Below are 144,179 nucleotides of genomic sequence, written 5' to 3' on the forward strand. Positions count from 1 at the left end.
CCTATCACACAGGTTCACTTATAAGGACTTACTATTTATGGAGTAGAGTTGGATGTAAGCTGCAATTAACAAACATTGAAAAATGTTTCCCCTCTTCAATAAGGGTTTGGAGTGAATCGCAAAACGTTTATAACAATGTGGATAAGATATCATCCTGAATGTAGTAGTGTTAGTGTAGAGTAAGCTGGAAACAAAGGACAAAGCCTGCTCTATATGAGTGAGAAACCTCAGAGAAACTACAGCAGGTTTTTCAACCGCCTCAGTTGCCAGAATTAAGAAAAAAGCCATTAAAGTCAATTAAGAGGAAAATCAGGCTGGAAATGAATTATCCAGCCCTCTAATCTCATCATAGCCATGTGGTGATCAAGAGGGCAGATTATCACTCGCACATTACTGCAGAGTTCAACGGCTCTCCCACGGGTGGCCGTTTTGTTTGAGGTCAAGGTGAAAACTAAAGTGAGCACAGTTTAAAATGCATTGAAAGAACAACAACAACAAAAAACTTTATTATAAAGTACATTGTTGTACATTTTCCATAATAATGGTAAATAGTGTGTATGTGTAGTTTTTTTCACTAGCATTACCAAAACGAATTTGCAAAAATACTTTTTTTAAAAGAGGTTTCATAAACACTCCCCCAGAGTCCCGCCTTCAAACTCATATCATTGGTCGAGCCAATTTTAGTCCCGCCCTCAAGTTTGTGTCATTGGTTGAGCCAATTTTGTGGTAGTTGGGTTGCTCTAATTAAGGAAGATTAAACACCTACAACCAACAAAGTAAATTCCAGAAATATAGCATATAATTCACTTCATTCATTGCATAGTGAAATAATTCAATAGTGAACACCTCTTAGTGCCAGTGTGCACGTTGCCTCTATAAATGAACATAGGGAACAACATGGTCTCTTGAATGTCACAGGTAAATTATTCACCAAACAAGACAAATATGTTCTTTCATTTTTGCATCAAAAACAAATAGAGAAAACTGTTTTATTGGCTCCAGACTATTGCCTGTAACCATATTGTAAGAACTTCTGCAGCTCTCTGGTTCCTCACTGAATAACCAGCCCCAGATGTTACATGGTAGACAGTAGCTCTTTCCTTTATCCATTGTTTAAGCACAACTTTGAACAAAGATCTAGATTTCCCCCTCAAGAAAATAGTTTCAGACAGACAGACAGATAGATAGATACTAATGAATTTTTAAAAAGGGAACAAATTCTTCAAATTGGATCTCTGGTGTCTACCAGTGTCTGTGAAGTCCACAAGACCACACAATGTCCCATTTGTCATCTGTGGTAATGACTTCACTCTAAACTTCTACCCAAATGGCACCCTCAGCCCTCGTGGTCGTCCTCCATGTCTACTCTCAGTCTGACTTCTACAATCAGATGAAAGTTACACAGCCACCAATTTGAATCAGCATCAATTTCCACATGGCAAATGCACTTATGAGGTTTGTTCTAAAACTTTATGTGTCTGGACATTTAAAGGGTAAGCTACACCAGATCCTCCTGACAGGCCTCCAATATCTGCACTTCTGGCTTCTAACTCCCTAAAGTTACTGAGTTTGGGCAGCAGGGTGGATGCAATGGAAGGGTTTGCTGACTTATTAGGGTTTCCCCAAGTCTAATGTCTCTGCTTCAGCTCTGTGGTTTGTATGGCTCCCAAAGAGGAAAAGATGACAATGGTTGGCTGGGGGCAGTGGCAGAGCAGCCAATCCAACAGACAGGAACCTAAACGCTTAAGCTGCTCATTGTTAAAGCCCTCAGCTGGGTCTCATGACACCATGTTGCTAATTTCGATACCTGCTTTTACATTCCAACTTGGATTCAGAGCCAACATCAAAGGATCACATCACATCCAGTCCCTCTGCCCAAATGAACCTTGACTTTGTAAGAATTGCTACCAAGATACACACAGCAGTTAGATCTGAGGTCAAAAACCTGCTGAGGAAAGTGGGAAAACACACGATGGACCACATCTCGCTCAAACCACAACTGAAGAAACCCAGTGAAATCCAGCACCCGACTGGAGAAAATTAAATAAATATCATCCTCTAGTATTTCAAGGAAAAATATTTCACTACTGGCGATGGGTTTAATGAAAGTGTGACTTGAAAATATAAAAAGGAGTTACGGGAAAACTGTATTTTTGAGATATTTTCTCATTGTGAGAACAGGAGATGAAGCTGTTGACGTGTGCTGGAGACAGATCTGGATTGTGTTCCATCTTAGGAAAGAAAACAACAGCCGGTCCTCAGAGCAAGAGAGAGACACTCTGACAGATTTGTGCGATTAGTTTCTCATGGACTGCATCATTCCTCTCGGGGGAAACGAGAGTGAGTGAGAGAGGACAGTGCTAGTAAATACAGCCAACATTGACTCGTATCCCTCATAAGGACCGTAGCAGTTAAGTGGCAGTTGGACCATTAACATACCAACTTTAACTGCCTTACAGGCCCTATAAACAGTCACAAGACTACCATATATATTTTTGGATGCTATTTAGATGCCTCTCTATGGCTCATTGGTTGCCTTCTCATGACTGATTTCATAAAGAGAAGCCTTTGAAAACATGAACAGCCTTCCTTTTTAATCCTGAAGCCCATTTGCTTGAATTTTTTAACTTGGTAAAAATAGTTTATGCAGACATTAGACACTGCAGGCAACACATAATATAATTGCGTGTTACATAGACAGTGTGGCGTGCATCTTATCTCAAAATCTGAGGAATGAACAGAACAGAACCCACAAGACAACAACAGTATTTGCCTTTAAGCCTTTAAACTTCCTGTTTGCTATCTTCAGATTTCCATATAAATGTATAATACACTTCTGCATTTATTATGCATTTATGCATTTGCCAGGTGCTTTCATACAAACTGACTTGCAGTGCATTCAAGGTATATATTTTCTCAGTATGCATGTCCCCTGGGAATCAAACCCATGCCCTTGGTGTTGTTAGCAGCTGAGGTACAGGAATGATTCCAAGATGGCACAGAATCAGGGGTACCAGGTACCTTCTGGAAGACACATATTTTGGTTTCTGTTGCCACAACCCAGTGAGCTGCCTGCGTAAAGCAGTATTTTCAGGGCTACATTTTTAAGGCATTAAAGTCCACCGCTCCCCACACTGAAGAGCAGCATTATTATAACACCTACTAAGATACCTTAGCCCTGGTTAGATTCTAAGGCAGCATCATATTTACATCTTTCTCTTTATTTTGTCTTAGCTAGCCTTTCATTTAATTTATACTCTGTACAATTCAGATTATCTACACTAGCATTCAAAAGTTTGTGGTTGAGCATAAGAAACAAAATCATTAAAAAACCTAACCAACAAATGGTTTTGATTCTTATGCTAAAGGCTGCATTTATTTGATAAAAAAAAAAAAAAAAAAAAAAAAACCCCTCACTGAAAAAAATTATGATCTTTAGAGATGACTTTGGATGACAATCTTTAGTGTGACGTGATCATGATGTGGTGCTCAATAAACATTTTTTTTTTTTTTTAATAATAATAACTATAGAAATTGTTGTTGCTGTTATGATATCCTTCATGGAAACCATGAATAAACAAACAAAAAAAAAAAAACAAACAAATAAACAAACAAAAAAAAAACAAAAAAAAAAAATTTAAAACACTAACTAAAAAAAATTTTTACTTTTTAAAATTATTTTCAAATTAAATCGGTTGTATTTATTTTTTATTATTTTTAATCATTCTCCTTACTTACTGTATTTAATTTTCTGATTAAATAAAGGTAAATAAATCTGTGTAGAAGGCAATCCCAGAATGCACTGTGCCAAGGGGAAAGAAAAACAATTCATTAAGATGGTAGCCAAAACAAGAGAAATCTTGATTAAAAAAAAAATACTAATATGATAAAGAGCACTTATACCAATAGTTAGTCTAATGAATTATTTCACCCAATTTTGTATCTGCTATGTATTTTTACGCAACATACTAACATCAAACTCATCTGATTTTTTTTATGTACGCACCATACTAACATTCAAAACTCATTGATAAGGATTTCTAACCTTAGAAGGCAGGTTCTTTATGTAGGTATGTATGGACCAGTGTAGGCTCACTGGGTTTATTGGAACAGCCCAAATTTTTGACACACATACTGACCAATTCCAAGCCTTCTTTTCATACTGGACACTAACCGCGTGAACTGGTGTTCACTGAGCACAACTCACAACAGTCTTGCCTGAGCACCTTGTCACTGAGTCATTCGCATGGAGTGTGGTCGACGAGCGGTCATCATCATCAATGGTCTATACACAACTCTATATCAACCCCTACTGTAGTCCTATATCACACTTACACAGAACAGTGATGAACCAGTAAACACTGTGATGCTTCGCATAAATACAAAAGAAAAAACAAAAGCTATGACATCAGTTGTAGGATCCTTTGGCAGAGAAAAGCTAAAACATTTACTGGAAGCAGCTGATTGTGCTCTGTGTGGCAATAGCTGAACGGTTCTGGTTTCTGGAAACAGCCAAACAAACAAATCCTAATCCAAATCTCCATTTCTCTGTGTTTACCAGAGTAACATCATTGCGGGTTGATAGAGTGCGAATATGTATAGTTATGTCCATAAAAGGGCTAAATGTGAAAGCAGACGAGAGGCAGCTGTAACAATAGTAACATTCATAATCTGTCTTTTATGAGGAGTGTTATTTATAATCCGTGGAGTACCTGCAGACTACATCACAGTCCCACAGAAAAGGGTGTGGAAACTTTCTGTGAATGTCCTCTCCATCACCTTTGTGTGTGTGTGTAAAGTCACAGGATATGGTGTAATTCTTTCATGTCACCTTCAGGCAATCGTCATCGTTTCCACAACGTAATTGTCAGGGCTGTAGGGTAGTTCCAAAACCGTTTCCTCTCATGCAAAGCACGGCAGCTGATAGACTTTTGTTTTGCTTTGACGCAGTGAATGTGTTGTTTCCTTCAGTAGCTGAATAAGGTAGCGCTGAATAAATAGATAATAGAAGGACACTACGAGCCAACGAATAAATGCAGTGTCGACCTTAATGAGCAGGCTCGTTAGAGTTGGGTGATTGCTGTTTGGAGTTAGTTTAATTCGATCTGCCTCTCTTAATCCCACAGCCTGCGATGCTTCATTGTTCAACCCGCAGCTCTACAAAAACAGACGTTAACTCATTTGAATTTGAGAGGTATGACTATTGATCTCACACAAAGGGAATTACTATGTGTTCTGAGAGAAAACTAATTACTAATAAAGAATCCTAATAAAGAAAGGCGCCAATGCATTTGGTGGAAGTTTCTGTGAATTCTGATTAAGAATGTTAAAGTCTGTATTGCTGAATTGAGGCAGTAAAGACAGATACTGAGGCAATTATCTAATCTGATTAGGGGAATAGTAAAAATAAAGTCAGTGCAGGGTCCAAAATTAACTTTCTGTCACACCAGCCAATGGCTGATGAATTGAGAAAATGTATTAGTTATACATATCTTACTATAGCCCATGACATCATTATTTTCATAAATACACTACCATTCAACAGTGTTGAGGTAGTGAGATTTCTTTAGAAAGAATCCTGAAAAAAAGTATCCATGGTTTCCACAAATATTATTAAACAGCATGACTGTTTTAAACATGGATAATAATAAGAATGGATTATTTAGGAGCAAATCTGCATATTAGAATGATTTGTGAATATCACGTGACACTGAAGACTGGAGTAATGGCTGCTAAAAAAAAAACCGGAGTTTGCCATCACGGGAATAAATTACATCTTAAACATATATTAAAACATAATACAGTTTTCATTCGAAAATGTAATATTTTTTTTTAGGCCACCGTATTTTACTGTTATTTAAGCTTTTTTAGTATCAAAATAAATTCAGCCTTGCTGAGCTGTAAGGACACGGGTTTTTTCAAAAACAAAAGATCTCCAAGACTCCAAAACTCAACTAAACAAGTTACAAGCACACTGACAATTGACTCTAAAGTCAATTTGACTTGCACTGACACTTGGCGATCGATTAAATATTGGAACCTACGTGATGGTGAGAGTGTCGTTTTTTATGTGGTGTGCACGTTTGTGGGGGTTGGATGGTGCTGTACTCTGGTGGCGGGCTTCGTACTCTGGTCCTCTCCGTCTGGCCTCTAGTTCCTCGTAGGATGGAGCTGCTCCCTCTCTACGAGCCTGGAGATACTCCCTCCTCAGCTGCTGGATACGGTCCATACTGCTGCAAAAACACACAATCCACTTAGTTCAAATATTAAATGAATAAAGAAATGCGGTGCGTGTGCATAGTGGCTAAAGATCTGGGGGGGGTGGTAACACAAAGAAAAGTTGTAGGTTCAAAATACCCACTGTCCCTAGCCCCTGCTTTAGATACAAAGTTCCCCAAATGCGCAAATCCTAATTAAAAATAAACAATAACACATAAGGTTTAAATAACCTTAGAAATAAACCGTATTTATAATCATCCAGTGTTTTACTAGTACTAGACAGATAATAACATATAACTATTAGTAAGCTTTAAAGCTTGCATTTGTGTCTTTGTGTGTGATGTTTTTTTTTGTTTTAAAACCGCATCAGGGTGGTCTGCATCCTGTTTTTCCTAAATGGTTAATTTTTGGGTGACTATCCCCTTTAATACCACTCTACCTGTCCAAAGCTCAACTAAACATCTACTGCTTTTTTCCAGACACACAGCAAAATGAGGCGAGGGTGACAATTCTTATCAAACGTGTCAAGAGGGGAATGTTGTGATATTTCTCCTGCTCAAATATTGTGTTTGTGGCACAGGAACTGTGAAGTGTGACTTGGGAGATAGTCCCCCCAAGTCAGTCTATCTCACAGCTTCTTCTAACACACACAAACACCAAAATCAATCTCCTTGTCAACGCACAGGTAACACAAACACAACCCTTTCCACAACTTTTGCTTCCCATTGTCAACACACAGAGCCGAACAGGCGCATAGTTCCACCATCTCAGCGCGGGGTAAAATGTCAGAGATCAGATGCCTGTGGGTGAGGATCCTATCGTAACTTCACACATCAGAAAATAATTTTTTCAGGGCCAGATCAACCCCTGGGGCCACAAAGCCAACTGTCTATGCAAGTTAAAAGAATGGTATGCTCAATAAAGACATTGTTTTGATAACCTAAATGGATGAAGCCAACAATTACAATGACACTGTAAAACAGAGGAAGCACATTGTAGAACTAGCATAGAAAAGCAAACACTGTCTTAAATATAGGCACGCCATAATAAAACAGTGATAAATTACATCTCTGCCAGATGTTTTTCTGTCCTTACCGGGATGCGGTGAACCCTGATATGGGCAACAAAGACATTTTGCTGACACAGTCTAGTTTTTGTTTTGCTCATTGTCTCTGAGTAGACCCACCCACCGCCATATATCATTGGTCCCCCAGTGGTTAGGAATATTGTTACTAAACTAAAAAGAAAACAAAAACAACAAAAAATATATTTTTGGTGACTGAAATGAAATATTGGATTAAGAACTTAGTGAAAAAAGTTTCCCTTAACAACAAAATAACCTGGTAACATTTTACTGTAAAGCTTATTTTGTAACATTAGTTAATGCATAAACTGAACATAATATAAGCAATGATGCGATACAGTTTTACAGCTTTTAGTCAACTTTTTTTGATGTTAGTTGTAAATATATAAAATGTTCATGTTAGTGTTCCAAGTGCATTAACTAGTGTTTACCCGAATACACCGTTTGATCTTGAATCTGTCATAATTTAACTCAGTCACCCTCAAGTTGGGGTTTTCCAACACCTGCAGTTTCTTTCTTATGTTGAACACAAAAAGAAGATATTTTGAAGTCTGGACAGTAACCAAACAGTTGCTGGTAGCCATTGACTTCCATGCAAAAATAAATAAATAAATAAATAAATAAATAAGTAAAACATAGAAGTCAATGGGGACCAGCAATTGCAGGAACATAAGGTTGAGTAAATTATAAATTATTTGGATGAACTATTCCTTTAACTAATATTAACAAACAAAACCTTATTGTAAAGTGTTTACCTAAAATAAATAAGTTGAAGTTGAAGTACTAAAATGACTAAAATAAATGATGAAAACACATAAACAAAAAAATGCTTAAACATTAACTAAAAACTTAATTCAAAACATGGAAATATAAACATAAAAGCTAAAACATCAAATATGGAATAAATACTGTAATAGTATATAAATACTTCTAAAAAATAAAACACTTTTCGGTGCAAAAGAAAATATCATGCAACACTGATTAATTTTAAACATCAAAAGTTTAAAAGTAAAAAAATATCAAAAAGCAGAAACCGCATCTAGTTAATTCAAGGTGTAAATATGTGCTTACAGTGCTCGACCTATTGAAAGATAGAGTGAAATCTCTCCCAGAAGAAAACAGAAGTGTTTTCAAAAAATAAAACTCCAACTCTACAACTAGAGAACGTAGTAGTACTGTCATCAAAATGACAAGTGTAGGCTAATGACCAGTCTACAAATTCCCCTCATTCTCCCTTTAGAACGCAGAACAACAAAATCAATTTACTTTTTTCATGTTCCTGACCAATCAGATTAACTGAGAGAGAAAGAGAGAGAGCAAGGAGTGTGTGAGAGAGAGAAGACTTGGAGAACAGAAGATGAATGAGACAGTAGAGGGATTAGATTAAGACAAAAAACAAATTAAATGTCTTTTTTTTGAAAAGCCTTTCGTTAGGCAGACAGCGCTGAGTGCCAAGGCATTCCAGAGGGATAGATGCTGTGGGAACGGGCACAGAGCCCCCGCGACCCCGGCGGCCCACACGCACACATAACAGCTTCCGTACAGGCGACGCTGAACCCAGACAGTGAGGGCTCAAAGCCAAACCAAACAATCTAATGCAGAAAAACACACACTCAGGGAGAAACACAACAAGAAAGCTCCCACTGATGGATTAATAACACAAACAACACCCACACACAAAAAACAATGGCCGACGCCTCTCCATCATGCGCTGTCATAAACAGCCTTTTTTGCATCTGTTGTTCTTTCAGGAACAATAAAGATTGTGTGACTCAAGCAGCCTAATTTTGCTGCTGCTGCTGCAGTCCTGGAGGTGTTACTGTGAAGCACGCATTCAGATGCACACACAAACACACATTTCTGCTCTGTTTTTACTGCCATGACAAAGCCATATAACAAATTTGCATTTACAGATATAGAATAAAAAAAAAAAAAATAACACTTTGTTAAATATATGTTGTCAATTGATTAAAATATGAACAGTTAACATGCTTCAATAGTTAACATAATCCCCCTTTCAAGAAAAGAAAACTGAATTATGTGTGAAATTTTGTGTCAATTTGTGTGAATGACACAGCAAAGTATAAGTGCATATCTAAAATAATACAGAACAGCTTTATTTGTCTCAGGACAAGACTCTCAAAATTCTGCATTGAAATGCACCCTAAATGCATACCTGCAATACTTCAATAAGAATAATAAACTTTCCCCACACTTTTGGTGGATGGTCTACTTTTTGCTCTTTGATGAAGAATTTTATTATAGTCAACTAAAACTATAAAAAACTAAATCCAAATCCATCCTTCCATCCATCCATCCAAAAGAAAAAAAAAAAATTAAAATAAACTTATTAAATAAAATTATTTAATGGAAATAAAACCAAAACTTGTTTCAGCTTGTCCTTACTTAATATATTAAAAATGAAAAATATAAAGCCACATTTCAAAAATTCTCAAAATTCCAAAAAAAAAAATTATATTCACTTCAGTATCAGCCAAAGAAAAACAGCCACACATACACCAGCAAACCACATGTGGGAGAAATGCTCTGAGGCACCAGGGCAAGAACTGCAGTGCGGCACAGATCAGGAGTGACAGCAGCAGGTCAGGCAGACAACAGTCAATCGGATGGGGGGGGGTGCCCCTTTTACAACCCTTCCATTTTTCACTTCTCAATCTCAGTGATTGGAGAGCTGAGAGAATAGAGCAGGAAAAGTGTGGTGCAGCATCCCATTTTTTCTCCACCACACACTCCCTCACAGCTACTTGCCACAATTAAGAGGGCACCATAACACATAAAAAAAAGAGGAAAGAAAGGGAGACCAGGAGATTCATCACACCACAGGCACGGTCCTTCCAAATCTCGTATTGATTTGAACAGTTGTAATAGGGGGGCCCATAAAATAATGATACATACAATAATTATGCCCTTTGTATAGCTAAATTGAAATGTGACTACAAAGGCGAGCGATGGTACTATGGCTATAAAACCGAATGCGGCAGTTGTACGTCACAGTAATGGTGTTCTGAAATGGGCCGATGCTGGTGATTTCTTGAGTGTGTGAATCTTTGTGGGACGACGTGCAAAACTGCAGATCTAGACCAGTTGTTCATTAATTCATGTCACACGATTAGCAGGGTCGTGACAACAAACGCAACATAGACAAGCAAAAATAAAATTACCAGCTTCCAAGTCTTTCCTGAGAAAGAGTAATCCAATAATAAAGTTAAGCAGAACCATTATTAGATATTAGAGACTTAAATCTTTGTTAAAACAAACAGATCTGTAGTTGATATGGAGACAAAGATCCACATAAGAGTTACAGCATCGCTATAAATGTACTGGAGACCAGTGGCTTAAAACCGTGTTTTACACTATTGCATAAAATCCTCCGTGGTGTCATGCAACAAAAATATGATTCATCCAAGCATTTAATGTCTGAAAACACACAACCGAATAATCAGATTGCCTAAATTATTTGGCAGTTGCACAACCCCTCCACGCCAGGCATCATAAACACCAACCGTGCATTTATTCGTGGCCTGTTGTTCCCAGCAAGCCAGTTCCCCCAGCCGCGTCTGTGCTCCGTAGTTATGCTATGCACACTCCCATCAATGCAGCCTCATATCCAACGTCTTAATTACTGCTGCCATTTTGACTGAGGCACCCTCCTCACCCTCCAAATGAATAACCACCATCAATGTTTAATAAGGGTCCTGTTCTAATCAAAGATACAGGCACACACCTCTCACCTCAAATACACATGAGTGCACATACAACTCACCCCCGAATATAAACATAGCCTCCGGGGGGGTTCCAAACATAATCAATAAACTCTAGCTAGTCACGCACAGAGGGAACCTGACATTATTATGGCCGACAGCTATGAAACAGGGGTGATGGAGGACGGGAGAGAGTGATTGAGAATATTTTCCAATGGCATACTATAATCTACTCACCCATTATTCTGCTATTTTTGCACCATCCTGTCTCTTCCACCCTGTTTTCACTGTCATACTGTAATTCGAGATACCATTTTGACGTTTCCTCTATGCAGTGGCATTGGATGGAAAACAGATGATCTACTGCAACTGCCAAATTATTTCAGTATACAAGCATGGAAAAGCATATCCTAAACAAACAATGCCCTCATCTTGACAATCCATTATTTAAGGTGCCTCTAATAAGCCTACCAAATTATTGTAGTACTTGCCTATATAGAGGAAGAAAATATTTCTTGTTCTGTTATGGTCTCTTAGGTTCATCCGCAAGGTGTGCAAACTGATTTGATCAGGAAATGCTGGCAAGAAATCAGAATTGTGACCATACTTATTTACTTAATATAATTTGATTGTAACAAATGATTTTATCAAGTCTTCTATTTTAAAACTTATTTTATTTGTGGGATGACAAAGCTAAATTTTCAGCAGTCATTACTCCAGTCTTAAGTGTCAACATGCTCCTTTTTTATTATCAATATTGAAACCAGTTGTGCTGCTTAATATTTGTATGGGAACCATGATCAATTTTTAAGGACTCTTTGATGATTGAGGCTGATTTATTTGAAATATAATCTTTTGTAACTCAATCATAAATGTCCTTTACCACCTCTCAGCTTGTGATCATAATTAATATGCAGCCTTGCTGAAATAAAATGTATCTTCTATCATATATATATATATATAGATATATATATATATATATATATTTTAACTTCTACTAACTCCAAAATTGTGTATGTGTGTACATTTAATAATATGGATAAAAATTATTTGCTTTTGCTTCAGTACAATTATTACATTCAGGAAACAACATGTTGTCTTCATGTCAAACTAAATATTTTTCTGAAATAGTAGTAATGGGTCTAATCCTCTGGACAATTTAACAGATGATTTTTATATTTTAAAGGGTGTCCTTGTAAGGGGGATCATCATAATTAGGGGTACTTGGAATCAAAAGTAAATTACTGCGATATCGCACAAAATTATGTAAAATAAAAAAAAAGTTAAAAAATACAAACAAAACATTAAAAAACAAAACATTAACTGCAGATTTTCAAAATTCTTAGCAATAATATAATAATATAAACTAACTACATCAAACGAACAAAAAAACAAAAAAAATATAGAATTATAGCTATATATATATATATATATATATATACTATAATTATAATATATATATATATATATATATATAATATGACTATATATAATACATCGTATATAGCGTAGTTCACATACTGTGCAGTAAGCCTTGAGGCAGTTTCAGAAGAACGGAGAGTAATGATGGGCGGCAGCGGGAATCACTATAAGGGCATTGGCTCTCCGGATAGCGTTTCCCTCCGTATAAGCTGAGCCACAGCACCGTAGTGACTAAGAAAGGCGTAATTTGCCACTCTGCTCTTTCCCTCTAGGGGGAAAAAAAAAAAAAAAAAAAGGGGGGGTGGGGGGGGGGGTACAGAAGTCTCAATTCTACCAGGAGTGTTAACAAGAGAAAGGTGTCAATAAAGGGTAAAAGAATATGTTATTTTTCTCTCTCTCCCAGTGGCAGGGGTAGCATGGCATTACTACAACCCTGGTATCGATTCTTTCTCGGGGTCGATCCGACATGTTCTGTGTGACGTGCGATGAGGGGGATTCAGTGTTTCGGGGGGGGCTGGTGGTGAAGCAAAAGAGTTTGTGTATTGTGGTTCATTCTATTTTATTTGCATACTCAATTGAGTGGACGTGGGGGTGTTTGGTTATCGGCATCCCCATAACCTAGGTAAGCCTGGAGAGATGGGAAAGATTAAATAAATGGAGGTCGTTAATAACGTACTGAGGAACCTGTGCCTAAACTCTGTTCAACCATTTATTCACAGCCTCATGTTGCTCTCACCTCACATGATGTTCTGTCTGTAAAATACCCAATTTGTTCATACATAATGCTAATGTTTTTTTTGCTATAAAGACAAACAAATATGCAGATCTGTTTATTCTTAATATTATTTCTTAGTGTTGCTGATAACTTGGCTGTTTATGACTATCCTAATTTCATTACAAACATATTTATTATCATGTCAATTCAAGTGTAGTAAATTTAAATAAAAAATACTGCTTTAAGCCTGTCTAATTAATATTAGATTTATGTTTTAACATATTATTTATACAATAAAACTATCACATCCTTAGAATACTTTATACATGCACAAATTATATATATATATATATATATATATATATATATAGGTTTTTTTTTTTTTTTTTTTTTTTTTCAGAGTAACGCGTGACAGAATGAATACACACCGCACACCAATGTGACCACTTTAGAAGATCGTTCGGCCTTTTCCTCCATCGCATCGTGTTCACTTCTCACCCCGCAGTGAACAGGTTTTCCCTCTTTGTCTTGAAACAAAACCCCCTGCGTAGTCTGAGGGCGGCCTCTCTCTCTGTGTCTATGGTTTTATGCTGGAGAGAAAACTTCAGGTCAGCAGATCTTAAGAGTTGGATAAATGACACTCGGGTTGGTAAAGCTGTGGCGCACGGCATTAATCCAAACAGAGATGTCTGCTTTGGACAATGAAACACAGACATCCAGAGAAGGAAACACCCAACAGAGCTGGGTCCCTTTATCTTTGAACAATGGACCAAGAAAGAATGTTGGTCCTAACAGCAACAGAAATACACACACAAAAAAATACATCAAAATACAGCACCAGAAAACAACAGAAAACAACAAAAATACACACACACACACACACACACACACACACACACACACACACACACACACACCACACCACCACACAGGGGGGGGGGGGGGGGGGGGGAACACCCACACCGGGGGAGACGCGCGCTCTCGCGCTCGGAGGACACACAGAGCACACACCACACACACACACACACACACACACACACACACACACACACACACCACACACACACAAACGGAGGTGCTCGTGAAAAACACTAAGGGCTGTCGAGGGGAATCTTGATGTAATCCACCAATTTGATTCAGAGAAGCTCATCTGGTTGATAATCGGCATGCTTCTGTCAATCACATGCTCCCAAATCAAAAGTCAATTCCATTCAAGCACTCTTTATCATGCTTGTTTAACACACATTATTACCATATTACCCCAGGCCAACAACGAGAGCTTGAGTGGGTAAGTACACCTGAGAAAGCAGCTGAAGAAAAGACATTGTAATCTGAATTTACTAAACAACAAAACCCTGAGGACACAAAGAAGCTATGTGGATTCGAGCAATGAAGTATGAAAGGTCATGCCACACAATAAGCCATGATTAAATTTAAACAGTACTTCAATGTATACTTTAGGTGTTCATATGACAATGTGTAATTAAAAACACATATTTATAACAGAGTTTTGCTGAAATAAATAATAATAGCATATATAAATACATTTTCATACTATTGAAGTCAATGGGGACCAGCAATTGTTTGGTTACTGATCAAACTGAGACATATCTGTACTTAAAAAACAACTATTAAAAAGCTATCGCCATTTACGCAACTTAAATCCTAGTATATATACTAAAACATCTATTGATCATAGCACGCAGCATAAAGTTTTGCCTGTAAGAAGCTTTGAACTTGATTACTGAAGTGCTTCAGAACAATCATGCTTACTGAGTGCTTCTATAATATGTCAAACAATAAAAAAAGTTAATTTGTCACCTACATATTTAATTTGTCAACGACTCCCTCGTAGTGTTGCTTTCGTCAACGAAAATTATGACTAAATATTGTCGTCAATGAACCTTTATCATGTGACGAAAACGAGACAAGACGCAACGTAAATGCTGGTCATGTGACGATGAATATAATTAAATGTATAATGCAATATTGTTGACGAATAAAAACGAGACTAAATGTAGTTTACAAAATAAAAACTATGCTAAAATGTCTCTTCGTTTTCGTTGACCAAACTAGACGGAACTAAATGTTATAACGTTTTTTTCGTCTCGTTTAGTCGCGTTATTATTATTTTGCAGTATTTCTGTTTCCTGTGTCCTCACTACGCAGACGCAAACCGAGTCACTTCCTCAAGCCCCACTCATTAGTGGTGGGGCGATACTGCAAAATTTGGTATCGATTCGATACCAAATACATATAGGGTCAGTATTGCCGATACCGTTGGTACCAATACGATACTTTTACTTAAAAAAAAAAACGACTTTTTTGTGTAGGGGAGAGCAGTATGTCATTATTTCTGAGGTGAATGGATGATCAATTCTTTAGGCAATATTTTTTTATTAATGTATTGAAGTCCACAAAAATATTAGTTATTAGGCACTGTAGCATTTTCCTTGTCATGTGTTTTTAAGTGTTTGTATAGGTTTGTAGTGTTGCCACAGTATCGAATGCTCTTTTTACACGTATCACAAGTTGCAGTATTATCATTTAGTGCCGTAAAATAGCTCCACACAACGCTTCTCTTCCTCCTGGCCATCCTGATCTCTCACAATGTGCTATCAGCTTCGCTCACTCAGTTCGCTGCTCCTCGGCGCGTAGTGTCAGTGAGTCACATGACGACACAACAACGAATCACAGCAGAGCAGCAGGAAGGGGGGAGTAGTTAACAAAGGTGGGCCAGGATGTGAAAGCAGCGTTTGTAGAGGTAGAAGACACGCACGAGCAAAGTATAATGAATGTGAGAGGAGAGATATTTAAATTAAAATATCGATTCAATTACAATTGTATCGATCTGATACCAATACCAGTGAACGCACCGAAAAAAACCAAATTTAAAAACGAATGGTGCCAGCCCACCCCCTACCACTCATTTATTTAGAAGGCACTACAACAAACAAAGTTAAGCGGGATTAATACTTTCTCCACATTGATACTGGCTCTGCTGACTGCGAGCGCTCCTTCCCAAACGGATGAGGCTTTTATACTTGTTGCGTTCGCCGTTGCACTTTTCTTTGAAATGACAGGGGAGCGACGAGGAGTAATTGTCCTCTAAAACGGTCGGGAATCACCGGTGAGAAGAAGTCATTTGCCAGTACAAGTCTTGTGATGAATGAGTTGATGAATTAGTAATTTCTTTATGTACAAACTTAAAACATTCTTAAACTATTGGCTGTATTTCGCATCAAACACAAGCCAACTTTAAGCACATAGTGTATAATTAATATCTAAATTGATTCTAATTCTATTTTATACAATAAAAATAAAAAGTACTTCAAATAAGAAGCCTTGGACAAACTTTGAACTTCACAATAAACTGCCTTTTGTTTCACACAAACGCTGGCATGGACGTGCATGTTCGAATGCGGAGCTATGTGTAAAGTTACAAAAAATGCTGTGCACTCCGCCACTCGAAATTAGTTCGCGCGCACTCAAAGCGAACTTCCGGCATATTTTCCAAGCGAAATTGTGGACGCATCAAGTATAAATCAGCCTTGACAGAGAGAAAGGGACCAATGGCCAGCCAGCCGGGGTTCGTCTTTGGGAGAAAAATTCGCCAATTTTTTATTATTTTTTTATTTTATTTATTGTTTTTATTTATTTTATTTAAATTTATGTGTGTGTGTACTTCTTACATGTTTGGTTGGTAAAATTGGTAACAATAAATGTTGTAAATTTCAAATCAGAGCATCTTCCGTGTCTGGAATGGATGTATTCTTAAGTCTAAAAGGTAACAATAATATAATAAGATAACCTTGTTTGAAATGGGTTTTGCTAAAATAAAATTTTGGTTTCGTCTATACTTCTAGGTACTTGTACTATATTGACTGGGTTAAATAAAATTGCATTACTAAAAAGAGACTAAAATACCATTTTCATTGACTAAAACTAGACTAAATGTCATCAGTTTTCATCGACTAAAACTAGACTAAAATTTCATCAGTTTTCATTGACTAAAACTAGACTAAAATGTCAACGGTTTTCGTAGACTAAAACTAGACTAGACTAAAAAGAGTATGAACGTGACTAAAACTAATAAAAACTAAAATGACAGCTTCACACAAAGACTAGACTAAAACAAAAATTAAAACAGGCCGCCAAAAACAACACTACTCCCCACTCGCTCATCTCTGTAACCTTATTGTTGCTGTAACACGGCAGGAAAGGGGAACACTCTGTTTCACTTGGAAATACATCAGATTACCAAGTATATGATTTGTGTTTCATGCTGATTTAATAGGATGTTGTGCAGCAATTATCACAGCAGCTAGATTGCAGGTGTTTAGTGCAAGCATGTATTTTAGCATATACTGCAAACACTGTGCTTGAGTAATCAGCAATGTCAGGACCTAAACTATCTATCTAATAAAGCAGCATTAAATCTGTAGGCGTCACATGGAATAATTCAATCATTCTCATCCGATGAGACAAAGTGCACCCTTATTCCCCTAACCTGCTGATGAAACATGCCCGCATCAAGCAGGCAAGAAAGACGAGCAATTTTGAAGAAGACCGCGAGGCTGCGGATGTCATAATGGAAACATCCCATGTTTGGATGAGAGCGAGGAAGAACCGGACCTATCAAGTTCCCACACTCTCCCTCGAGTAATTTCGACAGGCCGGCTCCCAGACTCTCGGCACTCTAATTGGTGGACATTTTCAGAAATGAAATTTGACAACAAAAGATAGCCTGCAACGACAGGCCGGCTCCCAGACTCCCTAACCTGAAGTGACGGCACTTTTTATATGCCATCTGCAATTGAAGAAATAATTAGAAGCATTTTGGTGGGTGTAACATTATTTAGACAGGCCATCAATGTTCGCCGACCCCTCCTGTGTCCTCGTCGTTTGCAGGTAAAGCTCAAATTTGTGCCTGGACTGTTTCCATTAAACACTAGTTCACACCGACTCTGCCTTTGCACGGCAGGCAAGAGTGCACATTCTGGGTAGACAACCGTGTCTAAGTGTAAGGCGGTAACATCAAGTCTTACTATCCTCAACCCTCAATTCTAAAATTGTGCACCTCCAAAAAGGTCTAAAAAAGACAGAAAATAAGCATTTCCCTTTCAGTTCAATCAGCTGAATGGAATCATGAGGTTGAATATAATTTAAACCTAATCTGCAATTTCTGCTTTTTAGAAATAATCTTTCACATCCTCTGTTTCCAAAAACAGAACGGCACAGAATGCAGCGGCCTATGACTTGTTTGCTAAGCTACAGATGCATCTAGAAGAAACTGCGGCTAAGGTGAATGCTTTGTGTGGAGCGCACACATGTGTTGCGCTTGAGAGTGCATGCTTTTTTCTTGTATGTTCTGCTCATGCAATGGGGAGAGTGATGTGTGAATTGCTTTTCCTCCAATTAGTGACAGGCACTCGGAAGTGTCTATGAACAAATATGAGAGGAGGAAATACAAAGAATGAAAAGGGAATAGAATGAGGGAAGTGCAATTGAGAGGAAAGAAAAATCTCAGGGGCGGAACACATTAGTAGCACTTGTCCCGGTTCTCCAGATTAGCCAGATGAATCATATACGGACTCCAGAGACCCCACAACCAGAAGATGCTTCCTTATATACGCTTTTATTCTCGGTCTTTCAAAGCCTATTCACAACAAGTCTGAACTTTTGGGCATAACAACAATTATATTTATAATACTATATAAAAATAGAGTCCATGTAATAAATATATTTATTATTACATAACATTTATTAATTATAACACTATTTTTCAAAATTACATGTTTTAATATCAAAGTGAGCTCTTTTGTTAATTAAAAGAATAAAATAGTTTGGTTAGCTGGTTGGGTGACGGTCACCCGCCCATCTTGCCCATTTCTAACATGGTTTACCTACACTTCTCTTTCTGACAACATAAAAAAAAAAAAAAAAAAAAAAACACAATTCAAACCCCTCATTGCAGGACATGATGGTGAATAAGAAGAGACAGAGAAGCGGTGTCAGGCCAGGGAAGGGTTTTTGCAGATACGGGGAAGCGGGACACTTAAGGGAGCGGGCTGGCACTCTTTAAAAAGCAGCCGAACGCAGCCTGAGCTCTCATTCAGCTCAGCAAATGGCTGATTATTCACTGACCAGAAAAAGCACTCCACCTCACACAACCAATACTAAAAGCTTTTTCTTTCTCCATCTAGTGATTTCTATAACTTATTTTTTGATGGCGAGGCTGCACTCCAGGACTCAAGAAAGCGGGGAGGGAGGAGGTAGAGGGTACATGCGGAGACGAGGAGGAGAAAGAGCCCTAACTGTGTTTTTTGTATGGGAAATCTTTCAGTGAGGTATCTGGGCACAATGGCTGCTGATGGGGGACTTGAGTGGACATTGGTAACCCGTGGAGTAGTTCTTGATGGGTCTGTGCCATATTTTTGGACTGACCCTGGCGGGTTACTTTGAGGACTGGAGGACTGTTTGCTTAGTGCAGGTGTGGTGGCTATTGTTCTCCGAGGCACATCCAGGACCACAAGCATTCATACAGCGAGGTAGAGTGCTGAGTGGAGAGCAGGCAACCTTGTGGACCCCTTCCTCCTCTTATCAAACCGATCCCCCACTTTTTCCTTGTTTGTGTGTCTCTAAAAGTGTTTTTGGAGATGTGGAAGCAGAGGTTGGCAATCTGCAGCTCTCCACTGGTCTCTAAAGAACTGGGTTGCCCCTGTGCAGATAAGCGAGCCACCTGTCTCCCCCATCCCTACCTCTGGAGGGAACAATGATTATTTTTTAATTGGGAGCGGAGCAGAGCTCTGGAGAGGCCTGTTTGTTATAGTAACTTTCCACACTCTGAGTGCAGTGGGCCTCTTCTCGGGCTGAAGGAGCAGCTCGCTGCGGACCCTTCTTCTAACAACCAATACCAAATAGCTCCTCACCCGCTTCTCTCTCATGAGGAGAACCTCAAGAGCCCCTCACTCTTTTCTCTCACCACATTCCCCACGACCTTCACCTGCCTGCCTCTTCACCTCTCCAGAGCGTTTAGATGAAAGGAGGAATGGAGAGCGGGAAACGAAGGTCTCTGGTATTGGTTGTTTGGATGATAAGAGTTTCAGTTGTTCAAATAACTTACACTGGCATGAGTCAGACTACCTTTCATACAATTTGATTGGTATTATTTATGTATTCATTAATTCAAAAATACACCGCTGTTCAAAAGTTTGTGGTCAAAAAAAAATCGGCATTTATTTGATAAAAAATAAAGTAAAAACTGTATAATTTTGAAATATTATTTCAAATGAAAAGTTTTTTTTCTATTTTATTTATTTATTTTTTTATTTTTTTCCTGTAATGGCAAATCTGAATTTTCAGCATTCTAATATGCTGATTCGCTGCTCAAGAAACACTGCTTATTATTAATTCTTACTCCTATGAAAACAGTTGTGCTGCTTGGTATTTTTGTGGAAACCGTGGAACATGTTTTTCAGGATATTCTGAATAATAGAAAGATTAAAAGAACTTTTTCTTTAAGAGCTTTGAGTTTCTTAATTAAAATTAATATTCATATTTATGGCAGTTTTAGAGCATAACGTCAAACGTGTCCGAATGAAACAACTGTTCTGATATCATAATGAAGAAAAAAAAGGGTTTTGATCTTTTGCTATATTGTTTATTTTGCATTATGTAAATATTTGTATAGCACAGTACTACATAAGTGTGAGTAACAGTGACTATATTTCCAGTTCTAGGTGAAATAGAAGGGTCAAAGAGGGTGAATATGATCACGAGAAGCCCTTTGACTTGTATTAGTGGACATGCAAAAAAAAAAAAAATGTAGATGCAGTGAATCCTGTTGCACTTCATCACTGACCATACAAGCCACTACACACATTGAGAGACACTTTTTATGACAGCGGTGGGCAGCAGGGTGTGTGTTAAACTGTCTGTCCATCTAAATAACCGAGCCGCTTTAATGACTCTCAGTGGATGCTTTTAAATCAGACATACAACAGAGCAACTCACCCGTTTAACAAACTCTTCATATGACACTAGAGCATGCTCATGCTGACACCAGAGTCACCAATGCCATTCTCATTCACATCCTCAATTTACCCATCAACATGAATTTACTCAAAATTCTCCCTTTATTCAGGGCAGGAAGAATATGCAGCGGTTAATAATTTAAACCCACACCCGCTGGCAGAGTGATAGCTGATATACAGGTGGGGAAATTAACCAGATTATTTATCAAAAACTGAGGCTGCAGGAGACGCCTGGCCACAGAGTCAGACAAAGTGTCATACATATGACAAAGATATATCCTTAATGAGCTGAGCTGTGCTATAGCTGATATACCTTTGCCTCCGTGTGGCAGACATCTTTCCCTTCATACGAATAAATACGTTTCTTTCAGCCAACTATTGTAACTGACCCCTCATGCTGAGACCTTCCTGTCCCAAAATAAAACTCCTTGTGACCCAAATATCCACTCAGAAATGACCACAGAGATGATTGGAACAAGACATTCAGGAATCTTAATTTTTGTATAAGAGAGAAGTTTTCACTTGAATTTGTCAGTCAAGACATAAAAAGTAATTTATGTCCCATATTAGCATATTTCAGCCCTCAGCCAGTCTGCTATTTTCTCTGCGCTCGAGCGGCTGTAGTGACAACGATGTCCCCTTTAACATTTTTATAGAGAGGTTTGTTCATATATCATCTTCCTGATCAATTCATTTAATCCTTTCTGAAGTATTAATCTGTTTCAAGAATAAAATAAAATATATAAAACATTACTGACACCAAACTTTTGAACAGAACTGTATTACATTCCCTGGATTATCAAAAATAGACATTACAATGTGGTTACTTATTACATAAGCCTTGTTTTTGTTGCATTTCAAATATAACTCATTACTCACGGCATGATATAAGATATTAGCAATGTGATCTAGGCTATTCCAGTTAAAAAAATAAAAAATAATAATAATTATAAACCATACTAAGCTGGTTAGCTAGTCTTAGCTGGTCTCCAAGGCTGGTCAAACTGGTTTGTTGACTGGTTTTAGCAGGATTTTGGGCACATTTCAGGATTTTGGCCAGACTGAGAAACCAGCAGAACATCTTAGCCTGGTTTAGGCAAGTTTTCAGCAGGGATTTATGTATATATGCATATTTACCTGTCTGCAGCAGGAGGTGGAAGGCTTCGCTGTTTGTTGACTTTGGCGTACAGGCCATCCAAAGGGTCTTCTGTGGATGGCTCTCTGCTGTGGGACACTGGGTGCGGGGGTCTCTGCGGGGAGGGGCTATGGTTACCATAACGTGGCTGGGAAGGTGATCCGCGCTCCCTGAAGTTGTTGATGCGGGCGTAGTTCGGGTCCAGGTCATCATCCTCCACGTCAGGTGGGGAGAAGTGGTCCCGGACCTGGCATTCCCTCAATTCCTGGTGCTTGGCTTCAATTCTGTAACAAAGAAAAGCTGATGTTAACCTACCCTGCTGTAATGATCTCTTTTTTAGCGTCTTAAACAGGAAAACAGACAAAAATTCAAAAATTATTAATTATTATTTTTTAATAGGTCTCTTATCCCCAACACCCACCATGCATTCATTCAATTAAAAGATAAAAAATACAATATAAAGCAACACTGTGAAATGTTATTACAATTTAAAACAACAGTTTTCTATTTTATTAAATTTTTTAATTGTATTTATTCCTGTGATGGCAAAGTTGAATTTTCAGCAGTACTCCAGTCTTCAGTGTCACATGATCCCTCAGAAATCATTCTAATATATTGATAATATTAATATTTCACAATAATACTGTTCTACTGTATTTTTCATCAATTAAGTGCAAGCCCCAGTGAGCATAAGAGACTTCGTCCAACAACATTAAAAAATCTTAACTACTCCAAACATTTGACCGATGGTGAATGATCTAAAACTTCAAGGGAGGCATTGAGCAAACAACACAAGCAATGAGAACACAATTGCAAGAACTTGGACTTGAATCGTATTTACAATAAACTGGAAAGGTCAAGAAAGACCTTTCGGATTCATCCAGCTGATTTTCTCTCTCCCACTTTCCTTTTCTGTCTCTCTCAGGAGCTACAACAGGCTCAGTCAATAAAGTCTCTCTCTGAACAAATGCCACTCTGCAGCATATGGAGGAGAACAGCATGGCTCCAGCTCACACTTCACATGCTTCCAAGTCCAAATAAGCCTCGGCAAACACCACAAAAAATAAAGACTGTGAAAACATCCCTATATCTCAGCTAAATATATCCTTTTCTCCTGTCTTCTGACAGAATATACATGACACGCCAAGAGACAGAGATACAGAGATAGAGGAGGAACCTAGTGCTGGGTGTCAACTCAGTAATGGACCACAAAAAGCTGTCGGTCCTGGAGAGTGAATGAGATTGAAAGGGACAAACAAATAAAGATATCTAATCCCGTGTGTAATACAATGAATCATCTAAAATCCTGTGTGTTATACATGTTAGTAATGAGCTATATCTTTGTTCCTTAAAGCAAGTTATGTTTTTCCCAGATTACATTTGAGCTTCCTTATGAAATCTACTTCATGCTGTTTGGAAATGACTTGGTGTCCTCACAAATGACGACAAAAACAACAGGCTAAAAGATCTCTCATCTCTATGCTAACTTCACCACTGAGTCTTGTATCATCCTGAAGGGGTTTGTTTTGTGATAATGTCTGAATTTGCTACAGCTGAAGTTATTATTTGCAAAAAAAAAAAGAAGAAGAGACTATAGAAATAAATGCACAAAATCAATGGCTTGTCAATTATACAGTTCAGCGGTCATAATTTACTTATATTTATGCTTCTCGGAAACGGCTTTAATCCAAATAGTGCATTTAACCATTGTACAATGCTGAAAATCTTTTACCTAATTTTGGTGTTCCCTCTGATCTGAGTTTATGCACCTCAGATTTTGAATGGAGTTAAAAAAACAAAACAAAAACAAACCTTGTTTACAGATAATTTTGGCTATGTTCACTCAAAAGTGCATCAGCTCAGACTGATGAGGCATAATGCATTAAAGGGGTCAAAATATACATAATAAAACTAAAAATAACATAATAAAAATAACATAATAATAACATAATAAAAATAATCCTCTCTGGGTCAGTATGACTGGAATACAACATGAGGGTTAAGCTATACATTTCATCAGTTTGTACGTAAATGTTTCAAATTTCTTGGCAACTGCAAACATTCAGGCTATCGAACCATATAACACTAAGAATGGTTCATTGTGATTATTATTTTTATTAACAAACTAACTATTAAATGAATTATTACTTTTTGAACACTGCAGTTCACAAATATGATGCTCGCTTGTGCAGTGTATTTTCGATGATGCGCCCTTCCACAGGTTTCTCGGTGATGTAGGTATGGTTACTTGGGAGTAGCTGTCCTCCTATGAGCCCTGAGCTCCCAAAAATCTTTTACTCCTAGAGGGCATTTCTTACCACTGTTGCTTTGTGCTGGCTCAAGGGATCTAGCCCTGACTCCCTACAAAACTGCATTAGAACAATCTCCACAGTTACAGACGCTTACACAAGCAGCAATTTAAGTCTCTATAGTCATGATCAAAACACAAAGGCTGTTCCAAAAGGTCGGTAGCAATCCTATAATGTAATGTGACAATGCATTAAGATTATTAATTCAATGAATCAATGAAATAGGAATTGAATCTAACTAAAAATGAAATATCTTACCAAATACATGTGTACTATGTACACTACCGTTCAAAATTTTGGGGTCGGTAAGATTTTTTTATGTTGCTGCAAATGTACAGTATGGTGTTTGAAATCAAAGTCACTTAAGAGGTTCAATCTCAGTTAGGATGCTGTCTATGTAGGCAGTAGAAAGCAAGGCAGCTCACTAGGTTTTGATAGTGATTCACTGTGGTGTGATGGTGTGATGACATCAATCCCACCTGGTTCTCTCTTCCTTCATCCTCTCCAACTCTTCCTCACTCAGAAATTCTGACGTCTGCTTCTGCGCAATCATTTTTGTCTCCGTCTTGCTCTTCTCTTCTTTTTTCTTTCCAAATCTGAGAGAAAGAGAGAGGGGCATAGAAAGACTGAGTGATCACTATTTGCAAATGATGTTTATCTAGGAAAACAGGCTGAGTGACTGTCTAGTGTGTGTGTAGGGGCCAGAGCGTGTCAGTAGAGATGTTCTGTTAACATGCATCATTTCTGCACCAGTGATTGAGTCCTGCACCCGTCTCCATTTTCTTCGCTCATAGAGGGTCATTTCTCATGTGTGCCTGTGTCTCAAACCCACTGCCGCCCAGCCGAGCAGCACAGCACACAGCTTCAGCGCAGTGTATCAATGTCAGAGAGAGCAGAGGCCATAGCCTCCAGCTACACACACAAACACACACCGGGACTCCTCTAAGCACATACACACACTGCCAGTGGAAATCACATCTGTTTTCTGTATCAACTCACATTCAGTGCACTCTAAAACACAGGGACATGATCTGATCTAGATTATCTTCACATGAAACTCACTCATCTGCACACAATGATCATGATGTGAGCATGTCTCTCATATACTATGAGGGAGAACATGAGCTGTACCGTGTCCTACACAGCACTGCGGGCAGGACTTATACACACCATGATATCACTTAAACATAATCACAGGCTTGCAGCTACTGAGAGAAATAAAGATTAAAACACACAATTATATATATATATATATATATATCTATATATATATATATATATATATATATATATATATATATAATAAAGATTCAGCATGTAAGGTATTTCATATATTGTGGGCAATCAAAAAAAAAAAAAGACATGAACGAATGAATAATGAAAGGAAGGAACACATGAATGATGAATGAATGTACGAACAAACAAAAAAGTACAATCAAAAGAATAAATGAATGAAACAAAAGGACAAACTAACATGAAGGAATTACTGAGCAAGTAAACTAAACACTTCAATTATAATTATAAAAAAGCAATTGAAGGAAACTAAATATCTAACTAATTTCAAAATGAATCAGGAAACCAAAGAACAATCAAATTAGCAAACAAATGAATAACAGACGTATTAATGAATTAATGAATGAGGAAACAACGAATGAACAAACACATGAAGTATCAATAAATGAATGAAAGGAACCAATTAAAGGAACCAAAAGCAACAAATTAAAGACAAAATGGATCTGAAGGAAATGTTTAAGTAATATGGATAGTTAAGGAAACAATGAATGAGCATATGAACAAGTAAATTAATGAATGAACTACTAACAAATTAAGGAAACATCAAATGAATCAAGAAACCAAAGAAACAATCAAACTAGCACACAAATAAATGACACAATGAACTAATGAAGGAAAGACTGACTGAAGGAATGACTGGATAACTGATAGACTTAATGAAAACAATTAATGAATAAACAAACAAAGGTATCAATGAAGGACACAAATTGGAGTCAACTGGAATATGGAGTCACTGAAAAAAAAAAAAAAAAAAAAAAAAAAAAAACAACAATGAACAAAAAAAATAAAAAAGCCAGCCAATAATAAATCAATTAAAAACCAAAGAAAAATCAACCAATTCAAAAAATAATAATAATAATAATTACAAAAACTAATGAATGAACGACTGAATGAATAACCAAACCAATGAATGAATGAATAAAAGAAAAAAACAAACAAATGAGGGCTAAAAGGAATGAATTAAGGGACCAAAAAATGAAACAATGAACACATGAAACCAATAAATGAACAGATAATTTAGGGAAACAATGAATTAACAAATAAATTGCTAAATAAATAAAAGAAAGAACTGATTATAAATGAACAAACGGAGACTACAATGCATAAAGCCTCTTTCAGTTGTCTTGGGTGTGTATATATCTTTCTCAGCAGAACCTTTGAGACATCTAATGCAATGCCTTCAAAAACAACAGTTTAACACTAACACAGAAGGACTGTGTTCAGATGTGGGAAACTCCAGAGGGCACAGAGTGAATAAAACGAAAGGAGTAGCAAAATTCAAAGGTGTTTCACACTTGCCTGCAGCTCAGTCATTTGAGGCCTCATCTAAGTCAACACATTTGTCCAGAACATTTCCTTCTTTCACTCCGTCTCCACCCGTTACTCAGCGCTCGAGCAGGGCAGATGATTCACTGCCCGTCAGCGCTACAGTCTTTCCTCTTGTTTCCAAACAAAGTCCAATGAACAAACGCTATGTTGCCAAGTTGCTGATTGACATTGCCAGGAGGAGAAGACAGTTTTCCCAGACAAACTGGGAAAGTGTTAAGATATCTTTATGAGGAATAAGGTGTCAGAATGATCTGCGAGCCTGTGGTCAAATACAGGCCAAATGAACTTTCTGCCACCCTAACAAAAGACTTGGGAACATTTACTGGACATGATTATTTCTTACTGGCCAAGAAACTGTATTCTGCACTATGAAAATATTAAGATTTTGAGAAATATTTATAAACAGAAATGTACTCTACTCATGTTTCATGAATGAGGCCCAATGATAATTTAGTTGGCCAATCATATTGCTTTAATTTGATTCGCTTACATCACCTACGTATGTCAGATGAGAAGAGACCAAAATATAAAACACACACACGCACAGCTGAGAAATCCTACAGTAAGTCATATACAGTAACTCTTAGTGACCCTAGACATGTGACACAGCAGGAGACATCCTCACACAGACACATTCAGTTCTTCAGTGTAATCGGTGCTGACTAATGCAGCTTAAGTGCAGACCAGATTTTCCATTCTCCACTCAAAACTTATACCTGTTCTTACAGCACTCCCTCACTTTCTTACAGATACACACGCACACAACATGTAAAAGAAAATTAAAACATACCACAAGACACATCATAACACACAGTTTATGTTTAGCAGAGCTAGAAAGAAGAAACTGAATTTCTCTTCTAAACTGTCCTCTTCCTCATACATAGTATTGGAAATGAACTGATTCAAAAAGATTCTAGTAAATGGATTTAAAATAACAGATCGGTTCTATTGAACTGATTTAAAATGGCAGATTTAGTTTGGAACAAATTCAAATAGATTCATTCTAGTGAAATGATTCAAAGTGATTCTAGTAAACTATTTAAATGACAGATTTATTTTAGTGAACAATTTTAAAATAGTCAGATTCATTCTAGTAACTGGAATTTAATCATGTTAATTTAGTTTTCAAAGCTACTATTTTAAAAGAACATCTCCGCTCTGATATCAATCCCTTGCCTTAAATTTTACAGATTATACTGCAATTTATTCAGTCAAAACAGGAAGAATCCAACTGTATTCAGAGCCTGAGGTACTTGAGTGTATACCAGTAAAGAAGCCTTGTAAACACAAGCATGCATTATGCTAAATGTGAATGAACAGATGAGAAAGGACAAGCCATCCCACTGTTTCTCTCTCACGATCACGCACCCTTCCTGTATGTCCTCTGGCTGTGTATTTGTGTGTGGATGCAGCACTCTCATAACTTAATTACTGTATTTATCTTATTAGACTGCAGCTATTTAATGTTAGTGCTTTGGCATGCACTTCCTGCACATCCATCCTGCTGCCTCATTAAGATCAGGCCCTATGAGACCTAAACACTAAAACTCACACTCACATTAACACATAACATGCTGCTAATGCATTCTGACACAGCATTTATCTATACAAAAAAAAAAAAATCTTGAGCAAAATGACTATGAACACTCCAAAATTGACATCTGTTGGATGAGTCCATGAGATTTCAGCAGAGATGAGCAAATCAAAGATTTTATTAATATCAAAAAAGAATGTGTTTTTAATATCCAGACACATATACTATGAAGTAAATATGTTTGCATACATTGACATGCATAGTTATTTAATTATAACACATAACGGCACATCAGAACCCATCTAGTCATGCTAAGCTTGGCTAATTATGCTTTCAAATGCTCCTGGGAAGGTCCTATATGAGTTCAGGAGTCAGAATTGCAATGTGATGTGTGTACAGTTGTAAAAAATTATAAAATTTACCCCAATCATTTTCACTTGACAGAAAGCTTTTTAGTGGTAGTGCTATAAAATAAAGCGAAGGATTTGCATTAGGTGCTTTTTATACTCTTCAAAAGACTCTATGGGTCATCTTACATAAAGCCAGCCAATCAGAACGGAGCTTGCCATTTCAAGAATACGAATGGACCAGGGGAGTGCTGTCTTAGGCTGACACCAGATGCTTTTCCCCAAGTGTAAGTGGATGCACCAGAGACAAATGTGTCTTTTAACAGGATCTGTGACTCTAAGCTAAAGGACACAGCGGCAGCTATCAAAGGAGGAGCCCAGCTGAGCCCAAACCAGCACATGGATAAATAAAGGCAATAATTAGGCTGTCATAAGAGACCCTGCCACTAGCTTCAGCTGTTCAGAGATGCTTCAAACACAGCCTGTCAGTTAACCAGGCACAGTACTTAGAGAGGGAGTGGTTACAGGACAAGTGAAAGACAGTTGTGGCATGCCAAATTACTACTAACAATTATGAAGTCACACTGGAAAATATGGATTTTCCCCCCTTAATTCTAATCTTCAAAATGTAATTCATGCAGTTTGTAAATTCCCCATTAAATAAATGAACTGACAAATATGATGTAACATTTAAAATACAAATAATTCTGATTTTAAAATGCAACTTATTCCTGTTATTCATGATCCTTCTGTCACATGATCCTTCACAAATCATTCTAATATACTGATTTGCCGTTCAAGAATAATTTCTTATTTCTTATTATTATCAGTTGTGCTTACAATTTATAACTGCATCCTTGAACATCAAACATAAAATACAAAGGAAATGATTTTAATTTTTAATACGAAGATGAAAAAACAAACAAAAACAATATTAAAGACTGATATTAACCATTGTCTATATACATTTACACTTTACTTGACTTTCAAGATTTAAGATAACATGATGATATAAGTTAAGTGTATAAAGTGAGCAATTGATTTTCGTTGTTTTTAACCGTGCATTCTGGAAAGTAACCATTTCATTGCTCCAGAACAGCCATTAAAATGGCACAGATGTTCCCTACGCTTTTATTAAAGAGTGACGCTCAATATTATCCTAACAATCTACGACAACTGCAGCATCGTTAAAGTGATTTAGTACACTGATAGTTTATCAAAATTGAGTGTAAAATTGCCTAACAGTGAAGTCAAGAGCCGCTGATTGTTCCACAGTGTTAAATTCATCACGCGGCAGTAAACTCTACAGGGGGTGAAGGCCTACAGAGAAGCCAAACTGTGCTGATTATTACCAAGAAATACATCACGCCTCTCTCTCTCTCCCTGTGCCAAACATTCATTTCCTCCATGTCTAATTAAACTACCTGCTTGTAAAGTAAAAATATAGTGTCTTTCTCTCACGTTTGCCCGTTAATTCACTCCCCTTCTGGTTTTCTGCTTTGCTAAGACTCTCTCTCTCTCTCTCTCTCTCTCTCTCTCTCTCTCTCTCTTAAAGAGATGTAGGCAAATCTGTATCCTCTCTGAAAAACGTTTCCCTGGGGGCTGCAGGAAAAGAAAAGACTGGGATTTAATCTTTTCTTCTGAAGAGATGGGATGAGTGAAAAAGGTGCTTTAACAGTCTCTCACTCTGACCATCTTTAACACACACTAACGTACCGCCACATTCACATTCTCTGACACCACAAATATACAGCAAGGTTTATTTAAAGGTAACCCAGATTGTATGGAAAAGCGCTTTATAATGAAGCGTGAAGTGGAAGGGGTTAAGATTTAAACACAAAACCGAAAATCTTACACATCCAAACAGCTTACACATGCTGAAAAACACAATGACCTCATACACACACACTCACAGAACTTCAATGTGCTGATAAAAGGGGAACCACAGGGCCCATCTGTGTGTGATCTGAATATGATGGTATGTGGGGTGAGCAGCAGTTCACATCAATCCAAAAAGGAAAGACAAAGACAGCAGGAGAAACATGAAAAAGCTCAAAATGCTGCAGGGTAAAACTCTAAAGGCCACTTTCCCAGACACTGATTTAACCCAGTATTACAGTGAAAGGGATAATCACTGTTGGAAATGTTTCAAAGTGATCTATGGCCAAGAAAGTAGCACTTATTAAGTAAAGCCTAAGAATATAGGATTTTAGAGAGGACTAGTTATAGAATAGTTCACCCAAAAATTCACAATTCAAAGTCATTATTTACTCACCTTCACATTGTTCCAAACCTGAATGATTTTCTTTATACAGTACATGGAATTTAAAGGAGATGTTTAAAAGGATGTTTACATAGCTTCCAAGTCTTCTGGATCTTTGTGTGAAGAATAGACAAATATATATGCTGTTACCAGCCAAAAATCTTGCCTTTCAGGTAAGCATATTTAACCATTTAAATCTCATCTGCGTATGCACATATTTGAAAGTGGTGCATTAAGACGTCAGGCCAGTGTTATTTAAATAATATTTATATGGTATTACAGTATTAATTAATATTTTCAATTGGCTTATATTTTCATTTACAATTTAGTTTACGTTTTCGTTTTTTTTTTGTTATGTGCTTGTCATTATTTGATATTTCTTAAACATATATTTCTATTTAGTTTTAATTTATTTTTATTTAAGTTTTAGTAATTCAACTTAACCTTATTGTATTTCAAGTTAGTCACCAAAGCAACATTTCTATTTTTTCATCTTATTTTGAAATTTTAATTAATTTAAATTTATTTTGATTATAAAAGGTTTTTAATAGTTTTAGTTAACAATAACACAGCGACAAGCTTTAACGATAACATAGCGACTTCTTTCAAGGTGCTTTTCTGACTTTCTGGAGACCATTTGTGGTCACCATATGCTTTTATTTTAGGGATGCACAATAAATATCACCATGATATTAATGTGCATCACGTCCGTAAAGCCAGTTCTGTAATTAGTGGTAAATTTCTACACGTGCATGCTTTCACGTGAAGCAGCATTTACTACACAGAGCCATTGTTCACTGACAAAATGCATGAAGCATTCACAAACCGGCTTTACTGACAAGATGTGCATATATTTATCGTGCATCCCTACTTTTATTGTAATCAAATTTTCTTAAAAAGTCAAACAGGTTTGGAATGACAAGGTAAATAATGGCAATTTTAACTTTTTGGCTGAACTGTCCCTTTAAGCATTGATTGTTTTGATTTCTTGTGAGTGATGGTGAACATGAGCTGTTTTTCAGGACACCTGCAGACCAGAGCAAAGCCATCTCCACTTTAATTATCTCTCCCTACTGCCTTTCCATATTCATTATACTCTATTCCACTGAGGCACACACAAACCGACACACACACACAGGAACGAAACGCACACACATAAGCAAAAGCAAACTATGAAACTGATGAGAGAGCAGGCAAATTTTTTAAGAAGGACAAGCACACATTTTTATTCATTTCTCTCCTCCTTTTGTTTTCCTGCCCGTTTCTTTGGCAGTGGAGTCATATTACAGCTGGATTCAGAACCCAAATAAGATTAGCTCTGGCTGAAGTGATGTCACTACTTTGACCTTTCTGACTATCTGCCGTTCCCAACAGGGCACCGCTGAAATAATGAGACTTCGTTACCATAGCAGCTTAATAGGTGCCAGTTGTAGAAACTGGATGAGCCAATCAGAACAGAGCAATGCTAAGTACTTTCTAGCTGGCCTGAAAAATATCCACTTTAGCCAACGAACATTCCTGACACGTCAAGCTGTTAATGCCCGAAAAGTGCAAATGGGTGTTAGACTGTTAAGAAACTGGCCTTTAACAAAAGGCGGCTTGTAAAAAAAAAAAAAAAAAAAAAAAAAAAAAAACACACTTCATACATATCAATACAATGAATAACTGATAAGGAGCCGCTGAATGAGGCCGAGCTTTCTGATCGGCAGCAAAGCATGTTTCTGAAGGAGACTGGGTTGTTCAAATGGCCAATTAGCAGCTGATTCTGATGAATTCATTAGCATGTTCTCAGGCAATTAGAGGAAGCGGCTGAGTGAATACTAAATATTCAACAGGAGAACAGACACAGTGCCACACAGCTCGCCGTGTTCCTCTGTAGACTCTCATTAGCATAAACACACACACACACACACACACACACACACACACACTCACAAAGCGCCCATCTGCACAACTGAGAGACTGTTTCATACACAGTTATAAAAATTCACACTTCCAAAATAGCCTTTCCATTACAGGCAGAAACTAAGAGATAGGTAAACAAAGTCTTCTATTAACACGCATAACATATTCTTTAAAGACCCCAATGAACCAATTTGATTAATAGTTTTCTAGTTTTTCTTTTTTCTATATATCTAATATGGCAAACCCTCTCTCAACAGCATGTTTCATGAACAAATGCACTAAAGATACTTCCAAACCGAATCATTTCCAACCACTTAATATGCAACCAGTTGATCACTGGAACATGAAATAAAGCACTAAAGTGAATACTAAATATTTAATATATAATATATCCTGTCAAATGATTAATCACAATTAATCACATCCAAAATAAAAGTTTTGTTTACATAATATATGTATGTGTACAGGGTATATTTATTATGTAATATAAATACACACACATAAATTATATATTTAGAAAATATTTACATGTATAATACATTTATATATTTATATTCTTATATTTTATATTATATATAAATATATTTAATATATAAACATATATTCTTCTTAAATATATACATGCATGTGTGTGTATTTATATATACATAATAAATATACACAGTATACACACATATATTATGTAAACAAAACTTTTATTTTGGATGTGATTAATCGTGATTAATCATTTGACAGGCCCTAAGTATAACAATTTCACCATCAACAAAATGTCTGTGAACGGCCCTGGTGTCAAGTCTACTACATCAAACAATTTCACCATCAATTAAAGTTGTTTTCAAGAGTTAGTGCACTGTTAATCAGCCAAAAGTGTGGGATACATAAAAGGCTAGCTGCGAAATTAGCCTAAGCAAGACAAAGGAATAGGTACATTTATTTCAAATATTTCCATAGAATGCTATTGAATACAATACATCATATTATACAGAGACATGATGTTAATAACACTGTACTGGGAAAACATCCAAGAAAAAAGGGTAATCTCTGAAACTAGGTAATGAATAACAACCTAACTAACTAGACAGACAGACAGACAGACAGATAGATAGATTGATAAATAGCAGTGGTGGAGGTAACGAATTACAACTACTCATGTTACTGTAATTAAGTAGTTTTTTCAGGTACTTGTAGTTTTTTGAGTATATTTTTAAAGCTGTACTTTTACTTGTACTTAAGTACAAATTAAGCTAAATAATTTACTTTGTTACTTTTAAATCATAGTCCATTACTGAGTACACCCACAGTTTGAACTGATATTCAAACCTTTGAAGGCACTTCAGTAGCCAATAAAAACATCCGATCGTAAAGGGACCAATAAAAGCCCTGATATCTGAACCGGGAAAAGCGTCGCTGCAGCAGGTGAAGAGCTGATCAGATAGTGAGGATACTCAGCGTAATTTATGGACTCAAGCTTGGAGGAAAAAGCTACATGGTAGAGTTACCATAAATATCTATATATCTGATACCAATACTGAAATATCTGACACAGTTCTATTACTCATTTTCCCTAGTATCTACCGAATATACACTGATACACGCTGCGTCTCTCTTTCCTCTCCGACAGTGAGTTTGACACGCATCTCCTCCTGTCGATTACAGAGTCTGAATGTCCGCGCAGGATTGCAGGTATTCTGCATAATTGTAATCATTCCCACAGTCATATAATCGCAGAAAACTGGATGCGAGCTCTCAAATAGGCTTAACTTAGCGCAGACTGTGTGCAATCATGATCTCTCTGTGCTTTTAAAGCTGATCATGATCTCTCTGTGCTTTTAAAGAAGAAGTTATTTCTCTTTGCTCTTGGATTAAACTTTGTCAAAAGTTTTCAGCCATTCAGAATAGATTCATGCCTGACTGATGAAAATGCTAATAGAAATTTTATTGGCTGTAAGTGAATTGCACCAGAAAGTTTCAACAATCAAAGATGGAACTTAAATTTCTTTACAATGTATGTTTATGCTAGAAAATGTTTTGGAATGGGATATTTGTCTGATTTGTACATATACACATCCTAGTCTGTTTAAGTGCATCACTACATTGTACAGTCATTACAGGTCAAAGCCATCTGATGTTCCATTTATCTAAATACATAGGCCTAACATACTGTATATGTCTCTTAAATCACTGCTTATAAAAATTCAATGTTGTCATATTTGATTACCTCAAACTGAATTGAGGTCATTTGTTTTATCATTTTATTACTGACTGTGTGCTTGTCTTTTTTTGTAAATTCAATTCTGTTTGAAATCAAATTTGAAATCAAGCTTCCTTGTGCTGTGAGATTTAGCAACAATTACTAATTAACAATAAAAACACAAATACACAAAATCACCAAATTTTTAAAGGGGTCAAATGAAGCAATTTAAAATTTTCCTTTCTCTTTGGAGTGTTACAAGGTGTTTGTGAATAGATAAGATCCCTAATGTTGCAAAGACTAAAGTCTCAAATCCAAAGAGATAATCTTTATAAAAGTTTAGACTTGTCCACACCCTCCTAAAACAGTGTCTACATCACTGTGTGGGACGATTTGCATAAGAGCCCCCAAATGTGTGCAAAGAAAGGCATAACTTTAATTCTCGCTGTAGTATTGTTGCCCCTGCCGTCATGTGAAACTGTGTGAAGACTGTTAACTACTTTCTTTGGCCTTTCAAAAGAGGACACAACTAGAAATCAGTGGTTAAGTTGTATTTACAACAATTTTCCAGAACAGTTCAAACTAAATATTCAAGTGTGTGCACTGTGCAGCACATTTTGCAGAAGACTGTTTCCTGGGAGAGTAGCCTACAATGCTGTCTGTGCACAAAGGCTGTTTCTATAAAGTGAGGTAGTTCCAAATTTGCAAGGACAGTCTGGCACTTCTGACTAAGAATTTGCCACTGATGATTCAAACGTGAGTTTTGAGCAGTGTAGAGTAGTGCTTGTTGTTTGTCGTATCTCTGATCACAGATGCAGACATGGTTTTATGTTTACGTGGTGTGATATGCAATGCAACACATAAAAAGGCAGTATAAGTCATTATAATCAGTGATTATGTCCCCACTGGATGCAACAAAAACAACACTACCAATCATATTAATCTACCAACACTATATCTAACAAACAATTCTAAATATAAAATTAAACTAACAACACCACACCTAACCAACATCATTAAATAAACAAAATCTAATAAATACTCACACCTTATTAATATCATGCTGGAAGTAAAATCGGATAGATACTGCTTTTCGCTTTCGAATTATGCTACCATCTGTTTTAATGGGAGGTAGCAAAATCTGACAGGGTAGCACAAATCATCAGAACACCATGGCACGGCATCACAGTATGTTAAGGGGCTTAACATTTCCATCACATGCTTGAGGTATTCGGCCAATCACAACGCACTGGCTAGCTGGCTAATCAGAGATCACATTTCACTTTATTCAATAATCCATTTCATTTGGAAACACATCACAACACTAAAGTCAGTTGCAACTTCCGGTTCATGGGTACTGAAATATTAAGAATTTAGAAATTCCTGTATCATGACTACTAATTCACGTACTTTGTCAATAAGATAAAAGTGGGTTTTGTTCAAAGTAGCTATTATCCACATAGATCTTTGATATGAATAAATTTTTTTAATAATCAATTAAATAAAACACTATAAAAAAAATATCACTGGATAAAAAAATAAATAAAAAAATACTAGTAACTAGTAGTTTTTGAGAAGAGTAATTTGTACTTTTACTTAAGTACTGTTTTGACACCAGTATTTTTACTTGTAATTGAGTATTATTTCAGCAATGTAACAGTACTTGTACTTAAGTACAAATTTTCAGTACTCTTTCCACCACTGATATATATGTATATTAGGGCTGTCATCATTAAAGCATTAACGCATACAATTAATTTTACAATCCTTAATGCGTCAAAATAATTTAATGCAGTTAACACAAAATTACTGAAGCACTATTTCTATTCTAACCCTTTAACCCAATTTTGCTTCTCTGCATGCGATCAGATCATTTTAAGCCGCTAAACTCCGGGAAAGTTTTCAGTCCAATGATCCAGGACTGCGTTCAAACAATCTGTCCAAAACAGCACTAATATAACAGAAACCAGGCTGATTACATCAGAGACTGCAGAGCTCTGTCATATTCTGTGATTGTCCCTGAAGACCGCAAGCCCTCACATCCTGCGCTGTGTGAAGTACAGACTAAACGGATTGTCAACATTCCACCGCTGTTTCTCGACAGTTTCTCGACTGGATAACCAGTCTCGCTAGTAAAGTTTTGATGGATGAAGACTGCAATCAAGGTAAAGATGATTGGAGTGGTGTACAGGAGTCGTACAGTAAGCACGCCTGAGTCCGTTATAATAATGCGTGTATATCAGTGAAGTGTTGTCAAAAAAGGTTGTGATTAATCTGATTAAAACTTTTAATTGATTGACAGCCCTAATGTACAGTATATATATATATATATACTGTCTTATATGAGAGTCAGAGGTGACTGGTGAACATAATGTTTAATAAAAATCTTAACAGTCTGTTGAGCCCTGGAGTTAGATTTTAGAAGAAGCCAAATCTGTCTGATCGTCAGTGTAGGAGAAAATATATATAGATCTAAGCAACCTCTCTTTTTCAGTACCCAGCATAAAAAAGAAAGCCTCCTGGTGACCATGATCTCCAGGCCAGCAGGATAACAGTGTTTAAAAGTAAGGGGAGCAAGGCAGGTTCTGGGTTAATGGCACCCCTGGTACAGGGTATGAGTGTGCGGATGGCGGGGGTTGAAAGGGCAGAGGGAGGAGAGGTGGGATCCAAGACTGCCAGCCCATCTGTTCAGTCAACACACAGTCGGAGAAGCAGGGAAAACAGCGTGGCATTTCTGCTATCACCACTGCCACCATGCCAGGATCTTCATCAAGGAGCAGAGACACTGTGAGACATGAGACTACATGGAGTGATGGGAAAACAAATCCAGCATGAAAGGGTGAAGGAAATGAACGAAAAGAAAATGGGAAGTAAGTACAGAACGAAAAAGTAAGAGCTGTGATGCAGTTGTTAGTTTCACATATTGAAGCTAAAAATGGATGTTACTCCTTCGAGTAAATCTAGCTTTGGTGCACCAATCCTAGGCATTAAAATAAAATAAAATAAAATAAAATAAAATAAAATAAAATAAAATAAAATAAAATAAAATAAAATAAAAATTATAATTTATGTCTTTCCAAACTGGTATGACTTTTGTTAGTTCCCATTGACCTTCATTTCATGGACAAAAAAAACACTATATAAATCAATCATTGAGAACTGGAACATGCTTGGCTATTAACATTCTTCAAATGATCTTCTTTTGTGTTCAGCAGAAGAAATTAAGTCATAAAGGTTTGGAATGACATGAGGGTAAGTTTTGAGTGAACTAATCCTTTTATGTCTTCAGGTGCTAAAATTACTTTTAATTTACAGAAGTATATTATGTCACACTTTTCCGTGTGTGAAGACGTTGTGCAGCGCAAATCCGTGAATGAATGTTCCGAAGTGAGGTAAACTTCAACAGATTTCCCTTATCAGGGAGAAGGGAGCAATGAACACTGTGTAGGGACCATGTCAATGGGAACACAGTTCATGCATGGAGCTCAGTTCTAATGAGCTGATTATCTGAATCAGGTGTGTTAAAAAAGAGAGACATGCAAAATATGCAGAGCTGGGGGGCGCGAGAACTGGAATTGAGAACCGCTGCTCTATAGAAAGTTCCACACATGTGCTCGTCAATCTGTTTTTCTCATCCTCACAAACGTAGCTGTGAGGTATCTGTGCATTTGAGTGGCACTGGGGCCCCAGAGGGAAGGTTACAGATGCCAGGGTCCACTTTTGATTGATGTGTGTGTGCATCAGCCAGACTACAAAAGGCCTCATTCTCCTCTCTTCATACTCCTCCAATCAACTCCATCAATGACTCTATAATTAAATCACAATCAATTACTCTATATGAGAAGAGTTCACTAAAGCCGGTGCTCTGACAGTGTTGTAACAATCAGTGCAACACTACCAAAAAAAAATTAAAAAAAAAACACATTAAACCTGGAATAAAGTACGAATTAGAATGTCTGTTAAAGTTTTATAACACTTTTGAAATATCCGCGGCAAAGGCAGTATGGCAGATTCTGTAATTTCCAGTAATTTTACACTTCAATAGCAGAGTCCATGCCTGTTTTTGACAGTGAACACAATAATGTGGGCCACTTGTGTTCACACAGCCAGAAAGACCCCAAGGGCACTGAGCAGAGGAAAGGGAAAATAAAAAATAAAAAAATAACAAAGACACTGGAGAGTCTGGGACTTGACCTGGATTACACATACTCACACACAGCGTGTATGTGAGCATTCATTAATTCCTGTAGTTTTTTTTGATTGTTAGAACAGCATGGTGTCTTAATCAGTCACCATTCCGCTCATCTGAATATTAACACGCCAATCAGACCAAAGGGCTTTTTGGCAGCAACAATACACAAACCACATACCGCTTATTCAAAGTGTGCATCTCTGATGCACGTCCGTGAAACAACACTTTTGCTTTGCAATGCCTGTTTTAATTTAACATCGCTGTGAAATGAAAATACATCTATTTTCTAAATGCATGTTATTGATCTTATTTTTAATCAAAATGAGTTTTAAACTTGGTCCATTCAATCCAAAAAATATATATAAAAACATCCAAAAATCCACACATTTCTCAGACAGAAACACAACAACAAAATATGGAAGAAAAGATCTGTTGCGACTATAATTTATAGGATTTTTTTTTTTTTTTTTGTAGCTAAATGAGATGACAGAAAACAATGGGAAAGAAGGCAGGCAATAGGATGCAGAAACAACACCAGCCAGATTCGAACCCGCATTTCCCATTTAAGCACCACAATTCAATGGTACTAAAAAAAAAAAAAAAAAAAAACACAAGCATACTGATTTTGTGTGTAAATCCTTTGTAAACAATTCTTAGATCAATCATGCATTTCAATTCAATCCAACACTTTCCATAAGAATCACTTTACAAACTATTTTTAAATATTTATTTTCTTTCTTGTCTTTCATAAACAAGGTCCAATGTGTTTGGAGCACCTCAAAGCCATGACTATAACATCTATTTTTAAGAGCATTCTTCTACTCAGCGTTCTTTCCGTTGGTCTGGCACAAAGGTATGGGCTGCTTTATTGTCCTATATCCTTCCAGGGGATGAAACAGAATTATTGATGTTAATTTCCCGTGTTGATCTGAGGCGGGACAAGTAAGTGCACCCTCATGTGGACAGATCAAAGGCAGGGGCCTTCAGTCTTAAACCACATGGACACGGCGCAGAGAACCCTCAAAGCCAGATCTGATCCACTGCTTTCTAAACTCTCCACTACAACAAGAGGAAGTGTGAGAGATCACTCATCCCGAAGATTGATCGCAGGGAACACAGCTCTTGACGTGATTAGAAACACATGGAAGTTGAAGGTCTATATGCTGACCACATTTCTCCTTCTCTTTCTTTCACTCTATCCTCTCAGTCATTCTTTTTTCTGCCTTCCTTTGCAAAAGAAGTGCTTAACCTTTTTTTTTTCTCGAGAGAGAGATCTAGGGTGAGATTTGCTTTGAGCATCTGGAGTGAGTAATGGTGGAGGAAGCCAATCAATACCTCTTTGCCTGATGATGGCCATTCAGGGTGTAATTGCGCAGGGTGCCTTTTCCTCCAACGGAACAAAACTGCCCCTTTCATCTATTCACCTTTTAGTAGACTCAACTATTTTTGGCTTTGTCTAACTTTTAATGGCTCTTAGACTTGTTATTTTCTTTTGACAGGTGCTTGAGTGCTACAGATGATGGATGTATTAAACTAAAGAAATGCATATATGACCTTCTAGCTCCAACAAGAGCTTAAAGACAACCTGCGGTCTGAGGTTACAGACGGATTGAATTACAGCAGTTGTGGGAGTCAAGGATCGTTGGCCAAAACCCCAAAGGCCGGTTTGTTTTCCTGAGGCGTGAACGTGGCCATGTGGTGACATCCCCAATACATCTGCACCAGCTGTCTTCGGCACGTCTGCCTGTCCTTTTGACGCCAAACCTCCCACCACAATAGCACCATCCATATCGCACGAATACATTATCAGCTTTCAGCACGTCAATGATGCTTCATCGCACCTCGTCAACCAAGAATCCTGCTAATTATGTACAGAGACTCTATGGTGTCTCTCCTGAACGTCGTGGAGGACAACTGCACATTAAAATGGATGTCAGAGGCTGGCAATGTTAGCGCACATTAAAAAGGCACTGCTGTTCGGCTCTGGCCATCAGACTCACTTGAACCATAGAGTTGATCGGAGACAATCTGCTCATGGTATGGAAGAAAGACAGAGGGAGGACAGAAGGGAGGTGATGGAAACACTTGCCTGGATCCGTACAGGGGGTGGCAGGAAGCAGAAGGAAGCAGGGCTGGATGAACAATGGAACAGACTGCCGAGCAGAATGTGTCCCCCACTGCTCAACTCTCTGGCTTCTGCTCTTGGTCACCACAAGTCCTCAGAACTTCAGAAGAACTTCTCCCAGTGTTCTTCATTTGAGACTGAGGACACTTTCTCCAGTGACTAGCCTCACTCTTGTCTATGTTTTTAAGTGTATAGAATAACAGAACAGAATTTTAACATCAGCCATATAACAGTTATCAGACATAACATGAAATTAATTATTGGCTTATCTGTACTGGCCAGAATTTTAATATCACTCTACCACACAACAACTAAAAATTCATATAAAAACTACCATACAATAGCAAATCAACTGTAGTAAGAAATTATTTTCAGAAACTCCATATTGAGGTTAGCATCTTCAATTTATTTCACTATGGCTGAGACAAAAATTTCAAAAATGGCTGTAAAGTGACAAAAAAAAAAGTGACGTGACATTCAGCCATATGGTATATATATACTCTGCATTTAAAACCCATCCGAAGTATATACAATAGCAGTGAACACACACACACACTGTGAGAAAAAGCCATTTTATGCTGCGATGGGCACCTAAAAGAAGAAACTGCTTTCCCCCATCATAAGGCTCCAGTCGAACCCCTAACCATTAGGCCATGCTATCGCCTGAATCCGGACCGTAGGTGGAGCAAAATCATATGAAATCTAAATATACACCCACAATGCTATCGCCTGAATCCGGACCGTAGGTGGAGGTAAAACCCATGAGGTCTAATCATACACCCCGCGCAACAGTAATCTGTCATGTTCATTAGCACTCACGGTGTACATCGTTAGTAGTATCCACAGAGCACCATAATGGCTCAAATTACACCGTCATCATCAGCTATAATCACCCCACTTTCCACAGTCATTAAACTGAGCAAAGAAAGTCAGCGAGTCTGCAAAGACTGTAATAACACAAAAAAGGCATCAATTTGTACTAAAAGTGGGTTTGTTACATATGGGATTTGTGAAATATCTACAACATTCTCTATATTGTCTTTATGGCGATCTGCTTCATAAATCGCGAAAAATACATTACATAAAGCACAACAACATTGCTGTTTAATTATACAAGAATTAAATTAGGATAATATATTCTGATCATTTCACAAGACCTCGTTGCTCTCAAACTTTCTGATTTAAGAACTCTATTAGGCAGAACCATATGAGGTACCTGACCTCCATAGGTCTAATGGTTCATCCATTATGTCTTGTTGAATAGTTACACTGTGTCATAACTAAACCCAACAAATTTACAGACCAACTAATCATCGGCCCAAATGAAACTACTGACCCCTGCAGATGCAAAACCATCTGCAGATATAAAGTTTCTACGAGCCTGTCTTTTGAACATGAAAAAATAGGGTTTGTTTAATTGAAAATAGATTAATGCTTGTTCTGAATCAAAATAAATATCATTTTCAGTCATAAACCAGTTTAATAACCAAAAACGAGTTTTATTTGGAGATCAGTTTCGGATTTGGATTCTACTCTCATTCACATCTTGGCCATTGGGATGCTGTGAGGTCATGTGCTCAGCACAGTATCTCTTTGCTTATACAGTAGAATAATTGATATTCTTCAGATGTCTGTGGTGCTTGACAATTCTTTCCTTTAGTTTTCATAAACAGAGTTTGACCGGCACCATCAAGGCTTTAAATACATAATCTCATAAGCTAACACAAACAACTGAACTCATATACTCATAATATAACAGGAAATGATAGGTGCTTGCATGTTTCTGATTACTTGAGAAGCATTATGGGAATATTCAACGTCAAAGAGCTTTCAACCTCCTGTTGAAAATGAGCTGTTGAGATGATGGACTTTAGAGAATTTATCACTTGGAAAGGTTCAGATTAGACTACAGTAAGAGACGGCATGGAGAAGAGACAAAAAAAAAAAAAATATTTTCAGAAGAACTTTTCAGCTCATCATGCCTATGGAGTCAATACTGATCTTTTAAAAAGCAAAAAACAACAACAACAACAACAACAACAAAAAAAAAACAATGTGTCAAAATATACTACTGACATTTACTGAAAAACTGACCCGGCCAACAGTTTGTACCTTTACAGGAAAGGTTTGTGCAATAAAAAGTTGAGATCTGAGGATTTACATTCATATAATTTTTTTCTATTTTAATATATTTTAAACTTCAATTTATTCCTGTGATGGCAAAGCTGAATTTTCAGCATCATTACTCTGTGTCAGTGTCACATGATCTTTAGAAATCATTCTTATATGAAGGTTCAGTTCCCAAGAAACATTTCTTATTATGTTGCTTAATATTTTTGGAAACCATGATGCGATTTTATTTCTCAGATGAATAAAAAGTTCAAAAGAACACCAATTTTTTGCAATTAGAAATATTATATAGTAACATTATTAAGGTTATTACTGTCAAATTTAATCAATCTAATGTGTCCTTGCTGAATAACGTTAATTACTAATCAATAAAAAAATAAAAATAAAAAATAAAAACATTACTGACCCCAAACTTTTTCAGAACTTTACAATAGTGTATTCACCCTGAAATCAACAGATCTGAATGAAATACTGATCAATGGATCAGTTAGGACAGCAGTTGAAAATGCATTAATTAATTAATGACGTGATAAATGTACATCAAACTCAGAAGGAGAATCTCTTGTCACCAGCCTTTAAACATCCAATAAACAGTTTATTCTATTCAACCCTCTGCACATGCTGCATATGATTATTAAACTATTTCCAGAAAGAAAAGTAAAGCACTGTTCCTGTAGCTCCTATTTAGCTGTTCCTATTCATTTCCACTCAAATCTACCATATTCTCGTACTGACTGATACCTTTCAGAGCCTGGTCTGAGCAAGCCTGCCACATCTTCACTCTTTAATGTAATCAAAGGCAGGAACAGGCCTGTATTGAAAAAAAAAAGAGAGAGAGAAAATAAAAAGATAAGTCGGAACAAGAGCCTTAGCACAGTGGTGCTACAGATGAAGAAAAAAGAAAGAAAAAAAAAAAAAAGACAAGAAAATACCCATTCAGCGGTGGGACACATAGACCCAATCACATATTCATGCCATTTTTCCATTCATCCAATCATCTTAATCAGGACATTGCATCTTGGGAATCAAAGGGGAGATGATTGAACTTCCATTAAAGATGCCTTTTAGTGATTCATATGTAGATGGAGGGGAGAACAGCGGCGGCCAGTTAGCTACTGTTAGCTACACTCAAACCGCACGCATGAAACTCCCTGTGATACCGTTACCATGGTGAACTGAAGACTGAGACGACCATACCCTTTCACAGAAATAAACCTATCTCCAGATCACAGCGCTCGTAAAGGTGAGCTGGGCGCCAGTGTGGGCAGCTGTCTCCATTTGATGACTGACATGAACCATTTTATACTCCTAGTAGGGATTCAAATTGTGGTTTAGAAGAGGGAGGCTGGTCCTTCATCTGAATGGAATACACCCTACATCTGATAAAGATAAGGCTGGCAATGTTTCTTATATTTAAAGGTTTTTGGACACTTAAAATGTCATTTAATTGACTAAAAAATATCAAAGCAAGTGGCATCTGAAATCAGGCATAACCACAGGTGTAGTTTAATCACATTACCTATGAACATCTATCAACAAAATACAAATAAAACTTCACATCTTCATTTAAAACCTAACAGATATCATTTTGTGAATTGTTATTCAATAAAAACACTTTAAAAACATTAAATAAAGCTTCCAAAATAAAGTCTACAACTAACCCAAATTGTTCTATTACGAACTGACATTCATACATTTTTAAGTGTGACTAAAGTGTCCAAAGTGTTTTTGGGGCTTCTGTATAGGCTTCCACATGTCTCTGCTTCTGCCCTGCTGTGCAGGGTGCAATGATGTCACTTCCTACCCAAAGGCTGTCCAGGTTTTTGCTGATGAGCGTCAGACTTGGTTGTTGACTTGATCAAACATACAAACACACAGCAGGAAAGACATTAGGAATGTGTTAATCGTCAGCAGGTCTGTGAGGGAGGGATGAGGTAAGTTGCACCATCTGTGACTCTGACACTTGTTTCAGAAGCTTTTAGAGCCCATTAGCACACTCACTAAAGGTCACACACCAGTGCTCACAAACACACACACATACGTATGATAAAACACGCACATACAGACATTTTCACATATAAATAAACACTTACGTACAAACATGCACAGACACAATAAATCAACCTCAGTTGGGCTAAATATGAATTTAACAAGAGAAGAGTTAGGAATGCTGCCAGCATGTACCTGTCAACGTCACTGAGCATCATCATGGTGGAACGGTGTCTGGTGGGTTTGAATAACTCTTATGAACCAGTTTGTTTTAATGAATCAGTTGAACATATTCAAAAATCAGTCTTAAAAGTTTCTTTGACAGATCAATAACTTTATGAGCCTGTTCATTTTAATGAATCAGTTATACAGATTCTAAAGTCTCTAAAGTACTTTTCACAAATGATTAACTCTAATGAACAAGCGGGTTTAAATTAATCAATTGAACAGATTCACAAAATGCTTGAAAGCTTAAATTTCTTTGCTTTGTTTTAAGTCTTATTTATAATGTTACCAAAAAAAAAAAAAAAATTAAAGAAAAGGTCTATTATCACGGCAGCTGTGGTGGAATTTGCTGGAAGGCAAAATGGCCAAGAGATGTGAGGATAAATGAGAAGAGAGAGGCAGAAGAGCAAGAAAGAAAAGAGGACAGCTGGTGACAGAACGGAGAGAGCGGGCCTGCTGCAGTCTCTGTTAATGGCAGTAGCAGGAGTAGTGAACATTTGTTCTCACTCTCTATCCTCTACATGAACATCCGCTGAGAGTTTAACACTATCATTACACACATAGCAACTTTTACTGTCTTCCTCTATCATTCCATCCCTCCAGTCCTTCAGCATCTATCACTTCTCATGGTTCTCAGCTCACTCAACAGTGTTTACGTGCCCTGCTAAAAAAAAAAAAAAAAAAAAAAAAAAAAATACAAAAAATTCTTAGGAAGTTGGTTTTAGCTGGTCTAGCCAGGCTGGGAGACCAGCCAACCATCTCAGTCTGATTTTAAACTGCAATTTTTTCTTCAACATGGTTACAGCGTTGCCTTCAAAAACTGTTTATCAAACATGGCTGACCTGAAAGATCCTGTTAATCTCTTGCCTTACAAGGTAAAGCTGCAAGCCGCATTCCTCCCTCGCCTCTAATGGGAGACCGTCATATGCTCGGTCACAGTTTTACATACAAGCCAAGAGGCTTTGAGGAACTGCAATTTTGCTGAATTGCTTCACATTAAGGTTAATTATGTAATATTTCATTTCAGATAAAAAGTAGCAGGGTTGATGAGATAAAAGTGAAGTCTGGAAGTGTTTAACGCTGTGTAGTTTCACTGAGAGACGTCTGAAGTGTCTGAGAAGAAATGGCTCAAATCTGTCTTCAGGACAGATGAATTGTATTTTATGAGTAAAAAAAAGAGACAATTTCAAATCTAAATTTGGAATGGATGAGCTGGGTTCAAAGACACTGCAAAGCAAAAGATGCAAAGCATAGTAAAGTGACTGTTATGCACAGCCTTGTTGCTTATTGCTGCGTGTAGTTCTTTGCGGCTGTAGGTTTTCACAGGACTGTGTGTGTAAGGCAGTGTAATATCTGTTGTTAAGGGTGTGTGTTTGTGTGTATCACAGCAGCAGAATGAGGTGCATTTGGCAGTCCACATGGGCCTCCATCTGTCTGCAAGATGTAAAAACATCCTAATGGGTCCCATCCTCCACCTGAGGCTATACATACCTTACCCTCCCATAGAGCTACTTCATCTCTCTGTCACATACACACACATACAAGCTATACTGTTCTCCTGTGGTGCTTAATCATCGGCTCGTCACACAAACACACTATACCAGTAATTTACCACTATAATTTAAAAAACACTAAACAATGTGCTGTACAAACATAAAAAGTACCTAATACAAAGAGAACTCAACTCACAACTGATTCCAATGAAGTCTGAGTTGCTAAGTAAACATGTGATTCTCTACTGAGCATGAACTCACATTGTAAACACAAGCACTGGGTAAAATCACCAAAAGGACCAAAAAGTACCTAATAGCAGGACTCTTCAAATAAAAGTTAGTTAATATAAGTCAGCACATTTAAAGCTATTGTTGCTTAGTATCACAGCAACTGTTCGCACATGCAGCTTCTCGTGTATGAAAAGCATCTGTACAAATGACAGAATCCCAAGAAAAGCTTGACAATAAAAGGAATGCAACAATGTATTAGTTTTAAAATGTAACATTAACATGGGAGTAATTCAAACAAAAAACTGTACTGCAGGCTATGTAGGCTAGTATACTACTTTTTTTTCTACTTCGACTAGTATTTCTGATGTCAACTAGCAACAGCAGGTTAGCCGACTAGTCTCTCACATCTCTAGTTAGTTTGAATGTGTAAAAAATGCTAATGGTAAAAGACAAAAAAAAAAAAAAAAAACCCTGCTAAAATTTCCCATACTACAAATAGTGAAAAATTATAATAGATCTAAATGGACATTTTATGTTATTTTGTAACAAAATTCTGTTAAATATACAGATTATGGAATTAAAAATGAAACCATCTTGCCGTTTACAGTGAAAAAAAAAAAAAAATCCTGAATGACACTTTATATTTGATGGTATTTTGTTCTTGTTAGTTTTTGTTGTCAGTTATGTACATTTGGGTTTTGTGGCACATCTTACGCTGTTTATTTAATGCTTATCGCATTATGTAAGCTTTGCGAGTGTTACCATGATGGTGTTTTGTATTCGTGTGCATGACACTATGCACCTTCTATATATTAATATATACCTCAGTGTGACGAGAGACGCAGGGCTGAGAGCCGTGGGAACAGAGGGCCAGTGGAGTAATTGTTAATGCGCGGACACCTGCGCCACTCACCGGTCTCGAGTCCCACGGAGGAGCTCCGGAAGGATAAAAGGAGGAGTGACGACAGTATAAGACTGGAGAGGACCAGGCCTTGTTTGTTATTTTGTGTTTTGTTTGTGTAAATTTGTTTAATTCTACAAATGTTACATGTAGTTGAATGTAATAAAATAAAAGATACATAAATAATATGCAACATTTACATTGCACCTTACTCTTTCTTCCTGTGATTAGAACGTTTGTTACACTCAGCTTGTGAAAACAAAACTTACCGTATGATGAACTGTAATTCATCATGTCTCTTATATCACCAGTATAATTACACTGGATATCATTATATTATACAGGTATAAAACAGGTTTTAGTACTTTAGTCTGATGGATTTCAATGTAGTCATGTAAAGTCATGTAAAACCAAAAATGTTGCTACCTTTTTTTTACCATGAATTTCATATTATTATTATGTTTTTGGTTTTACAGTGCAGACTGATTACCATCAGAAGAGGCTAATAGACAGTACACAGCCTAATAAAACAACACAAAAACAAAAAAAACAGTGATATTGTATAACTCAGTAACCTGTTAGGAATGTAACTATAATTTTGAAAGGACGGGGCTACTGTAGATGTAAACATCCTGCCTTTGAATGCTAAGGACTGAGAAACAGCGTGACATAAAAGGTTGATTTTCCTCTTTTGTCATATGTTTATCACTGAGCTGCAGGGCCGTATCCTGGCTTAACATCCCAGATTTGAGCACTGCTCTGACCCACAGACACAGCTACCACCAAATCAACACTGCCACTATCAGCAGAATGGACACTAGCCAGTGACTCCCACTGAGCACTAAATAGTGGCCAATAACACTGAATCACAGCCAGGTAAAGAACAAAATACCATCTACACTGGCCAGCTAAAGATTTACCAGGCACATATAACACTGAGATGGAAAACAGAAGAGGTAACTGAGCCAGAAAATAAACATTTCATCTAGTCAGTGACAATGTCTAGGGTTTCTGACCTCAAATAAGAGATTTGTGTTCCGTATCAGAGAACCCAAATGGTGTCTATAGCTGCATTGGCTGACATTCAATTGAACAAATCTTCATTTGATAGTAAACACAGACTGAAATACCTCAGCCTCTCCTGGTTTAAAGAAATAGCTCACCCAAACATGACAATTGCATAATTAATTCATTCCAAACTGTCTTCGGTTCTTTTTGAAGCTTGTAAATTAACAGCAAACATGTCTGTAAGAACATAAAGACAGTGGCATTTTTTTTTTCTAGATGAACTATCCCTTTTAAAAGCTCTAAATGAAGACTGTTTCTTCAGTGAGAGGCATTTCAAGCACTTGGAAACACTGATTTACAGTCGGTGGTGCTAGAGGTCATGTTCTTCAAGAGGCGTCTCAGCTAGTCTGTGCTTCACCTGCTCTTAACCTTTGAGGTCAGACATCACAAATACACATAATGCTAATTGAAAAGAGCAGTTAATATTTTCTATCGATCTACAGAATGCTTCAGATGCTTTAGTCCCTGGTTGCAGGTAAAATAAATAAAAAAATATGAGGACCAATACGAGGGATAAATAGAAAAAAAAAGTGCTTGAAAAAAGTTAAACTTTTTTTTCTTTTTGTCAGGTACAACAACAAAAAACGATGTAGTCTATAGTTAAACTAACTAAAATAGCACAATTGGTAGAGATTAGTCTCTTGGGAAAGTAATTCCTTCATAACTTATTCATCCTGAATGTGTTTGGACTCAATGTAGGATATGGGGATGCTTTGTTTCAATTTAAAAGTCTCCAGTCCACTCCAGTGGAGACTGATACATTTTTCTCCCTCAGGATTCTTTGATGAATATAAAGTTTTATATTTGAATTTGTCTTTAACCTTTCTTTTTGTTAATCTTATCCCAAACTTGTGAAACTGCTTCCAAAAATAAATACATTCTTTTTGTTAATCTTATCCCAAACTTGTGAAACTGCTTCCAAAAATAAATACATAAATCTTAAATCCAAACTTTTGCGTGATAATGTATAAATAGGCCTTTCTTTTTAACTCACTAACCCAAAAGGCTCCCAAAGAATACAGGCATTTGAGTGGGTTTACATAGATGCACAACTCCACAAATAAAGGTCATGTTGTGCAAAGACTCATCTGTTACTCCAGACAGCACTGTAAAAAAAGCTATGTATGAGTGTTCACATTCCCTGGACCTTCAAAAAGTTGTCTTATGGAGAATTTTACTCTTCTCTCAACAAATTTTCAGTCTATTTAATCCATAGATATTTGGCCTGCTCAGGGTGACAGGGCAATCTCACGGCAAAAGATTCTGGGTTACGTCCGCTTTGAGCGAAGGCTGTGTCACATTCCGTGGCAAGCAGCGTCACACCGCACGGCTCTCAAACCCACATCTCTAATCCTCGCTGCCTGCCAAATATAAATAAATAAAACTACGGTGGTTTTCAATAACCTTTACATCCCTCACCCCATCAACCGCTGACAAGCCAACACATAAACGCTTATCTCCACAGAACAACAGTGAACATTAAAATGATTGCATGAGTGCAGGAGGAGAGCTGGCCGCAGTGGGCACACTAGCAGACTCTCGGCAGACACACGGAAGAGGGAAAACAGTGGGATCAGGCCGAGTCAGACCGAGTCGGATTAACAAAAGCAAGAGCCGTATCGTAGCCTGCACTTCCTGATGAGTCAAAACGGTTCACCTTGAGAAAGACACCAGCTGAATCAAGTTCCCCCGCTGTTTTCCTCGCTCCTGTTTCTGTTTTTCTCTCTCTGCTGGAATATTCCGCGTGTTTCTGTAACAGCATGGTGTGCTTTTCAGTTTTCCCGGCAGTCATCCAAATTAAAACAATTATAGAGCTAATTGCCCGTTAGGTGGAGCCTGCCGGGGCGTCAATGCTCTGATTTGTAGAATCACTCATGCGGGTCGTTCTCCACTGTGATGGAGCCGCCTGGTCCCGGCCAATCGACAGCCAGTGCAGGCCGGCCGGCCAGTCGACAGGCAGATGGGCAGGGCTTGGCACAGGTGTCCACCATGATGCAAATTAGGCCTGGCACTGGCACAGTGTATAGACAGGGGAGATTGAGCGCTGTGATGCAGAGACGGCCATATGGAGCTGAGGCTGACTGCTCTGTTTACCAGTGGTCGAAGTCAGTTATACACATGCAAGCGAGCCGAAACACTTTCAACCGTGAGCGTAAGCCAACAGAGCGTCCCAACAGCAGCTAGGGCCAAAATTCCGTCACACAACATGTGACCGACCAATGACCCATTGCTGCAGTTCAGCATGTGCGTCAAATCAACAGTCATCCATTATGACCTTTACGTGTGGGGGAAACTGATGAAAGTGTGAAAGAAAATTCATGAATTTATTCACCCTCACATCGTTCCAAACATGGCTTTCTTTCTTTGGTGGAATACACAATAATCCCTCTTTGAATGAAATTACAATGAACAGGGACTGGAGCGCTCAAGATTCAAACAAGACCCAAAAACACCATAAAACAGGGGTCACCGAACTCGGTCCTGGAGGGACAGTGTCCGGCAGAGTTTAGCTTCAAAACTAATTAAACACATCTGAACCAGCTCATCAAGGTCTTGCTAGGTATACTTTAAACTTCCAGGCAGGTGTGCTGAGGCAAGTTGGAGCTAAACTCTGCAGGACATCAGTCTTCCAGGATCGAGTTTGGTGGCCCCTGCCAAAAAATAAACGTTGTTATTCATAAGATACATGTTGTTGATCTACTTTACAAAATTAAATTATTTGTTCACCAAACTGACTCGCCCGATTCTCACTGACTCAATAATCCAGTTAATCAGTGAATAACAACATTTTGGTCTTTTTATCACAAGAAATTATCACATGAATTCAGAATATAGTGTGTGAGTCAAATGGATATTTCATGGTATTTTTCTGGTGCTTTTGTGTCTTTTTAAAGCTCCATTCATTGTATTTGCATGAAAAAAAGAGTGAAAATGAACGGAATATATTTAATTTTATGTTCCACAGAAAGAAGAAAGTCATACAGGTTTGGAAAAACATAAGGGTGAGGAAACTATTTTTTTTGAGTAAGTCCCATTTGAACTGTCCTTTAAGAGAGACACACAACAATAAAGACAGAAGAGAAGAGGGAAGGACAAAAGCAAATACAAACACAAAGAACAATAGTCTTGCCTCAGCAACCCGAATCCTTTCTTCTTGGTCTTCTTATCCAGCTCATCACCAACCTCCTCTGATTTCTTCTTCTCTTTCTCCTTCCCTTTGCTTTTCAACTTGTCTTTCTTCTTGCCTTTGGCCTTCTTCTTCTTGTCTTTCTTGTTCTCCTCATTGTCTCCCGCATCTTGTCTGGAGGAGCCGCTGGCCGGAGTATCTCGTCCAGAACTCTGGTCCGACCCCTCATCTGTTTCAATAAAAAAACAAAAAAAAAAACAAAAAAAAAAACATAAAATATGATGAATGCACAGTGGCCTCCAAGTGGGCAGCACAACCAAAATCATATAAATTACACATTTCTTGTGTTTGTATAACATAAACTGCACAGATATATCTACCATAGCATAAAGCGCATAGCAAAACCTCAACTGGTTTCACAGATTTCTATATTCACACAGTATTTACCTTCAAACCGCCTAGTCCTATTGTGACCAATATCTCAGTTAGAGTCATGGAAATATTAAAGATCTCTTCAGAGATACTTTTTCAGCTAATCTGCCCTGGACCATCAAAAAGTTGCTCACATTATCATAATCAAAACGGAAAAGAAATAAGGGACACGGATAACTGGATAGAGAGAGGGGAGAGAAAGATAAGCATAGAAAAAGTGAAAAAAAGAGGCTTGGGTAACTGAGGAACCTGCTGACATAACCATCTGTTACTGGCTATCCACTGTGGGGCACTGTGTGTGTGGCGATCAATCACGGCTGCATTATGTGTCTGCGCTCTGAGGTTTGTCAGATGGTAGCGGCGGTGCTGGGAGCAGATGCACGTTTACCAGGCCACCTCAGAGAGCGTGTTAAAAGAGAGATGAGGAGACGTGCAAAAAAAAAAAGCATCAGTCTTTCATAAACTTCACAGCAGCCATCTTACTAACCCTCCAGCTGTAGCTCAGGGGAAGGTCCCGACAGCCCTGTACACTGCGACTTATTGATGGCTAGTGGTACTGTATCTTACAGGCCAAAATATGACAAGGGAAAAAGACAAAGAAATTAGTGAAGGAACAGACAAGAGCGATATGGGTTTGTTTGGGGAGGACTTTGAATATTGGACAAATAGTGGCTTTGGAGTCAAATAGTTTGAGAACCACTGATGTAATGTATAGTTAAGGTCAAATATTAGACTGAATTTAAGTCACTTCCAAAATGTCTGTGAAAAAGTCATGAAAAAGGCCTTAACAACTGTCTCAAGAATTGTTTTAAATGTATTACTAAAATGATCTCATCATTTGGCATAGTCCTTTCTCAAAAATGGTAATAGAGTCATTGAATGGAACTGTTAAGGAACCAGAATCACTAAGAAGAATCTGATCCAAAAATTTTAAATTTTTGTATAATTCTCTTCCTTAATCATCAGTGTGTCCTTGAGTCAGGCACTAACCCCAAATTACTGCAGGTTAGGACTGTGCCTGTTACATTACATGGCATTAACCTAACAAGCAGTAAAGTCATGAAAAATAATAAACCACTTGATTTGGTTGGGTGGTGATACAGAATACAGTACATTCAATATGACTCTGAACCAGTTCCATCTTGAATGACAGAGATAAACAAAATAAAACAAAAATCTAAGCATGAAAAAACTCTTTCCGAGTCGGTTCTTCTGAGACTTAGTCCAAGGCTAACAGCAGCATCCATTTCCCCATGGCCTGATTTCAACACAAACAAATGCCGATCCGCTGTTTAAACTAGCATTGAAGTGGATGGCTCAGTAATGACTGTACAGCCGCCCTATTATTCAGAGACACAGAGGAGCCTCAAAGGCCTGCTCCAGCTCCCACTTCTCTAATATGCATCAGAAAACTCTTTTGTTCGGACCAGCGCAAAGGCTTATTGTAAATATCAATCCGCTGAACACAATGCCGAACGCCGGAGAAAAAAAATGGTGAGGAAGGATAAAGAAAAAAGGCGAGATATTTCTCATCATGCTCACGTGTCTATGAAAATGATTTAAAAGAGCAGGGCTTGAGGACTTAGAGAGCAGTACCTATGCTCTGAAAGCCTTACATAATAAAGCTATAATGACACTTCTGTGAGCTCAAAGTGGAATAATGGAAACCATTTCAAAGGGAAATAAATCCCATCCTTAAATGCCTCTCTGTTGATCATCCTCACTGATGTATGGCCTTTTATATTGATATATTTATTTCATGTGAGAAGACTGCATACTCGCAATTTTCTCTTTAGGGTGGTGGTGTAGTGGTTAAGGCTCACGGCTTGCAACTGGAAGTCACAGGTTTGATCACTGCATATATCAACTATATATTTTGGGCTAATTTGATCATGCTTTCATTTTTTCAAGACTGTAGTACTCAGCTATGTTTAACACATTTTTACTATGCTTAAATCCACTAAAGCAGTGGTTCTCAACTCCAATTCATGGATATCTCTCCTAATGAGCTGATTAAATAAATCATATCTGAAACACTCGGTTCAATTCATGGATATCTCTCCTAATGAGCTGATGATATGAATCAGATGCGATAAATAAGGGACACAAACAAAATGTGCAGAGCAGTGGGTCCCGAGGGACTGGAGTTGAGAACCACTCCACTAAAGCCATCTCTCTAAAATCAGCAAAAATGGCAAAAAAGTCAGCAGATTCCATCTAGGCCTAATAATGAGTACCAGCTATTTCACAGAGATATAAAATACAGGCAGAATGTTTAGTTCTGCCCGTGAATGTCTAGTTTAGTATCTATTTGAAATATTTTCTAAATATCTGCTCCCATAAACCTAAATATTTTGGCATATCTAGCGATTAGTTCTTACTCAAAACTGAAAATTTAAGCAGCACAACATTCCGTAGCAGAATGTTTCCTGGCAATTTTCTGTCAACTCTTGCTATTATGTACGCAATATACATTGGAACGTACTGTGGGTTGTCAGTGGATGTGCTGTCTGAGAATATCAACATTGTGCACTTAACCCCAGGTTACTCCAGGGGGATTTGTTCCTGTAATAAGCCAATGGTTCACACCATCCAGTAGCCAAACTGTGTGAATGTCACAAACAAACTCCACCGTAAATAAAAATTGTAATCTAAGCTGTTAAAATCAGCTCCAATATTACCATAATAGGACATAAAAAAAAAGAAAAAAAGTAAGGACTGAAAACTTCCTTTTTGGAAAGGATGGAAATATTTCAGTGTGACATACCCAAGTAAAAAGAAAAAAAAAGCTTAATTGCACTGAATGTGCACTGAAGTTTACTTCAAATCCTAAAAATAAAATAATAAAAATAAGTACTTGCAGATATTATAATATTAATTCTATATATATATATATATATATATATATATATATATATATATATATATATATATATATATATTTAAAGTACACTAAATTTTAATTTGTTGACTAACATACGCACATGTAAAGTATATGATTATAATTTTAATGGTAGTGTTATTTGCTATTACATTAAAAACTATAAAAATATATTATATTACAAATATTTCAAACCATTTTAATTTAAATGGCATATAGGTTTCAATAGAAATGTTATTACAGTATATTTTAATTGACCATAAATGCTTGTCAGTACATTCAACAATACTATTTAAGCACATTTAATAGACATATAAGTAATAATAAAATAGCATATGGGTCAAAATAAATAAATAATAGCAATTAATATGCAATTAAAATATTACTTTATTATGTATTCCTTTGAAGTATATATTTTTCCTTATGTGCTCTTTTTAAAAGTATGCTAATCTTTCACTAGGGTATGCATGAATAGATTGATAAATGTATTTATATAATCTCTCTCTGACACACACACAAACACACACAGAGTGGCTGGTTACAATGTGATGTTTAAACTCTCTTTTCTGAATACCCCCAAATTATCATCCCACAACAGCGATAGTAATGAGAAGTGAGAGGAACGCTGTGTGCCTAATTACTGTCCTCAGTGATTAGTAATAAGCTGCCGCTGTTTTTTGACCAGATCATCACGGTGTGCACACGTAAGTGTGGGTTTGGCATCTCCACATCGAGGTAAACAGCAGATGTAATCACACGTCGATGAGCAAATAAGTAAATAACCTGATAATCTGTGTTAATGAGTTTGTTTTGAAGCTACAAACTCATAACTACTGTAGGTCATCCCAAATTGCACCACTGAACCACATCTTAGTTTAAAAGTTCAGAGAAAATCTAACAACGAAGAGTTCCGGTTTTATTTCCATGAATAGGGAAGTTAGATACTGCTTTGGGATGTGTCTGTGCATGAGACGGGATCTTAAGTCTTCAGCTGTGCTGTATCTGTTCACACTGACCATAATGAACAAACCCTCTCCTCTCTCCTTCTTTCGTCACATGTCTGTATTCTGTCGTCTAACGGAAGGGCCAATTAGGCTGGTGTGTGGGAAGAGGAAGCACATGACAGGGAAAAAACCAAACACTTTACTCTCAAATACTCTCCCTTGACAGTCACTGACTTTACTCATACACATCCACAATCACTACAAATACTGATGTAGGCTTATGGGAGTCTATGGGGATCAAAGTGAAATGTGGAATTTAGCAACACTACCAATTTCTTAAAGGGGACACAACTTTTTTTTTTTTTTAATTTTCACTACCATTCAAAGGTTTATAGTAAGTTTCTTTGTGAAACTTTTATTCAGCAATGATGCATTATGTTGATCAAAAGTGACAGCAAAGATGTTTATAATGTTAGAAAATTTCTATTTCAAATAAATGCTGTTCATTGAACTTTATATATTAATCAAAAGAACCCTGTATCATGGTTTCCACAAAAAATAATATGCAACACAACACTTATAAAAATATTTTTTCTTGAGCAGCAAATTAGCACATTAGTCATGTGACACTGAAGACTTGAGTAATGACTGCTTGCTATCAAATATATATTAAAATAGAAAACAGTTAATTTAAATTGTAAAAATATGTAATTTTGAACAAATAAATGCAGACTTGGTGATCGTGAGACATTTCAAAAATAAGCAGGATACAAACTGGTGCTGCTACTGGGGCAGAAATTACGCATCGCTCCATTGATTTTTGTGACTCTTGCTGCTGCATGTGGGTGCTCACCATCATCATCCTCTGGCGGGCCATCGTATGATTTGTCGATTGCTGCCCGGAAGCTCTCATTGCAGCCACGCCCTCTCACCATGTGTGGCCGGGGCCTGTGGAAGGGCAGCAGCTCGTTTCTCTTGGCCTCTGTCATGGCAGTCTGAAGACTCTCTAGAGAACTGGACTTCTTCAGGCCTAGGTGGGTCCCAACTCCACCCCACCACTCACTGAGACGGGACAAAGAGGGAAAGGGGAAAACACAAACAAACACATAACAACACTTTATTACAGTGCTTGCCAAAAATCTTCTCCACACATTTTTGCAATTAATTCAAATAAAATGAAAAATACAGACTCCATTTAAACTTTGTTTTTTGATAATTTCAATCAATGTGATATTTTTTGTTTTTGCAAATTTGATATTAAGAAATTCAGGATTTAAGTTTGAAAATCTCTCATTGAAGCAATATACTTATAATAATAAGTTAAATGGAAGCATTCATGCCATAATGTTATTACCACAAAAACAGACTTAAATAAATGAGGTGGATTTTTGAGAATTTAAATGTGATTCTTACAAGTTTTACTCATAAACACTGAACTCGGCTGTAAAAATTTGAGGAGTGAAGCAGGTAAAATCATTCTTACAGTTGCAATAGTGTTTTAACTTTTATTGCATTGTAAAACTGGATATAACGTTACACTGAAAATATAAGTGAGTGATTTTTTCTATTTTATGTTTTGAGGATAAACCATTGAAAATTGTCATGTTAATCAATATTTTCCCACAAATGCTGTTGACTGAGCTTAACTTCTGCTGAACCTGGAATATTTCTTTAACGTTTACTCAAAGAATGTTTGCCATTCAAAATATAACTGTCATCATACTGCTTGCATAGTACATTTCTTTCTTGTGTTTTATTTGTCATTTGTTCAAAACCAAAGACATTAACTTAAACTCAAACTTTAAAAACTAACATTTGCTGCCTAGAAAGCACTGGTATTAGGAAACTTAATTCTAGCATCAGCGCTTTATGAAAGACTCGCTCATTTGTTTCTGTGCTAATCAAAGATGATAGGTCAATAGAGACCACTGGAGCATTTCCCAAAGGCATTCTGGGAAGAAAACAACACTAAACGTTAATAATGTTTGAAGTGCCAAAGGTGGATGTTTATAAACTGAACATGTATGTGAGTGTATGTTTGTGAGTGTGTGTGAAACTGTAAACACTCTCTCTCCTCTAATGAAAATGACTTTTTAAATATGCGCCTCCACAGGGAATGATGGATGAGAGCTCAATCCTGGGACTCATTTCTCTATCATTCAGAAGCACCAGCTCTCTCTCTCTCTCTCTTTTTATCTCCCTGCTTTCCATCTCTGCATACCTCCATGCTTCTTTTGGTCGACCCCACCCCTCTCCAAACATCTCCTACACACACAATCATTAGCTAAAGCGCTGCAGCTCCCAGAATGCATTCATGAATCAGGAAATCATCGTATCGACAGGTGGTGCGCCTCACTGGAATTCCAATCAGCCTGGCCTGCTGCCGGCACCAGCCCCTTTTTTGTTTGGCTAATGGTCGCTTAAATCAAAGTGGAAGTGGGATCAGTCGTTTAATCTGTGTGGTCTCCAAACTGCCAGAGAAGGCCAGACAAGATGAGTCCAGCCCAGCCGCACGCTTTCTGATCTCATGATTATGACATGAGAGAAATTTATGCACATATAATTTGGGATGTGGTACAGAGAGTGAGAGAGAGATGAGGAAATGGGGCGCTGAGAGACAGGAAGGGTGAACGGAGATGGGGACACAGCTGGATGAGAGTCTCCAAATAACATCACAACAGATGCCACACCCTTGAAGTTTGGCAAGAAAAGAAAGTTCATGAAAGTTCAAAGGACAAAAAGCTTTATATGTGCATATGTATGACATGCTGATTTTGAGTAGGCAGATACAAAGAGCAAGAGCAATGCAAAAAAATAATAATAATAATAATAATATTTTCATATATTTTATAGATGTCTTTAATTTAGAAGTAATAGGCTTTTTTATTATTATTTTGTACTGTTCTTTGAGGTCTACTTATAACGTTATAAGGATTTTTACATATAAAAAATCATAATTTAGAAGTAATAGGCTATTTTCTGTCCTGTTTTGAATAGCTGTATCATATTGTAGACTCGGAAGTAAACGCCCACTGCTCTGATTGGCTAACAGTTGTGTGTGTTTGACAGCTGCATCCTTCATAGGTGGACGCTGCTGTGATTTAAGTAAAAACTCATAAATACTCATTACATATCAAACGATCTGTAATAAAAGACAAAGCAATAGTGACAACATTATAAAAACAGTTACACACACTTGTGAGATGCGATATTACTGTATGTATTCTGCACAGCATCTTCTTTTAGTTTCAATCTTTCTGAAAATCCAGTGTTGAACTGTGCCTTGTTTGTTAATGAAAACTGCGTTGAAATGAAGTGAACTAAGGACCAAGTTTCTTTCTGGGGTGGTCTGGAACTTCAGTTAAAAAAAAAAAAAAAAAAGTTCATCCACTCTTTCCTAATGTTTCGGATCAGAAGGTGTCTTTAGAAAAAACTTTACCTCAATAACTCGGCAGAGAACATTATCGTGTGGTCTTAGGAAAGACCTGATATTGAAACTCCCGTCAATAATACTAATTTCCCTAACTCGTCATCTACCCACTATGCATGTGAATCGGTGGGCGGGGCTAAACAGGCAGTGATGTAGAAGCAGGTGTTGATGATCTTCTGCAGAGGCAGTGTTTAGCCACACTATTACGTCAAAGTGGCACATTCCACAACTTGTCGTTTTGGCAGATCGGCTTCAATATAAGCTGTTTTTATACAGTACAACAACCTTTTACATGTCAAAAGATCAAGGGAATTTTGATTTCTCAGTTCACTAACAACACATTAAAAAAAAACAAAGCAAATAAAATAACACAGACCGTGATCCCTTTAATTTCTATGCTACATTTAAAAGTTTGTAGTCTGTAAATGTTTTTAATGCTTTTGAAAGAAGTATCTAATGCTTACCAAGGCTGAAATTTTTTTGATGAAAAATAATGTAAGCTTCAGAAAGCACTTACATCATGCTTCACAACGTGCTGATGTTCACATCAAGTGTAAACGTATGACCCTGTGTGTGAGTTGGCCAGAAGCGATGGTTTATGGTTTAAAAAAAAAAAAAAAAAATCTTTCAAATATTAGTATTGTTTCTAAAATATTAGTATGCTTCAGAGATGATTGATTCATCATCACATGGGGTCGTTTGGATCACCACCTTGTTCACTTTGCATGGTCATTAAGTACCAGGCCATAGCCCTAAAAAACTTCTGACACTTATGGTTTAAGAATTAGTTTGAAAAAAAAACTCATCAAGAAACTACCAGAAACGACTAAAGGAAACACTCTTAAATTGGACTTTCAAGCACATGGTGCTGGTGGATCATAGGGAAATGTTCATTAACAGCAGTATGGCGCGTCAGTGAGTAGGAGAGGTCTGCTGCAACTAAGCCCCAGACTCTCCTCGCAGGGCTGGATTTGTGTGAGAGGAGGTTTATAAATAGCAGGCCGCTGTTGTACCAGCCAGCGTGACTGAAATCTTCTCTTTACGAGCATAGTTCGCGTCACAAATGTAATTACTTCTGTCCCATGGCCTGCTGATGAAATTAAGCAGCTTTTGAGAGGTCTGCTCTCTGGAGGTCTCCAAAACACTTTTGGGTTGGAGATGAGAGTCTAAATGTGGGTCTTGGGATACTAGCGTGGTTTAATCAGACCCACATACATGCTGAGAAGGGGGAGGGGGCTATTAATTGTAGCTGTCACCTGATTTAAGGAGAAGTCAGATGTGAGTGTGGACTTTCATTTCTTTTTCTCACAGAGAGCAAATTTAGAGGCTAGGGCTACATCCTAATTAGCATATTATCCTACTAGATCACAAATAATAGCCTGCTGTCAAAAGTACAGTGCATGAAAGTACACTACTTTTTCCCAAAGTATACATAAACAAAACAAACAAACAAACAAAAAACACATAGATACACACATACAACAAAACAACAATAATAATAATAATAAATAATGTCAGAATACATTTTTATTAAATCATTATAAAGCTAAAAAAAAACCTAAATGAATAATGAATGAATGATAGGTGGTGAGGCATTATGGCATTATATTTGGAAATAAAGATCTCAAAATATATTTTAGCATTTAGGTATTGGTATAAGACAAAAATTATAACATTGTAGAATGTCATATTACCAGAGGACAGTTTAATGCAGACTGTAAGGAAGAGCCTTCATGCACAATAGAAACATTCACGTGAATATGCTACATTTACAGAAAAAGGATGTTACCGTAAAATGCAGTTTATGTGCTGAGGAAACAAATCTCACTGATCATCTGTCAAAGTGCTTGACAGGACAAGCCGAGTTAAACATTATGCTAATGCATTAACTTGAAGTTTAAAATAAAGAATTCTTATGTTTCGGGCAGCTTGGATCATGCATCTTTCCCACAGCAGCTCACTCGCACCCTATTTTTAGATGCATTTTGTCCATAGAAATGCATTATTCACTGCTGTAATTTGACGTGACTGTTGGAAGTTTTCCGTGTGCAGTGGGCAGATGTGACTAATCGATAATGACATTCGCTGTCCATTGTTTTCATTATTATTATCAATTTCATTGATTAGTTGTAGCAGCCCTACTGTAAAAAGCAGAAATATAGAATAAAAACATGAAAATATCCTAAGCTTGTGTTAATCACATGTATTATTTCAGACATTAACCAAAAGATCCATTCAAAAAATATACTGACTTCAGAAAGATGGAACCAGAAGTGCAATTATTTTCATTACTACCACACTCTATCGCCTATATTTCAAACACATTTAAAAGACATTGTAAAGAGAGGGTAATTTGGAGTCTGTCACGTCAAAGATGAATCTGTGTGGTGGAAGTTAAGAGAAGAGAAATGTGGAGTGTATAATCGGGAAAGGTCACTTGTGTTCTCCTGTCACACTCAGAAACACTTGCTCTCGGTTCATAAGTGCAGGGATCAGGAAGCAGCTTTCTGTGAGTTATACTCCTACATACAGTACCTCATGTACCAGAGTCTGTCAATCGAACTCAATGGTGTATTCAGGCAGGAAGAGAGGATAGAGACACACATGCCATTTACAGTTCAGATGCTCTGTGACATCTTACACACAGTAAACCTGTTCTCCACCACCCCGTCTGGCATCCATCACTGCAGCGAAGGTATTAAAAACCTGAAATCATGGGCTGTTATGATATTTTCGCAGCGGGGAGATGTATGGCTTTGATAATTGCCTACGGCAGACTTTTAAAAGGCATCTTATAATTACAGTTCACCTTTATTGGGTTAGCGTGTGTAAGGGGGTGTAGCAGGGGGTCGCTGACTGTTGGAGACTGATGGCTGTGGGCGGAGGGGTCTGTCACTTTTTTGAGGTGCAGGGTGATGGATGGTCACTTGCACTGGTAACCAGCACACACCATTAAAGCTCGCCCTCATACCAGCACAAGACAAAGAAACCCTCCCAGCTAGAGCTTTCATTTTATTTTGATGTAATCAAGATTGTATCGATCAATCAGTAACTCATTATGAGCCTGATCACTGTAGGCAGGGCTGGTTGTGAATGGGTGAGTGTGAGCTGAACCGACTGAACGTGTCGCGAACAGAAGGACAGGAGGAGGAAAACACATATGACAGGACTCTAGATCAGTGCTTCTCAACTGATACAAAGGGGGCCTCAAGATGACTAAAAATTATTTAAAATAAGACAAAACAAACAATAAAATAAGTTTCACACCACTCTTAAAAAACATGATTTTTTTTTACAATTTTTTTTTCAAAGAAATTAATTATTTTACTCAAGGACACATTAAATTGATCAAAAGGGAGAGTAAATATATTTATAATTATAAAAAAAACATTCTATACACATTCTTAATATACCATTTACATCCTATATACATAAAAAAAATATACATTTATAATTCTATTCCAAATGCTGTTCTTTTCAATTCATCAAAGAATCCTGAAAAAAAAAAAACTGCATCATGGTTTGCACAAAATTATTAAGCAGCAAAACTCTTTTTAACAATGATAATAATAAATGTTTCTTGCACATAATCAGCATATTAGGATGATTTGTGAAGGATAATGTGACACCGAAGTGATGCTGAAAATTAAGCTTTGCCATTACAGGAATAAATTACATTTTAATATATTAAAATAGAAAGCAATTATTAAGCAAATTTTTTAATAATATTTCACAAAATTACAGTTTTTACTTTATTTTTAATCAAATAAATGCAGCATAAGTGACTTCTTTTGCAAAAACTTTACTGCCCCCAAACTTTTGAAGAGTAGTATGCATTTTCCTAGTTATGCCGAGCTCTTAAATATATTAAAGGGTAGAAAATTGTGATTAAAAAAAATAAATAAATAAATAACTAAATAAATAAATAAAAATTGTACTGCTAATCTTAATCCAGTAAATCACAAACAACTAGAAAGGTCATGGGGCCCTTTGAATATTGTTGTGGTGAGCCTTTTAGTCACAGGGCTGACAACCACTGTTTCTGAGTTAAAATATTAATTAAAAGTAGATGAACACAAACAGTGCACTAAATACAAATGCTTAGTTTGCAACTATAAAGATGTGATTAATGATTCACCACACAATCGGATTCAAAATGAAGTTTTGGTTTCTAACTCAAACAGTGACTCTGACATTGTTTGCTGCAAGCACTTGGTCTATTTCTTATCTTTTCAGTCACAGTCTGCTGCAAAGCTAACTGAACAATCATATGAAACACAAAAACACTGCAGCACCTTTGCAATCAACAGAGACTAACAAAGATGAGCGGATAAAAGTTACACACCAGAAGAGGTGACTTCAACATTTATTTGGATATGTCTAAATTCACCCAAGTACACCTAGGGAAATGCACTAGCACACACAGAGAAAACAAACAGATGGCTTTCAACAGCGCAAATTAATCTATCAATTCCAATCAGCGAAATATGGCAGCTTTCAACTTGAATCAACAACAAACTCCCTCTCAATCGTGTACAGAGATTAGTGTGGGAACATGCAAATGAGACAGAGAGAGAGAACAGTGTGGCATTCAGGGCTCTCAACAGGCCAGCGCTTGGCAGCAACTTGTGTGTTTTCAAAGTCAAAATTACACAAGAGAACGCATCAGACAATGAGCAGCACAGTCGGCGCTCACCACAGCCAAACTTCAGGGGACTTTTGCACAAATGGTAAAAAAAAATGCACCTTTTGCCACATCTGATCAAGGCAGATGATTTGGAGCATTTTCTGAGACTATTATATTTATGAATATGTACAGTATGTCTGTCCTTATTATTATTATGGTTTAATTCTTTTTCCTTGCTTATTTGTGACAAACAATGCAGGTCAACATAACAGCATAACATTAACTAAAAGTAATATAATAAATTGATCGAAAAGTTACAATCAAGACATTGAGAATGTTACAAAAGATTTCCATTTCAAAGAAATGCTGTTCTTTTGAATTTTTCGTAATAAAAAAAAATCCTAATAAATAAACAAACCATATTTATCAAAATATTGTTTTTGCTGTATTTTTGATCAAATAAATTTAGCCTTGGTGAGCATAAGGCAAGGCAAGGCAAGTTTATTTATACAGCACATTTCACACACAATGGGAATTCAAAGTGATTTACATAAAAGAAAAGAAAATATTAATAATAAAAAAATAATCACAACAATAAAACAAGGACTTTAAAAACTTTTAAAATGATTTAAAATTTGATTTAAGTGGTTTAAAATTAGTTTAAAAACAGTTAAGAATAGAAATGATTATACATAAAAAAATATAATGCAATCAGTTGGGACATTGCACAGGGCTCATTCAATAAATGCACAGCTAAACAGATGAGTTTTGAGTCTGCATTTATGTGACTATTGTTTTAGCACATCTGATATCTTCTGGAAGCTGATTCCTTCAGTAAGGCGGCATAATAACTAAAAGCGGACTCCCCTTGTTTTGTGAGAACCCTTGATATTTCTAACTGACTCGATCCTAATGATCTGAGTGGTCTGTTAGGTTTATATTCAGTAAGCATATCTGCTATGTATTTAGGTCCTAGGACGTTGAATAATTTATAAATGAGTAAACGTACTGTAAAATCAATCCTAAATATAACTGGAAGCCAGTGTAAGGACCTGAGGACTGGTGTCATATGCTCAGATTTTCTGGTTCTAGTCAGAATTCTTGCAGCAGCATTCTGGATGAGCTGCAGCTGTCTAATGGTCTTTTTGGGAAGGCCAGTGAGAAGACCATTACAATAGTCCACCCTGCTGGTGATAAAGGCATGAACGAGTTTCTCCAAGTCTTGACTGGAAACAAAACTTTTAATTCTTGCAATGTTTTTTAGATGATCGTATGTTGATAAAGTTACTGCTTTGACATGACTACTGAAACTAAGGTCTGTCTCTAGAATCACACCAAGATTCCTGACTTGATTATTAGTTAGTTGTTAGACCCCTAGAGTCAAGGTATGCATTCACCTTGAAAACTACATCTATTCAACCAAACTCAATTAATTCAGTTTTTTTTCCTTGTTTAACTGAAGAAATTTCTGGCACACCCAACTGTTAATTTCATCAATGCATCTGCAGAGGGAGTCAACGGGGCTGTAGTCATTTGGCGATAAGGCTAGGTAACTCTGGGTATCATCAGCATAGCTGTGATAGGAAATTTGGTTCTTTCTCATTATTTGACTTACTGGGAGCATGTACAGGCTAAACAAGAGTGGTGCAAGAACTGAGCCTTGTGGGACTCCGCATGTCATGGATGTCCACTTAGACTTATGCTCTCCTATACTCACATAATAACCTCTCCCTTCTAAGTATGACCTGCACCATTTGATAACCATCCCAGAAAACCCCACCCAGTTTTCGAGTCTCTCTAGTAGTATGTTATGATCGACAGTGTCAAACGCAGCACTGAGTTCTAGTAGGACCAGAACTGATCATTTGCCAGAATCAGAATTTATGCAAATATCATTTATTATCTTAATGAAAAAAATATGTGGGAAGTGTGTCAAGATAGCAGGTTGACGATTTTAAGGTGCTGTACTATTTCTTCCAAAATTTTGCTGTCAATTTCTTCAAAAGCAGACATAGTATTGTCTTTTTAATATTGCAGTCGAATCTGTCTGACCTTTGCGCAACTTAGGGATGTGCTAATTGCCTTCCTGATATTATTGATCTTCTCAGAAAAGAAGGAAGCAAACTCTTTGGATTTGCTGTCGGAGAGAATTTCACTGACAATCTGACTTGGGGGGTTTGTCAGTCTCTCAACAGTAGCAAAAAGAGTGTGAGTGTTGTTACTGTTTATAAGGCAGTGTTAATTTAGTTAACGAAGATGACGACAAAAAATATTCGTCAACAAAAAAAAATTTTTCTGTGACCAAGATGAGACGTTGATGAGCTAAAAATAATATCTAATGACAAAATTATGACGAAATTTATGCCACGTCTTCGTTAACTAGACGAGACTGGACTATAATGTTATTTGAGGACTACCGGAAAACCTACTGTATCTGAAAAATGAGTTTAATTTGTATCTCTTTTGTGTGTGTGTATATATATATATATATATATATATATATATATATATATATATTATATATATAATATTCACTACTGTTAAAGGGATAGTTCACCCAAAAATGAAAATTGTCATAATTTATTCAAGTTTTTCCAAATTCAGTCCTTGATTCAAATTTCTCATAAACTTAATTGATTTGGTCTAAAGAGAGAAGAATTAATGATTATTTTAGTTTAAAGACTACATATAAAAATAGCTACCAAAATAAATTTTGGTAACTACAGTTTGGCTAAAACTATTGACTAAATGTAATGACTAAAAGTTGACAAAAATGCAATGTCTTTTCGTCGACTATAACTATAAAAGACTTAAATGACTAAAATGCGACTAAGACTATTAAGCATTTTTGTCTCAAGATAAAGACTAAGACTAAAGAGAAGAAAGTTTGTCTAGAGGTGGCTAGTTTCACATTAAAAGCATGGACGCTGTCTTTATAGATGCTATAGTGAATTTTAAGTTTAATCTTCCGCCACAACCACTCAGCTTTTCTGCATTGTCTTTTCATACTCTGTACTGCTGTTGATTTTCTCCAAGCTGATTTCTGTCTGCCTGTCTTATTGCTGACTTTCACAGGAGCTACAGTACAGGTCAAAAGTTTGGAAACATTACTATTTTTAATGTTTTGAAAAGAAGTTTCTTCTGCTCATCAAGCCTGCATTTATTTGATCAAAAATACAGAAAAAAAAATTAATATTGTGCAATATAATAATTATTACAATTTAAAATAATTGTTTTTAAATGTATTATACTTTAAATTATCATTTATTTCTGTGATGCAAAGCTGAATTTTTAGGATCATTATCACATGGTCCTTTAGAAATCATTCTAATATGATGATTCATTATCAAAGTTGGAAACAGTTCTGCTGCTTAATATTTTTTCAGAACATGTGATACTTTTTTAGGATACTTTGATGAATAAAAATGTAAAAAAAAAAAAAAAAAAGCTATGTTTTTAAAATATAAAAATTTTGTAATAACAATATACACTACTGGTCAGTAATTTGGGGTCAGTATTTTTTTCTTTCTTTCTTTTTTTTTTTAAATAAAATCAATACTTTTATTCAGCAAGGATGTGTTAAATTGATAAAAAGTGATAGTAAAGAAAATATATTATTAGAATATTATTAGAATATATATTAGAATTGTTTAATTTATTTTGAATAAATGCAGTTCTTTTTAACCTTTTATTCATCAAATATATTAGACAGCAGAACTGTTTCCAACACTCATAATAAATCAGAATATTAGAATGATTTCTAAATGATCATGTGATAGACTGGATGTTACATGTGACACTAAAGGCTGGAGTAATGATGCTGAAAATTCAGCTTGCATCACAGGAATAAATTATTTTTTAAAGTATATTCAAATAGAAAACTATATTTTAAGTTGTGATAATATTTCACAATATTACTGTTTTTTCTGTATTTTAATTCAAATAAATGCAGGCTTGATGAGCAGAAGAGACTTCTTTCAAAAACATTAAAAATAGTAATGTTTCCAAACTTTTGACCTGTACTGTACGTATGTCATCAATAACATTTTTGAATTTTGAATTAAAGGAATCAAGGAGAAGATCAACCGAGTCTGGAGAAATGCTTAGTGTTAGAGATATAGCCTCCATAAATAGCACACTAGTGTTTTCGTTAATGCATCTCTTTCTGACAGAGACATATCTAGATTCATTGGTAGCAGAGATCAATACATCAAAGAAAATAAAGAAGTGATCAGATAGTGCTACGTCCTTAATAACAATGAATGAAATGTTTAGACCTCTACTAATGATTAAATCTAGAGTGTGTCCACGTTTGTGTGTGGGTCCATGCACATGCTGAATCAGGTCAAAAGTGTTTAAAAAAGTTTATAATTTCTTTTGCAGTTTTGTTTTCTGCATTATCTATGGGAATATTAAAATCCCCTGCAATAGCAAAAACAGTCAAACTCTGAAGAAATCATTGACAGCATTTCTGTAAAAATCTTCAACAAAGGCTGGAGAATATTTTGGAGGCCTGAAAAATAATGATAAACAGAATGCATGGAACACCTTTAACACAATCCCTATATATTCAAAAGACAAGTACTGACCAAATGATACTTGTTTGCATTGATAGACATCTTTAAATAGAGCAGCTACACCTCCACCTCTTCTAACAGTCCTGCAGACACTCATGAAAGTAAAGTTAGGAGGGGATGTTTCATTGAGGACTGTTGCACTGCAGCTGTCTTCTAGCCATGTTTCGTTTAGAAACATAAAATCCAGGTTGTTTGTGGTTAAGTCATTGATTAGAAAATTATTTTTTTTTAGTGAGTAAAAGTTTAAAAATGCTAACTTGATGGCATTGCATTTGATCTCAACAGCCATATTAGCTTGATGCATAACAGGCCGCAGATTAGACGAGTCAGCCGTATGGCTTGAGAAGGCCTTAGACTATCTATCACGATAAAACAGAAAAAGAGACTTCTCCCAAAAACATATTACCAACCCAACAGTATTATATACGAGACCAGACCATCTCTCTGTCTCTCAAAAACATGACGATTTGTCAGGATTTTGTATTAATTCCATTGAGCAAAAGGCTGTTAGAAGATATGCAAGTCACAACAGTTTTACTGTTTGTAATGCTTTGAGCTGAATACAAGTAGCTCACATTGGCTTCTGGAACACAAAAAAATAACTACAGCGTTGTATCATGGGTTTACATTCAGATGCTCACAATAAACAGCAAATCAAAGTTTCTGACTGTACAAAGAACATGAATAATTAATGAGTATTTAATGAGGCAGTTTATGATTGGCTGTCTGTACCTAAACAACCTGCTGTAATACTCTAGTCCCACATCAAAAAGCTGTAGTGCTTGGTCTAGTCTTGGTCTCAAACAGAATTGTATAACCCAGGGTTAAACATGACAAAAACTACAATCACAAAATTACAAATTTTTTACTTAAAAGTGGCCTTAAACTGAGGTTTAAACTCAGCATGAAATTAAAGGGGTCATATAATGCGATTTCAATTTTTCCTTTCTCTTTCAGTGTTACAAGCTCTTGGTGCATAAAGTAGATCTGTAAAGTTACAAAAGACTAAAGTCTCAAATCCAAAGAGATATTCTTTATAAAAGTTAAGGAACAACCACACCCCCCCTAAAACGGATCATTCTACCACGGACCCACATCTCTACATCACTATGTGGGAAGATTTGCATAACACCGCCCAGATGTTCACGCAAAGAATGAAGGCATAATGTTTATACGTTATATTTGTTGCCGCAGCTGGCATGTTGTGGAGTCATGGTGTGTTTTCGTGGAAGTGAAACTTTGTTTGGCCTTCCAAAAGAGGACATGACTAGAAATCAGTGGTTAAGTTGTATTTTGACAACAGTGATCCAGAACAGTTTAACCCAAATATTCAGATGTCTGCTGCGCATTTTTGATGGAGGAAGAGGACTGTTTCCTGAACCTGTTGTCTGCAATGCGTCTGTGGCACAACAGCTGTTTCTATAAAGTTGGGCAGTTCAAACTTTGCAAGGACAGTCTGGTGTTTCTGACTCACAGCGTGTAAGTAAGTTTTTTATATTCAAATAATTTACCACTGACTATTCAAACACGAGTTTTGAGCAGTAGAGTAGGCTTGTTGTTTGTTGTTTCTCCGATCACAAATGCAGCCATGGTTTTATGTTTACATAGCGCGATAAGCAACACAACGTGTAAAAAGACAGAATAAGTCATTATAATCAGTAATTATGTCCCCACTGGATGCAACAAATGCCTCGTTTGTAATGGGTTTTACTTGTTTTGTCTCGTCTAGTGATGTCCCGGATCGCGAACAAATCTTTCTATTTAACACCGGATCTTCTTAATGAACCATTTGAACCAGTTCACCAAATCTATCTGAATCGTTTTTGAAATGGTTTGCGTCTCCAGTACACGCTAATACACAAATAAACCAATATCCCGAGTTATTCAGTTACTCCAAACAGTACATTGACTGAACTGCTAAAAGAGAGGATGATGGGATGTGCACAACAGAGCAGCTGGGTCTCGTGCTGCTGGCCTGGGAGATGGCATAGTATGTTAAGGGGCGTAATATTTCCGTCACATGCTTGAGGCATTAAGCCAATCACAACACAGTGAATAGCTGACCAATCAGAGCACACCTCGCTTTTCAGACCAATGAGCTTTGTAAAAATTTACGCATTTCAGAAGGCGGGGCATAGAGGAGAAACTATAATGTACACTGAATGGAAAATAATGTGTTTTTTAACCTTAAACTGCATAAACACATTGTATTTCACCAAATACACAAAATAATGTTCTTTTTAGCAGCATCATATGACCCCTTTAACCTAACAACTTTTCTTCTCTACTGTGATGTATATCCATGAGAAACAGCTTATTAAACCACACAAAATGTTGGGATGGAACTTGAATTTGTCCATTGGGAATTGATTGGATTGTGGATGTTAATTGCAATCATTTCACCTGAGTGAGAGGATGCTGGAAAGGCCAGATAAAAACAGAATAGTAAATTTTGATTTCATGGTCATTCAACATTAATTAAATGTAATGAGGGACAGAAGAGTGTTGTGTGACAGTATATGAAAAAAGCTGTGCACACACACAGACAGAGAAGATCTGCTCTGGAAGGATATGACTTCTGGATAGAAACAGAGATGTAAAAGCCTGACGTTTGTTAAAGAGGAGGTTCTGGAAAGCATCCCAGCTCCTGACTGAGTGATATATGGAGAGAGGGAAACCACTCAATGAGAGCCAAAGAGAGAGAGACATCTTTGTTTTAGACAGTAAGCATTTATCTCTCTCAATCAACACACCTGCCTGTCTGTCTCTCAGTGTGTGTGTGTGTGAGTGAGAGAAATCTCCTGACTCAGTCTTTGAACATTTCGAGGTGCTGGAGGTGAGGAAACACACAGAGTTTTGAAAGTGCCTGTTCAGCACACATGCCCTAAAAGCATTTGCAATACTGTATAACACAGTACTTCTCAACTGTTTTTTCTTCAAGAATCAAACTATGATGACATTAAACTATCCTTACTTTTTCTGATCATTGTTTTTTTTTTTTTTTGTTTTTTTTAAGTCATTATTTTTCAAGTCTTTTTGAAGTACCGCCATTTAAATAATTGCATTTTTATTATTTATATTTAGCTTTTTTCCACCTTGCTCTCCACAAACCTTATTGGCAAAATCTCTTTTAGTCATGGCCAACTTGAGAACCACTGTTGTTATACTTGGCAAAAAACAAAAAGAAAACACACTTAGATACATCACATCACAGCACAGACAACATCTGAAATGTCGACATCTCCTCTATCTGTAATACAAATGATAACACACTTGTGCACACAGCCTGCATCAAGCTTTTCATTCTTGCCAATTAATTCCACTAAATTTCCTGGTCTGTTTCTGTTTATGTTCTTGCATAACGGTTAAAACCCCAGACAGATATCCAGTGTTTTTTCCTCTGTCTGGGTCGGCAAAGAAAAAAACAAAAGCAAGGAAACACATCTGCAAGCTCCTTGCTCGGGTCTTGTCAGCGATTTTGACTTTGCTGTTAGATGAATGACTGAATAAAACAAGCTGTTTAATGGTAAAATGATTTATGACAAATCTTTAAAAAAACACAGCTAGACACTGATAGCTGCATAAATACTTGCCAATCATAGTTAAGAGAAACAATTTGTCCAATCATGTTGCTCCTCTCAGTGCAGCGTTTTCCCAAAGTTACATACAAACTGATCAAGTTGCAACAAGTATTTACTTTGTTTGTCAATGAATGTATCATATATATTGAATCTGAATAAACATTCCCTCCTGAAGGCAGGAGGTTTGGCACAACATCCTATGTTATTTGAGTATGACAGCAGTTTCTGGGTACAGTATGTGGCTCATTAGCAGAAAGGGAAAGCACATTCAGTCAGCGAGATCTCTGGCATGTTGTTTCAATTTCTATTGTCTGTCTGACATGCTCACTCAGGCCTGTTTGACACTAGTGGCATTTTACACATCTGAAGATGATCAGATTACAAGAGCAACTATTCGTTAAGAATGCATCTACTACACAGGGACATACAAACTAGAGTTCAAAACTGATATTAGACTGGAAAAGTCTATACCTTTAGTTTGGAGAGAGGGGAATCATATTTTTCACTGGTTTCTGACTGGTGCGCTGTGTGACCTTCCATGTCTCAGTGAGGGTCTGGATGAGTGGGGAGTTAGAGTGGTTTAGCCCTAAGCTCTTTAGACAGAGATGGATGAGGAGTCAAACTCACAGGCACAAATATTCTGTTTACTGTTGCCTTGAGCAGGTGCTGGATATTACTTTGATACACACCGCTGTGCAATAAAAACTCCTGGTCCCATGCCTGATCTTGAGCAGGAAAAGAACATTTACATTTTTTCATTTCTCAGAGAGAGAGAGAGAGAGAGAAAGAAAGCGACGAGAGAGACTGAATTATATTTTACTTTCTAACAAACCACAGTTCTTCTTCATAGGAAACAGCTTAAAAAAAGAAAAAAAAAAAAAAAAAAAAAAAAAAAAAACTTTGCTGTATCTACATGTATCTGTCATGCCAGATTTGAAGTTGACACCAAACACTACAGGTTTGTATCGTAATCAAACAAGTTTAAAATACTTACTCACATTCATAAACAATGACATCTGATAGCCAAGATATGTTAGATTAACAATGAATGACGATTAAAACTTTAGTCTGCTTTTCCTAATAGTCAGGATGTTTTCTGCTTGTCCAGTCAGGCCATTAGTTTTCTTTGTCTGCAAAAAATGTCACTGGCCCCAAGAGATATATATTTGTTTTAACCCAATCAGTTAGCAAAAACAAACAAACAGCTGTATAGTAAAACATAATTACATTATTAATATTATTAAACTAATTATATTAACTAAAAATGTTCTCTAATTTATTGGCAAAACTATTACTCCAGCATCATTACTCCAGTCTTCAGTGTCACATGATCCTTCAGAAATCATTGTGATTTATGCTGATTTGCTGCTCAAGAAGCATTTCCTATTGTTAGCAAAAAAAAAAAAAAAAAAAAAAAAAAAAAAAAAAAAATTGTGCTGTCAAAGAAATACAACCTATGTTTGTGGAAATTGTGATACTTTTCAGGATTCATTGATGGATAGAAAGATAAACAGCAAATGAACAGATATATCTTTACTGGCACAATTGATCTATTTCATGCTGAACAAAAGTATTAGTTTCTTTAAAAAAAAAAAAACTGTATTGGTAGTGTACATCAACATTTAGCAAAGCATAAAAATGGATGCACAAGATCGGTAAACATACACTTCATGGCATCACAGCACCTGCCCAAAAGGACAAATGAGAGTTCTGTCTACTGGCCTGTAACTCTCTCACACTGGCCCGGGCTAGTGGGCCATATTTAATGCTGAACCCTGCACAAATCAATCACATTGCTTCAGAAGTCTTAGACTAGTTCAATGACTTGTGTGTATAATCCTATGGTAAATTTAGACACTCATGCTCACTTTAAGGTTTTGAAGTACACTGTAGAAAAAAAAGCAGGGTGACCACTGACACAAGGGTGAGTCCATTTTTGGATGGACTATTCCTTTAAGATCAAACTTGTACTCTCCAGACCTGCACTGGTAATCCCTCTCATATGATTTATTTCCCACTGAATAAGAACAATTTCCTTAATTTCCAAAAGCATAAACTTGTCTTTCATCAACAACTGCTTCAGATGGCATACTTATCACAAAACTCTGCGTGAGACGGTTTGTGACTTGGATTCCTTTTTACGGCATATTAAAAATCATATATAGACATTCAAATTTTCCATACAAAGTGTGTCCCTGGCTTTGGCAACAGAGGGTTTTTTTCCATTACTTGAGAAGGAAAGTTGGAGTGTTTGTTCTGGAACCAAAGGCCTGCTGTGGTATTGGGGTGTGGAGGGGACCTGTGGTCTCTGTATTCAGGCCAAAGGAGAGGGAGAATAGGTTTCCCAGGGTGCTTTGCTCTTACGTTATGCTGCTGGCAAAAGACCTCATCTGCCTGACATACACACACACATACGCATGCAGAGTCTGATAATAGAAAGCAAGACTCTGCTGCTACGGTGCTCAAGAGCTGAGGCTTTAAAGAGAAAAGAAATCTCATGCTCCTTCTCTCCTCTCTTTCATCTGCACTTCACTGCAATTAAGGAGGAAGGAGAAGGAGGAAACAAAGTGGCCACTCAGAGGAAGTGGATTTCGACTAGTCTCATACATTCAGGAGAGAGAGAGAAGGGGAGAGAAACAGCATTTGAGGGAGAAAAAAGAGAGCTGGTGTCTAGGGTACTGTCCAAAAACCTGCCTGTTTGGGCATATCTTGACCATATGGGTTTGAATATGTAAAAATTTACATCAAAAGTGACTGATTCGGGAACTCTCTTCATAGGCATAAACTGCAAATGGCTGATACAAAAGTAGTGGTACTCACAAAATCACACAAGAGACGCAACTCTCAATTGAGACCAATAAAATTAAACATTAGTCTTCAGCTGCTAAAAAACATAGTTTTTGGCTAGTTTTAAGGTTGCTGAGCCAACAGTCAGATTCACTTTATAAACGTTCAAAACACACAACGCACAAAGCATTTATCATTAACAAACATTAACAAAATTTCACAGTTGAAAAGGTCCTATGTCAATATTTGTATAGATGAAGCACAGTTCACACAAGAAAGTTACTTTCAAACCAAGCAGCTTTCTACTGGTAATTGCTGCAAATTTATGTGACTAACTTGAACCTAGGACTGGGGAAAAATAAATCGATGCATCGCGAATCAAAGAAATGATTCTGATTCTGATTTTGATGCGATTCTGAAATTTTCCGAATGCATCGCGATTCCTCTGGGATCGATTCTGAGCTTAGTTTTAAACAGCAGATGGCACTGCATGCTTTAGAAAACAGCCGTACTTCTGCTTGTTTCCAAATCCTTACACACAAACTTGAACCTAAAATAATCATTAGTAAAATTGAAAAGGTTGAAGCGAATTTACAAGGGTGTTCACAGTGGGCTGTGTTTTTACATTAAAACTTGTGTCATAAAAGCCTTCTGAGCTGAGGTGAAATTAACATTACATGACTCAGCCGAATGAACTAGCTAGATTAGAGCGCCATCTGCTGTTAAAAATTAAGCTCAGAATCGATTCCAGAGGAATCGCGATGCACACAAACGATCAGAATTGCATCGATTTATCATCCCAGACCTACTTGAAACCAATGTGAAATCTGCATGGGGAAATATTTTGCCTTTACCGAAAAACATTCCCGCTTGTGTGGATTCTATTGGAATGAAATGGATTCATTTTCGGTAAATGTGACTGGACATTTAGAATTTGGCCAAAATGAGGTCTTAAAATGAAGGAATGCATATGTTGCTACCTAACATTTTTAAAACAGGCTTTGTGGTGGGATGCACTTATGATGCCTCTAAGTTGCTGTCTAGGTGGGCAGCATACTAGGTTTTGGAAAAAGCAGTTAGTCATATTTAACATACATAGACTAAATACACACCAAATAGACAGACAAATACAGCTTAAGATTCACTGGAACGTACCGGGTCAGATTTGGTTATTGCTGGGTGTGGCAAAACCACCGTAATGGACCACAGGATCATATTGGCTACCATCCTATGCATTATTATAGAATTTTGGCACTGAATATGTGGCAGGGAATCAAAACTTGTGAGGAGAAAACGTTCTGCTTATTGTGTTGGACTGTGTCCCGCATCTGGTGCTGGATGCAGATTATTGCCTTGAGCTGCTTGGCCAGAGAGAGTTATGGGAGCTCTCGGAGCCGAAGGGGTAACCACAATTTTGATGGGAATTTGGATTCCGAGGCTAGGAATCACGTGTGGGTGGGACCACGGCTGCCAAGAGAGGGCTGGGGCACAGAAAGAAGAGGGAGGAATATGAGGAGTGATGGAGAGAGAGAGAGCACAACGTAAGAGAAAGCAGGAAGGAGAACGGGAACCCAGCGCCGAGAAGGTTTTAGGGAGATTAAAAGCCCAGAGCGAGGGGCTCTTAAGACCATCCGGCTAATTAAATATGTCAAAGCTCATAAAGACACATTGGGGCCTTTTCCCAGAGCCAAGCTTTACCAAACCCACCTAGTCAGCAAAGCCTTCACATCTTGTCAATAAACATTAGTCTGGGCATCAGTAAAACATCCACAAAATGGATTGGTTTATTAAACATATTACCAATCCCCTTTTTTACTACAGTCTCTCTACAGAAAAACTGCACATGCCAACGCCTGAAATTCACGCTACTGGGAAAATTCACACAACAAGACAAAAGCACAGACACATACATGGATAGATGGCGAAGAACACCACAAAAAATAAACAAATAAAATAAATAAATTTAAAAAGCCACTGTGGACCACAGTGACGTATTCGTAAGTCCTATTGCTGTATTCAGTTCAACTGGGAAAGTCTGAATTTACAACTTATTACTTGGAAATTTGAAATCTGACTTTAAAATCTGACCTGGCAATAAAGACTGACTTAAAAAGAGCATGTGCAGTATTGTACACATACTCTATTCAAGACATTTTAAAACCTTTCATCATCTGGCACAAACATAAATATAAACAACAAAAATATAACCCTTTGTGGGCAGTTTCTCAAGATATTTTTTCACTTTTTTTTAATATGTTAATTTAATAGTACATTTTAATACCATCACACCAAACAGATAAAACTCATCTACTCACTAGTCTGCTATTACAGTTAAGTTCATACTCATGATCTTGTAAATTATTCCAACTTTCCAACTTGCAGATTTTCAAAAAGATGGACAGAGTTGTCAGAAGCTTAATGGTGGTTATACTGAAGTTGTGCAGCCATGTAGTTTATTAATAGACTAACTTTATCTCATTTTACTTCTGGCAATTGTATTTATGCTTCAAAAGTTGTGTTCATTTGTGAAGTCAATGAAAACATTGGGTTTTTGGAGAGAGAACCAGGGTGATGCTTACTTCCGGGTTGGCCTACAAAACTTATGACATTCTTGCAGCACTCCATGGATATACTGATAGCATATTATGTGGATTTAAGCATAAAAATGCAAAAAAATGCAAAAAAAAAAAAAAAAAAAATACTAACATTACTTTGAACAAAACTTTTAATCTCCAAATTATACTTGTTCATAACTGTTGTACCAAACTTAACAGTAACATTGATTTGCTGTAGCTCTTTTCTCTAAGCAGAGTTTTTCAAAGAACTACCCAGCCTCCATGACGTACCTCTATTATAGTTTAGTTATTTTCTTCAATTCAGAATTGATCATTCAAACAGTACACTGTTTTCTTTAGCAGATTTTAAAAGGAATAAATTAATTAATACTTTAAACAATGAAATGGGTGCAAAAACCATCTCCATTGATAATTGCACACCTGCAAAACAAATGCTAGCACTGCTCTCCTGTTTTGTGTCATCTTGCACACTTCAGACGATGGAACGTTTTACGGTCGGAAGCTGGAGATATTAAGTAGGAATGTCCCACATCCGATTTTGAATGGAACACAGGTTATAACTCCTCAAAGGGTCAGAGGTCACGTGTTCTCTGTGGGAGTCACATATGAGAGCGATACTCTCCCAAAACATAGGATGTATGAGGATAGAGTGAGAAAGAAAGACGAGAGCGGAAAGACCCCAGGCCCAATATCATCTCACTCATTTCACTGTCACTGAACTGAGGGTCAAATTATGGAGGAAGAGTGGGAGGGGGGTGTGGAGAAGAGCACTGTGGGATGAAGGGAGTATGCATCGGGACCTGGTGAGCATCTGGGGGAAACATGTTCCAGCATCTCATGGGCCACACACACGTTTTGTCCACTTACTGGGCTGCCTCAACAGTAAGTTAGCTAGTTGCCTACATAAAAAGCTTTTTTGGGCATAAGACCCACTCCTAGACAAGACTATGAGACCAAATAAAGCTGCCTAGAAAGGTAAACATGGTTTTGAGAAAGCCATAGAAGAGAAACCCACACATGCAATGAACCAATGTCAACACATTTTCATGACAAAATATAATAAAAAGATTATTTTGTGAAAATGGCATGACAAAAAAAAAAACAAAAAAAAAAAACAAATAAACATCATATGCCCTCTTTTACAAGAAAGTACTATTTCAATATTTCTACTTCAAAAATGCATGTTTAATCCAATACGTTACTTGTCTTACTCACAAAAGAAACTGTTTCAAAGCAAATTCTACACCAATTCTTTTTTCTTTCTTTTTTTCTTTCTTTTTTTCCAGTGTAGGCCAGAATCTGACATCCATTAAACAGTACACTAGAATAAACTAAATGTTAAACCACATCTTTCACTGGTTTGCATTAAGTTTCACTGTCATGGAGATCTCCTGGACAAAGACTGTAATGGATTTTCTTTAAAGAAGAAGCAGTGTTTGTGGAGTTTCACCATCATCCAAACCAAGCTTCAGGCAGTACACATGGTGGAGTGAAACAGTCAAGATGTAACATATGAAACCTTTTGGTCTCTTCCTATGCACATCACTCTCTCTGCTCTCTAGACCCACATGGCATGCATGCTCTCGATTGGGGTCTACACAGGGCCCTCAGGGGCCAATCCATCAGATAGAAGCACAAGCCTATCAGCAGGGTACTGGATTCAGACCAGACCCAGCTGTTGGCATCAGTGTTTGAATCTGCACTGATCCAAAGCAAGCGAGAGTGCATTCATTACCTGACATCTGACAAAGCATATATGCTGCTTTCATCTACCATGGAGGGAGACAGATGCACTCTGGGATAGGCCTCTTCACTCAGGTTACATTTTAATCACTAATGCTAATTAGGGTTGGGAACTGATCTTTTTCTGAACAGTTCCTTTTATTTTTGGAACAAAATTATTTGACATTTATGACAATATGATATTGTTGAATGTCTGTTTGAATCCACTAACGTACAAATAAATAAAAAAATAAATAAATAACATTATAAAATAATGTAATAAAATGCTGAACCATACTTCTACTGATACTGCTGGGGTACACCAAAAATGCAAGAGTGTAATCTCTCTATGTGTGTGGGGGATTTATGCATACGTGTACATGCATATGGGCTGCATAAGCTCTTTTTGCACACCTGGAGTGAGTAAAGATTGCTTAAATTAGGAGAAAAAAGCACAGCACTCTCTTTTTTCCACACACTTGTAAACATCGTAAAACCACACAACCACAGGGCATGCTATTCATTTCGAGTATTACCACAGGGCAGAGAGGCAGAAAGAAAGGGTCTCTTCTGTCCTGTGGCTAATAACTTTTGCTCTCAAGTTCTAACCACAATCCCCATTTAAAGCCAATACAGTCATCTGTGCAGTCAATCTAGCATCAGCACTGTTCACATTGCCGCTGCATGCTGCCAGCTATAGTGCTAACATAAAACTCTACACATTCAGAACCAACATTACATTAAAAATAAATCATAAATGAAACTCCAACACCCTAAAATTCCATCCAAACCACTAAAAGAGGGAGATAAAAAGACATGCTGGCTTTGGAGAGCCTGTATGGTTTACATTAGCCGACTAGTTTCTGTTTCAACCCTGCTACCCCAGAACTGACTTGTAAACGTGTCCAAATAGAAATACAGGGGCAGGAAATTGGCAGAGATTTACAGTAATTATTGAGAGCTGGACTATAGGGGTTTGGGCCCTGTGACAAATATGATATGATGTTAAACTGAGGCAAGCGATAGTGGCAGAGGCACGGGTAATCCACAGAAAAAGGATTTGAAGGGAGAGAGGCAAACGCCGACGAGCTAGCAGCAGCCTAGCACACAGTAATAGGTTTTCATTACATTGCAATCTCTTTTAAATAATCCTATTCATTTTTCATGAGGTCAATTTTTCCCAGCAGACGAGAGATAGAAAGCCAAATACGGCTCTCAGCAGGCTGTGATCCGTCATGTGATGATAGATTGCACAAGCTTAAAAAAAAAAAAAAAGCTAGCTTTAAAACTGCTCATGTATTGTAGATACAAAAACAAACAGAAATAAAGACAAACATAAACTTCATATACTAGATGCACTCAGAGATTTGGATGCATCGAGTCAAAGGAAAGGATTTAGACATACAAAAGAAGAACAAATGGAATTTGTGACAAATCAATCAGAAAGGGGTGGAGGGATAATTATTTCATAATTGTCTTTTTCAAATGTGTGAAAGCTTATTGACTCAGCAGCAAATATAACTTAAAGATGCTGTGTGTTGGCTGGCACCAGCAATTCTGGGTTTGAAACAATGTGCTATTGTGTGGAAAAATTAGCTTATCCTTTGTCTTGACTACAATGATGCGCAGGGAGTTTTAGCCAATTGGCTTACATAAACCAATGTCATGTCCCACATAACTTGAGTTTTCGATTTATGAGTGAAATGTTCCTGCCTCTCAGAGACAAATAAGCTTAAATGGCATGAAAAATTACATTGTTGCAGAAGCATTAAGATACATTTACAATAAATACATAGCAAATAAAATGAATAAGATATGTCAAGTCATATTTATTTATACAGTGCCTTTTACAGATGGTTTCAAAGCAGCTTCACATTAATAAAGAGGAAAGTAATTGTGCTGCTGTTCTAAAATCAATCAATTATAAAATGAATTGAGCTCTACAGAAGGCAATAGTGTCATTACTCATCTCAGTTTAGTTCAGTGTTGTTTCAACTGAGTTCAATAACTGTGCCAATGTTGCAAAGTTCATCAGTTATGAAACAAATTCAATTCAGCAATAAGCAGTTCAACAGAAGTCAATAGTTTCATTATTCAGCCATTGCTATGAGGTTGCTAAGGTGTTTTTAGTGGTTGTTAGCATGTTACTTTCACAGTTTTGGGGTAGTAACTGGCCCATCTCTAAATTGTATGATATTCTGATCTCTATTTATGGTGTTAGTCTTTAGGGTCAAAAAGACTGTTTGGACTAATTTTAATCAACCAGGTCACAACTGTAAGTCGAAGAAAAATTAAAAGGATAGTTAAATTAAAATTCTGTCATCATTTACTCACCATTCCAAATTTGCATTTGTTCTGTGAAACATAATGGGTTTAAAAGGATACGCCACCCCAAAATGAAAATTTTGTCATTAATCCCTAACCCCCATGTCGTTCCAAACCTGTAGAAGCTTTATTCGTATTCTGGACACAATTTAAGATATTTTGGATGAAAACTGGGAGGCTTGAGACTGTCCCATAGACTGCCAAGTAAAATACACTGTCAAGGTCCAGAAAAGTATGAAAGACCTCGTCAGAATAGTCCATCTGCCATCAGTGGTTCAACCGTAATGTTATTAAGTGACGAAAATACTGTTTGTATGCTGCTTGCGTTCAGCGGACGTTCTCCAAAATGGTGCTACGGTGATGCGGAGAGACACAGAGGAGACGAATTGTTGAACAATAAAGTCGTCATTTTTATTTTCTTTGTGTACAAAAAGTATTCTCATCACTCATAACGTTATGGTTGAACCACTAATGACAGATGGACTATTCTGACGATGCTTTTCATACTTTTCTGGACCTTGACAGTGTTACTTACTTACCTGGCAGTCTATGGGACAGTCACAAGCCTCCCGGTTTTCATCCAAAACATCTTAAATTGTGTTCTGAAGACGAACTAAGCTTTTAAGGGTTTGAAATGACATGGGGGTTAGTGATTAATGATAAAAAATGTATTTTGGGGTGGAGTATCCCTTTAAATATCATTCATGTCCGTGGGACGATTTATGCTAAGTGTGATTGTAGTCCAATTAAATTTTAGTAGATGGAGTTACCGAGCTCAACAGCAGAAAGAAATGTCCTGCCTTAGCAAATACCACTGATGGAGTATGAAGGTGAAAATTAAGACTTTCTGTCATACTGTATAACCAAAGTGTATAAAACAAGCAAAAAGACCTGAATTATGATTGAAAACTGAAAAACATTCATGTCCTGCTAATGACACGCACACTCACAACAAACCAATTGTAGATTGTACAATGTCTATCTCTTATAAACATTTCCTGTTTTTCTTTCCGGCTCATTCCTAAAACACAATGTGGATAAAGGTGGTTTTCCCACATTACAAATCTAATTCTGATTCCACACAGAGGGGTAGAACAATACAAAATAGGTCAATGAATAATGCTTCTCTAAAAAGACTCACGCTCATCGAACAAATGTATTCCTAGTCTGCCGGTGAGAACAAAAGCTCAGGAGAATAACACATTTTGGCCTTGGACCTCCACACGAAGATGAAAGACAAGCATTTAGGACAGTTTCTGATCAAAAGAAGCCAGGAATAAAGGACTCTGAGTGCAAGTATTCATCATGAATTGCGATTTTATGAGCACATGGGGATGAAGCATTTTCTCTTGAGAGGCTGGTATTAGGTTTATGCGAGAAACGCAATTATGCTAGTACCTATTTTATTGTACACAGTTCACTCAGCGGATGTTCAGACTGAGCTATTTCTTTGTGTTTTTTGTCTTGAATGATACAATATATTAGTATTTAAGTAACAGTGTTGGGAATCAGCAAATGATTCCCTGATTTGATTCAGATTCAAAAGTTCTTGATCAAATTTTAAGTTATATAACTAATTGCAGCAATATCTTTTTACAGTGTATCATTCTGATGAAGTAAAAATTTGTTAAGATTCAAAACGTAAAACTGTTCAGTCTAATATGACTGAAGACCACCGGAGGGTTAATTGCTTTATCATAAACATTTACATTCCAGTAATCATGAGAACCTTTTAAAAGTAGAACAGGTTTCATGAAGAAACTATATTCATGAGTAACTTTTAACTTTTCCGGATCAGTTTTAAGATAGTAAGTGGCTCACATGGGCGTCACTTTGTTTTAAAAAATGGTGAGGACAGTTTAGGAGTTTACAAACATGCTGACGTCACAAAAAAAAAGGCTTGGCTCATGAATATCAATTAGATTTTGCACATAATTTAACACAATCTCTTAAAATCTTCTTCTGTATCATATACACCCCTGCTGCAAGCTAATTTTATAAAGTGGTGGGGACAAAATTGGCCATGGCCAATGACCACTATAATGACCACCTATGGTTCAAGATGAGAGTTGAGATGAGGTCAGAGAGATAAAAACTAGCTAAAAAGGTTGTTCTGAATGAGAAAGTCCTTTGCCGTGTGTCTATTCGGTGAAAAATCATAACACACACTCTTAAGACAATAAAAGCCAATCAATTGTTGGCATAGTCGACTGCCACCACCGAAACATTACTTTGTGAGAACCAAATATGGAAAACTAATGAAGTGTAATTGAAATTCTGCTGCATCCCGCGTTTTAAGAGAGTGAAATAATTCTCATTCAGTGTGTTATGGAAAAAAGCAGAGCTAATAGGGCCATCCTTAGCTAATGTGTGGAAATGTGCTGCACTGTTCAATTGTCATGGTGAGCGTTCAATTTTTAGAGCCGTCGCACCCATCAAGCCTGCACAGAAAATGACTTGCAAAAGCTGCCATCTCATTTCTGTTTTAGTGATCCCTCCATTCCTCAGAGGCAGTCATCCAGTGGACCCACTTCCTTGCTCACAATGTCTCTCTCTTCTCATCTGCACCTCCAGCACCTCTATAATCTCCTCTCTCACTCTCATTACTCCTTTTCTTTCCTGTCTCCGTCCTGAGGGAGTAAAGGTGGGAGAAGTCTGTCATCATTCTCCCCTGGGGCTCTCTGTGAAAAAAATCTCCTTGCTAAGACACTAACTGATGGACTCCCTTAAACTGCTCTGTGGAGCGCTGCAGAGGCCCCGTCTGAACATTTGCTGCAGGTATGGGTATCGTAAACCTAGTCTCTCATCTTTTTTTTCTTTATTGTAGGCAGAGCTGAGAGAAGAATAAAGGGTAGGACATGATCAGAGAATTATATAAGACGTCTGAATAGAAGTTAACAAAAGCATGGAACTTGATGTACACATGAGCACATATTTGGTTAGGTCTTATTTCTAAATACAATAAAATAAAATATAACACACATATTATATATATATATAGATATATATATATATATATATATATATATATATATATATATATATATATATATATATATATATATATATATTAGTTAAATTAATTAGTTAAATTAAAATAAAATAAAAATGATATGAAACATTACATATAAAAACTAAAAATAGAATAGAATAAAAATACTTATTTCTTATTAAAATCAAAAGTTCTGCATTACCGTAATGACGATTTTCATGAAAAAAATACTTGTCTCTTTATGTATGTGTGCATATATATACATATATGCACCTCTCTCTCTACACACAAATATATATTTAAATATAAATGTATATACATATACATTCTTCTAATTCTATCTTTTTTTATTTTCCAATTAATTTGTTCTTAAGTGGTTTTATGAAATCCATCCAACTGCTCAGCTATTCCAACACAGTTATTGAATTTTCAATAGATGATGGTACGATTTACTTTATAACCCCATCAACAGTAACAAAACAACACTGGTGTACTTCCTGCGCTCTTCATTAATAAAGTTACACAATAATCAAAACAAAGCCATTACAGCAGCTGTAAACCTAAATCTACCGTACAGGTTTATATCCTCACAGCTATTAATGCCTCTGAGAGGATCCAAAGAGAAGGCCAGTGGCATAATTCACTCGATTTTTTTCCTTTTAATGTGCATACACCCAGGTAAATGAGCGTACACCAAAAACATTTCAATTAAAAAACTATTCAAACTTCTATTATTCATGAACTAAAGGGGTCTCTCTTTATTGGTTATGTATTATTAATATCCTAGCGCTTGTATCAAAGACGATCCAATTTCATAACCAGCACTTGGAACCAAATTACAGTGGGGTTTTTATTCATGGTTGAATTGGGCCGCGGGGCTCGCTCAGGCTGGCCATTGTGCCGCCCACCATAGCTACAGTCACCACGGTCACCAGAGAGCAGCCCCCGTCTGCCCCCATCATACTGAGCTCTTTAATACTTTCACTATTGTTTTTATAAAAAGCCATCATGTGACACAGATTTGGTCTGTAGCTGTGGCTGATGTATCAGATACAGAGCGCAGCTGATTAGATTTTCAAGGTAATGTTGGGAACACGAGAGATTAATTGCGTTACAGTGAGGAGGAGCATTGATTCATCCCCCAGCATGCACTTAGACCAGTCAGCCCACATTTCACATTGAAGAGACTGCTAGAAACATGGATGGTTTCCACTCCTCTTAATTTGACATATTTTGAATATATACTATATGAGATCCACTCACAGGCAGATGCATTATGCAATTAGATTTGTGTCAAAAATATAGAATGAAAGTAATATATACACCACTGTTCAAAAGCTTGGGGTCATTAAGATTTATTATTATTATAATTACTTTATAATAATTACTAATTCTATTTATATATATATTTTTTGAAAGAAGTCTCTTTTAAAAATCAAAAACATTAATACTATGATTTTTTTTTTTTTTTTTTTACAATTTAAAATATCTGTTTCTATTTGAAATATTAAAATATTTGTTTCTATTTCTATCTGTTTTCTATTCTATATATTAAAATGTAATTTATTCCAATTTTCAGAAACCATTACTCCAGTCTCCAGTGTCACATGATCCTTCAGAAATCATTCATGTGCACAGAATGTGCTGATTCAGTGCTTAAAAACATTTTTTTAATATCATCAATTTTGATATAGTTAAGTTCCTTAATATTTTTGTGGAAACGTGATGCACTTTTTTTTTTGTCAGAATTCTTTGATGAAAAGAAATTTCAAAATAACAGCAATAATTTAAAAGATAAATCTTCTGTAACATTATGAAATTATTTTCTGTCACTTTTGATCAATTTAATGTGTCCTTGCTGAATTGAAGTATAAGTTTAAAAAAATAAAGATACAAAAAACATAATTAAAAAATATAAATATACTGACCCCAAACATTTAAAAGGTACTGTGTAAATTAGCAAATCTCTTCACTTTGCTATGTTTGCTCAAAATTTTATACTTACATTTATGCATTTAGCAGATGCTTTTATCCAAAGCGACTTACAGTGCATTCAGGCTATACTTTTTTTTTTTAAACCAGTATGTGTGTTCCCTGGGAATTGAACCCCACATCCTTTTGCGCTGCTAACGCAATGCTCTACCATTAAGCCACAGGAACCAGGAACTTCTTTTCCATTTCTATTTATGGGACAGCACATAGAGAAGGCAGTCAGGAAAATCACACAATAATGTGGATGTCAGCCAGCAGCTATATCACCCTGCAGCCCAAGACTGGTTGCCCACTGAAGCTAAGCAGGGTCGAGCCTGGTCCGTACCTGGATGGGAGACCTCCTGGGAAAAACTAGGTTGCTGCTGGAAGAGGTTGCTAGTGAGGCCAGGAGTGGGTGCTCACCCTGTGGTCTGAGTGTGTCCTAGCACCGTCCTTTGGATGAGACGTTAAACCGAGGTCCTGACTCTCTGTGGTCATTAAAAAAATCCCAGGATGTATTTAGAAAAGAGTAGTGGTGTAACTTCGGTATCCTGGCCTAATGCCCCTTGGCATCTGACCATCATGGCCTTCTAACAATCCCCATATCTGCTGATTGGCTTCATCACTCTGTCTCCTCTCCAACAGTAAGCTGGTGTGTGGTGGGCGTTCTGGCGCACTATGGCTGCCGTCGCATCATCCACGTAGATGCTGCACACTGGTGGTGGATGAGGAGATCCCCCCTCACAATGTAAAGTGCTTTGAGTGCCTAGAAAAGCGCTATATAAATGTAATGAATTATTATTATTATTATGTCTTACCTAGATCCATGCTCTTAGATGACTTCACATGATTCTGCTCGGTATGACCCTGCTGAACTCCGTCTGTCAAAGAAGTGTCAGCTGAATGAAGACCTAAACTCAGACTGGATACACACATACACATCTCCTCAGTATCTTAAGTAAGTCCGCAGTAAGTCACTGAACTTGCTGTTTAAAACAAATATATAGTGATTGCATGACTACTTGTTTACTAGTCTGATGAAAATGAAGCACCATAAAATACTCATGTTCCACTTGCTCATTCATTGACACTTTATTATGTTCAGGATGGTTTAAAAGATTTCTGGCTTGTAAACCCTACAAATTCACACACCTCAAGCCATTTATCTGTCATTTTCAATACAAAACTAATATCACACAATGTGGCTACACTGGGATACAGTTTGCGGATAGAGGAATTGTCCTCCTGATTTTGCCAAGTATAGACAAAGACAAAGATAATGTGACAAACTGGTTTTTAAATGAACTAACTAGCCGGTGCAACCCCTACATGGAAAGAGAGACATGTTTGTCAATTTCGGTCCGAGGCAAATCCATGTTACCTCTGCTGGAGCTCCAGGCTGTCCTGTCTATGAGGATTAGCAGCAAAGCCTTCATCATCCCCCTCTTCAACGTGACCGTATCCCCCATTTGAAAACCTGTGCGAGAACGGGGAAACCAAGAGAGGAGGGAAAAGGAATCATTAAGAGCTCTGTGGTAATATTATGCGGGGCTCATTTAAGAGGGGTCTGCTGGGGTCAGGCCAACGGTGGAGAGAGGTTACAGTCTGGCTCGAGCACTGAGACAGACAGACAGAGATGGAGACCATTATCAGCTCCAACACACTGCAATCTCCACTCGCCTTTAATGATCTTTCACTCCTATGATAATGGGACTGAGGCTTCGCATTGACTTGATTTTTCCTCCTCTAAGCTCGGTTAAGGTTGTAAGAGAGTGTGTATGTGTCTGTCTGGCAGAGATTGTCTCTCTATAATGAAACATATGGATATTATCACTATTATTGGCTTAATTAGTCCTATTATTCATCTATATCCTTAATGAGTAATGTATATTGTAACTCAGTTTATTACTATTAATTTGTTAATCAGTTCATTACTATTTTTTTGCTATTTCAACATTGTAGAACAGTGCAGACCACAAAAAATTACACACGCACGTTACCGTTCAGTATATGCTAAAATGTAATTTATTTCTGTATTCAATTGTGCTACTTAATATTTTTCTAGAAACAGTGACACATTTATTCATGATTCTTCTGTGAACAGAAAAGTTCAAAAGAATAACATTTATTTAAAATAGACTTTTTTTCTAACACTTTTAAAAAATTTAATGCATCCTTGCTGAATTCAATTAATTTAACACTTTAATTAATAAATGTTACACTTTAATTTTAATTAATTAAAAAATACATAACCCAAATTTGACTGTATGTACAGTATATTGAAAAAGTGAGTTATAGAGTGATTGTTAGAGAATATTTGTTTGTGTGATATATACAGTATACTGTGTTAGCAGGTTAAAAAGGATGAAACCAACAGAACGTGAAGTGAGGAGATGAATGAAACAGGATGCGCAGTTAGCAGGATGATGCAGTGACTGTGTACTCGGTTCATGTCTCATTTGCCTAAAGAGACTGCACACTACTGCTGCCTGGCTCTCGCTAGGAAGCACAGAAGACATAAACCACCTGCTGCAGAAACAAAGACACAACGAGCTGTTTCTGAGTGTGTTTATGTAACTCAAAGCCAGTTCAATGAGCATCTACCCAGAATTCCTCCTTTATTATTTACTTGATGTTTTCAGCTACTGTATCTGGAGCATCACATGACAAATATCTCATTAATGTCTGTTAGGCCAAATAGTGCAGAACCAAAACAAAGGCCCGAGTTCTTTGTCTGACACCCAGCAATGTACAACTGAAAACAAACGCCTCAGATTCCAAGACACTTAGCGAACGCATTTAGCAAACAACCTACAGTATGAGCAGACACTCATCAACAGTTCCAGATGTATATACTAAACCCTTGTAATCATTTCCTAAAAACCCATTTCCTTTATTAGAGTTCAACTGCATATGACAGCTGCTACAGTATCTGGTGGCTGAGGAAAAAATAAATAAAACGAATAAACTAGAAAATAATATAATAAAAAAAAAATATATAAATAAAAAGAATATTTGAAAATATTTTAGTTTGGTATTAGATTGTTTTGCACATATTATTTAATATAAGATTGTCACAAAAAAAACAAAAAAGGTAGCTTGTACAATATCCATTGGCTGTAAATGTAAGATACATATAAAGTAAATATATCCAGTAAATGTAAGATACATACATATATATATAAAATTAATCACACATGAGTTATACTCTGAACAGTGAACAGTTCTGCTGTGGCTTTGTTTGGAATGACTTTCGTTTGTAAAATGGACCAAAACAGACAATATTGACAATACTGTTTCTAAAATGTAACACAATATTGGTTTTCTGTTTATTAAACTAACCGTATAAAATCACAATCACATTTGCAATCGTGCAGATATTTGAGAAAAACAGCACTTTTGTTCATGTGAAAATGCTAAACTATATCATATGTGAAGAAAAAAAAGAAAAAAAAACCTGGCATTTTTGCCCTCATATCTCGAATTTTAGATGCATACAAAAGCATTCTAATAGGGTACATCATCACACAGTCATCATGTTCATCAGCAACCATATGCATACATAGTCTACTGTTGAATGCACAGGCACACTTGTTTGCTCTACAAAACTGGATGATGTCACGTGAACTTAGCTTGGGGGGGTGGGGGTTCAATAAAATACAAAAACATAACATTTAAACTTCTTCCTGTGGGTTGCTGGGATATGGATAGCAAGTTGTTCTCTGTCTTCTTGATGGAGTGTCTGTGTTTTGGCGGACTGGAGCTGGATATCGGGCCTGACAATCACATAGATCAGTGCGCCCCACCCAGCAGAACTTCATCATTACTCATCAGACTGCACTGGGACGACTGCTTATTAGTATTATATATCTCATCTGTTTGTGTGCTGCACAACTGCCATAATACATCAAGCACACAGACGCACACACATGAACATACACACACTTGAGAGATGAAACTGATGTTGGAGTGAATGAAAAAATGTATGGTGTGTTGCATACAAATGCACGTAGACATATTCACAGCCACACACACTCACAATTATTTATCTGCTAAAGTGTGGCGTATTCGAAATGAATAAGTTGTTCCTTCAGAAGATGATGGATCAATGGCTCTTCCAGCTAAAAAAAAAAGGGTTATTAATCCTAAACGGTGTGTGCTACTCGACCTCTCGCCGCACTAGCAAAACACCTCCTTATGAAAAAACATTAACTGAAATAAAAGCCAAGTTTCTCTCCAAGAGGGCTGGGTATGAATCTATTACCACAGACACTGGACAGATATATTATTTCACATCTGTGTGCAATATTCATAATGACAGTGAGCGGAACAGGGGAGGTTTGGCAGCATGAGTATTGCTATGAGAACATAAGGCATTTCCTGTAATGAAAATATTGTATTACACACACACACACACACTATATATTGTAGAAAAAAGAATGGGAGAAATTGCAACGCTCAGTATGGCAGCTGTGGGAATTGAAGTCCCATCTTTGAGTTAAAAGATCAACTGCTTTGGCAAAGTCAAATTACTCTAATTACTCTAGTCTAAATTACTCTAAAAAAGTGTTCATTTTGACATCAAATTTTGATTTAGTTTCAGACTTTTGACAAAAATGCCATTTTAGTTTTAGTCATATTTTACTCATCTCGATTGTTTTAGTTTTAGTCTGTAGACTAAAATCTAATGGCTAATGCAGTGTAATGCATTTATTAAGCATTTCCCTCAAATTTCCCAACCATTTGAGATCATTCTGTGTGTATTTCTCCATTCACGAGATAAGATGTGAAATAGTCGATGTTCAGCAAGTGTATGCTAGCTTGTGTCCAATTGGATCAATCAGTACAGCTCAAATGTGCACATCTAACCCCCTAACAAAGCAGGAGATTCATTCTGACTGGATCTCTTCCTAAATCGTCTTTTTTTTTCTCGTTTTTATTAACTGACAAAAAATATCATTAGATTTTCATCACAGTTTTTGTCACACATATTTTGTAATAGTCTCGTTTTCGTCTGTGAAAAAATTAAATTAACATCGCTACAATAAGATGGACGTAATACTAAAGAAAAATACAGTTTTTTTTTTTGCATGATTTCAGCTATGATAAAAATCTACATTTATGATGCGACTGCGTCTCCAAGACCTCTGGAAAACAAGAAATGCATTTTTACATACATTCTAAATCAAAAACATCTTAAAGACATTTTTTAAATGTATATTTAAAATCTGACAGGAAACATCTTAGAGATGTATTTCAGATGAGCAAATGCTCTAAAAAAATATATGTTCCAGATGAAAACACACACACATCAAACAAACGTCTCTGCTATACATGTGTGCTATTAGGGATGTTCAGGAAAAATAATGCTGACAGATTTAGATATTTCAATCTTTTCCCATTCAAGCTAGAGTCTTTCCTTATTCAGACAGATAGGAGCTGGACTACTGTAGCATGACTAGAAACAACTGCCTAGAAACTTAGTCAAGATGGTCGCCGAGTGAAATGCTCTTCAAGACTTTGACAGATGCCACCACAAATAGCTAGTTTTAACAGAAAGCATGCTAGGAACTAGAGATAAGTGAACCTTTTCAGAAGTTCTTTGAGTTTTTGGAGCTGTGGTCTTGTGGCTAGCACATATGCACTAACACATTTAGCTGCCAATGCATTCCAATTCAACAAGCAACATATCCTCTTCCAATCTCTTATTTCTTGTTTTCTTTCTGCTTTGCTCTCAATACAAATAACGGTTGCACTTTATTTTACAGTACGTGTACTTACATGTACTTATAGTGTACTTACAGTTTATTTATCTAAGAAAGTTCTGGTAATACAAGGTAACTACATGGGGTAGGGTTAGGTTTAGGGTTAGTACCTAGTTATTACATAGTTATTGTAATTACTATAATAAGTACATAGTATGTACATGAGGAACAGGACTGTAAAATAAAGTGCTACCCAAATAACTTTAAAACAAGTATCATGGATAGTCTTGGGCATGTACCACAATAATACCATGTTTTTGTAAATGCACTATGGAATACCATGGTATTTTTTTTTTTTTTAATATTTATGTAAATACTATGATGTATGAATACTGACAATCATTCACTACCATGGTCAGGGGCGGACTGGCCATCGGGAGCACGGGACATTTCCCGGTGGCCTGATGGTCATTCTGGCCTGCCGGCTGCCGCTGTGCAGTCGATCAGGCTGATGTGCAATAGGCTGGTATGCAACTGCGAATTAATTGACGGACTTATGAATCTACGAATCATCAGGCGATCGCGGAGTGAAAATGACACCACCACATGACCCAACATCAGCGAAGCAATGCCTAATTGGCTATATCCAGAGGCAGGCTTCATCTTAGAAAACCGTGCAAAAAATGGAGTGTAAAAGCAAAGGCGGAGCATAGAGGGAACATATAAAAAGGAGAAAAGCCCTGGCCACAGGCGCAGCAAGTTGATGCAAAATCCCAGCCATGTTTGCCAGTAAGGTAGCAGGTCGGTCAGAATTACATTTACATTTCACTAGGGGTGGGACGTTTCACTGAAAAAATCGAACTGTTCAGTTCTCCACACACGGTTCGACTCGCGCTGGAACCGCTGTTCAACTTAAATCTGAGAAAGCATCTGTAATATGGTTTACTATAAATAACACGTAAAACAAACAGGGTTCAGTTAATATATGTTTCTGTTGATGGATGAACATTCTGGCTTCCCAGACATTACAACAACAGCGATGAAAAAACAAACAAACAAACAAAAAAAACAACAATAATAAAAAAAAAAACCCGTGGCCAAACCATTCACTCTTGTTCAATACGAATACGAACACTGGATCAGTGCATTCTTTTAAAGTGACAGTCTTTATATTAATCGAACAGCAACAACAAAGAAAATCACTCACTGCTCTCGATTGAAAAGCTTTTGTAACTTTAATAAAGAATAATCTTTAATTTATAGTCCAAAATGCAATGCTGTTTTACATTTGATTACTTTATTCAATTTCTGTACCTTAAAACTAATGCTATACCTACCTGAAAGTCAGTTTATTTAAGTATTTTATTGTATTTATCTGTGCTGTTGCTTGTAGTTAGAATATTCTTTAATAATATGATAAAAATATATATTTTTTTGTATAGTTTTTTTCCATAAACATAGCACTTACAACGGTACCGAAACAGTGATTCTAAAACCGTGTTGATGAAACAAACCGAACCGTGAAAAAAGCTGAACTTTTCTACCCCTTATATTTACGTAATCATTTGGCAGATGGATGCTTTCATCCAAAGTGTCTTACAATCGATTAAAACTATTCTAAAAAAATATTACAAATATATATAATGAAGTTTTAAAAGAGCATCTTAATGACAAACTAGCACACTGTTTTACATATGGGGACACAGTATTTTTTTAGTGCCAAATTTGACCAGAAATTTTGATTTTTTCATTTCTAGCCTACAATATGTAGCCTAGTCTACAATGTTTATTTATTTATTTTGAAGGTGTCAAAGAAAGCAACAGTGCTCCTGCTGTTGAACAAGAGGGGGTGGACAGTTCAGCTTTTGAGTCAGAGCAGGAACCTTCCGGTAAAGTTTAAGCTATAAGCAAAACTAAACATGCTGACTATACTCTTAGAACAATATGTGCTTTTATGATTTATAATAAGATCATCAGTAGGAGGACTGTAATCATGGGGACATACAATTGATGGCTGCACAATTAATATAGATTATTGAAAGTGCTTATTTCATATAGCAGAGAAACTAGATGTGCAGAGTGAGAGAGAGAAGGATTCAGGGAAAGATGATATAGATGGTGTATTCCTAGTGAGTTTTTGAGGGTTTATTTATTTATCCATTCATATTATGTATGGTAGTCTACCTGTTACATCAGCTAACAGGGTTAGCCTACAAGTTTAGCAGTCTGGTGGACACATGAATGGGGTGGTGGTGACTGCACCAACAGAGGTGGCCTGGGGTGGAGTCAAATTCACGGCCTGATTTACTGTCCCAGTCCGCCACTGACCATGGTATACTACCATAGTATTATCATCTGATACATCATTTGGATTCAACACTGTATCATGGTACCACAGTGCTTTTTGTAATCGATAGCAAAAAAAAATAAAAAATGCCTTAAATGAAGCAAGTTACACTCCACAGAACTCAATTCATCTTGTCATGAAGTCGTTAGAGGGCAGAGAAAAGCTCATCCCACACCAGAGATGGACAGAGTTCAGAAACCGTAATATTCATTCCATCCCACACTCCCGCCCTCTCCTCAGCTCCCGGCCCACTGTTACCCAGGGTTATAATTAGAGTGATTCTCCCAAGGAGCACCACTTTAAAAACAAACACAATACACATACATATGTACGAAATCATTAGCTATTATTTACAGCTCAAACAACTACCAGTAAATTACTTCCCTTGGCCCAAATGGCTATGCCATGCTAAAAAAATTCAGCACTCTCTTGATGAGGGCATTATGCATTTTAAATTGTTTGCTATGCTACGTTACGAGCGGACAGCATTACTGTTGCGCCTGTGGAAACATGCCCTAGATAAAGCTCACATCAACTTAATGATTCAAGGTCAGGGTGAAAGAAACCAACACAAACACGCAATCACAACATGAGTGGAAGGCTTGGTTTGCTTTTGTTTCTGCCTTCGTTGCTGTCATACTACCTTTGCCTATGAGAAAAACCGTACCTAGAACCATTTCCAGTCAGAGAGAGAGAAAAATATATATATTTTTGAACTGCATATATTTATGAGCGTCAGAGCATCTGTCTATCAAGGAAATAAACACCGGGGAGAAGCATGAGGTGTCAGGGAGGGGAGATATGAAGCTGATGTGGCTGATATTGGACTATATGTTTCCTAGCATTATGCACTCTGGGAATCCCAATGAGTACAGTGTGTGCGGAACGCACTCCTCAAGAAAAGCTGCAGACACGTGAAGCAGGCAGCTCCATTTTTAAGCCCCAATCTCCTTTCTGTCAGTCTCTAGTTGTGTTGAAATCCTGGAGGAGGAGTGTTACTCTTTCATGTTCGGTTAAAGGGATGGTCCACACGACAGGCTATGCACACAGGCATTTCACATGAAAAGAATTGCAAATGTGCTCCAATTCTCAGACGAGTTAAAATTCCAGTTTCTAATACAGCTGTGATAAAAGAGTCTTTCTAGGCATGAAAGAGAGACGAAAAAAGATAGCACATGTATGACAAGCACACTGTATCGATAGTGGCAGACATTCATGTAAAAACATATTTCCAGTATGGCACACGGACAGAAAACTGTTACAAAACTTAGCAGCATTTAAAAGGTGTCAATATAGTATATTGGTCTCTATGAGGCAAGACCATAGACTGTATAAAAACATGGATGTAGTGTCCGTGATGTCACCCGTAGATTTCTGAAGTGCGTTTTTGAAGCCATCTTGGCAGCGTGTCTCCGCACGTCACTCCTGGATAATCGAAAATGGGCAAAAAGGCGAGACCTGGTTGCTGAAACCACACCCACCTAGCTCGACGGCATTGTCAGCAGCGGCAATCCACCTGTCACTCAAGTGGCCATGCTCTTAATTATGCAGAACTTTAAGGCTTAATATAATTTAAACGGATGCGTTATAAAAAAAATACCCCCCCTCACAGTTGTCATGAAGGGTAAAAATTGGCTAAATAGACCAAAATGTTGCAAACATGTTTTTTCTGTTGTAAAGTTGGGCATTTTAACATGGGGAGTCTATGGGATTGACTCCCTTTTGCAGCAAGCCTCTGGCGGCAAGTTAAGGAATTACAGTTTAAGTTACTTCCTTGTTGGCCTCACGAGAGAAAGCAGGAGGTTGCCGCTTGGGCAAGACCAATCCACACCGCAAAAACTGACCGTGAATTTAACAGTAAAAGACTGTAAAAATGCTACAGTAAAAACCTGTTAAATGGTTAACGGTGAATTCCCCTACTATAACTGTATTGGACATTACATGTAAATTTACGGGAGTATACCGTTTTTGAAAGTGAAAAAGGCTGTATAATTTACAGTGAATAACCTTAAATTGACATTCTCAGAATTCCTTGCGTTACATTTCAAATGTGATGTTTTTTTGTTGAAATAACCATGTTTCTTCTTAGTTTTTTTGTTGTTGCAACTAGTTTCACCTACTTTTGTTAAATGAATGTTTATTGCATTATTTCATTTTCATGTGTGTTACCATGATGGTGTTTAGTGTTTGTGTGAATGACACTGTGCACCTTATATATATGTTATTATTTAAAAGCTGCTTGTAATGGGCTTTGGCTCATCATGTGACTTTCTCATCACCACCTGTATTTGGTGGTTATTAGTGTATTACAAAGGTACAAAACAGATTTCAGTCCTTCAATCGGTTGGTATATTAACATTATTTCAGTTAACGAAATTACGGTATTTAACCGTAAATTTAAGTTAAACCCGTAAAACCTAGAACATTACTACCATATTTTTTACGGTAAAATTCCGCCAACAACAGCTGCTGTTTTTTTACTGTAAATTTTACAGATTTTTATTATTTTTTTTATTTTTTTTTACAGTTCATGTGGAAAAAAAACTGATTTTAAATACTATCATTAATATTTAGGATGCACTGATAAGACTGATAATTATTTTTTTGTGTTGTTTTCTAACTGATTAATGAACAATAATATTAAAATTCTGTATTATTTTGTCTGAACAGATAAAAAAACAAGGATCATAACATTGTAATTTACAATATGAAAAATAGACTTTTCATTTTGAGATTTGCTAAAGATTACATTTAACAGTCTTATTAAATTATTAGTGCTTTAATTTAAAGTGAGCGTTTGATGATGGCAAACATACAAATGAGAAATAGTGAAAATGAGCGTCCAAATTAATGTCTACTGTTGAAAGAATGATCTTGTTCTCAGCAAGATTCAATTTATTTGATTAAAAAAAGTACATTAAAAAAGTATATATTATCACTTTTTCAAATAAATGTTTTCTATTTTAATTTATTTTACAATTAAATTTATTCCCTTAATGGCAATGCTGAATTTTCAGCAGCCAGTCTTCAATGTCACATGATCCTGATTTGCTGCTCAATAAACATTTCTTATTATCTTATTACAGTTGTGTTGCTAATATTTCTGTGAAAACCATGATGGAATTGAAATAGAAATCTTCTATAACATTATAAATATTATTACTATTACTTTTGATCAATTTATTACCTTTGTCTACTCATACATTACAAAGACCATGGTTTGTTTTTCATTCTATTAAAGTAATTTTGTGTTTAGATGTCAAATGTACTATTTGTTTTGTTTCTACAGCCTTTTAAGTCAAAGTGATCAGTCAAACTTTATCAGTCTAGCTGATGAAAAGGCAATCTGCAAGCAAATGCACTGCAGACGACAGAAATATATTAGCACTAGATATCTGTGTGGCCTTCTCCTTGAACGTCTCATTGCGGACCGACTGTGAGATAAAGTCACAGCGAGCCCATCACTCACCTGCACATCGCTCATAGATGCTGTTCATCACCAAGGGGGGCTGAGTGCTGCCATCTGATTGGCTGAGCTGCCCCGCCTGCCCCACGCAGCTATCAAAGGATCGATTGAGAATTCGCCGTGCTTCCTGGAACTCCTGCGAGAGAAAATGAGAGAAGCTGTGTCACTGTATTGATTCTGTTTGTGAACTATGGAAACAGAAGATGCAAATCTGAGCGCTGGGATAGGTAAAGACTTTCAAATAGCAAACGGCTTCAGGATTCATCACAAAACAAATACCACATTAAGACTCGGGTATTGGAGGAAGGAAGAGAACGAGAGATGAAAACAGCGCAAGAACCTGCTCCTGGAAGTGCTCTTAATTCATCTGATTAGTCTAGATGTCAGGGGCATAAAGGATTCAAGCCACTCACACAGATGTTACAGATTTTTTGTATCTTTTCCCCAGAGAGAAAAACAGAATGGTAATTCATTTCATTATCTTGCCCCCAGGCCTGAAGCGCCACTATGAAATATGTTAATTCGATTGGCAGATTTCAAATGCTAGAGAGAGGCAGGGTGCAGCGCATCAGATGGGTCTTCTAATGGCCTGCTCGGTATGCACATGCTGCCGGCATTTGGTTAACTGTGGATCATTAGGAAAGTAAACCGCTCGCATAAAATATTGTAAATCAAGGTGTGTGTGTGTGTTTAGGCCCTGAGTGTCTGAAGGTTTGAAAACAGCAATTATGGAGAGGGACAAGAAGTCGTGTCTCCACTGGAATAGAGGGCACCTGGGCACCTGTTCATCGTTGTTATGTTTAAGTTACAGTTAATTTAAGATTATGGCCACATCAGCTTCACAAGCTATTCCATGGCAAAGATTATACATTAAAAATACAGTATAACACAAAATACAAATACAATAAACAAAAAAATTAATAAAAACAATTATAAAACTAAGTATTACACATAAATTTATAAAAAAGATATTTAAAATTTCTGGGTCCCATTGATATGTTTAAACATTCATGTTTTGATGTTAAGATTCAGCTGAGGGGTTGGGCAATCTATTGGAGACTAATAGCTGGAATATAGTGATTTTTATATAAAAAAAAAAAAACAACACCAACAAAAATAAAAAAATAAAAAATCAAATAGGAACAGATTTTAAAACACTGGGCATCATACACTTATTGACATTAGAGAATAACCGGGCATCAAACACTAAATGACACGGATCAAATGTTACTATACTTTCAATTGTTGCTATGAGATGCATGACAAATGAAAATAATTGCTACTGTATGTCCAAATATTCCTACTTACGTACTAAATTGTATGTAAAAAAAATAAAAAAAATAAATAAGTAGGGCAAAAGACTACTGTATCCAAATTCATAGTATTCAATAAACAGTGTGTGAAAAGTAGCCGTGACCAACATACACTACGATTTTCTGTGAAACCCATCAACTTTAATAATTGGTACAGAGTAAAACAAGGCATATATCTGTGCAAAAGTCCTGGAGTGTTTTTAAGCCTTAAAAGTTACAGTAGCAGAAACAGTTTCTTTAATTCAAAGGCTGAGAAAGATGGAAAATGGTTGTGTATAACTAAATTGAAAGTGGTTTTGGTGCAAGAAAGCTTGACTAACATTTTAAGTGGACTTTGGGGAAAAACAAAATGCTTCAGAAGTGTATAATGTGGCCCTTTTAATGTTAACAGCAGTAAGAGGAGGTCCATGGAGGGGGTGGCCTGTGGGGAACAGGACAGGAAACAGTGACTGGGACTAAATGAGATTACAGGAGGGGATCAATGAGGATTCCCCAGCCAACTTCTCCATTTCCCTTATAATATTTATCAGACTAAAAAGGAGGACATAGAGCTTGCAATTTTGAGGGGATGAGATTCTGAAAACGCAGTTGAATCAATAAAAATTAACATGAAATGTTGGTGGTGGGAAGAGGGAGTGTAAAAAGTGTAGTGTAGTGTTTTAGGAGGATCATGCAGTGGATGGAGGGATGAAGGGATGGAAATGTTGCAACGATATTGAGCTTCACATTTACAGAATTAAGGCAGCAATCAGGAATTTAGAATTTAAATTTAAGGAAGCTGAATTAAAACAAAATAAATTTTAAAGAAATCCACAAGACTGCTGTAATGTAGTACTAGGGATGTTTCTGATAGACTTTTACAATTAGTATATATTATATAAAACTGTCATTTATTTTATAAAGTTGCAGTATCTGAAAAAAATATTGTGAACATTTTGTGATGTGTAACAAAATGACTGTATTTGTGGCTGATTTTTGAGATTATGGACATTTCATTATTTATTAATACTAAAATGAAATTAAATTCTAATGAAATTCCTTTATTGCATGTTGTTTAGTAAATTATTTTACTGACTTTGTCATTCCTATTAAACTTCATATTGAGTGTGGCCAGAATTCACATTCACACTTACAAACTAAAAAAGAAGGCAATTCTTGAGGGTCGTTCACACCAAGAACAGTAATAACTATATTTGCATCCACACAAATGGATAACAAAATTAGGTTTATTAAAAGTGTGTGCTGCAGTTTTGCCGTCTGCCGCTTTAAATATTCAAATTCATTAAAGATGTGTGGATTCTGATTGGCGGTCAGTGTATTTAATCAAGTCAAAAACCTGCTGAAAGTGATTCCAACGACATCGTGTTATCATTATAGCTTCATTCAGTGTTAAACTGATTGAACCATCTCAGTTTGGACAACATTCTGTCTGTGTTTGTGATCCTGCTGTAGGCTTTTTTTGACAAGAGGTCAACAAGGTTTTCAGCATTTCATTTACAGAAATGTTGGAAATGACACAAAAACACAGTGGTCAGAGGATAAAAGGTACGTCGTTTCCCACAGCCTCTCTCCCCACGCGTTCTCCATCCTCAGACAATTCTCTCTCTGTCTGTTAGCCTCATCTACACCTGTCTGATTGAGGTCCCATCCATAAATCTCCATAAGACTCCGCTTACGTCAGAGAAAGTGTACAGTTCAACCTGCTGTTAAAGACAAAAGTGGCCTGGCAGGCCTGTGCGACTGCATACAGCACCAGAGAACCTCCCAGCGCTCCTCTGACACAAGAGGAGGAGGAAACAGTCTCCAGGGCACAGATCATGCGGGCTCTCCACGGGCTACTTTTCATTATTAATGCCCACGCTGTAATGAGATTATGGACAGTGCTGTTTAGATGGCTGTCTGAGAGAAACGGTGAGAAGGACTGATTAGATCAGACTCTGCTACAATAGTGTTTAGTCTGCAGAGAGAAGAGAGACGGCACTGCCAAGGTACATCACCAAAAAAACATTTAATTAAATACCCAATTTTAAATGTTTTTAAAAAAATACCCAATTTTTTCTTGTCTATCTATCTATCTATCTATCTATCTATCTATCTATCTATCTATCTATCTATCTATCTATCTATCTATCTATCTATCAAAGAATAAATATTATCCAATATTAAATAATATTACAAATGAATGTATGTACACACATAGACAACATACAAAATAAAGTAAAAAAGATAAATAAAAAAAAAAAAACATGCTTGTGTTTCTAATTTTGACTCATTTCGTTGAAGCCGAAAGACTGAACTGATTCACAGACATGCAAATGCACTTGCCAATTCAACGAAACTGAAGCTGTAATGAAAGACGCTATTAAAATGTCTGTGTATTTCTCAATACTCATGAGGGAATCACAAAAACTATTTAATGGCCAAATAAAAAGCCCATTAAAATCATTGGTATTTTCACCATGCTGTTTTTTTTAAACTGTCAGCACAATCGTCTCGAATATAGGGTGAATATACCCAAAACTACCTGGTACCATGTCCAAAAAAGCTTTTAGGAATTTTTTTTTTTTTTTTTTTTTAAGAAGGTCTCAAAAACTGTTCCAAGAGCTTTCAAAGGAGGCAAAATCTGTTTTTTTATCTCCTTTGCTTTGCTCCTCCTTTCTCCCTCTTCAACAGTTTGTCTCCTTTTTCATGGATTTTTAGAGAATTAGCCAAAACTAGACTGGGATTGAGAGTATGTGTGTGAAGCTGGTCTTTGATGTCTAAGAAAGTGCCCATAATTAGCAAAGTTAGGTCAGGAGACATGGACACACAGCAGATTCAAGCAAGAACACATCAGCATGTGTATTCCCAGAAGCTCACTGAGACTCTGGAGAACAGACTTACAAAAAAAAGAAAGTCTGCAAAGAATTAAAACTGGCTCCAGGCCTGAAGATAGCTTTTTAGACTTTATTTATTAGAGCTAGAAAGAATTGGAACGCTACAATAGGCTGAAATTCATTAAGTACAAACTGCATAACATAAAGAAATAAAAGCTTCAACAATGTATTCTCTTAGTGCCTTGTGGGTGTAGAAACTAATCTCCCATTTATTACAGGATAAAACTCTTATTTGTTGTACTAAAAGCATGCTGAGCAATATTTCACCGTTAGGTTCACCTCAGGACCAAACTTTCATTCTCCTGCATCTGGCTTGCATGATCTATTGATCCGAACCCACCAATAAGCTCACTGGTCCCATACAAAGTCACAATCTGTCCCCCATCCATTTATGCTTTTCTCCTTTCATCTGTCAACCAACTAGCATCTTATCCCACCTCTACACTCGAAGGTCAATGGCATCCCATCAGCCCTGACTCCATTTTGCGCCCCATTGGCAGCCATGACGGGGGCGTCCACAGCCCATAAAGCATAATGAACATGAATCTTTATTTTATGAGAACAATAACACACTGGCCTGGCCGTGGCCGCCCCTCCCAGCCTGTCAGTCCTCACAAAGAGCCCCCAGTATCCATCAATCCATGCGGCCAGAGGGGCTGCTCCATTGTGTAGCCTAATTACACACCACTTTAGAGCAGTTGGAGGCCTTGGGGTGGAGTGTGTCAACACGTGCGTGTGCATTTGTGAGATATAGAGGGAATCCTGGGGTGAGCATATGGCTGCTTTCGAACCCAGGTGCAGGGGAGGAGAAAAGGCTAAAACATCCTGCTGGAGGCGAATTCCACCAGCACAGAGGAAACGATGGAGAAAGTTAAAGGGTGTGGAGTACTAACTGCAATTACCAGCTATTCTGACCAACTTTCATCGCTTCGCAAGCATCTGTCTGCACCCGGTCTTAAACTGCCAAATGCTTGCCAAGTACAAGTCATAAAAACAGAATCATGTATGATTTTGGTCTAGACTGGCGTACCACAATTGTTCAAATTACTGGAACTACTTTACAGTAATATTAGCATGGGAGTATCAATGTGCCAGTGAGTTGGAGTGACAGAGATTTCCACTTTATTGTGGATGTGTTAAACTGTGGCCCTGCAAGATCTTCTGATGCTAATAGCTATGTACACTTTGGATTAGGTATGACATGCATGTTTACTAACAAGTCTGTGTTAGGTATGACATGCATGTTTACTAAAAGGTCTGACTCTCAAAATCTCTGTGATTCGGTATAACATTCATATTTACTAACCGGTCTGACTTTCAAATGGTCAGTCTAAAAGTCTGTCCATACAAAAGCTTACAGTAGAAGCTTGAATACTGTTTGTACGAATAAATAACCAAAATAAAAGCCAATGTTTCTATTAATAGCATACATAATAGCAGCAATCACTGTGACTGTACAAAATATTACTGATAAACCCTTATTTGACATAAGGTGGATTTACCATACAATGACCTAAGAATTATTTTCCCTGGTATTTTTCAGCAATCATGTGCATGTAAACTATTAATGTCATATTTGTGAATTCATAACTCTTTTGACCAAATCGGTCAAATGGGTTTACAACATTCAGTTTGATTCGGGCACAAAACAAAACTGGAAAATGACTTCTATCATTTCTAAGCAATAAAGCAGCTCTTTACTCCGTCTGTAGCTTGTGAATAAACAGCACACCCTGTACTGCACATAAAGAGTTATATATATATATATATACGTGGGGAAGTCGTGGCCTAAGGTTGTGGGGGTTAGGAAGGTTGTGGGTTAGCAAGGCACCGGACCCCCAACTGCTCCCCGGGCGCCGCAGCATAAATGGCTGCCCACTGCTCCAGGTGTGTGTTCACGGAGTGTGTGTTCACTGCTGTGTGTTTACTTTGGATGGGTTAAATGCAGAGCACGAATTCTGAGTATGGGTCACCATACTTGGCTGTATGTCACGTCACTTTTTCACTTTATACACACACATGTACAATCAAAAGTATAAAAATAATAACTTTTTGTCATGAGAGGCCTGAACTCTTGAGCACAATTGGCAAAGTTGACCCACATCGGCTTTAAATAATTGAAAAATCATAACACATACACGTCCACAGGTGTACATTATCACAACACTGCATCATGTGACACGTCGTTCACTGCTGTTGCATTTACACATTACAGATTATCTGAATTCACTCTCAAAATGTGGTTATAAGACCTCAAAACTGGTTGTTTGGTTACAGAATGCAGTTGTCACTCTTGTTCATAACAAAACTGTGCATATACCACTCTAAATCAAAACTGACAAATGCATTCGGCTGCTGTGTAAACAGTCAAGGAGAATATCAGTCATCCTGGTGGAAAAAAAATATGACTGTGCATATCCTGAACATCTGTGAGCTAAAAAGGACTGAAAGTTCATGCTGTGTTATGGTTAACCAGGTCAGCCAGATCCCAACCAGCTTGGCTAAGAAACTGTACAACATGTGTGTCAAACTCAGCCACTTTCGCGTAGAATTTAGCTCCAACCAACTCTGACATACATGCCTGGAAGTTTTTAGCACTCCCAACGACTTTGATTGGCTGGATCAGTTGTGTTTAATTAGGGTGGGAGCTAAATTCTCCAGAATATAATGGCCTTCCAGGAGCTGAGTTTGACACCCCTGCTCTACCCCACCAACTGGAGTCCATCCGATCAACCACCTAAACCAGCGTGGACCAGATAGGAACATTCAAAACCAGTAAACATTCAAATCATTAATAATCTAGAATACCTCTAGTACTATCTACTACATATCACTTCCTGTTTGTTGCTGTCGTATGCCTCTAGTTTGAGCTCCGTCACATTATTTCTCTATCGTCTATTTTTTATTGTTGAAATCCATTTTATACACCATCATTTTCGTTTCTATAATGTGTGAATATATCCTCTATCGTATTCTACAACAAAAACAATCAGAGCGCCTTGTTATCACTAGTTTTATTTTGATTTCCTGAGTCCGCTAGTAGCTTATAGCCCATAAGCATCACCAGTGTGGGTTTCGCTAAACCCGCGTGCATCACTAATACTCTATTCACACACATTACAATTGCTTTACTCACTGTTACTTGCTTTAATGGTGGATGTTTGTCTACCTTTGAGTGCAGGTGACGACACGTTCGAGCTGCATTCGGTGCAGCTCGAGCTGGAGGCCATGGAGAAGCAGATTCGGGTCATGGAGCAGAGGCAGGCCCAGCTGAGAGAGCGGAGAGCCGCGCTGGAAACCTCCCGGGCTGACGCTCACAAGTCCAGGGTAAGTATGCAGTGTGCTACTAACAGTCCCACCACCTCCACCCCGTGTGTTTCTCTGCACAGGCCCGGTGCACCCAGGACGCGATCTGCCCAGATGTCCTTCACGCCGGCGCTGGGACACCACGGACCTTGGGTGCATCCGCAGCGGAGGACGCGAGCCAGGCCCCGGGCGACGACTTCTCCCCCTCCGGTCTTCGAGATCTCCAGACGGAACGCTTCTTCCTCTCCCCTCCGCGAGACGGAACGCGACGCTGTGATCGTCGGAGACTCCATCGTCAGACACGTCCGTGCTACATTAGCCGAAGGTAAAGTGCACACTCACTGTTTCCCTGGTGCTCGTGTTCTAGATGTTTCTGCGCAGATACCCTCGATCCTGAAGGCCGACGAGAGCCCCAGAGCAGTCGTGCTTCACGCCGGGGTTAACGACACCACGCAGCGGCAGACGGAGACGAGGACACGAAAGGTTCAGTAGACTTTTTGCTCTAAATGAATGGTTATTGTCATGGTGTAAAGAACAGAAACTGCTCTTTGTTAATAATTGGAATCTTTTCTGGGAACGACCTAGGCTTTTTCGCGCTGATGGGCTGCACCCCAGCAGAGTCGGAGCAGAACTCCTGTCGGACAACATCTCCAGGACTCTACGCTCCATTTGACTAGTAAGCCAATTCTCAAATAACTGCTATGATGGCTTTTGTTCTACCCGCTTAAATGTTAGAAGTACTTGCGCTGTCCAATCTATTAAGACTGTGTCTGTTCCCCCGAATAATGAGGTCAAAATATAAATTTAATGTAGGATCTAGAAAAAATCTTATCGTGATTAAACCAGAAAAACATAAAATAAATGAACAAAAACAATTTTTAAAGTTTGGGCTCATAAACATTAGATCACTCACACCCAAAGCAGTTATTGTAAATGAAATGATCACAGATAATAGTTTTGATGTACTCTGCTTGACTGAAACCTGGCTAAAACCAAATAATTATATTGGTCTAAATGAGTCTACTCCATCAAACTACTGTTATAAACATGAGCCCCCGTCAGACTGGTCGTGGGGGAGGTGTTGCAACAAATATATAGTGATATTCTCAGTGTTACCCAGAAAAACAGGATACAGGTTTAAATCATTTGAAATACTTATGCTTAATGTTACACTGTCAGATATGCAAAAGAAATCTATTGTATCTCTTTCTCTGGGCTACTGTGTATAGACCACCAGGGCCGTATACAGAATTCCTAAAAGAATTTGGAGATTTCCTCTCAGACCTGTTGGTTACCGCTGATAAAGCACTAATTTTCGGAGATTTTAACATTCATTTTGATAATACAAATGATGCATTAGGACTTGCGTTTACTAACTTATTAAACTGTTTTGGAGTAAAGCAAAATGTCACCGGGCCCACTCATCGTTTTAATCATACGCTAGATTTAATTATATCGCATGGAATAGATCTTACAGATATAGATATCGAACCTCAAAGTGATGATGTTACTGACCACTTCCTTGTATCATGCATTTTGCGTATTGATGATAATAACTATATAGCTTCGCGTTATCGTCCGGGCAGAACTATTGTTCCAGCCACCAAAGACAGATTCGCAAATAACCTGCCTGATTTATCTCAACTGCTCTGTGTACCCATAAATACACATGAACTAGACGAAATTACTAGCAACATGGGCACTATCTTCTCTAATACATTAGAAGCTGTTGCCCCCATCAAATTGAAAAAGGTTTGAGAAAAACGTACTGTGCCATGGTACAACAGTAATACCCACGCTCTCAAGAAAGAAAACTCGTAGTCTTGAGCGCAAATGGAGAAAAACGAACTTGGAAGTTTTTAGAATCGCGTGGAAAAACAGTATGTCCAGCTATAAACAGGCTCTAAAAAACTGCCAGGGCCGAGCATATCCACAAACTCATAGAAAATAACCAAAAAAATCCAAGGTTTTTATTTAGCACAGTGGCTAGATTAACAAATAACCAGACGCCACCCGATCTAAATATTCCCTCACAGTTAAATAGAAATGACTTTATGAATTTCTTCACTGATAAAATAGATAACATCAGAAATACAATAACAAATGCAGATTCTACAGCGTCTAATACTTTAGTTTTATCTATCGCACCCAAAGATAAACTGCAGTGCTTTACAACTATAGGACAGGAAGAGCTAAATAAACTTATTACTGCATCTAAACCAACAACATGTTTATTAGATCATGTACCCACTAAATTACTGAAAGAGTTGTTACCTGTAGCAGAAAAACCGCTTCTCAATATTATTAACTCGTCGTTATCTTTAGGTCACGTCCCAAAAACCATTCAAGCTGGCGGTTATTAAGCCTCTTAATTACAGACCCATTTCAAATCTTCCATTTATGGCAAATTACAGACCCATTTCAAATCTTCCATTTATGTCTAAAATTTTAGAAAAAGTTGTGTCTGCTCAATTGTGCTCCTACCTGCAAACAAATGATCTCTATGAAGAATTTCAGTCGGGTTTCAGGCCCCATCATAGCACAGAAACTGCATTTGTTAAAATTACAAATGACTTCCTTCTTGCTTCAGATCAAGGCTGCATCTCATTGCTAGTTTTACTTGATCTTAGTGCTGCGTTCGACACCATAGATCACGACATACTCATAGATAGATTACAAAACTATACAGGTATCCAAGGGCAGGCTTTAAGATGGTTTAGATCCTACCTGTCCGATCGCTACCACTTTGTTTATCTAAATGGGGTGTCATCCCATTTATCACCAGTAAAATATGGAGTGCCACAAGGATCTGTCCTAGGTCCTCTGCTATTTTCAATATACATGTTGCCCCTTGGTAATATCATTAGAAAATACGGGATTAGCTTCCACTGTTATGCTGATGATACTCAACTATATATCTCAACAAGACCAGGTGAAACTTCAAAATTATCTAAGCTAACAGAGTGTGTTAAAAATGTCAAAGATTGGATGACCAATAATTTTCTTCCTATTAAATTCAGATAAGACAGAGATATTACTTATTGGACCAGAAAAAACATTACACAGAATCTCGTAGATTACAATTTGCAATTAGGGGATGTACTGTTACTTCCTCTACTGTCAAAAATCTGGGTGTTATATTAGACAGTAACTTGTCTTTTGAAAATCATATTCCCCATGTTACAAAAACAGCATTCTTCCATCTTAGAAACATTGCCCAAGCTACGAAACATGTTACCTGTTCCTCATGCAGAAAAGCTAGTTCATGCATTCATGACCTCTAGACTGGACTAGACTGGACTATGTAATGCACTGCTAGGTGGTTGTCCTGCATCCTCAATAAACAAGCTACAGGTAGTCCAAAATGCAGCGGCTAGAGTCCTTACCAGGTCAAGAAAATATGATCATATTACCCCAGTACTACAGTCTCTGCACTGGCTATTAAGTTCCGTATCAGTTACAAAATATCATTACTTACTTATAAGCCCCTAAATGGCTTAGCTCCTGCGTACCTAACTAGTCTTCTACCACGCTACAACCCATCACGCTCCCTAAGGTCACAAAACGCTGGACTTTTGATAGTACTTAGGATAGCAAAGTCCACTAAAGGAGGTAGAGCTTTTTCACATTTGGCTCCCAAACTCTGGAATAGCCTTCCTGATAATGTCCGGGGTTCAGACACACTTCCTCTGTTTAAATCTAGATTAAAAACACACCTCTTTGGCCAAGCATTAAAATAATGCATCTCATAATTTTGGACTGCAGTTATATCAAATGTGCATTATTATTATTTAGCTTGGGTTAAACTAATTAATTTTACTTGGCTGGAACAGCAGCTACGCTAATTATGTCCTCTATTTGTTTCTCTGGTTTGGCCACGGGATTTACATCCCGTGGTAACTAGCCGTGGTAACAAGCTCCAGTCTGGATCCAGAACACCTGAGAAGAGATGATGCCAACCCCTCAGAGGACCTCAGATGATGCTAACCCAGAGACAACATACAGAACTACCACATTTTGCTATAAGTTTGATTGCATAATTGCTGTTAATAGTGTTAATAGTCTGTTTGTTTACGTCTTCTTATTGATTTTTCCTGAAACATTTCTGCCCATATATGCACATGAACTGACAGTCACCACTGATAAGCTACTACTAAATATTGTAGAAACTTAATTTTCTGTAAAGTTGCTTTGTAATGATTTGTATCGTAAAAAGCACTATACAAATAAACTTGAATTGAATTGAATTGAATAGGACAAAATGAATGTGTTCTAGAGGTAAGTACATACTTGGGTAGGTGGTGCTAGAGCACGGAGTACAAGCAACTGGATCATTCCTCTGAGGTTCCCCTCCATGGACATGGATCTCCGCAGGGTCTCCATGGCCTCATGGTTGGACTTCCCCAAAAGGGTCTCACCATTAACGGCAATCAGCTGGTCATTGACATGTAGACGCCCATCCTAAACAAAAAAGGCATAATCAGAAGTCAGAATCTCTATTTAGTATCACAAGACGAACTTCCAGTGGTTTTTGTTATGATTCCTTTCAGCGACTTCCACACTGGTAAATCAAATCAGCAATCTTTAGTTACCAGCCCTGAGCTCCAAAGGATAGTTCACCCAAAAATTAAAATTCTGCCAGTTTTCTCACCCGTATGTTTTTATAAACCTGTAAGACATTCTTCCTTCTATGGAATACCAAAGAAGATATTTTGAAAAACGTTGCAATGTTTTTACAGTAAAATGAAAGTCAATGGGTTCCAATGTAGTTTTTCAACATAATAAAGTAAGTCATGAGGGTGAGTTCACAACTTCATGTTTGGGTGAACTACCTCTTTAGCTACACTGGACCAAGACCAGCTCTACTCTCTACATTTGATTTGGGGCTTTTATCTATCAGAAGACCTTGACCGTGTCCTACTTTCTCTAATCTCTAATGTATTTCCTCATATTCTGCGAGAACTCTCTGCTTTCCACAGGCTTATTATCCTTAGTTGAGTCTGCAGGGGCATTTTGTCAAGGAGTAAATTTCCCACAATCCAGCAGCTCAGTCTCTTTGGTACTGTATAAGCACATTATAAGACATGCATATTACATGGCATATAAAAAGCGCTAAAGTTCATTACAATTAATATTAATTAGTGTTTTCACTGTAGAGGCCTCTGATCTGCTTCCTCTGTCTCCAGGCGAGAGAGAGAGAGAGAGCTCAGAGTCACATGAGGGTTAATGCAAGAACTTGCAAAACGCCTCAGATACACAGACAAAACTGCTGATCATTAAAGAACTGTACAAACTAAAGATGATGAACTACACTGAAAACAATGTTGGATATCAAGTAAAACAGAATGTTTTGCTGTGATTCTGTCCACACTGTAGACTTAATATCACTTAGTATTGAGCCAAACGCATAATGGTCTTGTTTATAGAAGTTGAACTGAATACTAAAAAGACCTAAAGTCATTGATTATACAACATATTTTATATACATGATATATCATTGATTAAAAACCATCTTTACGTCATGATTTCTCTATGGAGAAAATTAATGTGATTTTTACTTCCTAACTGTTGTGGCCTATAGAAGTGACAGAGTGCCACACGGTTAATAACAGTTTACTGAAATAACATACACCCACATACTCTCTTTTAGCCCTTGCAGCCTGAACTTTGTGCCCTTGGTCTATATAAATGAAATAGATTTGCTTTCATTAGTGAGGCCTTCGGGTGAAAAAATGTCCTGTCCTCATGACATCATGAGTCACAGAGAATTAAGGATCCTTATTAGAGCCATGATCTAATTCTCAAACTTGATTCTGTGAAATCACACAATCCGTCTGCAGTTTGCAGTGCCGTTTTAAAATGAGTACATCTGTCTCACATTCTTTCACCACTTACATATATAATCATTTAATAGAGGCAGTACTGTAGTGATTGACTCCTCCATCATTCTGCTTAGGTTTTGTTCTAAACCTCTAACATTAAGTATTAAACTCCTACAATTAATTCAGTCTGAATTACTTAACATACATAGTCCATACAAACTTTCGGCCTTACAGGAAATGTATCCCTAGTTTCTTTTTCTTATTATACTCTTAGTGTATAGTGCATGATACTGTAATGCACATCAATGGTAGAGTTGGGAAGACAGTCAACAATTTAGTACTGAAGAGACCAAAAGTAATTATTTAAGAACTGGCCATTAAAAAAAAAAAAAAAAAAAAAAAATTCTGCCTCTGTATAAAGCAGTCCTGTGTAAAATCCATGTGGACCGTGCTTGTGTTCTAACAGAATAGTTGATGGCTATGTTGAGAAACAGTGGAGATGAAACTAATGGTGGTGAATAAAGAGCAGGAAATGGGGTATTGATTCAGATCACACTTTTCTTCATGCCAGACCAATTGATGCAGGTAAAAAGCGTTTAGGGAATATATATCGGCTTACCCCAACCACCCCCCCACCCCCTTTTGTCAATGTGTAATAATAATAATAACAATAATGATCATAATGAGCGTAAAAACTAACCAGATCTGAAAACAATTTATCTCCATGAAGTCCATGGCCAAATCAATGGTGCTTATAAACAGAAGGACAAGAGGATAAAATGCTCTAGGACATGTTCAGTACATAATATAACTGCTGCAACATGGCATTTCCCTCAGCTGATTTTGCAAGTAGAAGCTGCTGTTCACCCCAGTCTTTTCTTGCCTTCCCACTTCGGCTCTGGGGAGAAAACGCATCCCACCCACAGACTCGGGACGCTTCCAACTCATTAACGTGGGCTTGGAGAGTTTTTAATTAGCATTGATGTGCTGAAGCTAACAGGGGTAGCGCTCTACCATTTCTGAACTCTCTCACTTGGGACTGGATGGGGAATTAGAAACGTGTTACCCAGAGTTCCACTGTGCTGGGACTCAAGTATTAGAACTCACGTGCATCACCTTGCCATGACTCCCTCTACCCCTCTCTCAACAAAATGATCTGACTCCTAAGCTTCAGAATGATAGAGATTTAAGAAGTTCTTTACTTGCTACACAACCTCCGAAACCCAAAAGCAGCTTTTCCAACCAAAAGGCCTGACAAAGCAGAGCGAGGAGATGCTTCAGTCAGGTGCAAATCAAACCCTTATCTTCACAAGTAAACTTCACACACTCGCACACATGAATGTGAATGCTTTGGGCAGACGCACACACACAACTCCACATGTCTGACAAGCACATTTTCACTTGACTGAGCAAAGACTGGAAATCTGTGCAGCCCATTGAGTCGTTTATGCATAGACATCATGTCACTTATCCTGTGGTGCAGATTTCCAATCATTTGAAAACCTGCAAAAATCCATCTAATCGAGATTAATGTTATTTAACCAAATGGGCACAAGCACCCAATCTCTCTTCAATACCAAGTGACCAAATGTGATACTAAAAAATGAACAGGTGCGGCTGGAATAAAAAAAATAAATAAAAAAACATGTTAGTACAGACAGAAAGACAAACCTATAGAAATACTACAGAAGGGTCCACTCTGCACCCTGCTGACAGTCCTGAATCCGTCTGTTAAGGTCAAATGAAACCCCATTCAGTGGAGGGGACAGAGGTCAGAGGTCAAGGGAACCAAAACACATGGCAAGAGTAGCTAACAGGGATCGTGACCTATCTACAGTCTCAACTCACAACCCTGAAGCCATGTTTAACCCTGTGGGGACATCTAATAGATCTTCATGAATGTCTCTGTCATGAAAAAACATTTGAAAATCATATTTTACTTATTAACACGTCTTATTACGTCTTTCATTTTACAAGTGATGCCATTCCTCTGACTTTGTCCTCTGACCTCTTAAGCTATGGTGGCGCCAAAAAGTATTTGGACACTTGAGCCACACTTAAAATAAATAAATAAATAAATAAAATTGGAAGTTCAAAGATTTGACCTACCGTTCAAAGATTTTTTTTAAAAATGTTATTTTAAAAAAAAAAAGTCTCTTATGCTCACCAAGGCGGCATTTATTTGAACAAAAGTACAGTAAAAAGCAATAATATTGTGGAATATTATTACAATTAAAAAACTTTTCTATTCTAAATATATTTTACATTTTAAGTCATTTCTGTTTATTTCAGCAGCTATTACTCGAGTCTGCATTGTCAAATGATCCTTCAGAAATCATTGTAATATGCTAAATCAAAGTATGGGGAAAAATGCTTAGTGTTAATAAACATTTGCGACCAGATGGTTGTTATGTATGTAATGAAATTCATAAATTTTTTGTGCTTCTTGTCCAAATAAATTTGGGGAAACTGTACAGTTTTTTGTTATGGCTTAGTAGTTAAAGATCTGTGCTGTTAACTGAAAGGTGTTAAGTCTGAAACCGTAAACAGGCAATTCATGAACAACTTCTACCACATGAAATTATAAGTTTTAGTGTAATGCCTGTTTTGAAAATGAAATGAAAGTTGGGATGGATTTATTGATTATTGGAGGATGAGTATTTCACAGAGAACATTTTATTGGAAAAAAATATATGTACACATATATACAGTGTGTGTGTGTGTGTGTGTGTGTGTGTGTGTGTGTAAATGTGATATGTTACCTTAAAAGCTGCACCTCCGTGGATGATGGACTTGATGAAGATACCCAGGTCCTCGCCAGTCTCACGGGACTTATTACCCTTCAGGCTGACCCCTAACCCAGCTGAGCCCAAATCATTGAGAGGAACCTCAAACATCAGCTGCTCCTTCCCTTCCTCAGACAGCAGCAAGCGGGCCTGCTCCTCTTTCTGATGGGAAAACAACAATGACAGAAGAGACGAGGAAGGGAGGGAAGAACGCAGGTCATTCCATTCGAACATAAAAAGCCTACTATTTTAGCAGAGAATAGCTCAACCTTTTCATGCCTCTTTTCTGCCTGTGATGGCAAAGGGGTCATTTAGAAACATAATCCATTCTCCATTATGGAGTCCACACACTCAGCTCCCCGCTTTTCCCCATTTCCCTTTCTTTTCTCTTTGTCTGTTCTTTTTCCATAATGATGCTAAAATTACCTGTACATCTCTTCAGCAAAAGTTTGTTTTAAAATAAATGTTAATAAAAAGGGAGGGAAAAAAATTACATTATTATATCTGTGTGGTAAAAATCATTTTTATGTCGCCATGGGAACAGGCTTACTTTGCAAAGAAGAATGAAGGAGAGCAAATGAAGGAGAAAATGGGTTTAAAAAGGTCTAAAAGAAGTATGTATTTGATCTATATAATTGCATAGCATCTGTTAGAAACACAAAATGAGAGTGAGAGAGAGATGTTGACACCAAAGTGTCTAAAAGTGTTTTAATGGTACAAGTGAAACACCTAAATCTACCTCTACGCACCTTGATGCACGTTTAATAGGACATATCTTCAAAAACAGGATTTTACTTGCTCTTTTTATATATAATAGTTTGATGCACCATGTAATCATACTCTAATGGTCACAAAACAAAGCTCGCTTCCCAGTCAAAGGCCATTTATAGCAACTATAGGATGCACAGATCTCCGCCTTCCTGCTGTCTCCTGTGGGGCTTAGTTATGTAGTAACCAACTATGTACTTAACTTGGTTGCACAATGTCTTCTTAAGTCAGAGTGTAGCTAGTTAGTTGCAAGCTCTGCATTATGTATAGTCATAATATGCCATTTACCTTCAATGATCCAGTAGCAGCCTTGCCTTTTCTAAAGTGAATGTTTATATCCTCACAAAGTATAAATTATATTATTACCCAGCGATATATTTAAAGTTGGATATAGTACATCCAACTTTATCCACATACAGTACACTCACGATTGTTATATATGATTGGTTATATTGTTGCAAAATGCAAACTATATTTTTTGTCCATTGATAAATTTTAAGTTAGATATAAAGTGCATCCAATTGTATCTGCATATATAGTATACTTACATAAAGCAATATATTGTATATGGTAAATCTCAACTGCCTGATTATTGATGAATATTGACGAAAAGCCTCCTAAATTAATTAATCATGACTAATCTGCTAAATGCGACAATAAGGCATGAAGATATTAAGATAACAAACACATAAACATTGTGATTTTCTGTAAAGCTGCTTTGAAACTGTGAAAAATACAATACCAATAAAACTAAAATGACTATATAGACAGCCTGTTTAATTCTTAGTAGAGCTCTGCTAAAGGATATTAGTAGAGCTCTGCTAAATAATAAAGAGAGAGGATAGAAAATGGTCATGTAAAACTACACTGGTAACACTTTGCAATAGGGTTCATTAGTTAACATTAGTTAACTACTTTAGTTAATTTTATGTTAATTTCAACATTAACTAATGCATTATTAAAATCAAAAGTTGTGCTTGTTAACATTAGTTAATGCACTGTGAATTAACATGAACTAACAATGAACCACTATTTTCACTAACTAACATTAACAAAGATTAATAAAAACTGTCATAAATAATAAATTAAGTCAACTAATGGAACCTTATTGTAAAGTGTTACCACAACATTTGTAATAACTTTTGGCTAACATTATAAATACAAAAAAAATGCAAGAAAAGCAAGAAAAAAGGATAAAATACCCAACCCCCCGTCCCACCAGACACCACATGAGAGACATGTGATGCACAACCAGCAGTGTACAGAATGCCTAGACCTGACAGGAGCCATGAGAACTGTAAATATTACGAAATATTATTAAAGGATGAACCGGGTTGAGAAGGCCATCTAAGACAGAGTATGTGTGTGGGTCAGCAAGGCCTGGTTTATCTCTGTCTACTTTGGGATTGTGGGTTTTGAAAGTATTAGTGTCACGCACTCACAAACACATGCCTCAGCAACTCTGAGAATTTCTGTCAAGACTACAAAATACATACCACCGACCACCAACCATAAGAAAGAAAAAAAAAAAAAAAACGCCATAAAACAACTCATACATTTCAGAGCTCTTCAAACACACACACACACACACACACACACAAAAATTATTTATTCATGTACCAAAGCCATTTTCAAATGACCTGAACACACGTGCGAGCTTTATCTCTCTACCAACCTCCCATTTGTTCATCTACGGATGTGTTTGAGTAACTGAACCCAAATGAAAGACCGTAAGACCAGCAATGCGAGGTTCTGAATGAAGACAAAGCTAGTCTATCAGCTGGGGAAATCACAGGGCTAAAGCCTGCTGTGTGAACAGCGAGCAGCGCTCCTGTATGCTAACAGTCGTGGTATTTCACAGTCGAGCCCCCTGCCAGGACCCCGCTCTGAATCAAAATGCCACACTGCATTTCTTTCAACCATTTTCCCCAGCTAGAAAGGGTTTATCAGTCAGTGTGTTCCCCTGTGTGAGACATATGCCTCCAGCACAAGCCATTCTCCAATAAGCTTTATTGTTTTAACCATTATGACAAGAAAAGTCATTCAAACTGCAATTCTGACAAAGGGCATAAGTGTTTGAATAAGCACCATCTATATGTCTTAGGCTTGCATTGTCTAATCTGCATACTCAACATCTGTTCCTCCGCCGTGGAAAGCGTCTTAATGATGAACAAGACATATGATGTCATCAGTTGAAGCAGATGGATCACCGTCATCTATAGGTACAGCAGCGAATGACATTCTGAGGGCTTAAAGATGAGCAGATTCGCAGCTGTTCATTCAGGAAATCATGCCATCTCTCATAACCTCTCACTCTCTGTGTCAGTCACTCACAAACACATTTAGGCTTCTGTCTCTATTGTTTGAGAGAGAACAGACAGGTCCCCTCAGAATTATTGCGCTCCAGGGAGACAGAGACACCGTATGTGTTTGGTGGGGACAGGAAGAGGAAGCAGGGAGGTTCTCCAGGGAATTGGGAAGCCATCGGACCTCTGTGGTCTATGTGAGTGAGCGCTTTACAATGGCTACAGTGCACAAAGCTTTGTAAGGCCACCCCCACAAACAAACACACACCACAAAAAGACCTTCTGTGGAAAACTGTCAATTACATGTGATGTATAACTCACCCACCTGGGGAGGAATATTTTTCTGATACTCATTGGGGATTTTGCAGGAAGCACACAAGGGTTTAAGAACAGATGCATGCGCCTTTCAAAAGAAACTCGTGCCAAACCAAAGTGGTGGATTGGAACGGATATCTGTATCAAGGAATTGTGAAATATAGCCAATAAATTGGTTGTTTTTTGACCACAACACTTCAGGAAAACGCAGACATGGGAGGGTTGTGGGAATGTGTTGCAAAATCTAAAGGAAATGCCTCACCAATCAGCTGATCACATTCATTGACAATATTTATTGCATTTATAAATTCATCAAAAGTATTATTTATTTATTTATTTTGTCATTTTCTTGATTTTTCATAATAAAAAAGAGAACATTTATAAGAACAGGTGCTATAGCATTTTAAAAATTGAAATAAAAATGAATAAACTATTAAAACTATTTTTAATTAAAACTATTTTTAATTAAAACTATTAAAAATAGGGCTGCACGATGTGTCATTTAAGCATCGATATCACGATGTACGAATCCACATTGCACATCGCCAGCTGCTCCCCGGCCCTTGACGAATGTGATTCGCGGATTAATTGCACAGCTTAACCATCATAGAGTGAAAGTTTATCATTTGCATGTGTTTTTAAGTCCTGTCAGTTTAACAGGGTGCATAGCTCACCTTCACCGTCTTCAAACAACACGAGCGCTGTCTTGCTCTCTCTCCCTCGCGCATATTAATCCAAATCAATTGACACGATGGTGTCACACACACACACACACACACAAAAAAAAAACTATCCATTGATGAAATGTTTTCTGTGTTGTCAAATCTTGTGCGATATCCTAAACTGCCGAGATAATTACACAACGTGTGCCGTACACGTCTGATTCGCAAACTAATGATTCATTTGAACCGATTCAATTTAATGAATGGTTTAAACAACTGACCTGTCCAACACTGAACTCACAAGATGTCTGAATTGGTGTATAAAAAAAATCTGTAACACTTTACAATAATGTTCTATTTATTAAACTATGTAACTACATTAACATTTACTATTACTAAACTGCACTTCTACAGCATTGTTAATTTCAACATTTAGGCTATAGCCTTCATTGTTGAAATCAAAAGTTATACAGTATTTGTTAACATAGTTAATGCACTGTGAAGTAACATTACCAAACAATGAACAGCTGTGTTTTTATAAACAAAGATTAATAAATATAGTAACAAAAGTATTGCTCGTGGTAAGTTCATGTTAGTTAATATGTTAACAATTCAAACCATATCCTAAAGTTACAAACAAATAATTTACTCTAATTTAAATAATACTCTGATGTTTAAATCATTTAAAATGAGAATGTAAGTGTGCTCACCCCATTTTTGTTTGTAAGAAAAAATTAGATTAGATTTCATATCGCAATATATATCGCAGAAAAATAAAATATCGCAATGTCATTTTTTCCCAATATCGTGCAGCCCTAATTAAAAACTATTCAAACTGACCAAAAAAAGGATCCAAATTACTAAACCATAAACGTAAAATGATATAAATGATAAAATTATATGGAATGATACGCATTTGTGTTTCCATTTTCCTTTAACATGTCTGGCAAATTTTGAATGGAGATGCAAAGTGCATTTGCAATTGTATTTCCATGTCTTACAAGTCATGATTCTGTCATTTTGGAATAGCAATAGAAAATCACCCATTTGCTATTTCACTTTCTCCGCGTCCTTCTCCAACCCTCACAAAATTCAAATGGAATCGCAATCCCTTTTGCACTTGTATTTCCAATGCCTAACACAGTCAACTCAACTGTCAATCATTCTTGAGGGTGGGGTTTATTGATATAGTCGGAAAGTATGCCACCCCCACTACTGTTGGAAAACAAATAATCATTATTCATTCCTATGAGAAAAGATGGGGAATACAAAGTCAAGGATCCAGAACTGATTTTATGTTCACCTGTCAACGAGAGGGGAAAAAAAAGAGAAGCAAAAAGAAAACTACCATGGCTGCAGTCAATGGGTCATATACTGGATGCAGAGTGGTAAAGAGTCATATATTGAGAAGTTTGGGAAACAAATTTTTGATGCTGTCAATCCCACAATCCCCTTAACAAGCCTATCGTTCCCATACAGAATTAATTAGAATCACTCATGCTACACCCACCTCACACCAGTGCACATGTAGGGTTAGCCAACCTCATCACTTCCTATTGAGAATGTCCATGTATCAATCCCCTTAATGGGCTACAAGGCTCAGCAGTCATTGTCGTCCTCAACAAGCCACAGGAATGCTGGCATGCCCAGATTCATCAGTCTGAGAGCAGACTGCTGCTGCTAATGACTGACTGAGAGTGAGGCACCATCCCACCGGTTTATCTAAGCTTTGAGATGAAGGGAAATAAATGCACGAACACACACTAGCTCTGTTACAAAACCTTGATCTGAAGGTTGGTTTGAACAACACAAAAGTCATCACACAAATACTGTTCCTCACTGGAGAGACTCAGCTAACATTCACAGTTGATACCAAGGGATCAAGTGTCAGGCGTTAGCATGTTGCTAAGCTTAAAATTCTAAAGCTAAAAGTTCTAAATTTTGCAGAACTTTAACAGGCAAAAAGATCCAATTCATATTCTTAATAGTGTAGCAATGTATGTTGGTCAATGTGTAACCAACTTGAACTTGTTGGGAAATCTGCGTTTGGAAATCTTTTACCAGATTGTGTGGATTCCTATTGAAATGAATGCAAGAAACAGTGGTGAATGTGACTGCACCCTAGTAGAGATTTTTACAACCATGGGGTATTTGGAAAGATTTCAAGATTTTACACAAGCTTTGTGTAAACACAACTCGCATATGTAAGTATTTTAAATCTCATGACTTTATCATAATCATATGAAGACACTGGAAAGATGTTGAATCCTGAAACTGCACTTGTATTCTCTCTTCTGCAAAACAATGCAACACTGTTTCAATCTCATTCAATCACATGTCTGCCAATACAAAACAGAACTGACAACAGAATGCATGCAGTTGTGGCATAACAATCACAATAACAATCTATATTTCTCAAATTGCATAAAAATTCAAGAATTCTGCAGTAATAAAACACTGCAAACATTTTGCCAACACTTTATAGATTTAATCTTACAATGATGTTTTTGCCATTGGCTTTTTGCATCACTCTTTAAAGGTCTTGTAAAGATGACAATGTGTTTTGCTTGTGGGTTATAGTACACACTTGTCAAGCTTGGGTGATATTTCAATCTTACTTTTGTTAAACATCCCTTCTGGATTTCATTTTCCAAATAAATTTGCTGTTAGGTCTTTCTTGTGGAAAGTTTCTGCATGACTGCCCCCACAACTGTCAAAACTTGTGAAAGCCAAACAAGCTCAGGAGAGTCAGTTTTACACCCACAGTACCAAATTTAGTTTAAGTTTAAGTTTAGTTTAAACATTAATTGCAGGAACAATGAACCCTCTAGCAAGATTAATGATAATGCTAAATGTTACCCATTATAATATGAACTACCAGGAACATTTCTTTGGTGTTAATAACAGGGAACACTTGGGAAACACTGCTCTAATAAGTGTAACCCAATATGTCATCTTAAAAAAAAAAAAAAAAAAAAAAAAAATTTCTTTGGAAAAGCATTCTCATCTGGAGTGTACCAGCAATGTCTAACATGCTATCTAGGTAGGCAGGTCTCTAGAGTTTAGCAGACTGCAACACTTGTTCATCTACAGTATGCAAGGCATAACAGGGGTAACAGTGCCAATTGGATAATTTATACCTTCTTGAAATTTGGAAAATACAGCAAAAGAAAACCTCAGGGTCATGGTGCTTGTTCCATCCATTTCCTCTCGATTTAACCCATGGAAGGGGGAAGGAAGGATGAGGAAGAGGAAATGTGGTAGCAAAGCCATCGTCCTTCACTTTTAGTCTATCTGGCATTGATCTGCTCAAACTCCCCCCTTTGGTTTGCCCACAGGTTCTCACGAAATCAAGACTCAAGGCCAGAGAGAGAGAGAGTCTGTGACAGACCGTTAATGCAGCAAACACACACTGAGCTTTAATGGTCTCTTTAGATTCTTAAGTGCTGAACACTCTGAAAAGACAAAAAACAGGTGTTTTATCAGTGTCTGGCAACAGGAAGGAACAAAGAGAGACTGTTAAAGAGGGAGGGAGTGAGAGAGACAATCCTAGACAATCAATGATGCGATGTTAAACAAGAGCAGAATTGATTCTCTTGATGTTCTTTGCCATGTAAAAAAAAAAAAAAAAAAAAAAAAAAAACCACAAAGTAAACATTTAGTTCAAACAGTGCTGAGGGCCTGTAGCTGTGATTTATAACTCCCAGTCATAGTAACACATGATTCAAGCACCTAAATCACTAAAAATTAACTTGAGACTTGATTAAGATTCGTAAGCAAGATTTGACTTGGATTAGAAATTACGGACTCGGTGAACAGTGAACTTGTAGTGAATAATGTATAAACTAGTAGTAGACCGATACTGACTTTTTAGATGGTGATAATTTATTAGACAATCTTAATTTCCTAATCAATTTATTAGACATAACTGTTAAAAACAGACAGTAAATTAATGAAGGAGAATAGATGGTCTGATGCTAAGTCACTGAAATTCTGTTAAAATAAAGGTCTGACACATTAGCCGATGCTGATAATTAAAAAAATGGCAAATATCAGCCGATATATTGGCTCTGGTAAAATATATCGGTCTACTACCTCTACTACTACTATTAATAATAATAACTATAATGATGATGACAATGATTATTATTATTACTTTCACATCTCCTGACAACTACAGTAGGTGGCCCTGTGCCGAAACTGTGCAGATAACCTCAGGTCATGGTTGTTATAACACACACCAAATTTGGTTTAAACACTCTAAAGCATTGTGGAGAAATAGCCTCGCGTCCATTCTGGCATGACGAATTTGTTCAAGTGTTATACGAGAATGGTTTGAATAAATCAACTTGAATTCCAAAAGTTTTTGCCAGCATGTTCTGAAGATGATGTCAGTGAAAATAAGTCAAACTGTCTAGGATGAGTTTGAAAAAAAGTAGGTTTTTCAGATAATTCAAAATTGCGAAAAATCTTGAGCTGTTAAATTTAAGTATGCTTTTGACTCGGAATGAGCCAAAGAGTCAAAGGAAAAAGAACACATGGTTCAAATGTTATTAGCATAAACATGAGAGCACCTTTGAGCTATAGGTGGCACTAAAGAGTTTAAGTCAGAGATTAAAAATTTGCTTTGTTAATGTTCAGACTGTCCTCTATCGGTGTGCCAAATTTCAGAACTTTCCCGCAAACGGATCTATGGGCTGCCACAGACTCAAGAGCAGAAAAAGGAGGAGGAGGAGAAGACGATGACTAATGCATACAGTGGGGGTGCCTTCACACCTTCGGTGCTTTGCCCCTAATGAACTATTAACACAAGGAATTTGAGACTTCACTTGGGCCCTGCATACCCACACCAAACCCGTCACAGGGGAGCCATATCAATGAACTGCATAATTCACAGACAATTTTTAACACCACACAGACACATTTACACACACTCAGTGTGCGTAATATACTATATAGGGACTATATATACCTAGTATATACTATATATAACATAGGTGAATAATATAGGAAATGTCGACAATAAAGAGCATGTGGACAAAAAGTGAAGGGCATTATGGGTTATATTATTTTAATACTAAAAGAGGATTATTCTAATGTTCTGGATCTGGTGAGTTCAGCACATTTTCCATCTAAAAATGTTTTTTGGTCTATCTATAAAATATTTTTTTTTGTCTTCTTTGGTCTGTATTTTCAAAATAACCTTTCCCACAGCTACTATATTATTTTTTTATACAAAATTTATACTGGATGATCTCATCTCTGTAATGCATTATGGCACATAGGGAATTATACATTGCTTTATTAAACATAAAATGAGGAAATTGTGTACTTTCCCCACACAAACAACAAATGCATCTATATCACTGCACAAGAAAGTGGTCTACCAGTGGTCTTCTTTGCCTGAGGGCATTTCTGTTCCTATCCGACAAAGATGTACATTCAACTGAGACTAATTTCATCAACCACCAGGAAGAAGTATAGTGCTGTCATTCACACACAAACCAGAAAAATAAGAAATATTGTATTACCCCGAGTCTTATTAATGTCTCTTTATAATTGACACAGTATTAGATATTATGCAAAACACAATCCAACCGCATAAGTGAGTGCAGCTGGGCTGGTATTAGCTGCAGCAAGTCTGTAAGCACTGCAAAAGCCTGGATAAACAGAGCCAAGAGCCGACCGGCCGGCCTGCATGCTGGGGATCTTCAGGGAAAAGGAGGATTTAAAATGTGAGGGAGTGTCGGCAAGCTGCACTGGTCAGACATGAACTCAATGAGACATACAGCCAGATGGGTATCAGCTCGTCCTGAGCCAGTGAGGTCACAGTGATGCCAGAAGTGAGCCAATGTGCACTGTGACAATAATAAAAAAAAAAAAAAAAAAGAAAATTTACAAAGTTATTTCAAAAAGAAAAATTGAAGTTGCAAATATGACAGTTGCAAATAATCTAATAATAGTAATTAATGTCTGGGTATTGAAGCGCTATGATTGCAGGTTAATTATCTCACCTATGTGGATCCTATACAGTATGAGAGTAATCGGATATCAAACATCCCTATCTAAATCAAAAAAAAAAAAAAAAAAAAAAAATGAATGACATTGTGAATGTGCTCTTTCTGTAACAACATCAAAATACTATCTACTGTAAAACACAGACAAGGAATAACAAACAATATTGTGTTAAAATGGTGAACTCATAATGCTATTTCAAGAGATCAGGTTTTCCACAAGGATCATTTTCATACGTTTTTGCTAAATGCCGATTGTGTGTTTAAATTAATATTTCAAATTTTTGATTATTTGGTTTAACCTTGCCAAATATTATCAAGTAAAAACGTTATTTTCGTTGACTAAAACTACATGCTATTCAAGTATTATTCAGAGCAAACTGACCAAAATTAAGAAATGTGACTTGACCAAAAAAAAAAAAATAATAAAAAATATATATATATATATATATATATATATATATATATATTGTATTAAAATGTAAAGGATATTTAAACAGACATAATATAAAAGACAAAAACTGACTAAAAAAGTTAAATTGTGCTGCCAGCCACACAGATCTATTCATGTTTTTGTCCCACTGGATTTTTCACAAGAACTTTACTCACAAAACAATACATGTGTTTGTGGATATATTCAGAGTTTTGAAAAATGCAAGCTGCTCTGCAAAGACAATTTATATATAGACAAAATATACTATTTACTCATGTCCAAACCACAAACTGCTGTGAAAGCATGGTAAAAGCTTGGTTGGGCTTTTGTGTAGCGCTAAGCAGATCCTCTGTAATGCCGTTTCGCTGTCGCTGATAATCAAATCCTGTGAATAAACTCAAAAGTACATGTCTCGGGCCCATGGAGGCTTTTATTGGGTGTGGATCAAAGGCCCAGTTCTGATGGGGGAAAACAATCTTGCAAGAGAGAGCTCATGCCATTGTGTTCTATATATCTCCAGCATGTTTTTAAAATTATTCTTCCATTTGGGAAGCACTCTACCACCTTTCAGCAGTGAGCAGGTGGTGAATTGAACAGTAAAGTGTGTGTGTGTGTGTGTGTGTGTGTGTGTGTGTGTGTGTGTGTGTGTGTGTGTGTGTGTGTGTGTGTGTGTGTGTGTGTTGATGGTGAGATGTCTTTGTAGTACATCCTGTACATGCATTAAGAGAGAGCAGCAGATGGTAGAGGAAGGTGTGGGATAGACTCATACCACCATTACACTCGTACCCACCATCATCCACAGCACATCCCAAACTCACTCACATGCACAGCCTTCTCTCTCGTTTATGCCTAATTCTGCTCCACTGTCATATTTCACTTGTTTTCTCTTATTCAACATCCTTCTGATTGATGGATCTGCCAGTACTGGACAGGACTGGATAATACATCTACCTAGACATTTCTGATAACATTTTAAATTTTGATGATGGAAAAAAACTATATCTGACTGTAAATTAAAATATTTATAAAAAATTATTTAAAAAATAAATCAGTAAATAAATGAAATAAAAACGAAGATTCATTACATAATCAAGGGAATTGATTTGAACAATTTATCTACAATAACAGGCATATTTTGCACATGAACACACACACACACACATATATATATAAAATGTTGTATCAAATGACCTTATGTTAAGTGACTGAATGAACGATTCAAGTGACTCATTAAGACACTGACTCGCTGACACCTACTAATGGTTTTAATTTCACATTTAATGTACAATTTCTTTTCATTTCATTAATTTTAGGTAATGAGGTGTGTAAGCTTCCAATATGTGTTTTACACCAGATTCAAGGGGAATAAATTAGTAGGGCAGAGAAGTCAGAAGAGGGAGAAGAAGAACAGCAGGTCAGGTAAAGATGATCCCATTCAAACAATAAAAAAAAAAAAAAAAAAAAAAAAACACAGGGAAACAGAATAGAAAAGTCATTTTTGAGAAAGTATTGATTTAAGAGACATAACAAAATGCCTAAATGCTCTCATACGTGCGATACATTTGTGAATGGAATTAAATGAAACAAATGCTTAAATCCATCAACAGCAAAAGTCATTGTGATTATATGTTAAACATTCAACATAGTAGTAATACTGCATACTGTATGCACCATTTGGCAAACTCTCTCTGGTTTTTACTAAACAAAGCCATCAGTATGGACTCCATTTCACCAAATGGAGCATCAACAAATACCCAGTGCCTTTCATCAGGCCCAATTACCTCTTCACTAGGAGCCGAATACATTTCCCCTTTTAAAATGATGTCTCCAAGAGCCCCACGTGCGGTTACGAGAGACTCATGTGGCGTACGATAAACCTCTCTGCTTACTGCACACATGCTAAAGTGCACTTTTTACCCCACGCATGCATATGGAAAGGCCCATTGAACCTTGCAGACCGCAGCATCATTAAAGGCAACACAGGGGTAAAAGCACAGATACTCACGTAACCTCTTAAACAAAGAGACATCTCTACGATTGCTACGATGGAAGACAGAAAGGCTAAGAGTGAAGTTTGTCCATGAGTAAATGGATTCTGTTTAAGTGGAGATGAAAGCAAACCATTGAGATGTGGATGCTGTAAAAGACTTAGGGGTCTGGATTGACGTCCATAACCTTGTCGCTCAGGAAGCGGCTTTATTTACTCATAAAAAGACCGAGACTGGAAACCAGGCCTTGTGGGCCGAGAGACTTCAGAGGGCTGGTGATACCAACATCAAAGGTTAATTGAGGAAGTAATGCAGGTAATAACAAGGAGGTCTGGATATGAGATTAAGGAGCGCAGAGGCCAGCGTCCCGGCTGGGTTTGACTTCCTCGGATTGTGTTGGATGAGCCAGAGAGGGGAACCTGTCACAACAACATTATCGCATGCGCTAAACGCTCGTCTTCACAGCTGGAGTTCTGGGAGAGATAAGGCTTTGTCAGGGCCCTTATTACCCAGCCTGGTGCCATTGTTGGCGGGCCGTTTTGAAGTACACAAAGCCGCCTCCTTGAAGGGGCGAAAGGGTCTTTTGTTACAAGCTCCGCACTCCATTTTTAATCTGCCTCTGTTGTGCAAAAACACTACAAACCGAACAGGAAATGAGTCCTCATTCTTTCTCCTTTGTTCACGGAGTCATATCTAATATCACTATAACTATTTCATCCTTCTGGAGCAGCAGACAGAGCTCTATATCCCCCACCAGGCAGCCATGCTATTGGAGAGAGATTAGGGCTGACTGAGTAAGGGGTGCGTGAGGTCCTCGGTGTGTGGCCTTTGAAGAGCGATGGAAGGTTGTTAGACTCTTTGAGCAACAGCTCACCTGGCAGGTACTCAGACGGATACACTATAGAGTGTCAGACCCACCTGCCGATTCTCCTTTCCCCTCTTCACAAGAGCCAAACTACCGCCGCATGTGTCTTCAGTGAGACTTCACTGAAAAGCAAGTCTTCATCTCTCTCGGGTGACCTCCTCCTGTCCACCCATTCACATGTCATCATCTCTATCAAACTCTTCTACCGTCTGACTGTCCGAAGCTTGTACTTTATCTGTAGACTGATACGACTACCGCTTGACGGATTTTTAATTGGCTGATGTGGATATCTAGAAAGTAGGGTAGCCAATAAAATGTAAATATACACTACTGTTCAATAGTTTTAAAAGAATTGAATAATTTTATTCAGCAAGGATGCATTAAATTGATCAAAATGGACAGTAAAGGCATTTATAATGTCACAAAAGATGTGTATTTCAAATAAACATTGTTCTTTTGAACTTTCTGTTTCCAAAAACATTAAGCAGCACAACAGATTCCAACATTGATAATAATAAGAAATGTTTATTGAGCATCAAATCAGCATATTAGAATGATTTCTGAAGGATCATGTGACTCTGAAGACTGGTGTAATGATGCTGAAAATTCAGCTTTGCCACCACAGGGATAATTTCAATTTGACAATATATAACAATAAAAAAATGTATTTATTTTAAATTGCAATAATGTTTCACAACATCACTGTTTTTACAGTATTTTTGATCAAATAAACGCAGCCTGGGTGAGCTTAAGAGACTTATATTTAATAGAAAACAGCTATTTTAAATTGCAATAATATTTCACAACTATATTTTTGATCAAATTAATGCAGCTTTGGTGAAACTAAGAATCGTATTTCAAAAATTACAAAATCTTACAAATTCAAACTTTTTAAATGGAAATATACATTTATATTAATTTCCATGATTTGATGATAGCAAAAAAGGCTCCAAAAATCAGCTTGCAACATTTTTCAATTTCATTTGAAAGTGACGTGACATTCAGCCAAGTATGGTGACCCATACTCAGAATTCGTGCTCTGCATTTAACCCATCCGAAGTGCACACACACAGAGCAGTGAACACACACACACACTGTGAACACACACCCGGAGCAGTGGGCAGCCATTTTTTATGCTGCGGCGCCCGGGGAGCAGTTGGGGGTTCGATGCCTTGCTCAAGGTGCACATAAGTCATGGTATTGAAGGTGGAGAGAGAACTGTACATGCACTCCCCCCACCCACAATTCCTGCCGGCCCGAGACTCGAACTCACAACCCTTCGATTGGGAGTCAGACTCTCTAACCATTAGGCCACGACTTCCCCGCATTTATTTAATTGATAAAATGCTAATATAATTATTTCATTTATTTCACATTTATTTCAGTCTAGCCAATTTATTAGCATTTGTTTATTTAAAAAAAATAACTTTGTTATGCTCAACAATTTCTTCCACCAACCTTACTTTTTTTTAACTTCTTCCTTGCATTTTGCTGTTTATGCTCATATTGGTCTCTTATTCCTCTTTGCAGCTTTGTTTCTAAGATTGACAATGACAGCTTTCTCTACCTTCTGTCATCATCTTTTTCTACTCTCAGCCCTTTCCTTCCCTCTATCTACCTCTTTTCCCTCTTTGTCTCATCATCCGTCACTCCTCTATCAGCATTTCCATCTCCTTGGCCCGTTTTTTACATTTCAATCACTCGCTCTTTCAGCTTTTGCTCTTAAAATGTTTCTACAGTCATTTTTCACTGCCTGTGAGCTATTCTTCACATACATTAATCTCCCTGACTACCGTATCTCAGTCCAGACAGTCCAGTCACACACAGAGACATCAATCCATCAGTCACTGAGTCAAGCAAACAGTTTAGAAATTCAAAACTGAATGCATGTCGTCTGCAAAAATCCAGCTCGCTAACCAAATAAAATCATTACTGTTGTGCATCTGAAGATTTTACATGTTTATTTCAATCCACTGAAGGGTTTTAATCTCCTGTGCACAAGCAGAACTAGTGGTTTGTGGGTAATGAGTCGCAGTCATGCTTCAGACCACTGCGTTCTAACTAATCAGTGGCAACAATGCAGTGAAGGGCACGTTCAACACAGCATGCATGAGAGCTGTAATTGAACAGTGAGAGGCCTAATTCACCAGAGAATTTACTAGAACAATGTGTGAACAAGTGTGAATTGGCCTTAATATGGTGAAAATAGAGATTTATTTTCATCATTTACCACAACACAAAGAAGCGCTTAGAGGCAATAAAGAGACTTTGTGATCTTTGGGAAATGTGGGTGATACAACACTTATTAACAAACATGGATAGGAACACTTAGTAAAATATACTCACAAAGAAATTAAATAATATTGGATTAACAGTGAAACTGCTTTGAGAATTAAGCACTGAAAAGGTCTGAACTTGTTTCAAATATTATTGAAAAAAATAAAAATGCTAAAAAAAATGTGTCGCACAAACATTTCACCTTATTCTAGAGCCCTCCTCATCTAATATGTAATATATGTATACATACATATATATACTATATATACACATACCATATATATATATATATATATGATATATATAGCTATAATATATATAATATATATATATATATAATATATTATACACATACATATATATATAATATATATATATATATATATATATATATATACATATACTTATATATATAATATAAATACATTATATAATTACATATAATATATATATACATATACATATATATATATACATATATTATATAAAAAGTAAAGACATTTATAACGTCACAAAATGTTTCTATTTCAAATAAATGTTGTTCTTTTGCACTTTCTACTGTTTTCAACATTGATAATAATAAGAAATGTTTCTTGAGCACCAAATCAGCATATTAGAATGATTTCTGAAGAATCATGTAATGCTATGATGATCGCTGAAAAATTCAGCTTTGCATCACAGGAATAAACTACATTTTTAAAATATATTCAAATTGAAAACAGTTATTTAAAATGAACAATATTTTTGTTCTTACTGTATTTGTGATCAAATAAATGCAGCCCTTGATGAGCATAAAATACATCTTTCAAACCCAAAACTTGGTTTGAATGAAACATACATTAAAATACACTAAACAATACATTAGAATGTTATGTATTATGTATTAATTTTGCTCTATAATGTCTTATGACTTGCATGTTAGGAAGCAAAAAGGTGTTGGACGCCAACTATTGTGTCCTAAATTCCTCTCTTGCTGCTGTGAATTTATCTCAATAAATACATGAATTATGTTGACAATGGAGGCTGTAGCTCATTTCCTGCGAGGGGCCAAAGTTTAAGTGGCACTGCTATAGTAATAGTCGAGGTGCAGTGTGGTTCTCAGCGTTTGGTTATTTACAGAAAGTGCTGAGTAGGGCAGAATTTGGAATGACTGCAGAGCGACGGGCACTACGCTGAGGGAGATACAGACAGGAAGAGGCAACACACAGCTTGCACAGTCGTAGTCCCTGACTTCACACAGCCCTGAATGCTCCAGCACTTCCTGTAGGAGCGACCCAACCTCCTGCGCTACTTTCCTGCCCAGCGCTGAATCAACAAGCAGGGATAAGAGCAGGAAGTCAGACTACAAGGTGGGCAGAAGGGTGTGTGCAGAGAGGTGCCAGCGCTCCGGCGGCTGGGTGTTGGAGGTCGCCAGGTTCATCAGGAAAGATATCAAAAGGACAAAAACAAAGGGAGGGAAAGTTGAGGGGAGAAAGAATGACAGGTGAAGACGTCTGAACATCTGAACAGACAAAAGCTAGCATACTTACACGTCCCACAGGGGTTGAGACAAAGGCTGGAAGCTCGGGACTACCCGCCCTTAAGGCTTGAGGAACTACAGTGTGACTATGAACTTCCACAGCTAAGAAAGCAAACAGAGGCCTGTTGGACTTTGGAGAGACATGACAGTGCAGAGGCATTCCACTGGGACACATGATATCACTGCAGATGACCCAAATAACATGCCATTACATTTCCTGTTGGTCTGAAGCACAGCAAGTGCCCTGCCGAAGAACACTGCCATATACAGACCTTACAGTCTTCTATGTAGTCCACCCATTGTTTTAAAAGCTATGTGGGTTTGATTTGGTGATTAAATATATGAGATGGTATCTGAAAGGCTATAGGTATGATCCTGTAAGGTGGTGATGCATTGTGCTCTTGAACGAGACACTTAAAGGGACAGTTCACCCCTCAAAACCCCAAAATGAATCAGTTTAATCCAAATCTTCTGAAGAGACACTATTGCTTTATATGATGAACAAAATTAATTTAGGCTTGTTTTTGAATTCAACATTGATCAACACACAAACACATACACATCAAACATGGCAAACACTTAAGTGCAACTAAACTTGCTTGACACATATTTTTTTTTTTCAGAATTCTTTATAAACCGAAAAGTCCAGAAAATAACTTTTTATTTGAAACAGAATCTTTTTTAACACACTTTTAAATGTCTGTCACTTTTGATTGATGCATTTTATGCATCCTCTCTTTCCTGAAAAAAAAAAATTCATAACAATTAGAAAAAAAAAAAAACTACTTATCCCCAGACTTTAGAACTGTTTTAGAACTTTAGAAACTGAAAAGGGTTTTGTTTGTTTGTTCACCACTACAAAATCTGAATCTGTAGGAAACACTGCATCATCTTTCACAAGCAACCCAACCCACTTGTCAGAAAATAGGGTGTATATATTTGTATATATTTACGCAATCATGCAGAAAAATTCATGCACTGGGAAGGAAGAAAAGACCAAGAGAGGAAGAGACTTTAAGGCAGGTTTATTAGCAGCAGACAGGAGGAGGTAAATGTATAAGACATGGTTTCTACCATGAGACTGATGACTCAATTAGATGCATTGTAGTTAGACAGAGAAGACTCTTACCAGCTCATGTGGAAGGAACATGTCTTCCTGCTGGCCACAACCAGACACACACTGTCCCCCTGCTTAGTACTGCGTAACATTGCCACCAGTTCCTCCTGGGAACGGCCAGTGATGTCCACACCGTTCACCTGAATACACACATGCACTCACTTTCAATTGATTTCATATGCACCTTCACACTGATTCAGAGCAATCAAATACATTACTATACTAGAAACACCCATCCTTCTTCCCAGAAAGTAGACTCACTTCTAGGATCCTGTCACCCTGACTGGCAGGACGGCCGTCTTTGACAGCAGCTCCTGGTAGGATGTTTTTGACGAGGATGGGACCAGGCCCATGCACAGAAGAATCTCTGGTCACAACAGTGAAGCCCCAGACCTTCAGGACCTACGCAGAGATTGAGACGCGATCGGGATTAAAATGGTGACAGACTACCTAAACATAATTTTGTCAGCAATACTTCAGTAATTCATGTTTGAAGGACTATTCTCTTCCCAGTCAGCACACTATAAAAATATCAGCAATTTGTCTGTAAAAGAGTCATTTTGAATGTCGCATTTGAGTCCCATATGGGTGTAAAACAGCCCATAACATTTCATATCCTAAAATAAAAGGATTTCATGTGACACAGAAGACTGGATAATGACTGTTTGAAAAGCTTTGCTTCACAGGAAATAAAATTACATTTTTTAAAACACATATTTAAATAGAAAAACTTAAAACAGTTATTTTATATTGCAATAAATATTTCACAATATTACTGTTTTTTTATCTGTATTTTAGTGACATAAATGCAGCCTTCTCGGTCGTGAATGAGGACTTCTTTCAAAAAAACAAAAAAATCTTAGCAACCTCAAACTCGTTGGATGCTACAGTAGGTTACAGTACATTATATTAATCATAGCACATAAGATACATTAAAATTTGATAAATCATAATGTCAGTTTTAAACAATGTCCTGCAGAAAATTATTTGAAAGATCTTCGCAAAGCTCCAAAGTCTGTATTATAAAACTACCTAAAATAAAAAAAATAAACATCATGGGAACCAACAGAAGAGAGGCGGTAGACTGGCTCTATAAAAAAACTCCTCATAGACTCTATTACTGTACACAGGGGGGGTCTGTCTGAGGCCTGTCAGGGGACAGTCGGGCTGATAAAGACCATCCTTGTGCGAGACTGAGATTACAGCCACATGGCTCAGAAACTGAAGTTTAATTCACATTTGAGCACATTTCAAAGAGTCAGAGTCAAAGGGACAGAAAAAAATAAAGACAGAGTGCATGGAAAATGAAAGACCCAGAATCAGAGACAGTTTGTGTTAAAGTAAACCGAGGGAACAGCGAGAGGAGGAGAGTATTCCTAAAAATCAAAATGTTCTTTTATTCCTTACACAAACTAAAGTCAACAACAAGCCTGACTCACAACAGAAAATGATCATTACTCATATCAGGACGACCTCCGGTTGCTGACCATTTACACGTTTCAGATGAAATTCAAGTGTTCCACACCCAGAAAAAAAAAAAAAAAAAAAACATTAATGGTAAAAAAATAAGCACCTGACTAGAAACCATTCCCCTTTTTTTCTTTTCAGCCCGGATAAAAAAAGGGGATATTAAAGGAGGAGACCACTGTCTAGCACAGGGTGGGGTCCATTTAAACTGAAGCTGCTGCACTGAACTGTGCATACTGCTTCCGTACAGCAGTCTTGATGCTGTGTCACGGTGACTGATAGGTAGAGTTAGAGATAAAGGCTACAGCTCACTCGTGTGACAAGAAGAGGTTTGGCACGTCTTTAGTGTTGGAATTTCCAAGTACTGTCCAGTGTAGATCAGGATTATAAAATGAGCGCAGCTGGGGGAGTTCAGACAGCATTTTATGCTCGTCATTTTAGCACAAATCCGTTTTTTACGGTCAGCCACTTTTTGGTTTACAAACGAGAATTTAGATCTCATCAGTAATGACAGAATCTAATAAGAACTTAAAGAGCAGGTCATATGGTATTTATCAAAGTGTCCTAAGATTGTGTTGGAGTGCCCTACCAACAGGTTTGTTTTTTAATGCATACGAATGATCAGAAAACATTGTAATTTTCTCAGAATAAGATTAACGATAATATTAGAGTCATTTGCAAATGATTCGGAACATGATTCGTTTTCAAGCAAGTTCGGAGGCATAGCCCCACGAGTTCCTTCACTTCCTCAAGTACTCGGCTCTGATTGAGTCAGCTGGCCAAACCTGTTGTGATTGGAACAGAGATGAGTCCTTGAGGCCAGTAAGCCAGCGCTACCACTGGAACAAAGCACCTTTACATAAAACATATATTATATCAAATCCGTTATTTATAATGTCCCAGTAAAATACAAAAACACAGTTATGCAAAGCGAATCGTGCCCACAGCTAAAGTTTAGCTGCTAAACTGTGACAACTAGGTGGATATACGTTAGACCGAGTGCAACGTGCCTAACTGATTAAACAATACAGTTTGTAAACAACAATATGTCTAACTGTAATGTTTGAGAGAAAGACAGACAAAAAAGAAAGCTCACAGGCCAGCACCAGACGAAAACACATCATCTACTCCAGCAATATAACCTGATAACCTGCCAGTGCAGGAACAAAATAACCAGCAGTTTCACAATTCATATAAAGTCTGGGTGCTACACTGACATTCTTTATTATTTAAACAAAGTAAGTGAGCACGTACGTCAGTTCTACAATCTAATCACATATTCTTTAGAGTCACTGAGAATCTTAGACCTAGCTTCAGATAGACGAGAGATATGCGTGCTTTACCTGGAAACACATTATCTGATACTTTGAAATAGATTAGAAAAGCATATATAAAAAAATTAACATTAGATAGTTATTTAACTGGGGTACAACTAACAGAAACATTAGCAATTTAAAATATTATCACGGAACAACACAATGACAAACCAATTACATATACTTCATTACAGTGTCCATGAAGACCTAGAAGCTAAACGGTTGCTTACACAACAACCAAACAATTATTAAGCAGCTACATAAAACGTTTAAAGATCTGCAGGAATGTGGAATGCTCTTTTAAAAGGGAGGGAGTTTAACTGTAATGTTAAGGTAAGATCTTTAGTGCAGTGTTTCAATCTCAGCTCCATAGATGATTTTGATTAACTGAATATAAATTGGTGTAAATTCTGTATTATATCTCAGCTACTGTAATTTTACGGTCAAACAACAGTTAGGGACCTTTTGCAGTCACAAAAACTTAAATAAGAAATGTAAATACTTCTTGGACCATAGAATTCCTCCAAACGTTGTCCAACTAGTCAACACCGTGTCTGATCACTGTAAAACGGAATACTCTCCTTTAAAAGACTTGGCAGGAATGTGTATGCTCTTCTAAAAGAAGTTTTACATGTAATTTCTTAAAGCATATTTTATATGCAGTGTTTTTTCAATCTCAATCCATATATGATTTGTTAATGAAATTAAATTTGTGTTAATTCTGTATTATATCTCAGATAACTGTAACTTGTACTGTAACAAATAGTTTAGGGGACCCTTTTAGTCCACAAACTATAAATAAGAAATTTAAATTACTTGATACCAATAGCGATTCCTCCAATATGTTTGTCCCAACTAGTCAAACACGCTGTCTGACACAAAGAATCAGTTCAAAACGGACAACCAATTATTCTCTAAAAATTGACGGGTTTTTGAGACTCCCCAGCATGCAGGGCACATGAAAAAAAATATAATTTGAGGTTGTACTGGTTACAGATGACATGTTTCATCACTTTTCGTTGTTGTTGTCATTATTGCCATGATGAGTTGTTGTGTTGTGATTCTAAGGCAGCGCACATCTTTTAAACATTTGTTGATTGTCACCGGTTGTTGAGGTTTTGTGTCAGATCCTTGAATTCTATGCTACAACTTTCTAAAACACATATATCCCAGATGTCACTTTGCTTTGTTGGCGAGACTGTGCGTTCAGAGACAACATCGATTAGTAGTAGGTTTATGTCAATATATTATTGGTGCCTTGGGGGTGGGGGAAATATCTAATGTATAGGCTATCCAAATCGATAGATTAATTTATTTTGTGCAACTATTTGACAAGAAATACACAGTTGCCTCCATGAATTTATTGGATGAATAATAACATTCTGCGTTAGTAAAACAAACTAATTCAAACTGACAGAACAAAAGTAGTGTTACTAAGCCAACTAAAAACAATATTTGAGAGAACATTAAAATATGATGCCTCCGGTTGGTAAATTTTTCTCACATTCCTTTTATTACATCCATCTTTTTCCAGTTGTTTACCTGTCTAAATCGATTCTTGTAGCACCTTCCTTCCATCCTTCTTGTTTGGTTTTGTAGAGGTGATGGGCTTTCACCTTCCTGGTGGAGGGTCTTTGGTCGTGGGATGTGTCAGGGTTTTCGGAGTTAAGAGTGGCCGTCACCACAGCTTCTCATCGCATTCGTTGTTTAAAAACTGGAACAACTTGCTAACGAACGATGGCCATTGAAACGCATGGCGTTGTCTGAATTTTCCGTGTGCTCTGGTAGACGACAGAGGGAGAAAGAGATAAGGAACACAGGAAATATTAGCGAAAAGGTAATCTATTTTTTGGCAATTTTTTGATAATTATTTGCAAGTGGCTTGATGCAACAACTGAAACTGGAAAAACTAAAAAGAGGTGAGAATTGTAACTATACTGAATACTCTATTGTTTTAATAAACTTCATTCTGGACTTGTATAATTCTGGGGACAGTATATTGGGGGTTTATTACTAATGAGTCCTAACGCATCACCAAATGAACATACGCAATCCACCTCCGTCCTTTTTTGGGGGGCTTGACTGATTTAATTCAAAAAAAAACCATCATCATCCTGCGCATAATAAAATTTACAGTGACCTTCGACTGGACAGCAGACTCCTTAGCGGAGATATGTATGTCTATAATGTAGCTAAGTACATGATGCCCATGGAACAACTGGGTCATGTTGTCAACAGGTATGGCAACTCTGATTTTAACTTTTGCGTTCAAACAATTTCTTTTCGCTCCAGAGCAGCTATATAATAGGAAAGAATGTTTGACGCATACTAAATCTTGTTAATTTGGTGTCTCTTCACTATGCTCGTAACAATCAAAACTAACACAAATCTACATTATATGGTTAAAAAACTGCCCCAAAAACCCAAGATGTTGTGTCAGATCACGCACAGGCTTGGTTAAGGTCCGCAGACTCTCACTCTGAATCAGCATGACAGCGTAATTAGTAATGCAATTTGAAGAGTAAGAAGCTCGACTGCACACACCAAAACAGTTGCCAACAGTCAATAACCATGAGTGCTGGAAGGGCTCTGTCACCATGGGGTTAAGTGTGGTTCTGCTGTTTTGAGACCAGATCCCGAGGTGCACAGCCATCAATAGAGTACACAAAAACGTGACACCATACCTGCTTTTAAATACCACTTTACGATCAAAAGACAAGGCTAAAAACAAAACCGTATCACAACAGGAAGGAACGGATATCATGAGATGGCGACAGAGAGAGCAGACCAGAGGTTTGAACAGAAAGAGACTCACTGTGAAAAGGGATTTGTCCATATCAATTCAGTATCATTTAATTTTGACAATGCACTCATCGTCCTGAAAGATGCCTTTCCCTTTTGGAGAGCGACTGTTCTCCTTCCAACACCATTCGAATGTGCAGACACCAGAGACCCCTGAGAGAGAGCAAACCATCAATTGACCCCAACAAAATATTATAGCAGCCATCTAGCTCAGCCAAAACGCTGGCACATGACAGGCTGTGCTATTGTATTATACAATAGAACAACAGCACATGAAAAAACCAATACATTACCGCAGTTAATTAGATAATAATTTATAAAAAACTAGCTTATTCAAGTATCAACCTTCCCACACAACTAGTGTATTGTAGGGAATTTCTGAAATGAGGGAAAAGTCTCCTCTATGCATAATTGGCTTTTTTTAAGTCCAGGATAAATTTATAGTTTTCAGACTTCGATTTGAGCCAGTCACTTTAATTATTGATGTCAATAGACAAAAAGATTTGCCATCCCAAGCACCCACTGAAAAACCCAGATGTACAGACCGCTATGTGCAAAACACAAGACATCAGTGGCTATGGCTGCGCAGTGATATAAAGGCTATCAGGCTGGAGATAAACTCATAAAGCAGGAGCAGGCCATGGCAGAATGGAGTATTTATTCCCTCAGGTCCCTTCCACCCGCAGGCAGTGCACTCGGGCTCATTCACCCTGAACAACACATTCTACATTACAGTGGGCCACGGCAGTGTCTACCGTGCCTGTAGAGGCATGGAGAAATTAGTGGAAGATACTTTTTGCAGCAAATTCAAATTGTTTCCTCAGAGAGCACGTGCAGATTTGACTGGAGGATATAAGGTTGAGTGTTTTCGGTAAAGTGTATGAAAGAGACTAAGTTTATTAATCTTCACCAGGTGCCTGATCAGCCAGCTTCCAGCAATGAGCCACAATAACCGGTCCATGTTTATGATTCTTACACATCCACTAAAAACTTCACATGTTCCACAAGTTGCAGCGCAGATCAACTACACAGCTATTACTATGTGGCTTTAAACTCATATATATCGTAATGACATGCAGGGACGTTCAAGGAGGTGCTGTCTGTTACATCGTCATCAAGGCTGCATTTATTTGATCAGAAATAATATTGTGAAATCTCTTATTTTTCATTTAAACTACACTTTGCCCCTTTAATGTATACTTTAAAATACAATTTATTCTACAGTATATCCAGAAATATATCAATGAGAGTGGCCAATGATATGGGGGGGGGGGGGTTTATAACAAACACCACCAATATAAACATATAACTATTTAACTCAGTTAACCGCTGATTCCCCACAATACATTCATCGGGCTGAATCACAACAATCACCAAATGGTTATTTTCTATCATCAAAACATGTTTTATGTGTTTAATGTGAAATTGAAAATAAACTTTCTCCTGTCCTCAAAGAAATGTTTTACGGATTCTGCACACGAACATATTGTGTGTTCATTGCCATTACCCAACCAAAAATCCTATATAAAGCGCCTTTTAAACCAGGCCATTACAGCATACTGAAAAATAATGCAGCACAAAAAATCACACGAAAACCACAAAAAACAAAAACTGAAACCACATATACCTAAAGCGAAATAGCAGACGTTTTCCCGGAATATGCTACCATGCAATCTTCAGCATTCTCAACTATTTGCTATAAAAGTGAAGTAGTCAGCAAACCCTGATGTAAACGAATAACGTCCTCCTATTATCACTTCAGCTAAACAAAACTATAATTAACAAAACATTGTTCGTAAAAACTCTCCCAAATAAACACCAGAGGTCAGATTAGGTTGGCATGTATCCGTATGGAAGACTTAAGCGTGCCCGCAGTTCTGAGAGTGCATTCAGCCTTGTGTTGGTTTTTGAAAACTGGAGAGTGTGGACCTGCTTAATCGCTCAGAACGGATCTCTCCAAGCACCCCATCCATTATTTAGGCTTCCCGTCACATGCAGTCACTCTGCATTTGCTAACAGGGCCTGGTGTATGTTATCCCTCCGCCTCCACCAAGTCGGGAGAATATTACGACAGTTACCTTTAAGAGGGGGTGATCCTGTGACACCACAGATAGAGGGGCACCATGGAATGTCTTCTCAAGGGCACACATGTAGGGTTAAGTCCTTTGGGAGATGTTGAGTGAGGGGATGACGGAGATATACAGGAGGGAAGAAGGCGAGAGAAACAAAAGAAAAAAAAGATGAATCCCATACAGGGAGGTATCTGTCCTTTATTTAGCACTCCTGTGCTGTAGCAGTCCCTTGTGGCTCTCCTCTGCTGACTCAGTTTATCATGTCAGAAAAGAGCAAAGAAATTAAGAAAAAACTTATTTGCAATGGCAGACAGTAAGAGTGCTTCAACCATAAAATTTCTGGTCAATTATCTGTCCATTCCACAGAAAGTTTCATGCAAAGTTAAAGTATTAGCCAAAGTTTACTCAGAACATTGCACTGTACCGTGTGTGAAGATTAAGTGACCTTACACAATCAGGACAGCGTCTTATCCCTTTTTTGAATCAATGCAACACAAACTCCAACCACCAGCAACCAGAAGCTGAAGATAGGGGTTGTTACATGCAATTTAGCCAAAATTACTTTTCAAACACCCAAAGGGTAGAGAAGTAGGTAGAACTTCAGATATGACTTAATAATTAAATTTTTTATGAACAAATTCACTACTTAGTAAATATTGGCATATTTTTTACGTATTTGTTCTTTACCAACCGACCTTTGCTTGAAATATATCTGCACTAATTCAATCACAACTGTCTCTCTCCTTATACTTTTTTTGTTTCCCTTTTTTCATTAGTCATTGACAAATCCATTCAGACCATGACAAATGTGGGGGGTCCTGCTAATAAAAAAATATAAATAGCAATCAACCAATCTATACCTATTTTGTTGCCTCGTGACGCTAAAAAAAAAAAGAAGAAGAAGAAGAAATAACTACAAATTAATGATATATACTAATGACAAACACAAAAAAAGGAAATAATAATTAATAATCAACAACCTCTCTAACCGTACCCTAGCTTCAAGAACGTTTGGGGGTCCAGTACCGATTATATACCATTTCCTCATCACCTTTTTTTTTTAGCTTTTCCGCTGTTCTGAGGGTCGTATCACTCTTCTAGTTGTAAACAGCTATGCTTTTAGATCATCTCGCTGTGCTCCCACCCCCTGTACGTACTACTTATATAACAATTAATATGATCATAATGTCATGCAAGTAACCCTACACCAAACCAATCCTACCCGACTATACAGTACGTACATGAGTAATTTTGACTCAGTACTTAGTGGACTTATAATATACGTGGCGTGCTCAACAAGTGCCCCTAAAATAGAAGTGAACCCCTTGTACTTGCTTTTAGAAGTGAACCCTACTAATTTAATCGTTCTGAGGGCGCTGTGATGTGTTGAATCGTGGACCACCACGTGTTCTGCGGCGAAGTTCCTGTGCGTGTATGTGTCAAAAAGATTTCTATTTCAAGTAAATGTTGTTCATCACAGTAATAAATTACATTTTGAAACCTATTCAAACAGAAAACAGTTATTTAAAATTGTAATAACATGTCACTATTTTTACTGCGCCTATGATCAAATAAATGCAGCAGAATGAACAATGGAGAATGTATTGTGGGTGTCCATGTAACATAAAAACTACATCTAACTTAGTTTTACAAATGGTCTCCCCTGAACCCCCCCCTTTACAGCTGAAGTACTTAACTTTTAACCCCTCTCATTTACCCTATGAAATGTCGTGATGAGTTTCCCTGAGCCAGCAGCACTCGATGCTGACCCCAAAGCCCTGCTCCTGCCTTCAAACAGAGCTGTGGGTTTATACTGCTGACCCGCTTGAAACAGCAGCTGCAGCAGTCTGAACACCACAGGATACCCAACAAAACAAAAAATGTCTATCCACAACCATGGGAGCACATGACATATGAACTTTCCATATTTAAAACAACGTATCATTCAGTGTTTCAGTACCCTTGGTCCTGATACAGTAGGAACTATGCAGTACACAGAGGTTTTACATACATAAGTCTTAAGAGTACACCATTGGCAGATCTTAATGCACATTTCTTTCTTATGTGCACAATTCATCGGCTTTTTTGCAAGGTTTTTTTTTTTTGGTATTTATGTTTACTTGCTAAATCTTCTATATAATTTAGTTGAAATTTCTTTCTTCAATGCTACATTAAAAATAAACACAATACAATGCAAATAAACTTTTTTTTTCTTTTTTTTTTTTTTTTACACATTATTTCTGTTTTTAGAATATCTTGTTCTAGGCTGGAAAATTAATAATAGTATTTTTAAGTTAAAATGTGAACAAAAACCAAAATCTAGATCAGGAGTGTCAAACTCCTTAAATTCAACCCTTATTAAACACACACGATCCAACTAATCAAGTCTTTCAGGCTGATTTGAAAACTACATGCTATGTGTGTTGAAGCAGGGTTGGAACAAAACTCTGCAGGGCTCCAGGGCTCCAGAAATTGATCTACAGTAGATTTACTGGAATTGAACTGATCTAGATTTATAAAAAAATATAATTTAACTGAAATCTCTTTGAATGAATGAATGAATGAATGAATGAATGAACGAACGACTGAACGAATGACTGATTGAATGAATGAAAAAAAAAAAAAACAACTTTTATTTCGATAGAACATACAAATGCAAATAACCACAAAAACATAATACATTTTTTTTTTTTCCACAAATCTTTGGTTGGGAAATCACAAATCAAAAATATAAAAGTAATATGTGACCCCTCATTTGCATGGAAGAATTAAATACATAATTTCTGGAATAATTTAAAGACTGCCAT

General features: G+C 37.2%; 1 protein-coding gene and 1 long non-coding RNA gene across 2 annotated transcripts; one reads left to right on the forward strand and one right to left on the reverse strand.

Annotated features, from left to right (window-relative positions):
* Positions 1–6,040: 6,040 nt before the first annotated feature.
* Positions 6,041–99,470, reverse strand: LOC109112607 (partitioning defective 3 homolog B-like). The gene is made up of 6 exons (XM_042763082.1): positions 99,352–99,470; positions 58,096–58,304; positions 52,989–53,214; positions 25,122–25,238; positions 22,336–22,617; positions 6,041–6,233 (listed from the first exon to the last, which is right to left on the reverse strand). Exons 1-6 carry the CDS (start codon positions 99,357–99,359, stop codon positions 6,041–6,043), a joined length of 1,035 nt encoding a protein of 344 aa, XP_042619016.1. The 5' UTR covers positions 99,360–99,470.
* Positions 38,218–41,102, forward strand: LOC122146092. Its single transcript, XR_006160781.1, has 5 exons — positions 38,218–38,374; positions 40,171–40,279; positions 40,453–40,549; positions 40,630–40,850; positions 40,965–41,102. It is a non-coding gene; the product is annotated as an uncharacterized LOC122146092 (long non-coding RNA).
* Positions 99,471–144,179: the final 44,709 nt, after the last annotated feature.

This window comes from Cyprinus carpio, chromosome A9, assembly GCF_018340385.1.
Source record: "Cyprinus carpio isolate SPL01 chromosome A9, ASM1834038v1, whole genome shotgun sequence".
NCBI classification, from domain to species: domain Eukaryota; kingdom Metazoa; phylum Chordata; class Actinopteri; order Cypriniformes; family Cyprinidae; genus Cyprinus; species Cyprinus carpio.

Coding starts and splice junctions, on each gene's coding strand:
- LOC109112607 (XM_042763082.1), bottom strand. Junction 53,215..58,095: donor CCCGCCAGAGGATGATGATG/GTGAGCACCCAC, acceptor TTATTGAAACAG/ATGAGGGGTCGGACCAGAGT. Junction 25,239..52,988: donor AAAGGATTCGGGTTGCTGAG/GCAAGACTATTG, acceptor TCTTTCTCTCAG/ATTTGGAAAGAAAAAAGAAG.